Source organism: Pelodiscus sinensis, chromosome 1 (genome assembly GCF_049634645.1).
Source record: "Pelodiscus sinensis isolate JC-2024 chromosome 1, ASM4963464v1, whole genome shotgun sequence".
Taxonomy (NCBI): domain Eukaryota; kingdom Metazoa; phylum Chordata; order Testudines; family Trionychidae; genus Pelodiscus; species Pelodiscus sinensis.
The window spans coordinates 303,663,952-303,808,130 of record NC_134711.1 but is presented as its reverse complement, the minus strand read 5'-3'; the positions used below and the strand labels follow the sequence as shown (position 1 = coordinate 303,808,130).

The following is a 144,179-nucleotide window of genomic DNA, read 5'->3' as shown; positions in this document are numbered from 1 at the left end:
ACATACCCATAGTGACTAACAAAACATGTAGATGGTATCATGAACTTTCGTGGGCACAAACTACCTCAATTGACACATGGGCAGCAGTGTCATGGGATAACAACTCCAGCTACATACGTACTCAGTGCAGGTGGGTTTAACACAGGGGCTGTGTCTACACTGGCACTCTTTTCTGTAAAAAGGATGCTAATGAGACACTTCGGAATTGCAAATGCCGCGGGGGATTTAAATATCCCCCGCGGCATTTGCATGAACATGGCTGATGCTTTTTTTCCGGCTCGGGGTTTTGCCGGAGAAAAGCGCCAGTCTAGACGGGATCTTGCGGAAAATAAGCCCTTTTCCGGAAGATCCCTTATTCCAACTTGATCTTCCGGAAAAGGGCTTATTTTCTGCAAATTCCCGTCTAGACTGGCGCTTTTCTCTGGAAAAACCCCGAGCCAGAAAAAAGCGACAGTCATGTTCATGCAAATGCCGCGGGGGATATTTAAATCCTCTGCAGAATTTGCAATTCCGAAGTGTCTCATTAGCATCCCTTTTACGGAAAAGGGTGCCAGTGTAGACACAGCCAGGGTGTCTAGTATACCAAACACACTTGTATCCTTAGTATATTAGCTCAGTGATAACTAGCACGAGGATGTGTACCCTTTCTGGGAATTACATCCCTAGCTCATTGTGCAGATGTATGTAGCCCATGTGCATAATAAGGTATCACAATTATTTTTTTTCATTTTAGAGTTAAATTTGTCCTTAGTAATTTCAGCTATCTACCTGTCTAGCCATTGTCATCTGTGTCAGCTGCACACTAGATCTCCATATAATCCCACTCCAGTGCCACTTCTGTAAGCATTTTACAAAATTATTGGAACAATTTGAGGTTGTTAGAAGTCCATTATAGTTTGTTTTAATGCAATTCCTATTAATCTAGCTTCTTGCAAACATAATTATAAAATTCCAACACAATTTGCAGTCAATCTTACTTAGTTAAATCTACATTGCAATTCCTCGCTTTCTGTCAGTGAAATTGAATCCATATGAATTGTTAACAAGATGGTTTATTAGATGATGAGCTTTTGTGGGCCAGACCCACTTCCTCAGATCAAATAGTGGAAGAAAATAGTCTCAGCCATATATACCAAAGGATACAATTAAAAAAAATGAACATATATGAAAAGGACAAATATCATTTCAGAACAGAAGGGTGATGCGGAGGGAGGGGGGGAAAGGAAGGTGAATGCCTGTGAGTTAATGATATTAGAGGTGGGGAAGGGTAGATGTCTGTGAGTTAATAGTATTAGAGGTGATAATTAGGGAAGCTATCTTTGTAATGGGTAAGATAGCTGGAGTCTTTGTTCAGTCCCCCACGGAGAGTGTCGAATTTTAGCATGAATGCCAGTTCAGAGGATTCCCTTTCAAGTGCAGCATTCAAATCTGCACTTGAAAGGGAATCCTCTGAACTGGCATTCATGCTAAAATTCGACACTCTCCGTGGGGGACTGAACAAAGACTCCAGCTATCTTACCCATTACAAAGATAGCTTCCCCAATTATCACCTCTAATACTATTAACTCACAGACATCTACCCTTCCCCACCTCTAATATCATTAACTCACAGGCATTCACCTTCCTCCCCCCACCCCCCGCATCACCCTTCTGTTCTGAAATGATATTTGTCCTTTTCATATATGTTCATTTTTTTTAATTGTATCCTTTGGTATATATGGCTGAGACTATTTTCTTCCACTATTTGATCTGAGGAATTGGGTCTGGCCCACGAAAGCTCATCATCTAATAAACTATCTTGTTAGTCTTTAAAGTGCTACATAGTCCTGTATTTTGTTTCAGCTACACCAGACTAACACGGCTACATTTCTATGAATTGTTAGTTTCATTCAATTTATGGAGTCCTCTTATGGATTTAAATGGGCTAACTGGTTACTTCATTTTTAAAATGTCTCTTTATGAAAGAGGAAGAAGACTTAGTTATCTGAAAAAAACCCAAGCATGTTACATTAAAGAGCACAATACAGTATGCTTTAAGGCTTTGCCATTAATGGCAAGGTCAAATGTGATACTTTTTGCTTCATTGAATCAGAGATTCATGACCGAAGTGAGGTCGTTGCTTATGCACAGAGTACAATTAAATCAAGGTTAGACAAGCAGGGTGCTTTGGTACAAGATAATGCACCAAGAAGTTACATAGCTCTTGAAAATTTGCATATGAATCATCCTTGATGATGAAATTGTATTAGTTTGTGTGACTGTCTCAAAAAAAATCCAGTTGTGAGTTAAATAACATTAACATCGATTTAATTTTTTTTTAAATATGCTATTATTATAAGATAACTATTAAAGTTAGGGCTATCTTTATGTTAAAATTCTTTTAAAATATATAAATAAACAAGAAAGAAGTTGCTTTGCTTAGTTTTTTGTCTTGTTTATACTCTTTCAAGATAACATTAATATATAAAATGGGTTTAAGAAACCCCAACAACATTTTAAATTTTATTTCTAATCAGAATTAGACACAATACTTACAATAAAAGTATTCTAGACTAAAGATTTCCTGTCTTAAATTCTTATAATACACGTAATATGCAGTCCTTCACATATATGTTTAAATAAAAACAAGGCCGTTGCCAAAGACTATGTTCTGATGTCAGCTGATATTTTAACAATGAGAGAGAGTTCATTCTCCTCTCCCAACCAAAGAGCAAGGAAGTTAAAACTCAGTGCTGGTATTTTAAATAGTAAAATAGTTGATTTGCTTTCTATGTGAAATGTTATTTATTGAGTGCTATCATAAAATACTATCATAGAATACTAGGACTGGAAGAGACCTCGAGAGGTCATCGAGTCCAGTCTCCTGCCCCCATGGCAGGACCCAATACTGTCTAGACCATCCCTGATAGACATTTATCTAACCTACTCTTAAATATTTCCAGAGATGGGAATTCCACAACCTCCCTGGGCAATTTATTCCAGTGTTTGACTACCCTGACAATTAGGAACTTTTTCCTAATGTCCAACCTAAACCTCCCTTTCTGCAGTTTAAGCCCATTGCTTCTTGTTCTATCCCCAGAGGCCAAGATGAACAAGTTTTCTCCTTCCTCCTTATGACACCCTTTTAGATACCTGAAAACAGTTATCATGTCCCCCCTCAATCTTCTCTCTTCTAAACTAAACAAATCCAATTCTTTCAGCCTTCCTTCATAGGTCATGTTCTCTAGACCTTTAATCATTCTTGTTGCTCTTCTCTGGATCCTCTCCAATTTCTCCACATCTTTCTTGAAATGCGGTGCCCAGAACTGGACACAATACTCCAACTGAGGCCTAACCAGCGCAGAGTAGAGCAGAAGAATGACTTCTCGTGTCTTGCTCACAACACACCTGTTAATGCATCCCAGAATCATGTTTGCTTTTTTTGCAACAGCATCACACTGCTGACTCATATTCAGCTTGTGGTCCACTATAATCTCTAGATACCTTTCTGCCGCACTCCTTCCTAGACAGTCGCTTCCCATTCTGTATGTGTGAAACTGATTGTTCCTTCCTAAGTGGAGCACTTTATATTTGTCTTTATTAAACTTCATCCTGTTTACCTCAGAGCATTTCTGCAGTTTGTCCAGATCATTTTGAATTATGACCCTATCCTCCAGAGCAGTTGCAACACCACCCAGCTTGGTATCATCTGCAAACTTAATAAGCGTACTTTCTATGCCAATATCTAAATCATTGATGAAGATATTGAAGAGAGACGGTCCCAAAACAGACGCTTGCGGAACTCCAGCAGGATTGTGAACCATTAATAACTACTCTCCGAGTACAGTTATCCAGCCTGTTATGCACCCACCTTATAGTAGACCCATCTAAGTTGTTTTTGACTTGTTTATTGATAAGAATATCATGTGAGACCGTATCAAATGCCTTACTAAAGTCTAGGTATACCACATCCACCGCTTCTCCCTTATCCACAAGACTCGTTATCCTATCAAAGAAATCTATCAGATTGGTTTAACATGATTTGTTCTTTACAAATCCATGCTGGCTGTTCCCTATCACCTTGCCACCTTCCAAGTGTTTACAGATGATTTCCTTAATTATTTTCTCCATTATCTTCCCTGGCACAGAAGTTAAACTAACTGGTCTGTAGTTTCCTGGGTTTTTCTTATTTCCCTTTTTATAAATAGGCACTATATTTGCCCTTTTCCAGTCTTCTGGAATCTCTCCTGTCTCCCATGTTTTTCCAAAGATGATAGCTAGAGGCTCAGATACCTCCCTCTATCGGCTCCTTGAATATTCTAGGATGCATTTCATCAGGCCCTGGTGACTTGTAAGCATCTAACTTTTCTAAGTGATTTTTAACTTGTTCTTTTTTTATTTTATCTTCTAAGCCTACCCCCTTCCCACTAGCATTCACTATGTTTGGCATTCCTTCAGACCTCTTGGTGAAGACCAAAACAAAGAAGTCATTAAGCATCTCTGCCATTTCCAAGTTTCCTGTTACTGTTTCTCCCTCCTCACTGACCAGTGGGCCTACCCTGTCCTTGGTCTTCCTCTTGCTTCTAATGTATTTATAAACAGCCTTATTTTTTTCCCTTTATTCCCGTAGCTAGTTTGAGCTCATTTTGTGCCTTTGCCTTTCTAGTCTTGCCCCGGCATTCCTGTGTTGTTTGCCTATATTCATCCTTTGTAATTTGTCCTACTTTCCATTTTTTATAGGACTCCTTTTTTATTTTTAGATCATGCAAGATTTCGTGGTTAAGCCAAGGCGGTCTTTTGCCATATTTTCTATCTTTTCCGACGAAGCAGAATAGCTTGCTTTTGGGTCCTTAACAACGTCCCTTTGAAAAACTGCCAACTTTCCTCAGTTGTTGTCCCCCTCAGTTTTGATTCCCATGGGACCTTACCTATCAGCTCTCTGAGCATACCAAAATCCGCCTTCCCAAAATCCATTGTCTCTATTTTGCTGTTCTCCCTTCTACCCTTCCTTAGAATTGTGAACTCTATGATTTCATGATCATTTTCACCCAAGCTGCCTTCCACTTTCAAATTCTCAACCAGTTCCTCCCTATTTTTTAGGATCAAATCTAGAACAGCTTCCGCCATAGTAGCTTTTTCAACCTTCTGAAGTAAAATGTTGTCTCCAATGCAGTCCAAGAACTTATTGGATAGTCTGTGCCCCTCTGTGTTATTTTCCCAACATAAACCTGGATAGTTGAAGTCCCCCATCACAACCAAATCTTGGGCTTTGGATTATATTGTTAGTTGTTTAAAAAAGTCTCATCCATTTCTTCCACCTGGGTAGGTGGCATGTAGTAGACTCCTAGCATGATATCACCCTTGTTTTTAACCCCTTTTAGCTTAACCCAGAGACTCTCAACACTTCCGTCTCCTATGTCCATCTCCACCTCACTCCAAGGCTACGTCTACACTGGCCCCTTTTCCGGAAGGGGCATGTAAATTTCACTAGTCGTCGTAGGGAAATCCGCGGGGGATTTAAATATCCCCCGTGGCATTTAAATAAAAATGTCCGCCGCTCTTTTCCGGCTTTTAAAAAAGCCGGAAAAGAGCGTCTAGACTGGCCCCGATCCTCCGGAAAAAGCGCCCTTTTCCGGAGGCTCTTATTCCTACTTTGAAGTAAGAATAAGAGCCTCCGGAAAAGGGCACTTTTTCCGGAGGATCGGGGCCAGTCTAGACGCTCTTTTCCGGCTTTTTTAAAAGCCGGAAAAAAGCGGCGGACATTTTTATTTAAATGCCGCGGGGGATATTTAAATCCCCCGCGGATTTCCCTACGACGACTAGTGAAATTTACATGCCCCTTCCGGAAAAGGGGCCAGTGTAGACGTAGCCCAAGTGTATTCATTTTTAATATACAAGGCAACACCTCCTCCCTTTTTTCCCTGTATCCTTCCTGCGCAAGCTGTACCCTTCCATACAAACAGTCCATTCGTGTGTATTATCCCACCAAGTTTCTGTAATGCCAACAATGTACAATAATTGTACTTATTTATTAGCACTTCCTGCTTATTACCCATACTTCTCGCATTTGTATATAGGCATTTGAGATACTGATTTGACCTTGCCTCCCAGTTTTGCTCTGACCCTCCTTTCTCTCTGCCATTATAGCCCACGGTCCCTCCCATTTCCGACCCATCTCCCAGGTCTCCATGTTCTCCACTTACCTGTGGGCTTTGCTTACCTGTCCCCATCAAACGTAGTTTAAAGCCCTCCTCACTAGGTTAGCCATTCTGTGTCCAAATAGGGTCTTCCCCCTCCTCGAAAGGTGAATGCCATCTCTGCCCAGCAGTCCTTCCTGGAATAGCATCCCATGGTCGAGGAAGTCAAAGCCCTCCTAGCGACACAATCCTCACAGCCAGGCATTCACCTCCAGGATGCACCTGTCGCTGCCCGGGCCCCTACCTTTGACAGGAAGGATTGAAGAGAATACCACCTATGCTCCAGACTCCTTCACCCAAGAGCCCTGTAGTCACTCTTGATCCGCTCAGTGTCACACCTCGCAGTATCATTTGTGCCCACATGGATGAGTAGCATGGGGTAGTAGTCAGAGGGCTTATTTTCCACAAGATCCCGTCTAGACTTGCGCTTTTCTCCGGCAAAACCCCGAGCCGGATAAAAAGCATCAGCCGTGTTCATGCAAATGCCGCGGGGGATATTTAAATCCCCTGCGGAATTTGCAATTCCGAAGTGTCTCATTAGCATCCCTTTTATGGAAAAGGGTGCTAGTGTAGACACAGCCTGGGGGTTACAGGAGTCAGAGTAAGAAGTCCTCCAGCTTGACAGTATTTCAACATTATTTCAAAACAACTGCCTGCTGTGTAGACGCAGACTAAATTATTTCAAAATAACACCAGTTATTTTGAAATAATGTTGCTGTATAGACGTATCCTTAATGACCTGGCTGGAGGGCCAAGCCAAGAAGATGAAGCAGCCCTTAGGCCTCTCTCACACTGAGAAAGAGATGGGGGGCAGAGGGCAAGTGAACAAGTGATGGAAGATGGCATCACACCTGAAGGGATCTAATCCCCTGATCTAGCAATGTTGATAGTATTGTGCATTAACAGTCACTAGCTCCTTGCAATCCAAGACAACATCATGACTCGTAGGAACATACATATTGCACATATGACAGTGTCATGCTGCCTGGAGTGTCTCACCACTGTGAGGCTGTGTGTAGATTACACCTCTCTGTTGACAGACTGATGTAGATTAGGCATGTCAAAATTGCTAATGAAGCAGGGATTTAAATATCTCACACTTCACACGCATAAACATGGTGGCCACTTTTTTTTTGAAATGGAGCTTTTTTGAAAAAACACGGCAGTCTAGACGTGGATCTGTCAAAAAATAAACCCTTTTTCGAAAGATCCTGTAAACCTCATATTTTGAGGAACATACCTGTAAGGTGTTCTCTGTTCAGCAGTTACAGTTCAGTGTGGAGTGTCCTTCTATCTGAAAAATGTAAAAATTAAAACCACTTTCTTGCTCAAGGGGGAAAAAACAGTCAATTTACTAAGCATCCACAATGTTTTATGTTCTGCGGTTTTGCAGCCAACACAAGTTAAATAACAAACACTGTTCCTAGAGCCATGCTGACATTATCTGTGCTGCTAGTGAACAAACGAGCACATAAATGAAACTAAACCATGTTGGCTTGTGCTCTAAAAGACTCGTCTGCCAAGTGGAAAAATATATAACTCATAGGGACATAAATGTTAGTTACAAGCTTCTAATAGATTAGCAAATTATTCCTTTCTCTGGGAAGCAGAACATTGTCAGTTTTGAGTTTGGATTCAGTCTTTTTTTCGGGGGTGCGGGGGGTGTTGAATTCCCTTTTCTGAGAAAAAAAGACTATATCTACACCCCCTCTCCCCCCCAAAAAACCCACACACACTATCTTGCCTGCATGTTTCAAAATATAAACAACTGCTTTATGTGTTATGCATTGCAAAAATGGTCAGTACCATCAATCCGCCTTGCAGACAGTGTGGTCATTAACAAGCAGGAAAAGGGCAGGAAAAACAAAACACAGCTTTCAACAATGAAAAAGCTGAGGAGAGGAGTTGTTTGATTTTTTATAAAAGGCCTGAAGCTGTCAGGTGTCTCATGCAGCAATGCTCTCATGCTGGTATACTCTTTAAAAATAATCCTGTAGGGCCCACTAGACCCTGAAATAATGCTGACCTCTCCAAATGGCACTTCCAAGTCATTGTTAAAAAAAACTTCTGATCTGCTAGAACATATGCTTCTGTGAGATCCCTGTTCCTATTTGTTTCACAACACTACATTGTGGCAGAACTGACCGGATCTCGTTGCCAGAAAATGGAAAAAGCACAACAAAAAGAAAGAAAAAAAAGCGAAGGGTGGGCTGGCTTTATTTTCCTTGCCCTCATTCAGTGGAGCTTCCCACACAAAAGGGTGTTCCTTTAAAGCTGGACTGGAAGAGAAGATAAATACAGAAGAGAGAAGGAAAAAACAACATACCAGCCTATACTGGGAAGTTGAAAGCCTATAATTTCTCCCTCAACTAACCCCTAGTTCCTTCTAATCAACTCCCATGTTTCTCTGTTTAAAAAGAAAAAGAGAAACAATCTACCTCAGACCTTGCAGGAATCAGGCTAGTGATGAGGCTTGTGGTCTACCTACTAGGACACTTTCTCTCAAATCTAGTCAGAGTAATGTTTACACTTGCTCCCATGTTCCCAGAAAGTCTGAGATTTTGGAAATAGCTCTGAAAATTCCTCCAAAATCACAGAAAAGAATGGAGACCTGTTAAGTTCCTCAGAAAGGACTGTGTAAGTAGAAAACCACACCAGCCTGAAAAGGAGGTGATGGGGGGAAAAATCCTGACAGTAATGGATGGGGGGAAAATACTTGATAGTAGTGGAGAAAATCAGACTGTTTTCCTCAGTGGGGAAAACAAAGGAGAATAGTAAAGGCAGGCAAAAAATAAAGCAGGCTGAGGAAGGAAGCCCATTGTCAACTGTTGCCCAGTCAAGAGACCAGGGTTATATTTCTGGCTCTGCAATAGGCTGTGGCCTTGGGGTTACATGCTGTACTTTGGCTCCCCTCTATGTAACTACACTGTCTGAAGTGCATTGATATATATGTGAGAAAAAAACAATATGTAAGAGTACTAAGTGGTAACATTAGTATCGCCATGGGAATATTTAATGAAGCAGAAAAAAATCTGCTTTTACAGGCACAGAAGCACCTGAAAAATAAAGGATGAGTAAAGGAACAGAAAATTCTTTCTGAAGGATGATGGAAATTATCCAAATGAATGGGCCATGTCGAACTGTCTTCTTTTGCATCAGGGCTTTTTATCAAGAAAACGATATTCCAAATCATTTGCTTTATCTATGCCATTGGCAAATAAGGTGTAAGGCGGAGTGTACATGTGGATGCCTGGTCTGAAGAAAATGTACAATAGTGAATGCAATGTTTGAAGTGATTTTCTTTGAGAAACCTGAGGAACCCTTGCTGAGTTTAAGAGGAAAACCTGGGATGTATATGTATATGTTGCAGAGAGGTATTTGTGAAAGATTATAATTTAGAGAAGCTCCCTCATAAGGGACAGGATTACGAATATAGGAATTTTAAGGCGTGGCCCAAATACAAGGGGGTTCAAAAAAAGGGTAACTATGTAGCAGTTTACCAGAGATACGCTGGATACCATGAAACCCCAATCTCATTAAATATGCAATGTTAACATTTTTTTAAGCTTGGTTTCTCACAGGACCAAGCAGGCTATGTGTCTACACAGCAAAGTTATTACAAAATAACAGGCGTTATTTTGAAATAACTTTCCTAGAGTCTACGCAAGCCAACTGCTATTTCCAAATTAAATTGAAATAGCGGAGGGATTATTTTGAAATTGGTAAACCTCATTCCACGAGGAATAGCACCAATTTCTAAATTGCTATTTCGAAATAAGCACTGTGTAGAGGTTTATTTCAAAATAAGGGGCTTCCAGCCCTTCCCAGGGTGCCTTCTATCTGCCCTGGCCACATGGTAACTTCTGACCTGATGCCCTGCTGGAACCAGTTCCAGCTGGTCTTAAATGCGATTCAGCATCCAATCAGTGTGGACGCACTATTCTGAAATAACAAAAAGCTATTTTGAAATGCATTTTGTGTGTAGACGCGTTATTTCAAAATAAGATATTTCGTAATAATGCTGTAGTGTAGACATACCTGCACTGATCAGTGCAAAACTACAATAAACTGAATAAAACTGATTTTCAGCCTGTGGTCTGGGGACCCCTAGAGGTATGAAGACTTATGTCTACAGGGTCTGTGTTGCTATTACCCTAGAAGAGTGATTTTCAACCTGTAGACCACAGACCCCTGGAGGGTCACAGATGATGTCTCATATTTCTTACAGGCTATGTCTAGACTGCAAGCCTCTTTCGAAAGAGCCTCTTTCGAAAGATACTTTCGAAAGAGCCTCTTTCGAAAGAGAGCGTCTAGACTGCACGTGGAACTTTCGAAAGAGCAAGCCGCTTTTTCGAAAGAAAGCACCCAGTGAGTCTGGATGCTCTCTTTCGAAGAAGCCCTATTTACATTGAAGAACGCCTTCTTTCGAAAGAGGAACTTTCGAAAGAAGGCGTTCTTCCTCGTGAAATGAGGTTTACCGCCGTCGAAAGAAAAGCCGCGTTCTTTCGATTTAATTTCGAAAGAACGCGGCTGCAGTCTAGACGCAGGTGAAGTTTTTTCGGAAAAAGGCTACTTTTTCCGAAAAAAAACCCTGAGTCTGGACACAGCCACAGAGTCCATACCATCATTTACATTTTTAGGGGACCACAATTGAAAAAAAAGGTTGAAAACAATTGGAATAAAAGAAACCTGAACAGTTCCAACATTAGAGTTGCCGAGTATTGACCAGAACATACATGCACTGCTGACTGGGCCAAAGTCTGGTCATCCACCCGCTGCAGGGCCAAGGCAGGCTCTCTGCCTTGTACAAATCTTGGAAGCAGCCAGCAAGTCCAGCTTATAGGCTCAGGGATGGCTAGGGAGGCTCCATGCACTGCCCCTGCATTGAGCACCAGCTCTGCCGCTCCCATTGGCAGAGAACCATGGGTAATGGGAGCTGTGGAGGCAGCGCCTGCAGGCACAGGCAGTGCATAGAGACAAACATAATGGCCACTTCTGGGGAACCACCTGATGTAAGCGCCGCCTGGCTGGAGCTCACCCATCTCCCTTTCCCTCACTCCAACCCTGTCTCAGCCTGCAGCCATCTCCTGCACTTTGAAACCCTCATTTCTGTCCCCACCCCAAAGCACACACTCCCATCTGGAGCCTTTACACCACCGTGCAAACCAACCCCCTACCCTAGCCAAGTGAAAAAGGGGCAGGGTGAAGTGATGGAGGATAGCGAGAATGGGGTGAGTGGGAGTGGGGCCTCAAAGAAGGGGTGGGGCAGGGGGAGGACAAGGCTTTCGGTTTTGTGTGACTAGAAAGTTGGCAATCATCTCCAACACCACTTTTGACGCTAGCTAGAGGTTGGATTTCAGGGCCTGTATAGCGGTTCTCTTGGCAGTGGAGACATTACGGAGGATGTGATGTTTGCTAAGGATTTCACAGTTAGTTCTGGGACAAAATCCAAAGAACTGAAATCCACTGGTGGGAAATGTCATGACGCCCTGACTTTCTTGTCATGTGTACCCAAACTACGGAGTTGATTGCTCTTAATATCACAAATATGGAAATTGCATAGCATTATTCAGTGATTGAAGTGGTGTTTGTGCATCGTTTTGTATGTTCATTTCTTTGGCACCTGCAGAATAATGTAGGTAATTTTGGGGTGAGATCTGCTGCATAGTTATAACATTATTATACTACTAAATGTTTTGATGCAGGTATGTCCTGGTTAACAGCAATTGTATTGTTTATATTTTACTCTGTTTTTCAAAGTGAAGTGAAAATATAAGTGAGCTGGGCTGATCTGTGCCGAGATAGTAAACTGTGAGGGTGATTTGATTATTATCTATGCAATGCTCCATTAGGAAAAGAGAATACCTCATTGTGTGGGCTTTGCTTACCCTGGTTACTCAGAGGAGCTGCCATTGCTCATACTTGCAGAGAGATGCCTCCTGTAAATATTTGTAAATTGATTTCACATCCAGTTCTCTGACTGAACCTCTCAAGGCCTTTGTTGCTGGTTTCAGACTCAAAGGGGAAACAGCTGAAAGGGGGTCAGGCTGTCTCCAGGAGAAGGCAAATATATGCTGCAACAGGGCAGCTGAAGTTTCCTTAAAAGTCAGAAAATGCCATATCTTTTAAGCTACAGAGTAATTGATGAATTACAGACATTGGTTCCTCAAATAGTGCTAGACACTACAATTCTAGCTTGTCATAGGGACTAACAATCCAACAAGAAAAGGCACATCTATATCTCTCATTTTGAGGCCAAATTTTCAAAGACATCTAAGTTTTGCCTGCAACATGTAAGCCAAGTAATGTGTTTTGCAGAAAACCCACAGTTGCCTGGTCTGATATTTGTGTGAGCGTGATAAACCAGTACTATACACAACAGCACATTTGTACAAACAAATGTGAAGTGTCTGAGTGTGAACCTTGAGTGCCAGTTTTTGAAAAAAAATTCCTGCCAAATTCTCCAGATAGAAATCCCATTTGGTCAAATCTAATAAGTTTTCCCCTTACACCTTATGAAAAGACAAAGATATTTTGTTTTATTGTAGTGGAAGGGCCATGAAATGGAATAAAGGCACAGACATACTTTAGAGCCCCTGGTCTCGGTTACAGGGAAGTTGATCTCTCTCAGATCTCCTTGGCATGCATTGAAAGTGCTCCTGTCTCCACATCTCTTCAGGGAACACAGCATACTCCTCCTGAATGCCTGGCCAACTCCACGGCTACGTCTACACTGGCATGATTTTCCGGAAATGCTTAAAACGGAATACTAATCTGTTTTCAGGTTTTCCGGAAAAGCGCGTCTACATTGGCCCCGGAGTTATCGTCATAACGAAGCGCTTTTCCGGAAACAGGAACAGGGTCAGGGACAGGGGCACAGCCAGGAACAGGGTCAGGAACAGGGTCAGGAGCAGGAACAGGGTCAGGAGCTGGGATAGGAGGAGGGGCAGGAACAGGGCCAGGAGCTGGGATGGGAGGGGGCATGACCTGTGCTACGGGAGGGATGGCGGGGGCCTGGGCTCCGCCCATGCCATAGTGAATGGCATGCACAATATGTGCCGTGAGAGTGTCCATTGTGGTGCGCATCCCTCTGCATTCGGCCAGGAAGGCAGCCCAGGCATCCTGCCGCCACTGCAGGTCCCCCTGCACCCGCTCCTCGATGGAGGCCTGGATTGCCTCCACAGCATGGACGTGGCGCCGAAGCAGCTGGTCCCTCTGGCGGAGCCTGTGCCTCCGGGGTTGGCCTGCTGGGGGTGGCGCTGCTGCCGCAGTGGAGGGTCTGGTGCTGGGTCCCGCTGCAAGGAAGAGAAGAAAGGATGGGTCAGTCAGGCAGGCCGTCCACTGTCCCCACACCGCATGCCCTCCACCCCTGAGCCCAGGTGACCCCACAGTTGTGTGGCTTGGGCCCACTCGGTTCCCCTCCTGCCTGCCCCTGGAGTAGGGTCCTCTCTCCAGGGTATTGTAAGCACCGCTCTGTATCCTGGCCCCATGCAGGGCGGGAGGGTGCTAGTGCAGCGTTCACCTGTGGAACTCCCTGCCGGTGGAGACTGTGAAAAGCTTTTGGGTTAATCACTGCTGTTTGACAGGGAGCGAGATGCATCCCCACGCAGTGCCTGGGAGCACATCTGGCAGAGGCGGTCTGGGCTCTCAGATCCCCTCGTGTGGGATATCTCCTGGACGGAACCAGAAGGGTGACTGGGGGGTGGGGGGATGTCCCATCCTTGCAGCACAACTCAGGGGCTCTTCTCCCTCCCACGATCCCTCCCGCAAGCCCGGTAGCCCAGGAACATGTGTGGCCCCAGTGGGGACTTCCCTTGGGGAACCAGCCAAGGCACCGGGAGCAGGTGAGGGGCTCGGTGGGGGCCACGGTCACAGGACCGTGACGCTGCGGTCTACCCAATTAGAAGCTGGCTGTGCCTCACAGCCAGGCATGGGACAGTGTGCCGTTCTCTGTTCTGCACCCTTGCTGGAGCTGCGGGCTCTGGGCTGAGTCCCTGGGGCCCTGGCCAGTTCCGTCCGGCATCCACCCTTCCCCCTGGTCCCGCCGAATGTGTGTGAGCAGCAGGGTCCCAGGTGTGGCCTGCAGCTGCCTGCCGTGGTCACGTGCCGCTCGGTCACCAGGCTGCACGTGGTTGCACCTGCTGCTTGCTGTCCTCATGCTATGCAGCGTGCAGCTCACGTGGCCTGAGTGACATGCTCTCCCCCTCCCCCGTCCGGGCACCTGGCTCCCCACCTCCCGCCCTCCGCCCCCCACCCTTGGGAGTGCAAACTGTACAGACTCACCAGTGGGTTCCTCCCCGTCCTCGGAGGAGTTGCTGGAGGGGGCCTGCTGGGTGGCAACGCTGGCCTCCTCACCAGATGCACTGCCGCTCTCTTCTCCCTCCTCCAGCTCGGTGGGACGGTTAATAGGTGGCCGCTGGCAGGTGTCCACGGGGACCGGTGGGGCTTGAGGGGCGGGCTCTCCCAGAAAGGAGTGGAGCTCCGCAAAATATGGGCAGGCGTCGGGTCCTGCCCCCCTGCCCTCAGTGGCCCTGACATACCCCAGCCGCAGCTCCTTGACTTTGGAGCGGACCTGCTCACAGTTGCGGCTGGGGTGTCCCTGCTGGGCCAGGTTCTGCGCAAGCCGAGTGTACAGATCAGCGTTCCGGCGCCGGGAATGGAGGTCGTGGAGACCCTCCTCCTCCTTCCATAATTCGATGAGGGCCTCCAGCTCCCTGGGGCTCCAGGATGGGGCCCGCCTTTTGCGGCCCCTGGGGGCCTCCTCCGCTGGGGGTCCAGGGGGCTCTCCAGCAGGAGCTGCCATGGTGCAGTGAGCCTGAAGGAAAAAGTGTTGGGCAGCACAGCAGCGGCAGAGCTGACCCAGACAGGCTCCTGGCACGTGCGCCCAGCAGCCTGAGAGCCCTTTAACAGCTCGGGCTTACCAGGAAGTCCGCGGCTCCTACGGGGTCTCCCAGCGTCCAAACCGCTTTTTTCCGTTTTTTCTGCTTTTCCGGAAAAGCTGTCTACACTGGCCCTTTTCCGGAAAAGCTTTTCCAGAAAATGGACTTATGCCCGAGCGGGAGCAGCGTACGGTTTCCGGAATAGCGGATGAATTTGTACAGTAGAACATCGTTGCTTTTCCGGAAATTCAAGGGCCAGTGTAGACAGCTCGCAGCTTATTCCGGAAAAGCGGCTGATTTTCCGGAATAAGTGGCCCAGTGTAGACGCACCCCACATGTTTTAACATCCCTACTACTTGTATCTCAGTAGCTTCAAGATGTCTTAGCTGAGACCGAGGTCCCATTGTGTTAAGCATTATACAAATACAATTCAACTACCGTATATACTTGAATATAAACCCATTCATTTATAAGCCAACCCCCAAACTTACAGAGAAAAAATGGTAAAATGCTGGTATTGTTTCATGATTGAGCTTCCTTGTACCTCCTGTTTGTCAGTCTGTCTTCATCTGTTGTCTCTTGTGTCATACTTAGATTTCAGTCTCTTTGGGCAGGGACCTTTTTGTTATGTGTTTGTGCAGCACCAAACACAAGGGGGTTCGTGTCCATAACTAGGGCTCTTAGGCATGATGCATGAAGCATAATGCATACGGATGACAATAATAATAATAACAATAACAACAATATATGCAAACTACTTTCATCACAATATCATCTCTTCCTGCACTAATATAAAATAAATGTATTCAGGAAACTTACTGCATTTTTAGTCAACCTTAAAGTTACTTTTATCCCAGCTCTCCTGTCTGAGTCCTATTAAAATTCTTTGTCAAATCATTGTATATAATGCCTTCAGTCTCACTGCTCTGTATATTTGTTCTGTACAGGTCTAATTTCCCCACATCATTGGATAAATTGGCTTTAAGTGATAAGCTCTGGTTTAGTGTTGATAGGTGAAAACTGCCTTGAAGAAGACTGCTGTTTTTATAGAGAATTCTTTTACATTTTCTGATCAAAACACCATTTATTTTTTCTTCTGTTAATATTTCCAAGAAAGAAATCCTTGTTTTACTAAGGGTTAAGTCCTTCTCTCACTTCATCACGGAGGGAGAATCCAAGGAAGTAAATAGGAAGTCTTCAATACTGTGGCACATAATAAATAATAACTGTCCTACTTTGGGCAGGGGGCTGGACTCGATGATCTCCCAAGGTCTCCTCCAGCCCTAGGTTTCTATGATTCTATGATAATAAAGTATTCTAGTGAAAAATGGTTTGGATTTAACTGAGTTAAAAAAAAACTTTGCAAACTGCTTGCTGTAGCTGTGCAATAGTAGGCATTGTATATCTTTTTGTGTTAAATTCAGAAAGCGCTCAAGTAAGGAAATCCTTGCTGGGCATGCATACATAACTAACTTACCTGGATAATAAAAAGTAGTTCAGTGTGCACAGGCTATCTATAAAGGTGCTAAAGGACTGAGGATAGGCTGCTGCACATTTTCTAAGCTGTGCTGGATGGAAAATCCCCCCGTGCTAAACCTGCAAAAATGTGTAACTCCTAAGTTTCACAAAGGAGAGGTTCTCTGCACCTCCTAATATGCTTCAGATGGGGTGTTCCTTTGAGGTCCGGCCAAAGTATTTCCAAATAGAAGCATTTATATATGGTACTGTCAATAGTCTGCAAACTGGAAGTATTTCAAACTACCGAAGAATGAAGCTCAGCATTATGGGTCAGATCCTTATCTGGCACAAATCAGCATAACTCCACTGGTTTCAGTGGAAGTGCTTTGATTTAGATCTGCTGAAGATGTGGTACTCAATGTCTTGTTTTCCCTTTTAAAGGAACCTAGAAAATTACATTAAAAACCACCATACTGAAAGCACATAAATGCTGAACAACTAAGCACTCAGGAGTTAGAAATTGTTAGATGAAGTTTGCAACTCAGGATATAGATGTTTATATTATGAATAAAAACTGGACACAGTATCAGACAAACCAATTCTACAGATAAGGCTAAAATAAAAGGGCTAAAAAATTCTGAATTGTGGGGGAGGTTGAACCTTATATTGTATTGAGAGCAACAGCAAAACATGATTAAAGAATACCAGAATAGTAACTGGTCCACTGGCAAGCTTAGAAGCGGGTGTAGAATATAAGGATTCCATTCACAGCAACTTCAAACCCCCAAAGTCACCAGGTCAAACTCTGCTCCTGGTTACACTTGTACAACTTCAGTGACATCAAGGGAAGTGGGCATAGGGCTTGGCTATTTTGATAACATAAATACCCAACTTAAAGATTGCAAGCTATTGCTCACTTGGCATAAAAAAGCTGGTCTAGAATTAAGTAACCAGCAAGCCAGGTACAGAATTCAACACTGTGATGATAAACAACTAGGCTACATCTAGACTGGTGTGATTTTCCACAAATGCTTTTAACGGAAAAGTTTTCCATTAAAAACATTTGTGGAAAAGAGTGTCTAGATTGGCATGGACGCTTTTCCGCAAAAGCACTTTTTGCGGAAAAGCGTCCGTGCCAATCTAGATGAGCTTTTCCACAAAAAAGCCCCGATTGTGAAAATGGCAATTGGGGCTTTTTTGCGCAAAACAAAAGTGAACTATATACACTGGCCCTTTCGAGCAAAAGCATTTGCGCAAAAGGACTTTTGCCCAAACTGGAGCAGCATAGTATTTCTGCAAGAAGCACTGATTTCAGACAATAGGAAGTCAGTGTTCTTGTGGAAATTCACGCGGCCGGAGTAGACAGCTGGCAAGTTTTTCCGCAAAAGCAAGCGCTTTTGCGGAAAAACTTGCCAGTCTAGACACAGCGCTAGGGTATGTCTACACTGAAGAGTTTTTCTTATATCCGCAATGCAATTGTGTTCTTTTGACAGAAAGTTGAAAGAACGCAGGAGGGGGTTCTGACAGCGGTAAACTTCTTTCTATGAGGAAGAATCCTTTTTCTGAAAGAGCTCTTTCAGAAAAAGGCATCTGTGGACAGGGAAGAGGATTTGGGGTTATTTTCAAAAGAAGAAGCCTCCAGGAAAAAGTACAGGTGCCCTAGTGGCCACTCTGTCCATAGTAATCACAACTTAAATGCGAGATAGCATCCAATATATATGAACGCTATCTTTCAAAAAAACAGATCGCTTTTTCAATGTACTTTTGCTGTGTGGACGCTCTCTTTTGAAAGAAGTTTTTCCGGAAGATCTCTTCCAGAAAAGTTTCTTCCGAAAGAAGCCTGTAGTCTAGACATAGCCTACTAGAAACATAGGGAGGAGATTCCATTATACGTGATGGTACATACAGTATCCTGAGTGATCCAGAAACCTTTTTCAGAACAAATTACATTTAATCAGGAGAAACTAAAGGCTACTTCATATACCTTCTAAATAAAATTAGTATTTACATTTGTACGCCATGTAAAATATAAAAGAACACTATTTTAAATAAATTAACCATTCTAAAATGTCAGAAGGCTAAAATGTACCCACTAAGTTAAACATGCAGTGCACTGGTAAAATGGGAAACCTGCTCAAGACAGATTTGCCTTTATTGGTGCCCTGTGCTGTAAAGCTACCAAAAGCCAGGAAAGAATCAAGCCCACTCTCTTTTAAGCTGTAAGCAATTATCTTCATATTGAGAATTCTTCCCTAGTGAGTCATCTAGTGCTTCCCCCTACATGTCAGGAGTAATTTAAGGGTCCCTAGGATGACCCTAAACATCTCTAGGAATGGGGATTCCCCAGGCTTACTTGACAGCTGGTTTAATGATGTAGATACAAATATAAGAACAATCTTTAAGAATATTCATCCTGAATTTTCTCTGATTCATTCTTCTTGTTCTGACCTTACAGACTAAATAGCGTGATTGGTACCCATCCTTTTTTTTGCAATCTCTTCCCCAAGAGATTTTTAAGATCTCTCCCATCTTCTTCGTGAGCCACCTTAAAACTCTCTGGATTAAATGCACTAGAAACACCAAACATATGACTGTGATACATCAGCGATATTTGCATCCTCTGGACAGACAAAATACAATACCTCATAGATTTCCACCACAACTACAACCACCACCACCCATCTCTGGAAAATTTCCACTCAAGCATCAACTTCCTGGACATCAGGATCAGCTTCAATAATAGAACCCTGTAGACAGCTATACACTTACTTTAATAGATCCTGTAACACATCAAAAAATCTGTCATCTATGGCCACACACTAAGGGTATGTCTACACTACAGCGCTATTTCGAATTAACGTTTTTCGAATTAGTCAATTTGAATTAAGGTAATTCGAAATAACACATCTAGACACAAAAACTAAATCGAAATAGCATTTTTCTAATTCGAAATAGCCTGTCCACATTGAGTGGACCCTTAATCGAAGGTAAGGCTGGCCAGAACCACTGCTGGCAGGACATCTGGGTCAGACTTAATGTGTGGGGCTGCTGCCTCTGGCTAGCTGAGGGCTGTGCTTAAAGGGACCCCACACCCCACCCCAGAGAGACAGTTCTCAGGTTTTTCTGCTTGCTGGTCCACCTCGCTGAGGGACAGCAAAGCATTTGTGTCTCGGAGTGCTCTGCTTGCCCTCACTCGGGACATCACGGCACTCTGCAACATGGAACCAGACTTGCTCCTGGGGACTGAGCTACATCTCATGGACATGTTGCCAGCATCCTGGCTGCACTGTCTGCAGGCTGCCATCCGGGAGGACCATCGAGGGACTGTCAGGATCTAGGGGACCCTGCGGGAGAGCTTCCACCCTGGAAAGCGCTAACAGTCTCCCCGGTCTGCCCCACTGGGGGCTTGTGCCTCATTCCTCCCTCTCATCCTTCCACTTACTCTTCCCTAGTTCCCCTTCCTGATATCAAATAAAATATATGTATTTTCAAAAATAGAAACTGTCTTTATTTAACACAACTGGGGGCGGGGGGATGAACCTCTGGGGAGACTGGGAAAAAGAGGTGGGAGAGGGCAGGAGAAAGGGTAGGAGAGGGAAGGGTGAAAACTTGGAGTAGGGAGCTGGAAGGGGGAAGCAAGGGGAAGGGGGAGCAGAAGCTCAGCACTCAGGGGTGGGGGTCTTGCCGGGCCAACTGCCTCCCAGCACCATGGAGGAGGGGACCTCGGCGTCTCCAGGGGGATATGGAAGAGGGTGTGGAGGTTGAGGTGGGGGGGTGTGGAGATTGAGAAGGAGGGCGTGGAGGTTGAGGAGGAAGAGGTGGGGGGGCAGGAGTGGGAGGAGGAACAGTAGCTGGAGGGGCAGCAGGCGCAGGACCAGCATGGAGCAGCACACTCTGCACTAGGGCCTGCAGATGGTGACAGATGGCATGACCCTGGGCAAGCAGCTCCAGCTGGAACTCCTGGTTGTCCTGCACCCGCTGCTCCATGATCCGGGTCTGGGCTCGCAGGTCCTGCAGGTGTTGCTCTCTGTACCCCTGCCGCGTGGTGGTGGTTCTGCTGAGGCCGCGGCTGCGGGAGCAGGAGCATGTCCCAGGTGGGGTGGTGCTCCCTGCATGAGCAACTGGTGCAGCTGTAGAGAAAGAAGAGAAGTGGTCAGTTCTCCCTGGGGACATAGTGGATGATGCCCAGCCCCCGCTGTGAGGTGAGGGTGACCGTACCCTGCACCGTTAGTGCCGATTGGCATGTCCAGATCTGCCCGGGAGTGGGATTTGCCCCAAGACTGCATCCAGGCCCCTTTGCTGTGTATAGTGTGCCCGGGGCGGGGGGAGATGTCCCCTAACCCGTGGAGGGGGGGCATGTGAAGGTAGGGCATCCTGCTGTGTCCCGCCCCGAGGTCGGGAGAGTGTCAGGTCTCTTCACACACGTGTGGCTATCGGGCCACGGTCCCTGTGTGGCACACAGCTGGAGCCACCTACCCAAGGGTGGAACAGCACGTGCCCGCACATGCACAGGTGGCTGTGTGCTCTGTGGGAGGCATGGCCCACGCGCGCAGTCCCTGGTCTCCCTCCCTGACTCCTTGCCCCGAGTAGGGGACAGTGCTGGCACTTACCTGGTATGGCCTCCCCGGACGACCCTGCTGACTCCGGTGCTGGGACAGCTGGTGGCGGCCCCTCTGCTGTGCCCAGGTCAGGGCTCTCAGCTCCCAGCTCACTGCCCCCTGGGCTGGTGCAGACTGCCCCACCCCCCAGGATTCGGTCGAGGGCGGGGAAGTAGGGGGAGGTGGCAGCCCCTGCTGCGGTGCCGCCCCTGGTGGTCCTGGCATATACCTGCTGCAGCGCCTTAACTTTCAGGCACACCTGCTCCTGAGTGTGCCTGTGTCCCTTGTGGGCCATGGTGGCTGCTATGTGGCCATAGATGGCGGCATTCCTCCAACTGGTGCGGAGATCATGGACATTGGGAGCCTCCCCCCATACCTCAATGAGGTCCATGATCTCTGCACCAGTCCAGGTGGGCATGCACCGTCTACGGCCCCTGGCTGGCCCCTGGGTGCTGGGGGACTGGGCAGGGGATGGCTGGCTGCCACTGGCTGCCTTGTGTGGCCACTGGGTAAGGGTCTGCAGTGTCCAGTGACCCGACTCTACCTCTTTAAGGGCCCCGGGGCTGGGGCAGAGGAGAAGAGTTTTCCTGGCTGTGCCCAGAGTGGCCACTAAGGGAAACTGGGAAGGGCTGGAGGCCCCGTATTTCGAATTAAGTGTCTACACAGCACTTAATTCGAAATAGCTATTTCGAATTTGGTGTTATTCCTCATAGAATGAGGTTTACCAAATTTGAAATAAGCTCTCTGCTATTTTGAATTAAATTGGAAATATCGGTTTGCATGTGTAGACGCTATTGAAGGTAATTTGAAATAACTGCTGTTATTTCAAATTAACTTTGTAGTGTCAACATACCCTTTGATACTACAGAATATGCTCCAGAGAGAAAATCTGGGGTATAAACCTTAACATATTCAAAATTACATTCACCAAAAAGGACAGTCCACCATATAGGTAGATTTCATAATGAATCGGGCCACTCAAATATCTCAAAGTAACCTGCATCAATAAAGAAATAATAAAACCCCTCCAACCACAGGCCCCTACTTGTCACTTCACATCTCACACTGGAACTCACAAGGAATACCATCAAACAACTATAACCCATACTTTATGGTGATCCCCTCCTGAAAGCAGTCTTTCCTGAACCCCTCTCTTCTGGCTTTCAAACAATGAAGCAACTTCTCCAAGCTCATTAACAGAAGCAAGCTGCCCAGAGTTCAGAACATATCAACTCAAAGTGGCACCCGACTGCCAGAACAACAGATGCAAAATCTGCTGACATCTTCACTGCTATGATGATCAACACCCCCTCATGGTCTTATACATGCATATTACAACATGCGGTGTACCTTATCCAGCATGCTGGATGCCCCAAAACCAACAATTTGTGTGAAACTAATCACTATCCTCTCAAATGAACTCACACAGGAGAACGATAAAAGACAAAACCACATATCTCTTGTGGCTGAACACTTCATAAACTGATCACACTACATCTGACTTCTCAGGCTTCATCAGCAAGGGAAACCTGCATAAAATGAGCCTGGAAGTTTAAATCCATAACTCTGCTAAACACCAAAAATCATGGAATGAACAGAGATACGGGATTTATGGTTTATTGTACCAATCTGTTACCCACCAACTCCTCCCCCTTTTTGTTCCATGACTGCAAGGATATTAATAAGCTGCTTTACCTTCAATGGACCCTTTGTTTAGCATAAGACATTAGCATAGTTTTTTACCATACATTTAGCTGTGACACTCTGGGCAAAACCACACTTAAAATGCTGCATTGGCACAGCTGTACCAGTGCAGCTGCGCCACTGTAGCACTTTAATGAAGATGCTGTAAGCTGAGAGGAGAGAGCTCTCCCATCAGAATAGTTAATCCACCTCCTCAAGAGGCTGTAGCTATGGCAGCGAGGAGAAGTACTGCATACACAAGGGTTAGGTGGGTAAAACTGTTTAGCTGGAAGTGTGTCGATTTTTCACACTCCAGAACAATGTAGTCATACCAATAACATGTTTGTAGTGTAAGTCAGACCACTTAGTACATTTCTGAGATATAAGGAAGAGCTCTGTGCAGCTCCAAAACCAATGGAAGCTGGTCCAATAAAAGATAGTACCTCCTTCATCTTGTCTCCCTAATACTCTTGGACTGACAGGGCTACAACACTGTATACAATCTCTTCCTTCTGTCTTTTGTCTACATTGAACATGCCCCATTCGCTGAATGTTGTTTAATGCTGCACATTTTCAAATTGTTTATCATGTGTTCTCTTTGAACTCGCTCCAGATTGTTTAACCTGTCTTTTTCAAATCATGGTGCTCAGAGCTGAAGACGATACATTCTACTTTGTGCATGGCAGAATCACAAATATCTGGCATCTTTTCCTTGTAAAGTTCTTAACACTGAACTAATCAGCAAGATGCCTGTACAATGGATTTTCCATCAGTCTTTCTCTATGTATCCCCAAACAGAGCAGATGGAAGATAAAAAGCATAAAAACAAACTTCTGTGTAAACTGTCACAATAATTGAAAAATTACCTAGTGCCTTGCAAGTGAATTTCCATGACAATATATTATTTTGCTTCAGTTACCAGACAAGTTTTTCAGCACAATATAGTCAATTATAGATGTGCTTCTATTCACATAATAGGTAGAGATGGGTTTGAACCCAAACAGTGCATCCAAGCAAGCTTGATTGTGGGATATTACTTGAGAAAATTCTCCAATCTCTACTCTATTTCTGGTTTCTATTCTGAATAAACAAAAATCGCTCTACACTCAGATGAACGGTGCTGATCCTGAGCATGATTCATGAAAACCTTAGATTTCTAAAATGGCATTTGCAAGAAGGTTACTAAGTATGTGCATTAAGGGGTGAGTGAGGCTGTGTCTAGACTACAAAGATAAATTGGAAAAAATAAATGCAATTTGCAGGACACAAATTGTGTATCTTCTGCTTTTTTTTCCAAAACAGACTTTTCCGAAATTTGGCCCATCTACAAGGGACCTAATTTTGGGAAAAAACCCTCTTTCAGAACATCCCTCTTCCTAGTAAAACTAGGTTTGCAGGGATGCCAACAAAACACATCTCTGCTTTTCTGACATTCTTTTCAGGAAAGAGAACGCGTTCCTTGGATGTGGCAGAGCTTTTCCAGGATACCTCTAGTATCCCGGAAAAGCTCTGTAGTCGTACCCACAGAGAGATGGCTTAGCTGAACAGCTACCCGCTAGCTGGTCAGAATCCACTCCTAATTGGTCACAATTTGTCAGAGTTGTCAGTCAGAATTCTGAGGTAGTGGTCAAGACTGAACATGTGCCTGTGAGGTAACTGTTTCTGAGAATAGCAAGGAATACAAAGAAAGAGCTACAATGTATCATAAAACGCCATCTGAGAGCAGCACTTTTGGAGTCTGGAGGCTGAGAAAGACAGGTGTGTGGGGAAAATCAAGAAAGCAGCAAAAGAAACAAAAGAAAAACTGCTGTGTAGAGCAAAAAGGAAACTGGAGTGGAACAGAGCAAGGGGAGCCGACAGCCCCAGGAGGGGTGGAGAGAAGGCCAGAAGAGGCAGGACAGAACACCACCCAGACCATGACACCCCCACCCCTTACTGTTGTTTGGAGTATGCCACGTGGTGTCCTTCTCTCTTCAGAAAACTCTCTGAGCTGCATGGAGCACCTCAGTGGTGCTCTGGGAGCAATTTAATGGTCTCCGGGCACTGCCACTGCTGCAGTGGCTGCTGGAGCCCCAGGGCCCTTTGAATCACCAGGCCCTGGGTCAATTGCTCCCTTTGCCTCCCATCCCTCTGTCGGCAAGCCTGAACAGAGCTGAGACCCGGAACTAAATGGCAGCAGCTGTGATTAAAAAAAACATAAGGGATTTACAGTCAGGAGCGGCCCTAGACAAACTGCCGGCAACTGGTGCCCTAGGCGAAATGCGCAGTCAATGCCCCCGCCTCCAAACCCCTCAATGACTGTTTAATTTGGCGCCCTAGGTGACTGCCTAGTTCGCACCTATGGACAGGCCATCAGTATATACAGTAATCTTAATATTCCTTTAAATATAGCTCAGTATTAGTTTAGTATAGGATAGGATTATATATAGACAGATAGATAGAGATAGAGATAGAGATAGAGATATATAGGGTTAGTTTGTGTATACTTGAAATGTGTGTGTGTGCATGTTTTCATTGTGTTTTATCTATGCAGACTTTAAAGCCATTTAAGATCTGCCATCAGCAATTTGTTGCAAATTGGCCACTTCCAACAATTTGCTTCACTTAGAATCATTTAAATTATATTATATTGTACTTTAAATACTATTTAATTTGCAGTAAGGGATTTGTGCCTCAGGGGTTTTATGCCTTGTTTAGGGTCTTTAAATCATATTGTGGTAGGGATTATTAGTTATTTTAATAACTTCCTTGAATTCTTTAGCGTGTCAATTGGCCTTGCTGATATAGTCATCGGCTGTGTCTAGACTGGCAAGTTTTTCCGCAAAATCATCTGCTTTTGTGGAAAAACTTGCCAGCTGTCTACACTGGCCGCTTGAATTTCCGGAAAAGCACTGACGATCTCATGTAAAATCATCAGTGCTTTTCCGGAAAAACTATGCTGCTCCCATTCGGGCAAAAGTCTTTTTCTGAAAGACTTTTGAGCAAAAGGGCCAGTGTAGACAGCATAGTACTGTTTTCTGCAAAAAAGCCCCAATCATGAAAAAGGCGATCGGGGCTTTTTTGCAGAAAACCGCGTCTAGATTGGCCACGGACGCTTTTCCGCAAAAAGTGCTTTTGCAGAAAAGCATCCTGCCAATCTAGACACGCTTTTCTGAAAATGCTTTTAACGGAAAACTTTTCCGTTAAAAGCATTTTCAGAAATTCATGTCAGTGTAGACGTAGCCATCATGTTTGAGAACTATCATGGCCACCCCCCTTTTCTGCTGGTTTTGTCACTCGCTTGAGGCTGCATTCAGGGCCTGTACAGTTATCTTCTTGGGAGTGGAAACATTGTGATGGATGTGATGCTTGCTAAAGATTTCACGTTCAGTTTTTTTCCTGAACCAATCAACATAATGGTGAAGAGTGTGATCAGCCATGACAGTAAGCACTATACTTGGTAGTAAGTGCTTACACAGTTGGGTTTTTACATAGTTACATAGCTGAACAGAAACAGTACTAAACCATGAATTCCTTCACAGATGTAATGGTTTGATGACAGCTCTGTTATTCCCAGCTATAGCAGGTTCGACTCACTGTGGTGATGCCTCCTGCCTGCTGTCCTGCGAATTAGCTCTTTCCAGCTCCAGAACGCGTAATCTCACCCGCAATTACTTCTCCCCACCTCATCAATACCTGTGTCCATCTGAAATCCCCTTCTGACAGGGCCCACCCCTGGATTCTTCCCCTTTGGAGAACCAGCTATACCTAGTCCCAACGCTTGCCTCTGTGACCACTGCAGTCCTTAATTTTGCCCCATCCTGGAGGGGGCAAACTGCCATCTAAATTGTCTACTGACATCATTGGCAAGGGGGAAATGTCTTCTATCTGCTGCCTATTTCTCCCCTGGCTGTCCCTATGAAGCCCTAGTATCCTCTCAGGCCCCTGTGTCAGGGCCTTAGCCTGGAATTTGGTCCATCTGGAGCTCTCCTGGCATCCGCCCCTCCCCCTCTGAATTTCCTCAGCATTGCTCTGTCCGTGGTACCTCAGTACAGGCAACAAGTCTGCCCTCCAGAGCTGGAGAGAGACTTAACTCCTGCTGCCCAGCAACCCTTCTTGTAGACTCTACCTTAGTCCTGATTGGTTGCCTTCAGCCTCCCACAGCCCTCTCAAGGGGTCTGTTTTAATCCCATATATTCCAGTGCAGGGCAATAGCCCTATCACACCAACATATTCATATATATGATTATATGATTTGATATTACAAGTTTTAAAATTTCTTTGTAAATGTTAAAAAAAACCACTTCCACAAAAAACGAACAGCCCACTCACCTTGAAAACCAAACAACTCCCATAGTTTTTAAAGATCAATTCCCACAGTTTCATCTCCCCAAACATCCCTATTATTGAAAGCATGAATTTCTTCTTAGAATTCTTGTGAATATCATTATTATTATTTGTATTATCATAGCACCTGAGGCTCCTAAATAAGAATCATCATGTCAACGTGACATGCTGAACCTCTTAGCTAGCTTCCAACCAGTACATTCCAGCTGATCCAGGGCCCCTCATACATAGCCTGAGTAACAGGCAGTGACCTAGAGGGGACAGGATTTGGAAGCAATTTACAGGTAAGCAAGCAAAAAAGGAGGGGGAAAATTCTGTGGTTTTTATAATTCCTTAACAAACTAGCCAGAACATCGCAGATAATAAATGCACCAATCCTAAAACTAAATGTGAGCTGTATCAGGAAGTAAAACCTGGTACTAGCAGTACCCAACCATTTAAACATTGACTTTCAATCCCTGTGAGCACGCTTTTACAATGAAAATGAAAATCAGATTAAAATTTCAGCAGTTACATGTTTACATGCACAGGGTAAGGGGGAGAGACCAGCTTAAAAGCTGGTTTCCCATGTGCACCAGCTCCAATTTTTTATAATAAATATTATTAATTTATATTCAAACTTAACTCCTTCATCTAAGCTTCCATACATTTCTGATAAATGGAAGAACAGAAGGAAGAAGGACGAGACAGAAGATTTGCATGGAAGGTAGCTTTCTGCCTGATTAGTATAGTTTTTAACTATGGGACTTTTGATTATTAATCTCAGGGGGTATGTCTACACTTGCCCCCTAGTTTGGACTAGGGAAGCAAATGAAGTATACCAAAGTTGCTAATGAAGCACGGAATATTTAAATACTCCTCATTGCAGTGGGAGTAACAGTTAATTCAAGGGAAGGGTTTTGGATTGGACTACCGCTTCTACACGCAGCAAGTTAAATCGGGGGACCGGCAATTTAAAATGGCAACCGGCCGTGAATATGCTAATCAAGTGCGGGATAGTAAAATATCCCACGCTTCATTAGCAACTTCGGTATGCTTCATTTGCCTCCCTAGTCCGAACTAGGGGGCAATTGTAGACATACCCGGGGTATTTTTGACTGCAATTGCTGTTAAGCTGGTGCAACAGTTAGACCTGATTCAGATACAATTTAAATCAACCAAGACAAATTTCACTGAAGTCAATGGAGTTTTGCGAGAATGAAATTGTTGCATGAGCCCAAGGAAACTTATTATCATTTAGGATGCAATAATTTCCTATTGATTGGGGAATCATAAAAGTAGCTAATTTCTTCATTAAAGTGATATTTTAAATTAAGATATTGGGGTTTCTTGGGGGGGGGGGTTCTACTTAATGCTGGGCCCCAGGAAATCATCAAGTGGACTCAGTATGCTCTAGATAAACCACAAAGTTAATACTGGATTGAGAAGAGAAATGCTACTGACAAAAATAGAGTAATGTTGCTTTCCACCTGGTTGAGGGTGTCATGGACAATGGAGTGAAAAAAAATAAATACAGCAGTTAGCTTACATGTTTGTTCTCTCTCTACCTAAAGATATAATCTGTCTGTATCTATTAGAGCTGCTTGGAAAAAACAGATGGAATGTAATAGCTTAAGGGGCAATTTCTAGAAAGACTAGGGCCATGGAATATTAATAACCTAGGCCATTAATAACACTAGGACATTATTTCAAATTTACTAACTTGGACTTATGGACTCCCAAATTAACAAATTCAAACTTGTGTGTCCTCGTTTCAGGGAAGCATTGAAATTAGTCCAAGATAGTGTGTCCACATTGAGTGGAGCCTGCCTTGGATTTAGGACCCCTGGAAGCACTCTGGAGCATGCCAGGAGAGCAATACTTCCTGTGGCTGCTTGGTCTGGCAAACCGTGACGAGTGCTGACAGGGGCTCCTCTCCATGCTCATGTTTCACAAGGCGCTCCTCCACTGCCTCACCGCTCACGGGACAGAAAAGGGACACAGTGGGAGTATGCCTTGTCATGCTCTGGTTGCCAATGCAGATGCAACAGCACTGCCACCACGGAGCCAAAGCTGCTGCAAAGCAGTGCCATGCTCATGGCCCTCACGCTGAGCCTCATGGTGCAGTACATCAAGAGTGCCCACATGTTGCTCCAACAGGAACAGAATGAGGGTGAAAAGCACGAACCCTGGTGGCAGGCCGTGCTCAGTCAAGTCTTGCTGTTCCTGCTGCTGCGCACACCCCTCAATCCTCTGGACACAGTGGAAAGCCACTTCTGGTGGAGGGAGACGAGTTCAGACTGGTCAGGCTGAAAGGGGAAAGTTTTGGTAATCAACAACACAGGTACTTCATTTTGGAAAAGTCCAAACAACAAGATGGACTCCATCTTGGCCACTGTTCTCCTTCCCACTCTGAGGGCATTTTCCCGCTCTTTTGACATTTTGGCAACACGTGACCTATGTTCTTCCCAGCCACAGCAGCTTATTTAAGGGCTGCCTCTTCAGTTCCAAGGGGCTGCCCTTCTGAGCGGCAGAGTCCGGAGCTACTTACAGGGGTATGCCAGCACCACACAGATAGGTTTCGGTTGTGGGAGGGTGAACTTATCTGCATGCAAATGGTGTGTTACCAGCTGCCACCTCTCCTCACCAAGAACATACACACACCCACGATGGCATAAGGAGGGGATTTGGCCGACCATCACCAGAGCAGAGATGACACATCCTGATCGCTCATTACCTGTGATACTATCTGGAGACTAAATATGGAGCTGCATCACCGCCATGAGGGTCTGTCTGCAAGCTGCAGGATATGGTAGTGGTTTCATATCCCTCCATTTTCTTACCTGGGTCCTATCCTGAGGGAAGGGAACTCACCCGAGTTGCAGTTGTGCACCACCTTTGTGTCACTTACCTTTAGTTGTAGGGATCCTTGTTATAGCTACGTTCTCAACTTTGTTTGAACTGTTAAATAAATAACTGTTAAAACAAAACAAAATAAAAATAAAAACTTCTACTCTTTTCATTAAATGGAATTGGTGCTTTCTAATCAGTCCTAATATCTATAATAGCAACATTTTAATTTGAAATCATATCCATTAATAATTAATCACAAGGCAAATGTATAGCCACAGAACTATTTCCTTAAGACTCAGAGAGATAGACCTCATAGACAGAAACAGCATGTGTGAGACATCAGCCCTGAGATAGAGTGTAAACTATTGCTCTCTTCAAACCAGCCAACGCTGCTGCTGGATCCTCACAAGTAGTGGCTTTTCAAATGAACCACTACAGGGAAAAAGTAGTGGAGTGTTGCTGACTCATGGAAGGAACAGTCATTAGCTGCATGAATCAGGAACTTACAGGATGCAGATACTGAACTGTCTCTTCTGAAGGTCTGATATAGGCACCTAGGGATAGAAATGGGACTATCTCGACTAAGGAAGCCAGTAGGGGCTAAAGAACTGTAACTGAGGCTACATCTAAACTACAGACTTCTTGCACAAGAAGATTTTTCAGAAGAGCTCTTCCAAAAAAACTTGCGAAAGAGAGTGTCCACACTGCAAAAGTGCATCAATAAAGTGATTCACTTTTTGGAAAGTTAGCATCCAGACTACCTAGATGCTGTCTCTCATGCAAGCAGTGATTGCTATAGGCAGAATGGCCATCAGGGGACCTGTACTTTTTCCTCTTCCCTCTGCTTCTGAAAAAACTCCCTCTTTCCCATCCACACACGCCTTTTTGTGAAAGAGCTCTTTCACAAAAAGGCTTCTTCCTCGTAGAATGAGGAATACCAATTGTGCAAAAACCCTCTTTTCTTTTGATTTACTGTCAAAATAACATGTTTGCAGTGTGGACATAACTCAAGTTTTGTCAGAAAAACGGCTGTTTTTCTAACAAAACTCTGTAGTCTAGACATAGCTTTGGAAAGCAGGGGTATCAGCACTAGCAGAGAGGAACAGAAGGATGTCACAGGGCAGATAAAGTAAGCACATGAAGAGGACAGAGGATTAAAAATTAACTCCAGAGATGTTAAATAAAAATCCACCAAAACAATTATTGACTTATAGTAGAGGAATAGTGATAACATTTGTCACTGAGAGAAAATAGTTCAAGTGACCAAATCTCATGAAAAGGTGTATATACAGGACTTCTATGTTAGATTCACCAAGATGATATTTTCACTAGCCTAAATCACTTCCGCGAATTATTTCTTAAACCTCAGCATTTCCAGTAAGATACTGGAAGCTGATATTTATTCAGTGATGATAATAATTATTTTTCAAATCTTTTAAGACCTGGATATATTTGATTTTAAATCTCTTAAAACTCTTGTTCTTGAAATATTCTTTTCCAAGTCAGCTCTGATAAGCTTGCTGAAGACTTTCATTCAGTGGTGATACAGGGAGAAGAACTAGTTTGTTCATGTAAAAATGTGGTATGCCTATTAAAAGTGGCACATCTTTTAGATACTGTTGGGCTACGTCTACACTGGCCCCTTTTCCGGAAGGGGCATGTAAATTTCACTAGTCGTCGTAGGGAAATGCGCGGGGGATTTAAATATCCCCCGCGGCATTTAAATAAAAATGTCCGCCGCTTTTTTCCGGCTTTTAAAAAAGCCGGAAAAGAGCATCTAGACTGTCCCCGATCCTCCGGAAAAAGTGCCCTTTTCCGGAGGCTCTTATTCCTACTTCAAAGTAAGAATAAGAGCCTCCGGAAAAGGGCACTTTTTCCGGAGGATCGGGGCCAGTCTAGACGCTCTTTTCTGGCTTTTTTAAAAGCCGGAAAAAAGCGGCGGACATTTTTATTTAAATGCCGCGGGGGATATTTAAATCCCCCGCGGATTTCCCTACGACGACTAGTGAAATTTACATGCCCCTTCCGGAAAAGGGGCCAGTGTAGACGTAGCCTATTAGCTACTGTCCCAGGTTCCAGCAAGTGCCCTTCCTGACCACCGTGAGGAGAATACAAGCCTCTATGCTCTGGGTTCCTTGGGGTGTGGTATGATTTTGGAGCGTAATAGAGTCAAGCCTCGGCCCCATTTCTGGGATCCGTAGGCACACTCTCGGGTTGCAAAGCTTCTATCTGGCAACTCCCTCTCCACCCTCAATGTTGGAACCTGCTGTCCAGCTGTCTTGCCCGTCCTGGTGCAGCACTGAGCCTCCAGACTCCACAGTACTTAAATACATCCATCTCCCAAACTCCATCTCAAAGATGTGATGCCTCTGGTTTTCAGTTTAACTCTCACAGGAGCAAGCAGAAGTTGTAAATCAATCAATACATGCTCTCATATGTTGTGCTCAAGGTCTAACACTTTTCTTATACTTAAATTTACACAGCATCAACAAGGCTACTCAACATGTGGTCCACGGCTGGGGTTCTTTGAATATGGCCTCCACTGGGAACACGCTCCACAACAGCGAGGTGTCTCCCAGGTGGGGTGAGCATTGAAAGACGCAGACAGGCTGGCTGGAACACATGGGTACAGGGTGTCAGCGTTTCTAGCCCCCATGAACGAGGTCCTGGGAGCACCGGGGCATTGTAGGAAGAGTTGGCTACTTAGCCTTGTGTGCAGAGCCTCAGAGGTACTGACTGGCTCACACTGGCCATGTTTGGGTCCGGTACATGGCCAGGCAGCCCTGCTCCGTCCTGCATAGAATGATGGACTCCCATGTGGGGGCGTCAGCTTTGCTGGGTATCCAGGACAGGGCTTCTGGACACCAGTCCTTTTTTGCCTCTCATATACATCCTGATTCGCTCAGCTCCCCCTCTGCCACAGGTTGGAGCACTCCGGATTGGAAATTTTTCTTTTTACAGTAAAATCACTCCAAGAAACACTCAATCTTCACATTGATTGTACTTATGCTCCAGTAAATTCCAGTACTATATTGGCAGTTTTTGTTTGATTTGTTAAAATTGTGAAGCCAAAATAAAAAAGCAGTCAATATAATGGTCTTCTGTTGATATGCGTTTTTCGTAATAATACTTCACAATAATGTGATAGATATGTTGCTCACTCATAACATTGGCTCACCACTTCATTTTATGTCTGTGTGTACTTCCCTGTATGTAGGGCTTTATATCTATTCACATATTGGATCTCATATTGTTATCTATAGCTCCTACTCTCACCTCTCCAAATTACTTGCAGTTTCTCTCTTCTTTCCCTGGTGTTTGTTAAGCCTCCAATCTTGGTGTAATTTGTAAATTTCAATGTAATTTAATTCATACTTATAAAATAACTTGGGGACATGATGAATCTATGTAGAGTGCAGAAGAATGCTTGATTTCCCTTTTTTAGTGTAGCTGGACCCCTCCTAAAATCAGGGGGACTAGGGTACCACTTGAAACAAATATTGCTTGAAGACTGATGATGCTTTTCCATTGTCTTAGAAGCTGTTCCACAGGTCATTCTCAAGTAATACAAACACTATTGTTTCCACATGGATGTCTAGAGGACTAATCTAAAATACAATACAATTTATTCTAATGTTATTATAGAACTACATTATGCTTTTTTAATCAATGGTTCATTTGGGCTTCAAGAGGAAATGTGTTCAGGCTGTGATTCAAAATCCCTCTTGGAGTTTCCAAGAAGGAATGGGGGGCATGCATGCTGTATCACCCCCTCAGGACCATAAATCACACACTCCCATCCAGGACTGAGCTGGAAATCCAAAGATATGTAGTATCTCAATACCCTTTCTGTTCCATGCTAGCACCTCTGGCTTGACAAGGCCACCTACTGGTCATGAGGAAGCAACATCCCTACTCTTAGGAGCGCACAAAGATTATATAGCTTTGGCTGCCCTGCTGAGAACGTAAGAAAGCTCTTCAGTTGCATCATGCACTTTCCAACACTGCTTCCATATGAGGAACAACAGAAAGCGTCCACTGATGGTTTTGACCATGACTATAGAACACATTGTTATTTTATGTATAAGAAATAAATGTTTATGGTACAGAAGACTCAAACATAAACAACTCAAATCTATCAAGCTAACATATTCAGCATAACATATGAGGAACACGTAATATGGTTACATGGCAACAGTGGTATTTATCCTCCATAATAAAATGCTAGAAAACTATTTTCTATACACGGCAAAATGTATTCACAGAATTCTAAAATCTAATGTCTGTCAAATATGTTATTTCTGCTTTAAATGCAAATTTACTCTACTGTAATGACAAATGGAAACTTGCTTCCCTCCTTATTCCCTTGCTTTATGATGATGATGATGATGATTACTTGCTCTTTTGAGAAGGTATTTTCCCTTCTCTGAGCTTAGAAAGTGTCAGTCACGTGTTGCACATTAATAAAACTTAAATAACAATAATGTGAAATTGTCAGGACTTAATTAAATCAATCAATGATTTATTTTTAAAGAGTACACCCTATTCTCAGATATCATTTGCTATGAGGAGCATAAAGTTTGAGTTCTATCATGTACAAATTCTGTGTAACTAAGAAATTCCCTTATTCACCATGATATCCACTGACATTTGATATTTTCTGGGATGCTCAATCTAAAATTTTCCAGATATGCATGTTAAGTTCAGGGCATTTGCCATGGAGTGCTCTTCATTCTGAAGCACGTTTCCTCTTTGGTCTAACAGAACCCAAAATTGTGGTCCTTCAGAATATGCTACAAGATAATTTTTAGAAGATCTCTGAAATGAAAATATTTAGTTTGTTTGGTATGTGTTTTTGGGGAGTTATTTCTTTTTCATATTTTTCACCAACTGTTTTTGTATGTACATCAAAATCAATAGCATTGTTTTAAATAATTTGGGTATTTTAACCAAGAATTCATATGCTTATGTGGTACAAAAGATTAGTTCTGAAAAGAAGACAACATGGTCATGAACCAGCTTCTTTTCTTCACATAGTGCAAGCATATAATGCCATTACAGTGAAGTATCATGATTGCTACGATTAGTGCAAATCTGTTGTTATTGTTAATAATATTTGATTTATATATACAGTAGTGAAAATTGTGTTCTAGTGTTGTATAGATGTACAAGAAAAAATATAAATCGGTGGGTTTATAATCTGGCAGTCAATATACATACAAAGATAAAGAATGGAATATAACAATATGAAAGTGACAAGACAGTCAAGGTATATGAAGTAATAGATCTCATTTGTCCAACTTCTGTTGATGAGAGAAGCAAACTTTCAAGCTTACGCTGATCAACATAGCTACAACATGGCAGATGATCAAATAATCATGCTCGGTACAGTGCCTGCTAGTCGTACAGGTACTATTTTAATGATTATTATTCTTTGGTGTTCCATACATTAACAGAAAATGCCTGTGAAATCATTATAAAAATATCGTACAAGCCCAAAATGTGAGGTTCTCCTGTCATTTTTTTAAAAAATATTCATTAGAATCATGAAATTCTTGCAAAATGTTATTGGTTTTGGACTATAGCAGTAATATTTTAGTGTAAAAATGGTCTACTTTAAAAAAGAAATGGTTGCTTTTTTTAATGAAAACCTTTTTCAAAATTTCAGATTTTAAAATTCTAACTTTCATTTTTAATCAGTGATTTATTTAGAAAGTCCTTTTTCTTTTCCTTTCTTTTTTCTTTTCTTTTTTATCATAAAATAGCCTGAATCTTTCCCTAATCTGTAATTCCCTACATTCAGTATCCCAGCAGCAGTAGTGAGAAAGCAGATCACACTGTGAACTGAAGTTTGTGAGGAACTAGCAAGAAACTCTGGAGTGAATCCAGGATGGAGGTGGGACTGTCTGCAACATGGAGAGAGGTGGTGGTTTTGTTTTGGTTTTTTTGTTTGTTTTTGGCAGATGTTAAAAGCAATCTGGGAAGGCTAGGGAGGAGGAAGAGTCCTCTTCTGAGAGAAAGTGGGGGGTAGGAGTGGGAGAGAGAACCCACTGTATGGGAGGCAGAGATTCAGTCAACTCCCTCGCTGTTGTTTTCAGTATTTCTGACCTGATCTTTAGAATAGCACCTCTGAACAGCAACATCTTTTAACTGGTCTCCAATTCTCAATAGCCTTACTACATGTTTCATGTTAACCTTGTTAATGACAACCAATTCTTGATGAATGGGACAAGGCTTGAGAGGCTTGATAAACATGATGAAAGTGGATAAAATAGTAAATTAAAGCATGCACAAAGTGTTTGCAGGATCAAGGCCCTAGATGCAAAACATGAGGGGTGAAATCCTGATCCCCTTGGGTCAATGGCAGTTTTGAAATTGATATTAATAGGGCCAGAATTTCACCAAAGTACCTATGTCTGAATTTGGGATCCTAAATATTATTGATTTTCAGAAGTGCTGAACATCCACAAAACAAACTGATGTAACTGAATGCTGCAATTACTCAACACCTTTAAATGTCAAGTCTTTTTTCTATAGATGCCTAAATAACATGCAAACTATTGTATACAATATTTTATATAAATTAAAAAGCTAAATAAAAGATTATCCACTCTATTGGGAAGGGAAAAATAGGGAGAATCCAGCAGCATCTAAACCTATGGTATTCTGCCCCTACTAAAGTAAAATGGATCCATAATATTGTATAAAGCCTACTTTACAACATTGCTTCTAGAAACTTGTCCAGTATAAAATCTATGTTAACTATGAGAATATCTGCATACCCTGCCATGTGAATAAATTAATTGGAATGTGTATTTTTTCCCATAAAAGACTGTTCTTCCCCAGTTGGAAGATACTTAAAAATAAGAAAGAATAGTTTTATAGTGTACATAGTAATCATGAAAGACGCTGGATTGTCTGTCCTTGAGGCTGTCCCCCACTTACTTACAGAAAAGTAACAACTTAGACAATAGGGGTATTAGTTTCTCCATGAGTCAATATCATTGTGACTCTCCCCAGGAAAAAGAAGACCCACCTCTAGAGGCAAAGACATAGTTTATTCTCGATATCTTTCAGTGCGTAGTTTCTCTGCTATGACTGCCACCAAGAATGTCATTTAGAGCAAAATATATTAGTGGGATTTGGGTAAAACCTTTAGTCTTATTGGAGCTGAATGAACATAACCTAGCTAGCAGTGCACATACAGCAGCAAACTTCCATCAGATGGTAACAATCAAAACCAACCTGGGATTTATTTGAAGCTTCAAACTAAAGGGGAACCATTCACGTCCCAATGATTTATAACTGCCCCTCTTATTAGCTCAGATAAAAGATGGACGAAAATATCAAGAGGCAAAGAAGAATCCTCAGTGATAGCCTGCCTGCTCTGTGATTGTGAGATGAACAAAAGATATTTAGAGGGACATGAATGAGAGCCAATGAGTACTTTAAAGTTTTTTTACTTTTCACCATCTTGTGGTGAAATGCATAAATATTTACAAGGCTCTTGGGCCAGAGGTTACATTCATATTGTACTATTAAAGTTTGAAAAGGCATGAAAAAAGAGGGATGGGTGAACTATCACTGCCAGTAATTTAGTACTTCCTTGCTCTTTCCTCCAACCTGTGCATCCTGCCCTCCCATGAGTGTCCAGGAAAAAGTAACATTATTTAAAAAATGGGCAGTGCAGCGTCATAAATGGGAAATCACATAGCAGAAAACCGTGTGGGAAAAAAGGGTTACAAGCCAGAGAAGGAGAATTTAAGAAAAAGTGTAGAGGATGGTGGGATCAGTTGCCAAAGAGGCAGGGATAAAGGGGGAAAGAAGGGAAGAAAGGATGTTGCCAATTTGATCTTGGTGCATATGTCACAAGACCACTAAAATTTTCGACCCAGCTGCCCCTCTTCCTGCTGCAGCAGGAGGAGACCTGCATCTGCTGCCAGGATCCCGTGGGTAGACCAGGGAAGGCGCAGGGTCTTGCCCCTTGTAGGCAAGTCAAGACCTTGCATATGGGAGATCTGCTATTTTTGACACAAGATGTGAGCAGCTCAAACAGGGGCCTGGGAGGAAAAAAGGGAACTGGGGGAGAGTGGGAGAGGCCGGGCCAGGAGGGGCGGAGCTGGAAGCAGCAAGTGGGGGTGGATGGCCAGCTAAGGACTTGGCTGCCTTCTCCCTACACCGGATCGGTGCCTCCGCCCGGGAAACAGCGCCAGGCTTGGTGCCAGCTCCCAGCCGGGGAGGCAGAGCGGGTGCAGCAGGCAGCCAGGCGGGGAGAGGCAGCGCTCAGCCTGGGAAGAGCCCTCCTCGCCCCTTCCGACGGCGGCAGCTGGCGCTGAGCGCTTTCCTGTTCCGCGCCGGGGTCTGCCAGAGGCTGCAGCGGCTCCGCCCGCAGGGGGGACCTCGCCCGCCCGTTGCCTGCACCCGGCCGAGGCGCCTCCCGCCTGCTCGCCACTCGGTGGGAGAGAGATCGCGGGGAGCCGGGGGCGTGCGGACGCCACCGGCGGGGCAGGGGGGCGCGGGCTTGTGCAGTGGGGCCGGGCAGAGGCGAGGCAGCCGGCGGGGGCGCGTTGCGGGAGCTGGCCCCGCTCTCCAGCTAGTTCCACTCTGCGGGGACCTGCGCCTGGCCCGGGCCCTTGTCCCGCGGGGCAGGATGTGAGGGGCGGCCAGTCCCGACTCTGCCCGCGTCTCCCCCCAGCCCGGCGCCCGGCGCGGCTCAGCATGAGCGGAATGAAGGCGACGGACTCGAGGGCGCCTGGCTGTGCCGCGGACAGCTCGGTCCGGCTGCAGGGCCCGGAGCGGGACCCCTTCCGCGGGGGGGCGGGGACCGTGGACATCTCCCTGCACGGGCTGCTCTACCCCAAGAGCAGCGAGGAGGAGGAGGAGGAGGAAGAGCAGCGGGAGCGCCTGGAGAGGGAGGAGAGGGGCCCCTCCTCGCAGCTGGCAGGCGGCGGCTCCCCTGCAGAGAGGGATGCGCTGGACAGCGTCCTAGACACTTTCTTGGCTCCCCCGGCCCATGCCAGCTCGGCCGGCGCCCCCCAGAATTGGTGCCTCTTCGGGGTCGGGATCCCCGAAATCCCCAACGCGCTGATGAGCCACCGCTCCGAGCAGCAGCGGGGAGAAGCCGCCGCCGCCGGCCACCGGAGCAGTCCGGCTGCAATCCCGGGCCCCCTGCCGCCTCCGGACCCCCCTGCCTCCTTTTGGCCGGGCGAGGGGCCCCCGACAGCCGCTTCCAAGCTGCCGCCGCAACTGGAGGACAAGGGAGCCGCGGAGAGCACGGACGGGCAGTGCAGCGGCCCCGCGGCACTGTCCGAGGAAGATCACGGCTTTGCCTCGGGGGGTGCCGCTGAGCAGGACGCCGGCTCCGGGAGCAGCCTCGCTCTTGCCCCTGCCCACGCCGCTGTCCCGGGGCAGGATTTCCTGCACGTGCCCATCCTGCCCCTCAACTCGGCCTACTTGGCCGCCAGGACCCGGCAGCTGCTGGATGTGGAGGAGTACGGGAGCAGCTGCTTGGACCGTCGGGTATCTCCCACCTCCGCCCCCCGGGACTTCGCGGACTATGGCTACCCCCAGCCCGACTCAAAGGAGGAGCATTACAGCTACGGGGACTTCCAGCCCGCTCTCAAGATCAAGGAGGAAGGGATCAGTGCCTCCGCCGCCCCCTACTTGGGCACCAAGACCACTCCAGCAGCAGTGTGCCCTGCTGAGTACACGCTGGCCCCTCCGCAGCCCAGAGCCAGCCAGGAGCCCTCCTCTCTCGAGTGCATTCTGTACAAAACTGAGTCTCCTGCTCTGGCTGGGTCCTATGGGCCGCCGCACTGTAAAGCCTCGGGGAGCACAAGCTGTATGGTCCAGCGGGACAGTCTTCCCTCCACATCGACAGCCCCTCAGGCGCTTTACCAGCCGCTCAACCTGAACGGCCATCAGCAGCTTGGCTTTCAGACAGCGGTGCTCAAAGACAGCTTGCCCCCGATATACCCTGCCTATCTCAATTACATTAGGTAAGATTTAAGGTCACACGCGTCTGGTCTTCTCCGGCAAATGCGCCTGACCTCTTTCTTTGCAGATGACCGTTAGAGGCGCACATATTACAGCATAATGTGTGGGGTTGATCTTTATTTAAAGGGGATGATAAATTGTGCTAATTTTTACACAGTCTTGGCAAACAGTTAGTGACAGTTTTAAAAGTCTTCTGAAGAAGTGGGCTGTGCCCACGAAAGCTCATGGTACCATCTACATGTTTTGTTAGTCTTTAAAGTGCTACCAGACTAATTGTTGTTTTTTAAGTTTAAAATAAGATGTTACTGGGCTAGAGATTCAATTGGTCAGTGTGCCATAACTTATTTCTGCTTGAAAGAGATGAAATCACAGAAGCTGTGAATAAAGCACAGACGAATGGAAAAATACAGATTTCACCTAAGTTTAATTAAAATGATTTGTACTGAAGGAATATTTCACAGATTAGAATAAGTTTTACGGTAAAAAGGAAAAGTTCTAAAAAAGTGTGAGGCATTGAAACATGACAAAGAAGGAATCAAGAGAGCTTCACTTGATCACAACTCCAAAGAGCTTTTAAAATAAATACACATAGAAATAAGACACTTACATTTGTATTTGCTACATAGTTTGTGTCAAATTTGGAATCTTAGTTCTTGTCAGAAGAAATACACTTTGTCACATACTCTTCTCACATTGAAATGTTCAATGCTTTTGTAGCAAGTTTGACCTGTGAATCCAACAGCGGCTATATTTTATAAGGGATACAAAGTTGTTTATTATTGTATAATGGACTAACAGGCAATCACTTCTAAACTGTTTAAATGGTGAAAATGTCATGGTTTACATGCAGGTAACTTCTGTATGAATTATGGCATATTTTACAAACAGATATTGTTTACATGTGCACATTTCTTTAAAATGCACATGCATGATTTTAGGTGGAAATCACTCAATTCAAAACAAAATTTAACATGGCAATATGTCCGAAATTCTGATCAAGCTCATATATTATCAACTCATTAAATAAAATGGCTCAATCTAATCTGATATACAGAAATATTATAACCTGAGAATATTTACTAATATGTTAAAGACACTTCCAATTTTTTGTAAATAGACACTTGTTTGCTAAATATAATTTCTTTAGATGGGCAATAAATGTGGAAACAATTCTTTACTGTTTTTTGTGTTCATTAAAATTGGTTAGAAGTAAAAAATCTACCATTGAATTAGGAAATTTAATTTGATATGTATGAACTTTCTGCATAATGTGAAGGCCAGTTACATGTTGCCTAGGGAAAAGGCTGCTGAGTTAAATTAGTTGAAGTTCAAAACAGTTTATTTATTACTATTTTAATTTTAGCAACTAGAGAAACTTGCACAGGAGTGATTTTATTCACGAGTAGTCCCATAGAAGGATCAGGCATCTATTTTGAAGTCTCTTGGAAAGAACCTAGCTCTTTCTTGTCTAGTAGCTAAAACATGTTAAAATACTTGCCCTGTACACTAGAGTTTTAAAATTACCTAAAACATTTTACTTAAGGCGTTTTAAAGATATGTCTTATCCAAGTCCCAAAGCAAAAACACATTCAGTGCTGCAGTGCCTTTAATCGCTTTTTTCTATCCTTATCAAATTTGCTTTCAGTTTTAAAAGGTAAGCATTAGGATTATCTCTTTTTCTTTAAAACTGACATCACTATAACCCAGTTCAAGTGTGAATCTTCTTCATGAGTCTGTTTCATTCCTGTTGATTTTCTTTCCTTTTAAAGGCCAGATACTGACATTGGTCAGAGTCCTCAATACAGTTTTGAATCATTACCTCAGAAGATTTGTCTGATCTGCGGTGATGAGGCTTCAGGTTGCCACTATGGAGTGCTTACCTGTGGAAGTTGTAAAGTCTTCTTTAAGAGAGCTATGGAAGGTACGTCAGATGCCTTTGTTTCTAATTATTTGTAATTAGTACATTAAGCACTTTATTTTTATCTGGTTTTAAAATAGATCTTTTAAAATGTTATTGGAGCCATGTTTTGTCCCTGAGACAAAAATTCAGACACTTGCAGTATGTGGTCATTTTTCCTGGGTTATTTAATTTTAATATTATTTGCTTTACTTATAATATTATCAAGCTTGTTTTAGGTTATGGGTTTGGCAGAAGCTTATAAAAATCCAGCAATTCTTAATCTATTACTAACTTCATTAAATTTAATAAATACCAGCTTCATTTTAAAAATAATTAAATGTTGCTGTTTAGCAACAAATGGCCTCTGTATAAAACTACATTCTTTATGCAAATAAAAATTCTCTTGGCTTCCTTCTCTCTTCCTTTTAGTCAGGAGTATATGATATATACTTGGTTATGGTATACAGAATTGGGCCCTTTAAATAATAGTTATTTTAAACTATTGGTTTTGTTTTCTATTCAGGACATGTATAAGAAAATCAAATCTCGGGTGCTAATAAAACAATTATTTCTTTTTAACTCTGAAAATAGCTTGGTGCCTAGTTGAGAATGTATGTTTGGTTTCTATAATTAAATCAAATGATATATGTGATTCTCCATTTCTTGTGTACCCAAAATGTGCATTTCTTGTGTACCCACTGAAATAATTGATGTGTACAAAATGTAAGATTAAACTCCATAGTTTTTCTGACACTTCCAAATACTAAATAAAGCAGTGTATTTTCAGTGGTTTAACCTTTTACATGTTTATCCTCATATCATGGCACACTAGTATACCAGAATATATATATAAAATAAACTTGATTATAGTATATTTCTCTAATTTGTATTTGTTTTCTGAAAATCAAAATTGTACAACATGTTTCTCTGGCATTCAATATAGTTTATTGACCTTTATATTGTTTAATCCTCAAGTGAAAGAACATCTGAATGTTGGGAACAAAAATATTAAAGAAAATAGTTTGGTAGATGTAACACTAATTTTTGTTCTATAATTTCTTGTTTAGTGTATGTGTGTATTATTCCGTAAATGTTATATATTTTAAAAGCCATTCATATCATAAAGTTAGTTGTAATTTACTAAGCTAGACTCCAATTTCAGAAAGTCCTAAAAATGTGTCTATATTTAGACATCTTCCTTGACTAAGTTATATAAACTAAGTTTTCTTTGGTTTTAGCAATATACTAAATACACCAAAAACTTTACAACAACAGCTTGAGCAAGTTAGTTTTTAACCTAATCTAATTTAGAAACAAAAAATGTAAAGAAAAAAATTGTTGTCACTGATATTTTTTCTTTGTTTTCTTTCTGAACCACTGGGATCCGCTGGGTACAAACTAGTTTCCAATTGTATTTTCCCAAGTAGCTATATCTACTCATAAATATAATATAAAAGCATTGCTGATAAATGTTATGAACACTTTATGAATAAAATATTAGTATGTATATTTTGGTGAAGTCTTCACAGAGTCATAGATTTTAAGGACAGATGGGAACACTATGATCCATCAGATCTCTTGAATCATATAGGCCATACAACTTCCTGCTTCAAGTCCAAAAGCTGTGACTGAGTTGGAGCATACTGTTGAGAAAAACATTCAATCTTGATTTAAATATTTCCAATAATGATAAATCTACCACTACCCTTGGTAAATTGTTCCAATGGTTAATATCTCTCGTTAAAGTCACCTATCTCTCATTAAAAAGTCACCTTATTTCCACCTAGTTTAGCTTCCAGTTATTAGATCTTGTACTTTTGTCTGCTGGATTGAAGAAGATTTGTGTTCCCCACGTAGGTATCTGTAGACTGTGACCAAGACATAAGCTCTCATCTTGGACAAACTAAATAGTTTAAGCTCCTTGAGTCTTTTACTGTACGGCATGTTTTCCAGTCCTTTAATCATTTCTTGTGTCTCTTTTCTGAATTCCAATTTTCCAATTTATCGACATTCTTCTTAAAATGTTGATACCAAACCAGACAGTATTCCAGTAGTGATTATGCTAGTGCCAAATACAGAGGTAATATAATTTATGAACATCAGTTTGATATTTCCCTGCTTATATACCCCAGGATGGCATTTGTCCTTTTGTTCACAGTGTTGCACATGGATGGAGTTCATGTTCATATGATTATGCATCATGACCTACAAGTCTTTTTCAGAGTAATTGCTTTCCATATTAGGGTTCCCCCATCCTAGAAGTATGGCCAACATTTTTGTGTTCATAAATGTATGACTTTACAATTGGCTGTATTTAACACATACAGTTTGCTAGTACCTAGTTTGCCAAATTGTTCTGAATCAGTTAGGTACCTTCTTCATTAATTACACCTCCCATTCTTTGTGTCATCTGCAAACTTTATCAGTAATGATTTATGTTTTCTTTCAGGTCACTGATAAAAATGTCAAATAGCATAGGGCCAAGAACTGATCCCTTTTGGACCCCTCTAGAATTGAAAATACTCAGTGATTATTTGTTGTTTTCAGGACTCAGAGAGGCAGCCATATTAGTCTTCAACAACAAAAAATTGTTGTCACTGATATTTTTTCTTTGTTTTCTTTCTGAACCACTGGGATCCGCTGGGTACAAACTAGTTTCCAATTGTATTTTCCCAAGTAGCTATATCTACTCATAAATATAATATAAAAGCATTGCTGATAAATGTTATGAACACTTTATGAATAAAATATTAGTATGTATATGTTGGTGAAGTCTTCACAGAGTCTTCTTTAAAACCTTAAAACCTTCTTTAAAACCTTCTTTAAAAACCTTAAAAAAGAACAATGGTCCTGTAGCACCTTAGAGATTAATAACAATATATAAATAGTATCACGAGCTTTCATGGTGACTTGTCATCTGAGGAAATGGGTTGTACCCTCAAAAGCTCATGATACTGTTTGTATATTTTTATTAATCTCTAAGTGTGCGTCTAGACTACATTCCTCTTTTGAAAGAGGAATGCAAATGAGGGAAATGGAAAATGCGAATGAAGTGCTGATTTACAACTCTCATGCTTGGTTTACATAATCTCTTCTGATCGCTTTTTTGGAAGAGATTTTTTTTTTTTTTTAAAGCAGTCTAGAGGGGGTTCTTTCAGGAAAAAAAAACCCCTTTTCAGAAGAACCCAGTAAACCTCATTTTTTTTCAGGGATAAGGGTTCTTTTGAAAAAGAGTTTTTTTTTAAAGAACCCCATCTAGACTGCTTTTTTTTTTTTCAAAAAATTCTCTTCCGAAAAAGCGATCGGAAGATATTATCCAAATGAAGCGCGATATTTGTAAATCAGTGCTTCATTTGCATTTTCCATTTCCCTCATTTGCATTCCTCTTTCAAAAGAGGAATGTAGTCTAGACTCACCGAAAGGTGCTATAGGACCCTTGATGTTTTTTAAGGTTTTTTTGCTGTTTGCAATAACAGTTTGAGATCTGTCATAGATCCAGTCTTTAAATAACTTAATTTGTACCACATAGATTTTGTTTTGTTCTAGTTTTTTTAATCAAAATGTTTTGTAGTACCATTTCAATACTGTTACCTTTATCAACCAAACTTGTAACTTCCTCAAAATTGTAATCTCATCAGAAGAATATCAAGTGAGTTTGGCAAGATTTTTTTCCCTTAAACCCACATTGAATGGCAAGTTAATTATACTACCTTCCTTTAATTCTTTATAAATCAAGTTCCATATCAGCCATTCTTTTATTTCACCCAGTACTGATGTGAGGCTGATCGGACTGTAATAAGCTTGGTTATCCTATTTATGTTTTTAAAATATTGGCATGGTATAACCTTTCTTCAAGTCATCCAGGACTCCTGCAGTGTTCTGAGGCTTACTGAAAATCAATATTAATGATCCAGAAAGCACCTTGGCAAACTCTTAAAAGCAACTTTTAAATCTGCTAATTTTAAAATGTCTAATTTTAGCAAATAAAGTTTTTAATATCTTTCTTAGTCATTGTTGGCATGGAAAGTATTTCACCATCATATGATATGAATGCTCCATTTGGCTTTATTCCAGTTGTAGAATACTTCTGTGATTTCGGTATTATCATTGACAATTCTATTATTTCCATCTAGTAATGGACAAGTAACGGTGTTAGCATATCTGTTGTACCCAATATACTTTAAAACTCCTTCTTTTTGCCCTTAGTCTTGCCAGCCATAAATTTCTACTTTTGTCTTTTTGCTTTCCATATCAGTTGTATACAGTTCATAGTTTCTGATTTGTATTCATTACTATGAACTTCTCTTTTTTCCATTTGTTATATATTTTAAAAATTTTATAGCTACTTTAATTTCTCCTATAAGTCAAGTTGTTGTTTTTAACCAATGTACTCCTTTCTTCATTGTGAATTTTTGGACATTTATCAAAATATTTGTAAACAGTTATCAATTTATCTTTCATATTGTGGATTGGATTTTATTTTGCTTACACGTAATATAATTATGTCATGATCACTGGTACCTAAACGACTGTTAATTGTAGTTCTGTTATCAACTGCTGTTTGCCAGTGTCATGTTTAATATCGTGTTCACTCGTAGAATGTAGTCTTTCCAGATTAAGAGAACTCAATATATATAAAAAAAGAATGAATGTGAAAAATAGGTGTCTGTCCACACTCAGATGAGGACAATGCAATGTATGTTTTATGTGGCATTTTCATATTTGATGGAACAAAATGCTTCATGAGAGCTTTTTTAACGATATTTCAGAGTGCAATGGTTACTCAAAATTGGAATGTTTTAAGTGACAGAAATATTTTGACTACTGAAATTAATGGAGGAGGAAGACAGAAAAGAATCAAAAGATGTATGTGTAAAGTGAACAGAATGGGCAAGTAGCTGGTTACATAGTCTGATATAGGTTGCACATTTATGGTAAGTCTTTAATATTAGGATTAGTCCTGAATTTGATTGAGAGCTGGATAGGCAGTCATTAGAGTTACTGAAGAAGGGAGTAATATGTTCCCATTTATGGGCAAAAGGATAGTACCCTGCTGTCTATGAAGCCTAGACTAAATGATCTATCTCACTAAATTCAGTTGTCATAAACCAGTATAGTAAAATAGTTTGTCAGTAAGAATGAACTTTCTAAATATTTTACTGAAAATACAATAAAAATAATATTTTGCAAGTTCACAAAATGGTAGGCATGTAAGTGGAAAATCCGGTAAGATTTTGGTGTAAAAATATGCTTGTTTCTTCATAGGGGATGTAGAATTATCTCTAATAAGTTTTATGTGCTGTAATACTATTCTAACATGTTATTTTGTTTTTAAAATAATAGTTTGTGAAAATAAAATATTGTTAGAATATTGTTAAAACATTTTTATAATAAATTAATGCATAAGTAGGAATAGGTAGCTTTATTTCACAGCTTTACTTTAGTGATATAACCTGATTGATATATAATGCTTGAAAATACTGTTTTCCTCTACAGAACGTGTGTACATAGCAACTGTATAATGTAGTACAGACATAAGGAAGCCTCTTAGAAAATATGGGTATGACTGTCTCCAGGGTTACTTTGTGTTCTAAAAGTTTCTGACTTAAAATATGTTGATTGCTTCATCTTTAATTATAATTAGAGGTATTTTTCATATACAAATCATCTCCTGCATGCAACATTTTCTTCTGAATCCAATCAATACATTGAAAGTCCTTTAAAAAACTTCTATTCACTCATAGAAAATAGAGATCTATCTGTTATCTTCAAAATTCTATCTATTCAATCTTCAGTTAGCCAAAATATGTGTCTTAACATGCCTAAACATCAGTATGAACTATATTCTAGTAAATTTGGATATATAATAATTTTTTTGATGCTAGTGATATTTGCAGCTATATATTTTAGTGTACCCAGCATCTAGATGCATAAAAGTTATAGACAAATTAAAACTGTATGAAGAGCCATACTGAAAAGACAATATAATGTAAATGTAGAATGAAACTGCTTTGGAAAGTATATAGGCGATGAATTGTTAAAATAAAAGTGATTGCTCTTTTACAGACTTTGAATCTTTTACTGTTTTTCATTTGTCAACTAATGAGCCTGAAAGTTGGGCTGCTTTGTAGAATTTGTATGTTTTGTTCTTATCAGAGTTCCGAAGAAGAGTAGTCTAACAGTCATTTTCAAGGTCAGCCAATTAGAAAAAGAATTCCTTTCACAAACAGAAACTTCTTTGCCAGTCTGTGAAATAGTAAATTTTGTCCTGTTTTCATCATTGCCGGTAAGCAAAGTATCAGTCAAGAAACATGTAGCAATAGAACATTTTGTACATCATTTATACGTTACTGTGTCTGGAAGCAGGTATCCAGTTTTGGAAGGAATAATTCTCCTGGGTGAAGTCATATTGTAGTGCACTCCTTTTGGTCCAGCATTCACTGGTTTAAAACCTCCTGAAAATGAAAACTGCAGTTGGGAAAAAAGGTGCAACAGATGGGAACGGCTAGTTCTGATAAGGAGTGGCGAGAGGAGAAAAATATGTAAGGGTAGCCAAGGGTTAGAAGTAAAAAAAAAACCTCTGTAAGTTAAGGATTTTTTTTTCAGTTATTTGCCTAGAAAGGATTGATTCCTAAGATTTTTACTTCTCAGTGTAAAGACTTGTGACAATTTCAAGGGCTCTTAAGAAGTACTTTAAAAATAAAAGCCATAATCCTCCCAGCAGCAAGAAAATCACAACAGCTCAATTGCTTCCTGTCATCTAAGGAATTTTAAATGTAAAAATTGATATAGTGTGTCAGAGTGGCTGAAATGTTCTGCTGGTGAGCTTATAACCAACATATTTATCTTTCACAGTGAATGCTTGGAAAGGAAGTTTTGAATGGTATCATATAACTATGTTTAGGATATTTTCTAAGAAACTTGCAACTGAACAGGGAACTTAAAAGGTACTGCCAAATGAGCTGGGTCTTTGGTTTGCAGTTGCGTGAAGATAATATTTCTAGTATGGAATAATAAAAACAATAAAGAGCATGTGGGCTAATTTCTTTCTTCAAAAACTTTTCAGGAACTGAATTGCCAAATTGAGACATTAACAATATCTTTAAAAATCTGTCTGCAGGCAGGCTTGCAGTAACCACAGTGATAGTGGAATGGGAAGTGTAGTTGAGACAGATGATTTGGAGAAGAATTAAATGTTTAAAATTTTTTTTGAATCCCAGACTTTATTGGCTGTTCATACATTGTCTCTAGGCAGCTTGCATTCATGCTTTTGAGTTCCAAGTGACCCCTTCCAAATGCATTATGGGTGCAAAGAGCATATGGCAGTGTCTAGACTGGCCAGTTTTTCTGGAAAATCAGCCGCTTTTCTGGAAAAACTTGCCAGCTGTCTACACTGGCCGCTTGAATTTCCACAAAAGCACTGACTTCCTACTGTAAGAAATCAGTGCTTCTTGCAGAAATACTATTCTGCTCCTGTTCAGGCAAAACTCCCTTTTGCACAAAGCTTTTGCGCAAAAGGGCCAGTGTAGACAGCTCAGATTTGTTTTCCGCAAAAAAGCCCCGATCGCGAAAATGGCGATCGGGGCTTTTTTGTGGAAAAGCGCATCTAGATTGGCACAGATGCTTTTCCGCAAAAAGTGCTTTTGCGGAAAAGCGTCTGTGCCAATCTAGATGCTCTGTTCCGAAAATGCTTTTAACGGAAAACTTTTCCGTTAAAAGCATTTCTGGAAAATCATGCCAATCTAGATGCAGCCTATAAGTTTAGTTAAACTCCAAATAATATTGCAAGTTCTAGCTTTTCTAAGGTTATATCTAGACTTCAGGCGTCTTTCAGAAGAAGAATTTCTGGAAGATATCTTCTGAAAAAACTTTCGAAAGAGAGCGTCCACACAGCAAAAGTGCATCGAAAAACCGATCTGCTTTTTTGAAAGATTGCGTCGATATTGATTGGACACTCTCTCACATTTAAGTTATGATTACTATGGATGGAGTGGCCAGCAGGGCACCTGTGCTTTTTCCTGGAGGCCCCTTCTTTCGAAAAAAACTCCTCTTCCTCATCCACACATGGCTTTTTCTGAAAGAGCTCTTTCAGAAAAAGAGCTCTTTCAGAAAAAGGCTTCTTCCTCATAGAAAGAGGTTTACCACTGTCAGCAAAGCTCCTGCATTCTTTTGACTTTCTATTGAAAGAATGCAATTGCAGTGTGGATGTACGAGGAGTAACGGTAGTTCGGAATAGGAAGCCTAATCCAAACTACCTAGTTTGTGCCGCGTGTAGCCGCGGGCACGGAGTCTGAACTAGCGGACATTTAAAAATGGCGGCGCCCGGCAATATGCAAATAAAGCCCGGGAAATTCAAATCCCGGGCTTCATTTGCAACTCCGGTTGCCTACATTAACCACCCTAGTTCGAACTAGGGTGGTAGTGTAGACATACCTTGAGAGTGCTGAAATCTCCATGAACTAAATGCACTGTGCACCTTAAAGAGCAATGGTGCTTGTCATGCAATTGTGCAGTGGGTTTCAAAGTTAGTGTTGTAATTCATATTATTATATTTTGCAAGTGTCCACAAATATTCCAGACTCCTCATGAAAATTCAAATATATTTTAAGATCTGACAGGTTTAAAATCTTTAATTTTAAGTTCTGACAATCCAACCTTCAAATAGTAATCCAACTAAGGATAAAGAATGTCAGGGAAAGGGAGGGAAAGCATGCCAGTAACAAAGATAAAATCAACACTAAGACACAGATATACATCTTGGCAGTGTTGCTAGTTTTGTTGTTTACTTTTCAAACTCCCCAGTTTCTACAAGCAAGATGGCAGAAGTACAATTTGAATCAACAAGGACTTTCAGTTACATCACATTCAGTGTGAAAGTCTGATAGCCAATGTGGCTGACAAAGTTGAAATGCATAGTAGCATTGCATAATCTGAACGCTAATTTATTGCCAAAGGGTGTTACCGGTGTTAGGACTGAAAATAGCATTGATCCTGTTGTGACTGGTTGTTATTGCTGATTGATTGCTAGCTATTAAACGTTTTCCTGGGTCCACTTTGAAGCAGTATATGTAGAAGCAATGTCACCTGTTGTACTGCACATCTTTTTCGGATGGAACAGAAATAATCTTTGGTAGTAAAAAGCAGTTTGGTTTACAGAATTCAGACAGGCAACGCTAGTTAGATAATGAGTAGGTTCAGCTAAAGGATAAAATGGCATCTGTCAAGCAAGGCTCACTATTTTTCCTGCAACATTGAGATGATAGTCTCATGATGGATATTCAGATGGTGCTTCCAAATCTTCTGAATTGCATCTCTTTGCTGTCATATCAGCAGACTGCAGAGACAGCAATACAGATCTCCAGCCTCATGTTGGCTTCTTGACTATGTGTCTGTGTTCACAGTACCTATGCTTTTGCAAACAGTTGTTGCTTAATGCCAGTTAATCTCTCACCACTTACCGGTATACATTTGTCTTTACATTAAGTATTAAGTAGCCAGAAGACAAGCATTTGTTTGAGATCTAGTAGCTATCTGACTTTGATCAGACACAGATAACTACTCTCCCCACCTTCGTATCTGTACTAAAATTTATTTTTTCTGACTGTAATGTGCTGACTGTCAGTGTTATATTCCACCCATAATTTACCTGATGCCTAATGGGCAGAGTGAGTAAACCTGTGCTTCCAAGTCACTCAGGGCCACACAATCCCATGTAGTCTCCCTGAAAGACAGAGGAATTAAATAGTTGTATACTGTAGGGGTACGTCTACACTGGGCCACTTATTCCGGAAAATCAGCCGCTTTTCCGGAATAAGCTGCGAGCTGTCTACACTGGCCCTTGAATTTCCGGAAAAGCATTGACGCTGTACTGTACAAAATTAGCCACTATTCCGGAAACCGTACGCTGCTCCCATTCGGGCATAAGTCCTTTTTCCGGAAAAGCTTTTCCGGAAAAGGGCCAGTGTAGACAGCTTTTCCGAAAAAGCAGAAAAAACGGAAAAAAGCGGTTTGGACGCTGGGAGACCCCGTAGGAGCCGCGGACTTCCTGGTAAGCCCGAGCTGTTAAAGGGCTCTCAGGCTGCTGGGCGCACGTGCTAGGAGCCTGCCTGGGTTAGCTCTGACACTGCTGTGCTGCCCAACACTTCAGGCTCACCGCGCCATGGCAGCTCCTGCCGGAGAGCCACCTGGACCCCCAGCGGAGGAGGCCCCCAGGGGCCGCAAAAGGCGGGCCCCATCCTGGACCCCCAGGGAGCTGGAGACCCTCCTGGAGTTATGGAAGGAGGAGGAGGGTCTCCACGACCTCCATTCCTGGCGCCGGAAGGCCGATCTGTACACCTGGCTTGCGCAGAACCTGGCCCAGCAGGGACACCCCAGCCGCAATTGTGAGCAGGTCCACTCAAAAGTGAAGGAGCTGCGGCTGGCGTACGTCAGGGCCACTGAGGGCAGGGGGGAGGACCCGACGCCTGCCCATACTTTGAGGAGCTCCACTCCTTTCTGGGCGAGCCCGCCCCTCAAGCCCCAGCGGTCCCCGTGGACACCTGCCAGCGGCCACCCATCAACCGTCCCACCGAGCCGGAGGAGGGAGAAGAGAGCAGCAGTGCATCTGGTGAGGAGGCCAGCGTTGCCACCCAGCAGGCCCCCTCCAGCAACTCCTCCGAGGACGGGGAGGAACCCACTGGTGAGTCTGTACAGTTTGCACTCCCAAGGGTGGGGGGCGGAGGGCGGGAGGTGGGGAGCCAGGTGCCCGGAGCGGGGAGGGGGAGAGCATGTCACTCAGGCCACGTGAGCTGCATGCTGCGTAGCATGAGGACAGCAAGCAGCAGGTGCAACCACGTGCAGCCTGGTGACCGATCGGCACGTGGCCACGGCAGGCAGCTGCAAGCCATGCCTGGGACCCTGCTGCTCACACACATTCGGCGGGACCAGGGGGAAGGGTGGATGCCGGCTGGAACCGGCCAGGGCCCCAGGGACTCAGCCCAGAGCCTGCAGCTCTGGCAAGGGTGCAGAACAGAGAACGGCACACTGTCCCATGCCTGGCTGTGAGGCACAGCCAGCTTCTAATTGGGTAGACCGCAGCATCACGGTCCTGTGAACGTGGCCCCCACCGAGCCCCTCGCCTGCTCCCGGTGCCTTGGCTGGTTCCCCAAGGGAAGTCCCCACTGGGGCCACACATGTTCCTGGGCTACCGGGCTTGCGGGAGGGATCGTGGGAGGGAGAAGGGCCCCTGAGTTGTGCTGCAAGGATGGGACATCCCCCCACCCAGTCACCCTTCTGGTTCCGTCCAGGAGATATCCCACGCGAGGGGATCTGAGAGCCCAGACTGCCTCTGCCAGATGTGCTCCCAGGCACTGCATGGGGATGCATCTCGCTCCCTGTCAAACAGCAGTGATTAACCCAAAAGCTTTTCACAGTCTCCACCGGCAGGGAGTTCCACAGGTGAACGCTGCACAAGCACCCTCCCACCCTGCACAGGGCCAGGATATAGACCGGTGCTTACAATACCCTGGAGGGAGGACCCTACTCCAGGGGCAGGCAGGAGGGGAACCGAGTGGGCCCAAGCCACACAACTGTGGGGTCACCTGGGCTCAGGGGTGGAGGGCATGCGGTGTGGGGACAGTGGACGGCCTGCCTGACTGACCCATCCTTTCTTCTCTTCCCTGCAGCGGGACCTAGCACCAGACCCTCCACTGCGGCAGCAGCACCACCCCCAGCAGGCCAACCCCGGAGGCACAGGCTCCGGCAGAGGGAACAGCTGCTTCGGCACCACGTCAATGCTGTGGAGGCAATCCAGGCCTCCATCGAGGAGCGGGTGCAGGGGGACCTGCAGTGGCGGCAGGATGCCTGGGCTGCCTTCCTGGCCGAATGCAGAGGGATGCGCACCACCATGGACACGCTGACGGCACATATTGTGCATGCCATTCACTATGGCATGGGCGGAGCCCAGGCCCCCGCCATCCCTCCCATAGCACAGGTCATGCCCCCTCCCATCCCAGCTCCTGACCCTGTTCCTGCTCCTGACCCTGTTCCTGGCCGTGCCCCTGTTCCTGGCCGTGCCCCTGTTCCTGGCCGTGCCCCTGCTCCTGGCTGTGCTCCTGCTCCTGGCCACCTCCGCGTGCAGCCTGCCCCGACGCGGTCTGCCCAGTGTGGGCAGGCTGGCCCCCGGAGGAGCATTCGCAGGGGCCGCCCATCCCAGTAACTGCCTCCCCCCGTCCCAGTTGAAGGTCTCCCCCCCTCTCCTGTCCCAGTTGAAGGTCTCCCCCCCCCCCCCCGTAAATAAACAGATCTCTACTTTGCTGTTCATTCCTGTGTTGGGTATTGTGTAACTCTAGGTAGTGTACGAAATGATGTGAGATGCCAAGTAGCCACTTAAATGTAACATGTTGGCAAACTGTGGAGAACGAAATCTGTACTCTATTCACTGGGGAGGGGGGCCCTTCGTAAGTGGTCAGTAGTTTGTGGTGCAGAAATAAATGCTGACACTTTTCAGTAACATGTAAACCACAAACTATTATTAACATAGATAACAAACTAGCAAGAACGGTTACAAGATGCACACAACAGAGATAATTAAACAAAGTCTAGGCACAGGGAGGACGATTGTGGTGTTGCTGGCCACCTCGATCCTTTGGTCCTTCCGGGCCTCAGGAGAGGGACAGCCAGGAGATCCCTCGACGGACGATGACGGGGTGTTGCTGGCCACCTCGATCCTTTGGTCCTTCCGGGCCTCAGGAGAGGAACAGCCAGGAGATCCCTCGACGGACAATGATGGTGTTGCTGGCCATGTCAGTCCTTTGGGCCTTCCGGGCCTCAGGAGAGGAAGAGCCAGGAGATCCATCAAAGATGTCACTGATGTGAGCCTTCTGCACAAGTCCAAAATCCTGTTGGCTGTTCTTCAGGATGGCGATGGTGGCCTAAACCCTAGCCTAACTTAAAAGAAAAACCCTAACTACGCCCGACGCACCCGACGAACAGACTCAATGACGGCCGCGATGTGCTGTGACCCGACGCTTTACTATACTATTGGGGGGGGGGGGGAGGTAAGGAGAGGAGGTGGGGAAGGGTAGGAGCTGGGACAGAATACTCTGGGGTGATCCAAGCGACCCTGCTAGGGGGCTTGGGTAAACATGTCCACCAGGGCCTCTCTAATGCGCACCGCCTCCTGGCGCGCCTGGCGGATGGCAGCTGTGGCGGGCTGGTCCAAGGTCTGTGCCTCAGCTGCCACCCATGCAGAGAGGAAGGCCTCCCCACTGCGCTCCACAATATTGTGGAGCACGCAGCACGCGGCCAGCACTTCCGTTGCATTCTGCTCACCCATGTCGAGACGGGTGAGCAAACAACGGAAGCGGCCTTTTAAGCGTCCAAATGCCAGCTCCACTGGGTTTCGGGCCCGGTTGAGGCGGTCATTGAACCGGGCCTGGTTCTGGTCCAGCTGCCCTGTGTAGGGCCGCATGAACCAGGGCATCAGGGGGCAGACCGCGTCCCCGACGATGCAGATGGGCATCGGCACATCCCCAACAGTCAAGTCCCACCGGGGGAAGTAGGTGCCTGCCTCCAACCTCTGAAACAGTCCAGAGTTCCGGAGGATGCGGGCGTCGTGTGCCCGGCCGGACCAGCCGCCGTAGATGTCCAGGAAGCGGCCCCGGTGATCCACGAGGGCCTGCAGGACGATGGAGCAGTACCCCTTTCTGTTCATAAAGTGGGCTGCTCGATGCTCCGGGGCCCGGATGGCGATGTGGGTGGCGTCCAGGGCTCCCCCGCAGTTGGGGAACCCGAGGGCAGCAAAGCCGGCCATGGTCTCATCGACGTCGCGCAGGCGGATGATTCTCGGCAGCAGGACGTCATTGATGGCGTGGACAACCTGCAGAAGGGTGCAGAGAAACACAAGGGAACACATTACATACAACCAGGGGTGAGTGTGCGCTCCCTTGGGTCCCCCCCTTGATTCCCTCTGTCCACACACACACACACACACACACACCAGGGCCCCCCATGCTCCCCCCAACCAGTGGGCCTGTGCAAGGGAGGGACGGCCCAAACCCCTGGGCGACCCAGCCTGGAGTCTTGAGTGTCCCTGGGCATGGAGTGGAGCACCCTCCCCCCATCCCACTCCCCCTGGGACTTACCTGGATGACGATCACTCCAACGGTGGATCTTCCCACCCCGAACTGGTGTGCCACCGAGCGGTAGCTGTCCGGTGTGGCCAGCTTCCACAGCGCGATGGCAACCCTCTTGTTGACGGAGATGGGTGCCCGCAGCCGGGTGGCGGTTCTCTGCAGAGCGGGGGTGAGCCAGGTGCACAGCGTCAAGAAGGTCTGCTTCCTCATCCGAAAATTCCGGACCCACTGGTGGTCATCCCATAGTCCGAGGGCCACACAGTCCCACCAGTCGGTGCTGATGTCCAAACTCCAGAGTGGCCGGTATACGGTGGGGTGCTGATGAGACAGGGTTGCCAGGGCCCCCCTGGTGAGGGCGTCCAAGGCGATCTCTGCCTCCTGGTCCATGAACAGCATGGCACCGGCCTGCAGCATGAGCTGCAGCCAGCGGAACAGCCCCAAGAGGGGCCCGACCAGGCACATGGCCACCCTTGGCTCCATAGTAGACAGAGCAGGGCAGAAAAAAAAACCACAGGGAAAAGCTGTTGGGGGCCAAAGGGTGGTGTCCCCAAAAGTCAAAGGGCACCCACAGACCTGCGAAGGGTGTCAGTCCCTGGCAGAGGCCCCAAGGCACGGGAGCAGGAGACCAACGGCTGCCCGGCGAGACCCCTTTAAGCATGTGTCTGAACGGCGCTCTGGCCCCGCCCCCGGAAAGGGCTGGTGGCCTTTGCCCTCTTCAAAATGGCTCCGGGCTTCTGCTTTTCCGGAAAAGCACACCGCCAATGTAGACGCACTTTTCCGGAAAAGCACTTCGTTATGACGATAACTCCGGGGCCAATGTAGACGCGCTTTTCCGGAAAAACTGAAAACGGAATAGTATTCCGTTTTAAGCATTTCCGGAAAATCATGCCAGTGTAGACGTAGCCTAGCTGTCCTTGATTCTGCCCTGCAATCCACTGGTACAGACCCGGCTAGTTATGCAGAGTCCCCATTGTCTATTGGGCTGTTCTTCTCATCTGGAGTGGGAGCTGTTGTTTTCTGTTTGTTATTCTCTTCTATTTCTGGTGTATATTTTTTAAGTCTTTGTTACTTTCTGACTGAAGCAATCTGTCCCACTTTAGCCCACTAAAATTGCAGGGTGAAATTGTGGGTTATAAAGTTATAAAAAATAAATGAGAGATGGAAGGGTAGGAAAAGAATTAGGGATCCAGTTTTAGTATGAAATGGTTTATTTTAGTAATGTGGTATAATTTAAATATTTGAGATTTTTTTTCTGGGAGTTAGTGTGCACAGAAGTGTATCGGTATGTACATAAAACAGTTTAGATTTGCTGAACACAAACTGTTGATTCCATTGTTTGATGCACTTCGTCACCTTCATTAAAATTCTGTGACTACAGACCACTTACGATGCCACATAAGTGCCCTCTGCAAGTTATGTTGTCATAAAAAGGGCAAGAGAAGTTAAACTTAAGAAGCTAAAATAATATTGTCTCTTCCATTCAGCTGTACAGAAAGGTTTATAATTTTCAGAAGGTTACATTTCTTTGAGATTAGAATCAAGTAAACATCTTAATTCTTTATGAAAGTTTCTGCTTATCCTATTCTGCTTGATGAGACTTTCCGGGACACTGCAGTACTGTCCCACCTCCAGTCTGAGAGCCCCAGTGCTCTTAAGGAGGATGAAAGTCTCAAGGGAACAGAGCATTCAATGGGAGCAGAGGGAAACCATCCCGTAGTTAGGACTCTCCTCCCAGAGGATGTTGTGGTATCCTCTCGCACTGAGGATACCTCTGAGGGGAAGGGAATGCCAGTTAGGAAGAGGCAGGTGTTAGTAGTGGGTGATTCGATCGTTAGAAACATAAATAGTTGGGTTTGTGATGACCGGGAGAACTGTACGATCACTTGCCTGCCTGGTGCGAAGGTTGTGGATCTCTCGAGGCATCTAGATAGACTTATGTGTAGTGCTGGGGAGGAGCCGGTGGTCGTGGTACATGTAGGTATCAATGACATAGGGAAGGGTAGGAGAGATGTCCTGGAGGCCAAATTTAGGCTGCTAGGAAAGAGACTGAAATCCAGGACCTCTATGGTGGCATTCTCGGAAATGCTTCCAGTTCCACGTGCAGGGCCAGGTAGTCAGGCAGAGCTTCAGAGTCTCAATGCGTGGATGAGACGATGGTGTAGGAAAGAGGGGTTTAGATTTATTAGGAACTGGGGACACTTTTGGGAGAGGGGGAGCCTATACAGGAGGGATGGGCTCCACCTAAACCAGGGTGGAACCAGACTGCTGGAACTAAACATTAAAAAGGCAGTAGAGCAGTTTTTAAACTAAGAGATGGGGGAAAGCCGATTGGAGCGGAGATGCACGTAAATCGGAGGGAGACTTCTCTTAGAGGAGAATCCATTGATAGAGATTCTCTAAGCTGTAGTCAGAAAGAGAGGAGGGGAAAGGGCAAACCATGGGCCAGAGCAGACAAACAACCGTATACAAAGGAATCCAATGCATCAGGGAAGAGCAGACAAATAAGCAGTGGCAAATTTTTAAAGTGCTTGTACACAAATGCTAGGAGTCTGACTAATAAGATGGGTGAACTAGAGTACCTCGTATTAAATGAGGAGATTGACATAATAGGCATCACTGAAACCTGGTGGAATGAGGAAAATCTGTGGGACACAATTATACCAGGATATAAAATATATAGAAAGGATAGAGCAGGCTGGGTGGGTGGCGGAGTGGCACTGTATGTGAAAGATAATGTAGAATCAAATGAAATATAAATATTAAGTGAATCAACATGTTCCATAGAATCGCTAGGGATAGTAATTCCATGCTCCAATAATAAGAAATTAGCAGTAGGGATATATTAGCGACCACCTGACCAGGACAGCGATACTGACATTGAAATGCTGAGGGAGATTAGAGAGGCTACCAAAATAGAGAACTCTATAATAATGGGGGATTTTAATTACCCCCATATTGACTGGATACATGTCACCTCAGGAAGAGAAGAGGAGATAAAATTTCTCAATGGCTTAAATGACTGCTTCTTGGAGCAGCTGGTGCAGGAGCCCACAAGGAGAGAGGCAATTCTCAATTTAGTCCTGAGTGGAGTGCAGGATCAGGTCCAGGAAATAACCATTACAGGACCGCTTTAGAATAGTGACCATAATATAATAACATTCAACATTCCTGTAGTGGGAAGAACACCTCAGCAGTCCAGCACCCTGGAATTTAATTTCAAAAAGGGGAATTATACAAAAATGATGAGGTTAGTTAAACAGAAATTAAAAGGCACAGTGACTAGAGCCAAATCCCTGAAAGCTGCATGGAAACTTTTTAAAGACACCATAATAGAGGCCCAACTTAAATGTATACACCAAATTAAAAAACATAGCAAGAGACCTAAAAAAGTGTCACCGCAGCTTAACCACCATGTAAGAGAATTAGTGAGGGACAAAAAGGTATCTTTTAAGAAGTGGAAGTCCAATCCTAGTGAGATAAATAGAAAGGAACATAAACACTGTCAAATCAAGTGTAAAAATGTAATAAGAAAAGCAAAAAAAGATTTTGAGGAACAGTTAGCCAAAAACTCAAAAAGAAATAACAAAATGTTTTTTAAGTACATTAGAAGCAGGAAGCCTGCTAAAAAACCTGTGGGTCCCCTAGATGATCGAGCTATAAAAGGAGCAATCAAGGATGATAAAGCCATTGCAGAGACACTAAATGATTTCTTTGCTTCAGTCTTCATGGCTGAGGACGTTGGGGAGATTCCCGAATCTGCACCGTCATTTGTGGGTGATGAATCTGAGGAACTGTCCCGGATTGAAGTGTCATTAGAGGAGGTTTTGGAACAAATAGAAAAACTTAATGTTAACAAATCTCCGGGACCAGATGTCATTCATCCAAGGGTTCTAAAAGAACTCAAATGGGAAATTGCTGAGCTATTATCTGTGGTTTGTAACCTATCATTTAAATCGGCTTCCGTACCGAATGACTGGAAGGTAGCCAACGTGACACCAATATTTAAAAAGGGCTCTAGAGGCGATCCTGGCAATTACAGACCGGTAAGTCTAACTTCAGTACCGGGCAAATTAGTAGAAACAATACTAAAGAATAAAATTGAGAAGCATGTAGAAGATCATAATTTATTGGACAAAAGTCAACATGGTTTCTGTAAAGGGAAATCCTGTCTTACTAATCTATTAGAGTTCTTTGAAGGGGTTAACAAACATGAGGATAAGGGGGATCCAGTAGATATAGTATACTTGGATTTTCAGAAAGCCTTTGACAAGGTCCCTCACCAGCGGCTCGTGTGTAAATTACATGGCCATGGGATAAGAGGGAAGGTCCTTTCTTGGATTGAGAACTGGTTAAAAGACAGGAAACAAAGGATAGGGATAAATGGTAAATTTTCAGATTGGAGAGGGGTAACTAGTGGTGTACCCCAAGGGTCAGTCCTGGGATCAATCCTTTTCAACTTATTCATAAATGATCTGGAGAAAGGGGTAAGCAGTGAGGTAGTAAAGTTTGTAGATGATACCTAACTGTTTAGGATAGTCAAGACAGAAGCAGACTGTGAGGGACTCCAAGAAGATCTCACCAAACTGAGTGATTGGGCAACAAAATGGCAAATGAAATGTAATGTGGATAAGTGTAAAGTAATGCACATCGGGAAAAATAACCCCAACTATACGTACAGTATGATGGGGGCTAATTTGGCTACGACAAATAAGGAAAGAGATCTTGGAGTTATCATGGACAGTTCTCTGAAAACTTCCACGCAGTGTGCAGCGGCGGTCAAAAAGGCAAATAGGATGCTGGGAATTATTAGGAAAGGGATAGAAATAAGACCCAGAATATCTTACTGCCCCTATATAAAACTATGATACGCCCACATCTTGAATACTGTGTACAGATGTGGTCTTCTCACCTCAAAAAAGATATTTTGGCCTTGGAAAGGGTTCAGAAAAGGGCAACTAAAATGATTAGGGATTTGGAACGGGTCCCATATGAGGAGAGGTTAAAGCGACTGGGACTTTTCAGTTTAGAAAAGAGGAGACTGAGGTCTATGATAGAGGTCTATAAAATCATGAGTGGTGTGGAGAGGGCCAATAAAGAAAAGTTATTTATTAGTTCCCATAATAGAAGAACTAGAGGACACCAAATGAAATTAATGGAGAGCAGGTTTAAAACTAATAAAAGAAAGCTCTTCTTCACACAGCGTGTAGTCAACCTGTGGAACTCCTTGCCAGAGGAGGCTGTGAAGGCTAGGACTATAATAGAGTTTAAAGAGAAGCTAGATAACCAAACTGGGTGGGGTTGCGACTTCTTTGGAGGATAGGGACATAATTCAAAATGACCTTAGCAAGTTAGAGAAATGGTCAGAGGTAAACAGGATGAGGTTTAATAAAGAGAAATGCAAAGTGCTCCACTTAGGAAGGAACAATCAGTTCCATACATACAAGATGGGAAGCGACTGTCTAGGAAGGAGCATGGCGGAAAGGGATCTAGGGGTCATAGTGGACCACAAGTTGAATATGAGTCAACAGTGTGATGCTGTTGCAAAAAAAGCAAATATGATTCTAGGTTGTATCAACAGATGTGTTGTAAGCAAAACTCGTGAAGTCATTCTGCCGCTCTACTCTGCACTAGTTAGGCCTCAGCTGGAGTACTGTGTCCAGTTCTGGGCGCCACATTTCAAGAAAGATGTGGAGAAATTGGAAAGGGTACAGAGAAGACCGACAAGAATGATTAAAGGTCTAGAGAACATGACCTATGAAGCCAGGCTTCATGAACTGGGCTTGTTTAGTTTGGAAAAAAGAAGATTAAGGGGGGACATGATAGCGGTTTTCAAATATCTAAAAGGGTGTCACAAGGAGGAAGGAGAAAATTTGTTCCTCTTGGTTACTGAGGACAGGACAAGGAGTAATGGGCTTAAAGTGCAGCAGGGGAGGTTTAGATTGGCATTAGGAAAAAATTCCTAACTGTCAGGGTGGTCAAATATTGGAATAAATTGCCAAGGGAGGTGGTGGAATCTCCCTCTCTGGAGATATTTAAGAACAGGTTAGATAGACATCTGTCAGGGATGGTGTAGGTGGAGCTTGGTCCTGCCTTGAGGGCGGGGGGGCTGGACTCGATGACCTCTTGAGGTCCCTTCCAGTCCTATTATTCTATGATTCTATGATTCTATGATTCATTGAGGTTAGGTGCATAAAAGGCTATTAGCCAGGGGATAAAATGGTGTCCTTGGCCTCTGTTTGTCAGAGGCTGGAGAGAGATGGCAGGAGACAAATCGCTTGATCATTGTCTTCGGTCCACCCTCTCTGCGGCACCTGGTGCTGGCCACTGTCGGCAGACAGGATACTGGGCTAGAAGGACCTTTGGTCTGACCCAGTACGGCCGTTCTTATGTTCTTATCCAATAACCTTTATAATGTTTTAATTTGCTTTTCTCCTTAATTCAATTTATCTACCAAGGTGAATGCTATATTAACTCACATTAGCAGAGTTCTTATTGCAGTTTAGTCTCTCCTTCCTTTCTCTGTACAATGATGAGATTACGCTTTAATTCTTGTACATAATTTCATATTAAATATTATAATTGTTAATTAACTAACTAAACAGTAGTCTAATTCTGAAGTTTTGTTATCTTCTTCCTTTGCCATATTTAATTGATCCTATGACAAATGAGACAAACTCTGGAATGCTTAACCATATTACCCAAAGAACAGCTATAGTTTAGTGCACTTGGAGACTTGGGCATTTAACAGATTCTTGTACATTTTACACACTTTATTTTGGCTAGTGAAAATGAAGGCTCTTGCAGAAGTACTGGAGAAAGTATATGGAGCAAAAGAGGATACTGTAAAGCTAGATGGTTGAAAAGGGAAGTAGAGGAAGACAAAGTCTATGACAGTGGTTCCCAAACTTTTCAGTCTCATGCCCCCTTTTTGATTTTTGAGAAACCCTCACACTGCCTCCACAAAAAAATAGCAGCAAAACTTGTTGAGAGAAAAAAAAAGAAAAAAAGGAACCAACCGGGGCTGGAAAACAAAAATAGCAAAACTTGGGGGGGCTCTTGATGGGAGGGGAGGTCTGGGTCACCTCGTTCCCCCACTGGAATTTCTTCACGGCCCCCCCCCCCAGTTTGGGAACCCGTGGTCTATGAGATAAGCTGCAGCAAGCCCAGCAAGAGTTTAAAAAACAAAGATTAAAATCTTAACTGTATCCTGAAATGAATGAAGAGCAATAAAAGTGGGTGGGTATGTACGTACGATAAGGCAGGCTATAGCATTCTGATTATACTGGTGTCTGGAGATCTGGGATTTCGGAATGTTACAGATAAAGGAGCTGTGATTATCAAGACAACAAGAGGATATGAAAGTTTCAAGAAATTGGAGCTACGAGAAGGAAAGGAGAACAGAGTCAGGGATGATGCCAAGGTTGTGGACATTAAAGGCAAACTGGATGTTGGAGCCATGAAGAGAGAGAGAGAGAAGTAGTTGCTTCAGAATATTTCTCTTATTCTGGAGAAACCAGTCTTTTTTTGTTTTTACTGGTTGAATTAAGCCTTGAAGGCTTTATAGGAAGTGGCAGTAAGGGGGGAAAGAATATAATCACTTAGTGGCCTTGCAATACATGCTTTTATTATTCAGCCAAGTGTCTGATATCTTAAAGTACTGGGCTTTCATCATTTCCCTTAGTAAATGTTTCTAGTGCCAAATACATCCCCATGTTGGAATTTCCTGATATTCAGTCTGCGTCTTCCTACTGTGATACAAATAATTAATAATTACAGAGAACGCACAGAGTCAAAACAAAACCAAAAAACCATAGGGAAGTCCAACTTTAAATGTTGCAAATAAAATCTACTCAAGTAAATATTTTAGCATACTCACTAATTGCCCATGCAAGCTTTCTAGATGGTTTATCCCCTAATTTAGAATTAGCCAAATATCTTGCATATCTTTCCTTTCCTACTCACATTCTGTCCTTCAGTGAGATTCTGGAATTTAAATATAAAGGTCAAACAACTAGCAACATTTCTCAGTTTCTGTTAACTATAAAAGCACAAATATTAGTGTGAAATGATGATTTGGCATTTGTATCTCAAATTAATGTGTGTGACTGAAATCTGTGTTCTTTGGATAGGTATCAAGTTAGACAAAAGAGAACACATTTTAAGTAATTTGTGTTAACTCCAAATATATCAAATGTTTAGTGAGTTTTTTAGTATATTAATTATAGTAATTTATTGAAATGACCTGTCAAAATCCTGATTCAGGAGTTTATAGAAATACATGTTATAGCGGAATCTGAAATGTTTTCCAGAATGGGAGCAATAGAATCTGAAATTCATGGGTCAGACTTAAAGAACCTGGATGTTATTGGAGTGAAGAAATCTATTGGTACTTAATAGGAGGCTTCACTGAAGTTCCCTGTGTTGGTGTATCCATGTAGAATTCATATAAATTTAGGAAGGAAGGGTGCTCTTCAATCCCAGAACGTGACTGTTGCTTGTTCTGGGGTCTTGAAGATAAGGAAACAAAGGTTTTAAGACTGATATTAGGAAAATGTTATGGATAGTAAGAACCAATTGGGTGTGCAGCTCTAAATGATATGATAAAAATAATACCCAGTCATCAAGCACCAGAAGAAATTTCCCTAAAATTATCAGTGTAGGCAAGATCAAAGTGACTGTCCAATCTATAAAATAGATGTGTAATTTAAATACTATTAGTCCAGCACCTTTCTTTTGCGGAGTTAACACTTTTTCAGTTATGCCTTGTGTTCTACCTGGCAATCGTAGATAAATATGCCTATCCTGTCCTCTGGATACTTTTATCAGACATGAATACAAGACTTTCTCAAATCAGAAACCTCACCTCACTAGCCTCATAGCCTCTTATAAATGAAGCATACCCCTCATTCTCAATTATATTAACACTGAAATCCCAGAGGATCTCTTTGCCATAGGCATGTCTTCCCTTCTCTATTTTGTTGTTGAAATTTTGGAGGCATAAGGGAAATATCTAATTAATTACATTGATAAAGCTGAAAATAAATGATTTACTATTCACAGCTAACACCCAATGGTAGTTAATGGGTTTTAAATTCTAAATCTACTTAAGCTTGTGAAAATGAAAGGTATTCCAGATGATATGCTGGTCAAATTGTTAGCCCTTATTGACAGCCCTGGAGTGCAAATCCATTCTCAGTGTCTTTTGAGCCACGTCTACAGATAAGATTGAGCCTTGACCCATGTCTACGGATAAGATTGAAGCAGCCGCAGTCGATCTTCTGGGGTTTGAATTAATGGGTCTAGTGAAGGCATGCTAATTCAAACTGAGATGGCGTGCCCGTCGGTGTTGGTACCCCTGCTTCTATGAGGAATAAGGGAAGTCAAAGGGAGAGTAAGCTCCCTTCGACTCCCCACAGTGTGGACGGTGCCAAAATTCAAGTTAAGATGTTTGGACTTAAACTAAGTAATTAAGGTAGCTGAAGTTGCATATCTTAGTTCAAACTTATCCCCTAGTGTAGACCAGGGCTGCGTCTAGACTGGCAAGATTTTGCACAAAAGCGGCTGCTTTTGCATAAAATCTTGCCACCTGCCTACACTGGCTGCGAGTATTTGCACAAGAACACTGACTTTGTACTGTACAAAATCAGTGGTTCTTGCGCAAATACTCCGACACTTCCACTCAGGGATAAGCCTTCTTGTGCAAGAGGGCCAGAGTAGACAGCCAAGTTAATTTCTTGGGCAAGAAAGCCCAATTGCTAAAATGGCCATTGGAGCTTTCTCGCGCAAGAGAGCGTCTGCACTGGCACAGATGCTTTTGCGCAAAAGATGTCTTTTGCACAAAAGCATCCGTGCCAGTGTAGACGCTCTCTTGCGCAAATACTTTTAACAGAAAAACTTTTCTGTTAAAAGAATTTGTGCAAAATCATGCCAGTCTAGACGCAGCCCAGGTGTTGGTGACCTCACATACAGATGGAATAGTAAGGATGGCTAAATAGAGAAACCCAAGAACAAACAAGCAATCTCTGAAAGTGTGTCTTTCTGTAGCAGTTTTCTTGGTACATTTCCATTTAAAAAAATTGGTTCAGCATTACCAACTTGAAGTTTTTGCATGATATGTAGACCAAGTTCTTGACTGCATTATATCAATTTTATGCCTCTGCAACTTAAATTTACATTGTCATTCAGTAGCAATGGAATAGTTTATATAGTGAGGGTGCTGAAACCCATTGAGCAAAACTGTAAACCTCATAAACCACCTCAAGCCAGGGGATGTTACCACACCTCCTTCGGCCCTAGTTTTGGCAGACCTTGCTGTCACAAATAGGTTAGATAAATGTCTATCAGGGATGGTCTAAACAGTATTTGGTCCTGCCATGAGGGCAGGGGACTGAACTCGATTACCTCTCGAGGTCACTTCCAGTCCTAGTATTCTATGATTCTATGTAAATTGGGGTAAAATGAAAAGAGAACCTGGTCTACTATCTGTACCATAGTGGAGAATAACATTATGGTGAATTAAAGCCACTTTATTTCTAAGTGAAACCATCCACATAACGGTGCAGATGGAGATTAATGCACTTTAACGTATGTGTACTGGCTTCACACCGTTGCAGGAACTCCTCACTTAACCTTGTAATTATGTTCCTAAAAAATGCTACTTTAAACAAAGTGATGTTAACCAATTTCAATTTCCCCATAGGAATTAATGGAAATGGGGGGCTAGGAGATATAGATATAGATATAGATACAGTGATTTTTTTGTAAAAAAAAAGAAAAAAAGTTCTGGTACTCTGGGGCAAACTTATTGAGCAAAGAAAAAAAAAAGGAAAACTTGTTGAGCCAAACAAAAAAAATTCAATCGCGGCCACTTTAAGAGCCACAGTGCCATGCTGGGAGCTAGAAGAAAATATGGAAGCAGGCTTCTGTCAGGAGCTGAGCCATTCCTGGAAAACAGGTGCCGGTACGTGCAGGGGAAATCCCATTCCCTTTCTGTGGGCTGGGAAAATAGGTGACGGTAGGCTGTTCTGGGCAATACTGTTACAAAAAAACCACTATATATAATATATATATATACACACAGTATTAACTTTTTAATACTACTCTCATCAATGATGATTGTGAATCTTTGTTGAGACAGGGATTTATGATGTCAGAGTGTGGTTGTCTGGCCCCATGCCACTCCTGGAAACGACTGGCTTGCTGAGAGCATTCATGTGTGGCCCCTAGGGAGAATGGAAGGAGAGGGTCTCCATGTGCTACACTGTTGCCCACACCCAGAAATGCCAACCCAGTCAATGGGAGTTTCTTGAACAGTGCCAGGTCAGCACAGAGCTGCCTCACACCTTTCCAGAGGTTACAGAGATGTACCTGCACTCAGCCAATCGACTGCCTCCAGGAGCAGCATGGGATCAGGCAGGCAGAAGCAGCCTACCTGAGGATCACGATCGACTTGCAGAGGCTCTAGATTCTACCAGTCAATTGCAATCAACATGTTGGTTATCACTGTTGTACTTGATTTGCCTTGACTTTCTTGAATGTTGCCATGTAACTAAACCCTAGATCTCAGACTTCACTTTTTGAATATATAGTCTCCAATTGGAAACATAGGAGGAACTTTACTTTCCCTTGTGCCTTTAATAATTAAAACCCCTCAGAACTGATGCGGTTAAAATGTCAAAAAAATTGCTTTTGGGTTGAGACTTAGCATGGATATTTAGACCGGAAAAGGAATTTAAGGAAGTACAGGTCTGTGATATCATAATCTTTTACAGGCTCTGGTCAGATTTCCCCAGGTAAGTGATGTCAGGCCACAAACTGGCTCAAAAACCCCCAAGGAACACTTACTGAAGATATTGGTAATTTGGTAGGTTGCACTCTTCTCTTTGGGTATACTGTAATTGAACCAGTGTTCTATCTGGCACTACAATCTTATGTATGAGACATGGTAACCGAGGCTTTTCTATCTATGTGGGTATAACATTTCTTTCTTTGAAAGTTATATATGCTAGTAACATGGATACATTTTAAACTTTATTCTGGGAATGTGTACCCAAATATATGCTTACGGCATGCTTGAAAATATAGTAAGATACTATTACAGTTATATAGAATTCTGTTCCTTGAAGTTTAACTTTCTGCTCCATAAAGTTTCATAATATAGCATCAGCATCTGCATTTTCTTGTTTATCTAAAAGACACAGCTTGGTGGCTTAAGGAATGTTGGAGTCCTACCATTGATTTTCTTACATTGGTTTGATCATATTTAGACGTACAGGCAGTCCCCGAGTTACGCAAACGGGGCTTTTCTCACCCCGGAGGACCAGAGTGGCGGGATGCCCAGATGCATCGTGGTCCCGCCGCCCGCATCCTCCAGGGCGAGAAAAGCTGCTCCGCGTCTCCCTGGTCTGCTGGGGGGAGCCCCCCCCCAGCAGACCAGGGAGACGGGGAGCAAAGCCTCAGAGGACACCGGCAGCGGGACAGCCGCAGCGCGTCTGGGCTGTCCTGCTGCCCGCGTGCTCCGCGGCTTTGCTCCGCATCTCCTTGGTCTGCTGGGGAGGAGTTCCCCCCAGCAGACCAGGGAGACGCGGAGCAAAGCCTCGGAGGATGCGGGCGGGACCGCGGCGCGTCTCGGCGGTCCCGCCACCCGTGTCTCCCTGGTCTGCTGGGGGAGGGGGGGCACAGCTAGTGCGCCCCTCCCCCCAGCAGCCCAGGCTTTTCTTGCCGACGACGCCTGGGGTAGAGCAGCTGAGGCGCTGCCGGGTTGGTCCCGCAGCACCGCTCCTCGGAGCTACTGGACCAACCCGGCAGCACCCCAGCTGCTCTGCCCCAGGCGTCCCCAAGTCAGCCGCTGCTGAAACTGACCAGTGGCTGACTACAGGAAGCCCGAGGCAGAGTTGCTCTGCCCCGGCTTCCTCTAATCAGCCGCTGATCAGTTTCAGCAGCGGCTGACTTGGGGACACCTGAGGTAGAGCAGCTGGGGTGCTGCCAGATTGGTCCCTCCAGCGCTGAGGTGCGGCGCTACGGGGACCTACCCGGCAGCGCCCCAGCTGCTCTGTCCCAGGTGTCCAAATTCAGCCGCTGGTGAAACTGATCAGTGGCTGATTCCAGGAAGCCCAGGGCAGAGCAACTCTGCCCTGGGCTTCCTGTAGTCAGCCGCTGGTCAGTTTCAGCAGCAGCTGAATCTGGACGCCAGATTTACATACAAATTAAACTTACATACAAATTGACTTAAATACAAATTGACTTACATACAAATTCAACTTAAGAACAAACCTACAGTCCCTATCTTGTACATAACCCGGGGACTGCCTGTAATTGTTTGTCGCGTTTAAGAGCCAGAGGAACAATTATCATTGGTCAATATCAAAGCATTTGAATATCTAAGGAGCAACGTTGCCACAGTGAAAAGTGAGCCTGGAATTGTTTTATTGGTTGAAAGGATTATGGATAATTCTGTAGGTCTAGATCCTTAGTGTTACTTCATATGGCTTATTTATATCTGAGATTCCTGAAAGTATCAATATTTGAGACAGTAGGTAGGCTCTGAGGTCAGATCTATCGTAGGAGGCAATGCTGAACCAAGGTACAAAATTCCAGCTATGTATCTTAGTTCAAATTACTGCAGCGTCCCAATGTTGGGGGTGAATGGGAGAAACACTCCCATTGACTCTCCTTACTCTTCTTGAGCCGGTGGAGTAACAGAGTGGATGGAGAGTGATCAGTGGTTGATTTAGGGGTCCCTTACAGCACCAATCTCCCAGTAAGTATAGACAAGGCCTGACATATGGCTGCATGTAGCATGGTCCAATAAAATCTTTTCAAAATTAGATACATGCTGAGTATGCACTATTTATTGTCTTAAAGCCTCTGTAGCTTAAAATACTGAGAAGGCTTTCAAAGCTAACTAAGGCAAAGTAGAGGAGAGATCAACTAAATATTGCACAGATTATGTTAGAGAAGGCTATGGTTAAAAATAAGTATTCTACTTACTGGTCTGTTGCCAGAAATATGAAGGATTGGGTTTTTTGGGGGTGTGGGTGGGTTGTTTGCTGTTTGTTTTTTGGTTTTTTAATGTTTCACTGGGAAAATAATATGAATCATGGAGCAGATGTTATTGAAGAAGGCAACAATAACAACCGAGGAAGAGCCCCGTGTAAGCTTTTGTTTCTCACCAACAATACTTGGTCCAATAAAAGATGTTACTTACCCACCTTGCCTCTCTCATATTCTGAGATTGACATGGTTACAACATTGCATGTTAAAAAGGAATGTTGAAGATTCAAAACAAAAATTAGAAACATGCCATTTTGCAAGATTTGGCAGTAACCTTTGGCACCTTGTCAGAAGAAAATGCCATTTTTCTCATGAAGTAGGTAACCATAGCTGTACCTGTTACCTATTGCTGAAAGGACATTGCCAGATTGTCCTTGCTGTACATCTGTAGAACAGGTCTTGGCTCTGGTCTACCCCAAGTCTTTATTCCAAAATAACGCCCCCGCCCCTTCCCCCCACGTTCAAATTTATAAGCAGTGTGTCCACATTACCAAGCCCATTACTTTGAAATAACGGGACACAGAATTCAAACTCTGTGCTCCTGCTTTTCATGAGGAGTAACACTAATTCTGAAATAGTAATTTAGAAATAACAGTAAGGTGGACTTTCTGGTGCCACTAATTCAAATGTATTGGCCTCCGGGAGGCCTCCCGCAACTCGGGTGATTCCTGGGCTTCAGACTAATTTCAGTGCTTCCCCGTAATGAGGACACGATAGTCTGAATTTGTTAAACTGGAGTTCTTAAGTTGAATTTAGTAATTTCAAAATAGTTTCCTAGTGTAGACATGGCCTTGCTGAACACATACTTATTTTACCAGAAGTGGGCAAAGAGAGGGAATATAAAAAATAGCAGCAGAGTTACAAAATGACCATGTCAGACTTGTTTACTACCATGGGCAGTAAATAGCTAAATCAAATTAATACTGCTCTGAACATAATTGAAATGACATTTGCAAGTCCACACCAGATAGGAGACACACAAATGTCACAAGATTGGATGCTATTTAATACATACCTCCTTTGCTCTGCATAATTGGGGTTACAATGTCCAAGTAAGATATTTTTCTTTAGATACTTCCACTTAGAGTCCTGGTCAGAATTAGAAGGCACTGAAACATGGAGTGGGGAAAATTGAAAACAGTTTTAAACATCAAAAAATAAATTTGAGGTTAATTTGGACAGACAGGTAAAAGTTGGGATTGATGATTTTATCTAAACACTAATTCTGTAATTGAAATGACCAATAATACAGTCACAATCATATAATCAAGGGATAGAATTACAATATTTTAGGACATAATCCTTTCCCAGGAAAGTCAGTGGGAGCTTTGCTTTGACTTGAATAAGAAAAGAACTGGGCTATCATTATTATTTGTTGTATTTGACTACAACATTATCTCTTGGCAATGGAATGCTAATAAAATGAGAGCAATGCTGGAATGTAATACACATTAAAATAACATGAAGACAACAAGATTCAATTTAAACACACACAAAGAAAACCCAACATTCCAGTAATTGTACAACTCTTTCAATTTGACTGAAATTCTTTATGGTCAAATTTTAAAAATTTGTTTTTGCTAAGGAAAATCTACTGAAGCAAGAAAGTATGCATAACATGAGGAAGAATAGACAAATCCTAAATTACGGGACCAGTAGAGAGTTTGATTTACCTGCTTCTGCCTTGTTTGTACTAGCGGTTCTTAAGAATCTTCTTTCACTGTCCAAATGTACTTACTATTAAGAACTTTTTCATTATACCTAACTACACCTTTCCTTTCTTCATGTCAGCCTGCTGACGTTTATCTTACTATCTTTAACAGTTTGAATGGTTCCTGTTATTCAAGTATTTTGTTCCCATGTAAGGAATACCAGCATGTGAATAGAAATTGTTTAAAAATGTACAGTACTTGTCACTTGGAGATGATCTCCTTACTAAACACTCTTCACAGGACTGTGGAGCTGCTATAGTCTCTTAGCAAACTCTTGGTGATGCAACAAGTTTGTGCATTGTATAATCAGCTTCTGGCAGTTTCTTGATCATTAAAAAATGTGGTCCCCTGTATCATCAAAGCAGTTAATTAAGAAGTTTTATATTTTTAATCTTAGGATATAGACAAGTGGCTGTTATGTTTAAAAAACAGCATTAAATTCACAGCACAAGGAGTATGGGAAATAAGCAAATAAATCAGACATGGAATCAATTTGAATCATGCATGGGATTGTAAAAATTCTGTAAAAGTTTTCCATAATGCATCTAGAGTTGCCAGATGTCCGGTATTCACCCGGACACCCTAAAATGTCCGGTATTTTCTGAATTTTTCTCCGGCCAGGCGGAGAAAATGCCAGGCACCTGGCAATCCTACAAATACTCAGCAACCAGCCTCCCCCCTCCGCTCCCCCGAACTTCATCCTGTCTCCCAACACCCCCAGCCCTCCGACCCCAGCCTCCATGGTTACCTGGTTCCCCAAGGCTGCCGGCACAAAATGGCTGACGGCCAAAAGACCTAGGGGAAGCAATGCTTTCTCCTTGTTCTTAGTGCTCAACCTTTCTCCTTGTTCCCATCTATGCACTCACTTTTAAAGGGAACATGCTGTTTTAATGCTGTTTTATTTTAATTTTTGGATTTGGGGGCAGGGTAGATTTTTTTTTTACTCAACAACTTTGGTTCCCCCCCTCCTTTTTTTCCCCTTCAACAGAATTTTTTCCCCGTTTTTTTGTGGGGGGGGGGTTCGGTATTTTTGTTTCAACCATCTGGCAACCCTAAATGAATGCACGTTATGGTCAGGTCCTATGTGTTCTGCAGCGATAAACCTCAAAGTAATTCCTAAGGGCATATCTTTTAGAAAAACATCCAGTCTTGGTTTAATAATAGTCAGTGATGGAGAATTCATTACAGCCCTTTGGTAAGTAATTTCAATGATTTCTTACTCTCATGATTAAAACTTTACACCTTATTTCTCATCTAAATTTGTCTATCTTCACTTTCACCTGGATCATTTTATATCTTTTGCTTCTGTGTTTGAAGAGACCAATATTAAATATTTGTTCCTCATATGGTTGCTTACAGACTGAAATCAAGTCACCTCACAACTTTGCATTGTTGACCTAAATGTAAGAGGACTGTTAGCCCCTTACTAAAACTCAGTGGGAGTTTTTGATTGGCCAGCTCCCAGTACCAAAAGGGGAAGGGTCCATGAGAAATCAGGGTCCTGAGACGGACAGAGCCCAGAGACAATGGAAAGCAGCCAACACTTCAGCTCAGCCTGATTGACAGGTTGTACAGGCCAGTGAGGAAAATCAGAGGCCAGGTCCCATCCTCTGTGTGAGCTGGGATTTTCTGGGTCTCTGAGAAAAGGAGAGAGAGCTAAGAAAGGCAGCAAGAAGAGCAAGCTGTGTGGAGAGACAAACGTGCAGTGCCAGAGCCCAAGGAGCCCAGACTCAGTGTTAAGGGGCAGTCCTGCAGCAGCAGAGCCAGGCACACACAGCCCAAGGAGCACAGACCCTGTGTTGAGCAGCAGACTTGCAGTGACCAGAGAGCCAAAGGGGACAGAGAAGCAACACAAGGAGTTGGAGACTGGCAAAGCAGAACAGTCTGCAGCTGGGTGTGGTGAGCAGCTGGGACCAGCAAATTGGGGGGAGAGGCTCTGGGAAGGAAGACACCACCAGCCAAGAGGCCCTGCAGGCCAGACTGGGAGAGGGGTCCTGCCACCTAGAGACTGAGGTTGTGTGGTCACTGCCAGCCTGCAGCCCTCCTAGAGCACAGCCAGGACCTGAGAGAGAGCCCTGGGACCTATAAGGAACAGTCTGTGAACTGTCCTTACACTCTGCAGATTGCTGTTTGTGATGTCCCCATGCTACAGAGCAGGACTGTGTGTTCTCATTTAACCTTTTGATTTTTTTTATTCTTTTCTCTTCAAACAGTTGATGTTTAATAAATTGTGTTTGCTTTGAGCCATATGAAATGATCACTGGGTCGAGAAAGCATGCAGTATGAAGAGAGCACCCCAGAGTGGGGACACCTTAGACCCTACGCCAAGTGACTACAAGGTCAGGGATTAAGCCCCAGGAAACCTGGGCCCAGCCTTGTTGGGATTTCGAGGACTCTGCTACTCAGGAGAGTGGAAGGGGAGCCCTCAAGGTCAGGGACGCCATAGGGTAAAGGAAGTGGGAGCGGGGACTCAGATTCTTTCGTTGGTCCATTTCACCAGCATAGTATAGAAGCCAGGAAAGTTCCCCACAATAGCGGGACCATTCCCCTGCTTACATAAACAGATTGAACTTATTGAGTCTGTCACTGTAAGGCAGGTTTTCTAATCATTTAGTCAGTCTCATGAGTCTTCTCTCAACTTTCTCCAAGTTATCATCATTTTTCTTAAACTGTGAGCACCAGAACTGCACACGGTATCTCAGCACTGGTTGACCCACTGCCAAATACAGAGATAAAGTAATCTCTTTTCCTAGCCAAGATTTCCCTGTTTATGCATCCCAGGATCCCATTTGCTCTTTTGGCTGTGACATCACCATCATGTGCCGTTGTTTATCCACCATGATCCCCAAATGCTTCTCAGAGTCATTGTTTCTTAGGAGAGAGCCCTCCCCGCAATCCTGTAAGTATGGCCCACGCTCTTTGTTTCCAGATCAGTATATTTATATTTAGCTACATTAAAACTCATATTATTTGCAGTTTACCAGTTTACCAAGCAGTTCAGAATGCTCTGAATCAGTGACTGGTCCTCATTATTATTTACTATTCCCTCAATCTGTGTGTCATCTGCAAATTTGATCAGTGATGACTTTATTTTCTTCCGGGTCTTTGAGAAAGATGTTAAATAGCATTGAGCCAGGAACCTAACCCAACAGGATCCCACTAGAATCAGATCTTCTCAATGATGATTCCCCATTTAAAATTATGTTTTGAGACCTACCTGTAGCCAGTTTTTAAACTAATTTAATGTATGCCATATTAATTTTATACCATTCTGTTTGTTTAATCAAAATGTCATGTGATGACAAGTCAAACTAAAGAAGTCTGTATATATTGTATCAACTCTATTATCTTCATCAACGAAACTTGTAATCTCATCAACAATATCAAGTTATTTTAATAAAATCTATTTTTATAAACACATGCCAATTTGCATTAATTACATTACCCTCCTTTAACATTATTAATTGAGGCCCATATCAGTTGCTCAATGTCAGCCTGACAGGCCTATAATTACCCAGGTCATCCCAATTACTCTTTTTAAAAAAAATTGGTACAGTATTAGCTTTCTTCCTGCTTTCTGGAACTTCCCTCATGCTCCCAGATTTATTAAAAGTCATCATTAAAAACAACAAGCAAGCTCCTCAGCCACTTCTATTAGGACTACGGGATATAGTCTATTAGGACTACTGCAGATTTAAAAATGTGAGCATACAATACATTAAAGATTGTGAGGTGCTCAGATACTGTGTGGCTGTGTCTACACTGGGCCACTTATTCCGGAAAATCAGCCACTTTTCCAGAATAAGCTATGCGCTGTCTACACTGGCCCTTGAATTTCCGGAAAAGCAACGACGCTCTACTGTACAAAATCAGCCGCTATTCCGGAAAAGCTACGCTGCTCCCGCTCAGGCATAAGTCCTTATTCTGGAACACTGTTCTGGGAAAGGGCCAGTATAGACAGCCCAGTAGTCTTTTCCGGAAAAAAGCCCCGATCGCGAAAATGACGATCGGGGCTCTTTTCCGGAAAAACGTGTCTACATTGGCCACAGATGCTTTTCCGGAAAAAGGGCTTTTCCGGAAAAGCAGCCTGCCAATGTAGACACTCTTTTTCCAGAAATACTTATAACAAAAACTATTCTGTTTTAAGCATTTCCGGAAATTCATGCCAGTATAGACACAGCGGCTGTGTCTATAATATAAGTATTTCCGGAAAAGAGCATCTACATTGGCCACAGATGCTTTTCCGGAAAAGCCCTTTTTCCGGAAAAGCATCTGTGGCCAATGTAGACGCGCTTTTCCGGAAAAGAGCCCTGATCATCATTTTTGTGATTGGGGCTTTTTTCCGGAAAAGACTACTGGGCTGTCTACACTGGCCCTTTTCCGGAACAGTGTTCCGGAATAAGGACTTATGCCCAAGCGGGAGCAGCGTAGCTTTTCCGGAATAGCGGCTGATTTTGTACAATAGAGCGTCATTGCTTTTCCAGAAATTCAAGGGCCAATGTAGACAGCTCGCAGCTTATTCCGGAAAAGCGGCTGATTTTCCGGAATAAGTGGCCCAGTGTAGACACAGCCAGCCTGTCAGTGGTGGTCATACAAATGTGTTAAGAGTAAAAGTTCATATGCTTTACTGTGTATTCCCTTTGGATGTCACTAATACATATTTTTCTCTTAGAAAATGTTTGTTGCTACTATTTCTGAACTTTTATACACGACGTACATATTTTATTTGTTTTGTCAGGTTTGTGCATTAAGCCTCCCAATATATAATGGGTTTGGTTAGTGTTTAGTTTGTTTGGTTTACAGTGAAACATGTGGGGCTCAAACAGTTTTCTTTTTTACTTTCTTAACTGACATGGCAAGCCAGCAAGTGCTTGAGCTATGAACATCCATGTCTAGAATTCCAGGGCTCAGTCCTGGTACAAATTAAATACTAGGTTTGATGATGGTATCAGCTGTGAAATTTGAAGGTAACAAATAGAATTGAAAATAGAATAGACATTTTCCAAGAGCAGTGAAAGGAATTGCAGGACAAATGTAACATACCAAGAGGGCCCATTCCTGGGATGCTACATGACCCAGCTTCTATGACCTGAACTGGAAGTTGTGGATACTCATCCCCTTGCAGGAGGGCTGGCCCCTCAAAGGAAAGCACCCTTAATTATCCTGGGGAAAAGAAAAAAATGCTTTAAAAGGAGAGAAATAAAATCCAAGAAAAAAACCAGAAAAGGAGAAATCCCAAATTCTGGCCTATTACCTGGTTTATGCAAGAACTGTCAATTGCACAGTAACACGAACAGCATAGATTGTTCATGCCTATTTTGGAGCTATGGAAGATTGGTGAACCATAAAGAAGCTAAAACAATTACAGGTTGAACCTCTCTAATCCGGCACCGTTGGGACTTAACTGGTGCCAAGCCAGAGAATTTGCCAAACCATGGAAAGTCAATATTGTCTAGCAGCATTACCAACATTTTCACTGCTTACTGGGCTGTTAAAGGACATATAGGCGTAAATTGAAGCTAAATAACAGCAGAGAATACAGAGAGCAAGGACTGGTGGCTGTAAACAAACTTTATGGGGCTGCAGGAAGCTTAGCCTTACTCATGATAAGTGGATTTCCAGCTAACTAAAATCATACCAGTCCACAGATTTTGCCAGACCAGAGAGCACTGGACTAGAGAGGTTCAACCTGTACTATAATAAAACAGTGTCATCTGATAATATCTGAAAGATAATGTTAAAAAAACTCTGTAGTGATTCCTGTAATATTTTGTCAGCCTTTGGTTTGAAGTCTCTTTAATTTTTAGATCATCATACACCAGTTCAGATACAGTCTTGACACAATCAGAAACATTGTGCTAACTCTGGTTTTCTCATTTACAGGACAGCATAACTATTTATGTGCTGGAAGGAATGATTGCATAGTTGATAAAATTCGTAGGAAGAATTGTCCAGCATGTCGCTTGAGGAAGTGCTGTCAAGCCGGAATGGTCCTTGGAGGTAAGATTCTTACAAAGCCTGCATTCTGGAAAATAACCACTCAGAATCTTCACTGCAATACATTAGTGTAAATAATGCTACTTTAGAACTTCAGTGACTTAAAGGAATTTTTTTCTTGAGGGATTGTCTGGGAATTTTAAATAGTTTGTAAATTCAGTTTAAATTCTTCTGAATAGAACACCTTCACATGGAATTTTTTTCTGGAGTAAAGTTTGTCCCGTATTGCATATGTATACACTAATTTGCTCACTGATGAGGGCTGGTCTTGCTGGCTTTGGTTTATATTTATTTTATCATTTTGGAGTTGGAGAACTTGTTTTGGGAAATAAGTGAAATACTCTTTGGCTACGTCTAGACTGGCATGATTTTCCGCAAATGCTTTTAACAGAAAAGTTTTCCATTAAAAGCATTTGCGGAAAAGAGTGTCTAGATTGGCACGGACACTTTTCCTCAAAAGCACTTTTTGTGGAAAAGCGTCCATGACAATCTAGACGCGCTTTTCCGCAAAAAAGCTCCGATCGCCATTTTCGCGATTGGGGCTTTTTTGCGCAAAACAAATCTGAACTGTCTACACTGGCCCTTTTGCGCAAAAGCTTTTGCGCAAAAGGATTTTTGCCCAAATGGGAGCAGCATAGTATTTCCACAAGAAGCACTGATTTCTTACATGAGATCGTCAGTGTTCTTGCGAAAATTCAAGCGGCCAGTGTAGACAGCTGGCAAGTTTTTCCGCAAAAGCAGCTGCTTTTGCAGAAAAACTTGCCAGTCTAGACACAGCCTTTGTGTGAAGGGAAATACTCTTGTGTGCTCCCCACCACTGGTCTGGGTGGGGGGCAGCAGCATTCTGTCTCCCCACTTTAGTGAGTTGGGAGCGGGCTTGTTAGTTCTGGCACTACATGGGCTGGATACAGGGGGAGCTGAGAACTAATAGAACTAAGCATTAATAGAACAGAGAAGTTGGTGTAGATTCTGCTTCTTCTGTGTAACCTCAGGCACAGCTAGTGGAAAGTTGAATACTGTGCTTCAACAGATCCATGGCATGGAAGCTACAGCCTTATAGTGAGACTGTTCGGTCACAGGATAAGTTTGGCGTGCTTACATGCAGAAAGAAAAAACCTTATCCTTGTATTTTTTTCAAACTGCTGATGTAGCATTTTAGCATTAACTCCTACTAACCTTGAACATTTAAAATTTATGGCTAAGTCTCGGAGGGGTAGCCATGTTAATCTGTAACTTTAAAAACAATGAGTAGTCCTGTGGCATCTTAGAGACTAAAAAAAAATAACAAAAATTACTATATATATATTTATTAGTCTCTGAGGTGCCACAGGAATACTTGTTTTTAATAGAAGAGAAGTAAAACAATCATTTCAAAAATACAAAGAAAGAAGAAATGGGATAAACTAGTAGATGTGGAATGGCATTCATTTAGTGGTGTAAACTAGCTTCAGTGTAAAAAAAACCCAAGATTACACACTGAGAGTGATTATAGTCTCTCCCACCTATGTCCTTTCATAATTGAAAGTATTTATGTAAAAATCTAGTTCAGACTAAAATTAGATGTTTATAACTTTGTATGCTTCTAACACCCTTTGGTGCCAGATATTTCTGAACTGAGGGTCAGTGTATTACTCTGCTTTAGCCTTTTTCAGTGATCTAAATGAATACAGATAAAAATTATCATTTTGTTTTTTCTTATGTGGTAAGGTACAACATCTTCCCATCCCTCTTCTTTTCATATTAGATCTTAATGCCCTTGGCACTTTGTTAATATCTTATCTGCACAGGTGGGGAACAGAAGAAATGTTTGTATCTCTTAAAACAATTTTTTACATATATTGCATTATACTCTGTCTTCAGATTGTTATTCATGTGAGCAGGATTTTCTTTGGTGTTTGCTTTATGCACTTGGTCTAATCCAGATCAGTCTTGGAGCTGCTTATTGCACCAAAGCATAGAAGAGAAATGCCCACCTCAGTCATGTTTTGATTTGCAAATGCTGTAGCTGACCACAAATGGTAGATATTTAGGACCTAGGATTCGATGTGTCACCTTATACATGCACACGAAGGGGAGTTGGAGTCTGTGCCCACATATGGGGCTTGGGATTTATGGGCATGGAAGGGAAAGTGAGATTGACAGCTTGCTTCCCTATGTCCCATTCCCACTAAAGACCCTTTGGGGTTCAGGCTCTGCAGATGGAGCAGGATGGATGTGAGGGAGGAGTTGGCAGAGTTCCTCGAGATTCTGTTTCTACTCTGTAAAGAAACACCACAAACAAAAAAAGCTAAAATATCCAGGTGGACTAAGAGACTCTTTTTCTTCTTGGTTTCCTCTTTAGTGGATAGTTGCCCCCTTTCTGTAGGCGAGCTCAGGAGCAGTAGCCATAATGGAAGCCCAAGCATGTGATTTTGGTAGTATGGAGTGGGGGGGGGGTAAAAGTATCCACACGGAAACCTCTCACCTCTGGCAAACACCCTAGAATCCTCAGTTTACAGTGTGGATCACACAGCTTCTTCCACAGATGTGGCTGTTACCCAATGTCAAGAGGCACTGTTCATATGCATAAAGTTAAGTACATATTTAAGAGTGTGTAGGCTGGGGTCTAAGGGCTTCTCAACATATGGACATACTTGGGAATAACAGCAAGTGTGGACATACTTATGCTGGCATAAGTGTGCCATGTTCCTGTTCAGTTTAACTTACTTTTGAAATACATAAGGGACCAAATGGCTTGTCATGAGCAGGGCAGGGGATAGCAGGAGAGCTTTGTTCAGTGGTCACAGGTGGGGCTGATCTGTCACCCCCAAATCTGATCTACTGAAGGTGCTCCCTATATAGACCACAAGGTGTAGCCATCTCTTGAAGGAGGTTGGCCCATGCTCCAACTGTGGCATCAGTCTGAACAGTTAACGAAGAAAAACGCAATTCAAAATTTGACTGTCAGCACCTTTAAATAAGTGAAACTCAAAGGCAACCACTTAATTTCAGTCATTGAGGACAAGGCCCGCACTGGACTCTGGGGTTCTGGGCTAGCACTGATGAGCTCTTATCCTACACCTGTTTCACCCAGCACTGCTCCTAGGAACTGAGAAGAAGCAGACAAGCTTCCTTGCTGGGTTGCTGGCTCTCAATTAGTCACTACCTTCTCCAAACTCTTGTAGCCTGGTCTGAGTGGGTTTCCTTCAGGTAGGGGTGTCCAGACACGAATACCTCCAGCTGAGGCTAGTAAAGTTCTGATAGATCCCATTGCATGGCCCTTTCAGGGCTGTCTAAATTATGTCAAGAACTGGTTTGGGCTTCTGCCTGGATGCAAAGGTGGCTAAAAGACCCTGCAATGTAGCCTCCTTGTACACCGAATTTGGTGTAGCACCGAGCCGCACCTAAGGTCTTTAACGAGTATGTCTGGTCGTGGTCTCTGTTTTTATGTCCTGTGAAGTGTAGACACCTACAGCATTCCACATGGTCCTAATATTGTGATTGGAGTATTGAGTTTGTACTTCTCAGCAAGGAGCCTGCAGCATGGTGAGTCATCAGCACTTAGAATTTCCAAAAAGTTCTCCTGCCTACGTACTCATGGGAACTTGGTTTGTTGCATGAGATCTGTCCGATCATCACAGCTTTAGGTGGTTTAGAAAGTTTTAAATCTGGGGAGCTGACTTTTTTCAGTACTTTGCATGGGTTTGAGGATGCCGGATTAGGGAAACATGCTTGGTTTTCCATTTATCTAATACTAGTGTAAGGATTTGAAGAAAAGAATGAGACATCCGGGCTGCTTGCTGCATATTATAAGAGCAAAGCAAACAGTGCTGAAAAATCATAAATTGTAGATTCTGACACACAGGATCTGGTCAAGAGGCTATGAAATAACAATCGTATCTCAAAATATAAGAAATTATAAACACAATTGAATTACAATAATCATTTTGTTTCCTAAATTGTATTAGATTGCTCAATGGTCACAGCAGCTAGTCATGTTTCATTTCCAGCTGACACTAACACACTTTAGAAGACAACATATATTCACATTAACAACGAATGGCTTTCATTCCTTCAAGAGATTATGCTGCTGAAAATAAATCAGAGCCAACTGACCAGCTATAAACCTTCCTGCAAATTATTGTGCTTTTAAACCCATATTTAGTTCCCCTCCCCAGGAGAACAAACCCAGTGTTTTCCATTGTAGTAAAAAGAACCTCTTTGAAAATGCATGCTGGTAAATGACTGTTCCGAATACTTTCTGCAAAACATTGAGAAAACAAGTACACCGTTATTTTAAAATATGTAACAATCTTGTAGTTTCTTATGTACTTAAGTAAGTCTGCATGATTTAAACAATCCATATTCTTAGAGCAATAGTCCCTTTATCACTCTGGCATCTGTATCCGTGATGTGCTATTGCCTTCTGCTGAAGATCCATAATTCCCATGATAAAAGTACATTTACATGGTAGCAGTGTATTAGTGTCAAAATTCACCTTATATTGAACAAAAGAGAATGCAGAGACTAAAATGCTCTTTCCACCAAACAAATGCAAATTCACGTTCCCTTTCATGTTCACAACTTACTTCTCTAACTTTTAAACCCCCAGGCTACGTCTACACTGGCCACATAATCCGTAATAGCTATGGAAATGAGAGAAGTCAGAATAGGGAAATGCGTGGGGGATTTAAATATCCCCCACGGATTTAAATAAACATGGCCGCCGCTTTTTACCGGCTTGGGGAAAAGCCGGAAAAGAGCATCCAGACTGGCGCGATCCTCCGGAATAAAGCCCTATTCCGGAGGATCTCTTATTCCTACTTGCTTTATTCTGGAGGATTGCGCCAGTCTGGACGCTCTTTTCCGGCTTTTCCCCAAGCCGGAAAAAAAGCGGCGCCCATGTTTATTTAAATCCCGTGGGGGATATTTAAATCCCCCGTGCATTTCCCTATTCCAAAGTTCTAAATTAGCATGGCTATTCCGAAGAAGGGCCCAGTGTTGACGTAGCCCTAGTGTATCTCCATCTGCCACAGCAGGATTGTTCCTTACAGTGTGTATTTTCTAGGGCACATCTAAACTACTTTTTTTTTTTAAAGAGTCATCTCAATTTCGAAAGAGGCTCTTTCGAAAGTGAAAATAGTCTGGATGCATTTTTTTGGGAAAAAACCCTTTTTCGAAAAAACCGGATAAACCTCCTTTTTGAAGGAAGAGCGTTTTTTTCAAAAAAGGATTTGTTTCTGAAAAAAACGCATCCAGACTACTTTCACTTTTGAAAGATCCTCTTTCAAAAGTGATGTCGGAAGAAGATATGCAAATTCCCGCAGAATTTGCATATCCTCTTTCAAAAATTCCATGTAGTCTAGACATAGCCCTAGAGTTTTGGCCATTCCTGTTCTAAATGTGCCAAAATAGCATGTCCCCTCCATTTATTTTAGGAGATTATTCCACATTAGCACAGTTCTCCGAGGTAGGAATTTTGCTTGTTACTGTATTCACAACCTGTGGAGGCACACGACTCAGCAGATCTCTCCTCCCAGGAGCACTCTATAGTCATGTTTCCCACCTGATGTCTTGGGAGAGTGATCCTGTAAGAATGTTTCAATATTCATCAGAAAGGAATATCCAGGAGCACACGGGGGCAGAGGGAAGGCGATATGATCCGGAGGCAAGACTCCAGCAATCTGCGCCCCAGGTGAAGTAGCTGCACTTTTACAGCTTCCGCAGCCAAATGAGGTCAGCAGTTCCAGATGTGCTGTTTATGGGGGTAGGACATTGCTGAGTGGGGATAGGGAGCAGGCAACTTCACTGCCTACCTGTGTTGTCATTAGAGCATGTCCTCCAAGTCTGATCAATGGAGTTTTAGTCTCTTGCGTCTGGCACCTACGGAGACCAAAGGCTCCCTCTTGTACAGCATGTGCTGCAAGGTTTTAAGAGCAAAGAGGCTTATGAGAAATAGGACTAAAAATCAGAGGGGTAGCTGTGTTAGTCTGGATCTGCAAAAGCAACAAGGAGTCCTGTGGCACCTTATAGACTAACAATACATCTATTAGGCTATAAGGTGCCACAGGACTCCTTGTCGCTAGGACTAAAAATGTTATAATATGGGAGTGGATTAAATCTATCAAGAAAGGGGGAAATAAATGAAACAACAGGAAATGAGATCAGCCTTAATATTTTACCAAGGGAAAGAATTGGGGGTTAAACTATTAGGCTACGTCTACACAGGCATGATTTTCCGGAAATGCTTTTAACGGAAAAGTTTTCTGTTAAAATCATTTTCGGAAAAGAGCGTCTAGATTGGCAGGACGCTAAAAGCACTTTTTCCGCAAAAGCACTTTTTGCGGAAAAGCGTCCGTGGCCAATCTAGACACGCTTTTCTGCAAAAAAGCCCCAATCGCTATTTTCGCGATCGGGGTTTTTTTGCGGAAAAGAAATCTCTGCTGTCTACACTTTTGCCCGAACGGGAGCAGCATAGTATTTCCGCAAAAGCACTGACAATCTTACATGATATCGTCAGTGCTTTTGTGGAAATTCAAGCGGCCAGTGTAGACAGCTGGCACGTTTTTCCGCAAAAGCAGATGATTTTGTGGAAAAACTTGCCAGTCTAGACACAGCCCTGAAGTGGGCACCCAGTTGAAATACTGCTGCTCCTCACCCACTGCTGGGCTGGAAGGCCTCCCTCCCCGCCTACTGCAGGTACAGGCTGCTCCAGCATCCCGGTCAGAGCAGTCCCTGTCTCCAGGGCATCCTGGCTCTCCATGGAGGGAGGCTGCTCTGGCCAAGACACCAGAGCAGCCTCTGCTTGCAGGGCCCCCGGCCCGCCACAGGCAGAGGTTGTACTGGAACAGCCCCTCTCTGTGGAGTGCCCCTGTGGAGCTGGAGTAAACTCCTGCCTGTGGCAGGCAGGGAGCTGCTCCAGTCCCACCAGTTAACTGGTAAAATGGTTAAACCTTCACGTCCCTACTTAATCATGCACTGAAATCTTACTATTGCTTAACCAACCTGAGACAGGGAGCGAGGCTTTAGAGCTGTGGTGTCAAACCAGTTCTTAAAACAGTAGTCACTCTAGTGGCTATTGCTATAGCGAACTAGCCACACTAAACTGGCCAAATAGCCACATGAAGCTAGTGGCTGGCGTTTTGGACACCACGGCTTTACAGAGTCTGCAGACATCTAATAATTCCCCTTCTTATAGACTGCCATATATGGTTGTCTAGGCATTGGATTAAACTTACCACTGGGAGTAGCTAGCAGCACCTACTTAGCACAGTAATGAATTTGATTCCGTGTATATATTATGCTAACAACACGTTTCCAGAAACTAATTTCTAAGCAATTAAATACACCTGGATGATTTGAAAATTAATTAGGATGTGTTGTAAGTAAATAGGTGTATAGCGTACTCACAAACTCTTCTCTAGAAACACTGCAGCCTAATTTGCATTTGTAGTGCCCTAAGTAATAATTCTTCTTCCTTAATAATTACAAACTTGAAATCCTTGTGGAACTTTATATTCTAGCACATCTCCCCCTGTGAGGTAGTGGGGCATCGTACTAGTCGCTAGGCTTGGGCTGTCCCCTATTGGCCCTGTCTGTGAGAATGGCCCAGCAGGGGGGCCAGACACTGCCTTGACCGGTTCTGACTGGGGGGAGGGAAGGAGGTTGGAACAAAGGAAGTACTACATGGGGGGTGAGGAAGAGTTAGTCTGGGGCTGGAAACATGATTGAGACAGCCAGGGAGGAAGGGGGGCTTGGAGACTAGGAGCTCAGACCACCCGCTTTAAGAGTTCTGGGGCATCCTAGCCCCCCTCCTATTGACACATCACATCTATGCTGTGCTGTATTCTGGAAACTCAATAAACCCCTCTCTACTCTGCTGACTGGTGGAGACTTCTGGCTGCTGTGGGGGTGCAGGATTAGGGGAACCCCAACTGCGTCGTCACACCCCCTGAAGCTGTCACTCTCTCAGGGTATGTCTACATACAAAGTTACACTACAAAGTTAGTTCGAACTAATGGACGTTAGTTCGAACTAACTTTCATAGGCGCTACACTAGCGCTCCGTTAGTTCGAACTTAATTCGAACTAACGGAGCGCTTAGTTCGAACTAGGTAATCCTCATTCCACGAGGATTAAGCCTAGTTCGAATTTACTAGTTCGAATTAAGGGCTGTGTAGACCCTTAATTCGAACTAGTGGGAGGCTAGCCCTCCCCAGCTTTCCCTGGTGGCCACTCTGGCCGACACGAGGGAAACTCGTCTGCCCCCCTCCCGGCCCCGGACCCCTTAAAGGGGCACGGGCTGGCTACGGTGCCCATGCCAGGTGCAAGCCTGCCAGCACCTAGCCAGCAGACCCTGCACCTGGCACGGATCGAGCCACCCACCTGATGCCCCCCAGCCCTCCCCCTCTTCCCGGGACCAGGCTGGCGGCTCCCGGGAGCTTGCCCGGGACCGCAAGAGGTGGGCACCCGCCTGGGCTAGTGCGGACATCGTGGACCTCGTCCACGACCTCCACACTAGGCACAGGAAAGTGGCCAGCTAGGGCAGGAGAGCTGCCAGCCTGGCCACCCAGGAGCAGGTGTGCATGAAAATCAAGGTGGTCCACTGAGACCCCTGACCCTGAGCCCTGAGCTTACAATGGCCGTACTGGGTCAGACCAAAGGTCCATCTAGCCCAGTAGCCTTTCTGCCGACAGCGGCCAACCCTAGGGACCCTGGAGGGGATGGACCGAAGACAGTGACCAAGCCATTTGTCTTGTGCCATCCCTCTCCAGCCTTCCACAAACCTTGGGCAGGGACACCACTCCTACCCCCTGGCTAATAGCACTTCATGGACCCAACCTCCATGACTTGATCTCACGTCCCTTTAAACTCTGTTCTAGTTCTATCCTTCACAGCCTCCTGCAGCAAGGAGTTCCACAGGTTGACTCTTTGCTTTGTGAAGAACAACTTTCTGTTACTAGTTTGAAGCCTGCTACCCATTCCTTTCCTTTGGTGTCCTCTAGTCCTTCTTTATGGGAACTAATGAAGAACTTTTCTGTATGCACCCTCTCCATCCAACTCCTGCTTTTAGAGACCTCTCTCCTGTCCCCCCTCCGTCTCCTCTTTTCTAAGCTGAAAAGTCCCAGTCTCTTTAGCCTTTCTTCATAGGGGACCTGTTCCCAACCCCTGATCATTTTAGTTGCCCTCCCCTCTCCCAGCCTCTCTCTTCCCCTCTCCCACCTCCTTTTCCCAGTCTCCCCCAGTTTTGTTCAATAAAGACAGATTCCATTTTTGAACACAATTGTCCTTTATTTTGTACATCAAGAAGAGGGGCTAGGGAAGGGTAAGTGGAAGGAGGTGAGGGAGGAATGGGGTACGTGCCCCGATGGGGAGGACTGGGCTGGCTCTGCGGGCTTCTGGGGGTGGAAGCTCTCCTGCAGCCCCCCAATTGCCCCCTCTCCCCAGATGGCAGCCTGCGGCAAGTGCAGCTGCCCTGATGGCCGAGTGCTGTGATGTGCCCAGTGTGGGTACTCCGGGCAATCCAAGCCAGGACTGCTTTGCAAGCGGGGCACCCCTGAGAACTGTCTGTCCGGGGTGGGGGTCGGGACCCTTTAAGCACAGCCCTCGGCTAGCCTGAGACAGCATCTCCACGCTCTAAGTCCTCCTCTGATGCCCTGCCGGCACTGCTTCCAGCCATCCTTAAGCCTGGTTCAGGGTCCACTTAATGTGGATGCGCTAGTTCGAATTAGCAAAACGCTAATTCGAACTAGTTTTTAGTTCTAGATGCGTTAGTTCGAATTAGCTTAGTTCGAATTAACTAATTCGAATTAAGTTCGAATTAACGTTGTAGTGTAGACGTACCCTCAGTTTTGTCATTAGCTTTCTGGTAATGTTGTTCCGGAACCAAACACTTTAATCTGTCACCTCCCTACACTTCTACATATTTGCCCTTTGTGAATGATACTTCTGCATATGTGATTGGTTTGCCTTGGTTTGTTTCTACACTGCATTGCAAATTGAATATTATCATCTCAGCTTTCTTTGAATGTTACAACTTTCTGGGGTTCTCCCTTTCTGTGCATCTATGTTTCTAATTATTTTTCTAAGCTGAACCTCATTTTATTTTTTCTTGCTGATATTTCCAACCTCTCTTGATCTCTATTATCTCTTTGTCTTTACTGCAGTTCACAGCACACCAGTTTGAAGTAAAATATTCCTAGCCCTTTCTTCCAGATCAGTAGCTATGGGTTTAAAAATGATTATTCTCTAACACTGATTTTTTATTGTGCCACACTGCTGGAAAATCACTTTTCCGTTAGCATTCAGTGCATTTGACAGTGCTGATATGTAATCAAATTTGAATGATTTCCCAGGTAATATTTCCTAAAACAGCAAATGCAGCAAATGTGTTAAAATCAACAAACCTCTACTTTGTTCCCTTAGCTTGTTTACAACCTTCTGAAGTGTATAGGACTTGTTCTGTCATATGGAACCACAGGAGCATAGTGACCTTGGAGTCAAAACCATGGTACTGTGTCAAGAGTAATGAATCATTGATAATTTCACCTACTTACTGGTTGTGGAGAGGGCAAGACATTTGTATCTAATGAGAAGACTATCTAATACAGAATGCCTGATGCACTATGGTGGGTGGTTTTATACACATGCTTAAAGGAAAAATCAAAGTGCAGAATTATGTACCACAGCAACTTCAATCTCACATATGAATGTTAAGCATTTATCATTTAAGTTGTTTTGCTTATGTTGTTGGTTTATGTTCACTAGTTGTACATAGTTCCCATGCCCCATTACTGTCCAATAATGTACAGGAACTGTGGGCACCTTGAAGCTGGCTGGTGTGACTGAACACCCTCGTGACAGACCTGTCCAAGCTTTGCTGGCCGTTAACGTTATGATGGGGGTAGGGCTAAAGTGATATTACCATTATTTATTTAGTATAGGACTAATTTGGGATGTTTGTTCATCTTACAGCAGGAAATAAATTTTAATATTTTGTATAATACAGTTTAAAAAACCAAATATTGTTAACCCTCTATTTTTTTTCCTGGGGCATTAAAATTCCAGCAACAGAGGCTTATTGTGGCATGACTAGCCTGAAGCAGGTACCAAGCTTTGCCACTGCTAATGTGAGTCTGATAGGACTCATATTTGCGGTCCTGTAAAGATCTGCAAATAGTGTGTACATTATATCGGAGGACACTTAACTATATTCCAAAAAACAATTTTCTGAGCACTTCTGTAAATTAGTCTTTATTTTGATGCATTCTAATTTGTTAGAAACGTGTGTCCTCCACTAGTGAAGATTCCTTGTGATTTCAAATCTATAGCATATCAATAAGATGAGTTGGAGTGGAAGTAACAGAATCCAATATATACTGTATATAACAGCAAAAGAGGCACCTATCAGTTGTAGGACCCGAGTTAATGAAGCTAATTCACAAAACGTGTCCAACAAAACAATGAACAAGAGGAAACGTCTGGCTATAAATCCACCTGAAATCACCTCAGGCACAGAGGTCTTTACAAGTGCAGCCACTGTGGAAAAGAAAGAACTAACGTGATAGGGCATGCAGAATCTCAGTTCCAAACTTTTGGGACTGTTTGGGCCTTTGTGTGGAACCAGAACAGATTACATTCCTCATGGTTCCTGAAACTATGGGATGCCATTCTGCAAGTGCCATTATTCAAAAGCCACTTTGCAGGTGAAGGAGGAAGATTTCAGGTAATAGAAACAGTAACAGTTGGATGGATGGATTATGCTTCAGACTTTTTGAAAGCTTTTTTCTTGTGCATTTTCCAATACCTATTTGCCACTGAAATCTGCAAGTGTTAATTTACCCTTTGAAATGGAATCAGTATCCCATACTTTAAGCCAGATGTTAGATCTCTTGGTAGTGGAGCAAATCATTCTGCAAGCAGAGAATTTGTTAATGGAATGTGTCGTTTCACAAAGAATAGGAAGATCTTTCTCCTGCCTCTTTGCCTTATTTTAATTCTGTTTAACGGTCTGTTAGTTAGATTGTTCAGGACCACATTCTTGCCCCCATTGCACACATTTTACCGAAGGGTAATGCCGTTATTTAAAAGTGTTACTCTTGAATCTGGAAGGAAGACACAAAACCTCTGATTTCAAATTACAGGGGATATAGGCAAGTATAATTATAGCTGAACTAAAACACAAAATTAGTTTTATAATCTCCTAAATAAGTTTTTCTAATTCTTCAGTATTATTCTTCCAAAAACTAATGCAGAAATATTTAGTATACCAAAAAAAAAAACGTGTACAATTAGAAGTTAGATTAACACATTATCTGTGATCCAGTACAGTTGTTAAGACCATTGGGGAAGCATATTACATATTTTTCAAGAAAAATCATCTGCCAATATCAGAAATATGTAGAGAGGTATTTTCAAAAGAACTCAAGCAGTGATCTAACACTGCTCCTAGGGAAATGCATGGTAAGATTCCAGTGATGTGAGGGGTCAGATAACCATGATTTGTTAGACAAGTGAGACAATGGCTATGGCTACACTACAAAGAAAAGTCGGAAAAAGATACACAAATTGTGAACCGCAATTTGCATATCTTTTTCCACTTTTCTTCCGAAAGAGGTTTTTCCACCATTTGGCTCATCTACACGGGGCCAAATGTCTAGACATACCCAGTGTAGTGGGTAATACATTCTACATCCTAGTGACATAACTAGCCAAGTACCAGGTACTTAAGACTACTTAGAACCCGCTCTATCAGCTTCATTTATCATGGACATTGACATTTTCCCCTCATTTTTTCCCTTCTCTTTCCTTCCCCATCCTCTCTCTTTTTCTGCTATTTATTTTGCAACCTGGACTCCTTAACTCCATTCATCTGAAGAAGTGGGTTGTGCCCACCAAGGCTCATGGTACCATCTACATTCTTTGGTAGTCTCTAGGTGCTGCAGGACTATTAAAAAGAAGAGGCAAGTAGTCCTGGATAGTGACTCCTTAGTGAAGAAAACAGGGCTGGCTACAGACTTTGCCAAACCCTGAGCAATGGGGGGAAGGTTCAGCTCCAGGGTCCCTGAAAGGGGCAGGACCTCAGGCAGAAGGGATGAGTCTAGGGGCCTAGCCTCCTCCTCTCAGTCTTCAGCACCACCCAGACCACGCTGCATGGGGCCCCCTTAGCAATTTAAAGAGCCCAGAGCTCTGGTTGCTTCTGCTGCAGTAGCAGCCGGAGCCCCGGGCCCTTTTAAATCACTGGGCCCTGGAGCAACTGTTCCTTTTGCCTGCTCTCCCATTGGCACCCTGGCAGATACAAACATAACACTCGTACTGGGGTCATCGGTGACCCAAAAAAAGAAAAACAGAATGGTATGCTATTACCTCCAGAGTGAAATGATATCACAATAAAGATGCCTTGTATTGTAAAGCATGCTAGAAATTTCTCACTAATTATAGTCTACCATGTGTGTGGCTAGGGGAACCAGGGAGAAAGAAGGGGGAGAAAAAGCATCAAGATAAGTTTGCTAGTTCAAATATTACTTCATGGGTCTGGGATGAGAACTGAAGACAAGGTCAGCAGAGGTAATTACCCCAGAGATTCTTAAGATGTGGGTTCTGGGAGGGTGCTGTGACCTGGGGCAGTGGAGAGGGTGTGTAGAGGGTTTGGGTGGTGACTTGGGAAGGGAGTTGGGGTGCAGGAGGGTATGGGGTGCTAGATGCAGGCTCTGACCAGGAGGGGTTTACCTAGGCAGCTCCTGATTAGCAGCCCAGCAGGACCTTTAGGCAGGCTCCTTGCCTGCCACAGACCCAAGCTGCTCAAAATGGCTGGCTGCTCCATGTACTTCTGTGCGCCATGCACCAGTGAGAGGATGAGAGACCAGCCAATGGGAACTGTGATGGTTGGGTTGACCCTGCCTGAGGGTCCTGGTGGGGCGGAATGTGGGGCAGATCCAAGATCTTAGTGTTCCAGATCCCTTGCCTACCCCGATCTAAGTTCACTTTACTAGGACTAACGTGGACTGTCTGCTTTCATAGTGGAGTTCTGTACATATGTTTACTTTGCTCAGCTTTCTTTGTTTGACATCTAGATCTAATGCTCATTTTCAGAGGGCAATCCTGTAATTTTTGTTTAAATAGCACTCATTGGTCCACCTTCCTAGGCATGGTGCTTAATTGGAAGTGTGGAAGAAGAAAGAAAGGTTATTCACTAATAAATGCAGTTTGTGTTGAGTGTTGTCTCTGTATATTCACACTATCTGACCCCTTCCTCGTATCCTCAGGGTTCTAGTCTCATACTCCATCTGCCTTAGCAGAGGGAACTATATCAGGAGTGAAAGTCAGAGAAGTCAGAAGTCTTTCTGTGTGGAAACGGGAAATAAGGAACTTCTTATTTATACCAGGGAACTATTTATATTTTTCTGAGGTTAGAGGAAAACAATGTCAACAGTATAATTGACTTACATTCAGCAGAAACAGAACTGAAGAATCAATTGGCTCAGCCATCCTCATGTGACAGGATAGTGGGAGGTGAACCAGGAAATACTTCATCAGGTTGCAGTAAGATAGTATATATGGTGGGAAGTTTCATCAGCATATTTTCATGTCTTTCTTTCTTTCCTGGTCCAAACCGGAACAAAGCTTTAAGAATTTCCTGTAAGGGTTTTGAATTATATGTAATTTGGAGCTGTAGAAGAAATAATCCAGGGTTAAAAGTGTAATCTAAGAGATGCTGAAAGAGTTAATCTGCTTTGTGGGAATCTGTTTTTTTATGTTTCATTACATTATTTTTCCTCAGGGCGAAAGTTTAAAAAGTTTAACAAAGTCAAAGTAATGAGGACACTAGATATTGTTGCTCTCCAGCAGCCAGTGACCCTTCCAGATGAAAGCCACGCTGTAACCCAGAGGGTATCCTTTTCGCCAAATCAAGAAATACCATTTGTTCCTTCACTGATCACCATCTTACAGGGCATTGAGCCAGAAGTGGTTTATGCAGGTTATGACAACACACGACCTGAAACCCCAAGTGCTTTGCTGACCAGTCTCAATCAGTTATGTGAACGCCAACTTCTCTGTGTAGTCAAATGGTCTAAATCACTACCAGGTAATAACATCTTTCTCTATATATTAATGCAAATAAGTGTCATCAAAAGTACCTAAAAAGTATTTAGTCCTCCCAGGCCCGCCGACAGGAGGAGGGAGGGAAAAGGTGGCAACTGCCCCGGGCCTGGCCATACAAAAAGGCCCAGAACCCTGGGTCTTTTTAATCATTGCCGGAGCACCAGGCGACTCACTGCAAGCAGCACCGAGGGTTGTCTGGGGGAGGCACGGCACTCTGGGGGATGGTGCTGTGGGCTGCCTAGCCCAGGCTTGCCCTTTCCTCCCCCAGCTGGGTTTCTCCCCTCCCTCACCTTGTCCAGGGGTCCAGCAAAGCTGTCGGCTCTGCTGAGACTGTTTACTTGCTGTGCACTAAAACAAGGCATATACGGAAATGGAATACTTTAATGAATGCATAATAATCCTCAATAAAGGAATGTAATTGAATAAGTAATAAAGCACTAAGTTTGAAAAGGGATAACACTGCCAGCTCACCACAAGAGTATAAAAATGGACTTTCTTTGTACCAGCGATCTATTTTAATCAGACAGTAGGGCCTTCTTAAAGGAATACCTCTAAATGAATACACTTTTAAAAAATATGCTGTATATTCTTTAGGTGTAAGACTATTTAGACTTCTATTATATGTTCATCTTATAGCTTGGATGGTTTTTAAAATAACAATGAAAAACAGAGAGCAACAAAGTTTGGTGTTAGAAGACTAAAGAAGTATTATGTATAAAAAGATTAAACAAATACTCTGATATCACTGAATAAGGAAAGATCCAGTGACTCATGGGCTTTGTCTATACTGTCGGCATTTGCCCGCAGAGAGTATGCAAATAAAATGCTGATTAGCATTTTGTCGTACTTCATTTGCATAATCTATTCAAGCCAGTTTTGCGCAAGGGGTTTTTGCGCAAAAACAAGCAGGGTACGTCTAAACTACATGCCTCCATCGACGGAGGCATGTAGATTAGCCAGATCGGCAGAGGGAAATGAAGCCGCGATTAAAATAATCGCGGCTTCATTTAAATTTAAATGGCTGCTCCACTCTGCCGATCAGCTGATTGTCGGCAGATCGGGGCAGTCTGGACGCGACGCGCCGACAAAGAAGCCTTTCTTGATCGGCACAGGTATGCCTCGTGAAACCAGGTTTACCTGTGCCGATCAAGAAAGGCTTCTTTGTCGGCGTGTCGCGTCCAGACTGCCCCGATCTGCCGACAAACAGCTGATCGGCAGAGCGGGGCAGCCATTTAAATGTAAATGAAGCCGTGATTATTTTAATCGCGGCTTCATTTCCCTCTGCCGATCTGGCTAATCTACATGCCTCCGTCGACGGAGGCATGTAGTCTAGACACACCCCTAGTGTGGACATTTCCTTTTTGTTCAAAACCCCCTTTTTGCGCAAGATCCGTATGCCTCTCCAGAGAGGCATAGGTAATATCTTTTATTACCTATGTGCAAAAATGGCTTGTGCAAAAACGTCTCGAATAGATTATGCAAATGAAGTGCACAAAATGCTAATCAGGTCTTCATTTGCATACTCTCTGCCAGCAAAAGCTGGCAGTGTAGACATAGCCATGGAGTAGAGGTGGATGAACAAATGTGCTACTTGTATCTTTTGCAGAAATTGATTTCATTTAAAAATGCACAAATAGTTTTGTAGCTGTTTTTAATGAAAAATATGTTAAGTGTTTTATGCAGTGTACCTGTGTTAGATGTTACAAAGTGAGTGAGGTAATATTTTTTATTGGACCACCTTCTGTTGGTCAGAGAGACTAGCTTTTGAGCCACACAGAACTCTTCTTCGGGTACTCAAAGCATCCCAACAAAATGCAAGATGGAACAGATTGTTTAGCATAAGTAGTTAGCACATAGTGTAAGGACCATTCAAGGTAGAGTGGCCTAGTAACACCTCTGCAGTCATAGAACTAAAAGAAGGGGCTTTGTGGGTTATAGATTCTTGTAATAAGACATTAATTCAGTGTCTCTGTTTAGTTCATAATTTTTAGTATCTAGCAGAGTAAAGAATTTAAGCTACCAGGCTCATATTCTGAAAGTGTTGTACAGATTTCCTTTGAGGATGAGAACTGTTAGACCAGATATAGAGCGATCACTTTTTCAAACGTGTTCATCCATAGTTGACAGGGTCTTTTTGTCTTTTACAATATTCCTGGATGAGTTCATTCAAGAGCGTAGTGATTGTCTGGGTTCATCCACACAGTTGTTATTATTGGGGCATTTAGTTGATTGGAAGAGGTACACCACATATTGTGATACATATGTGCTGGATCCAAATGTAGCTCGAAAGCTTGTCTCTCTCACCAACAAAAGTTGGTCCAATAAAATATATTCCTTCACCCATCTCGTCTCTTCAGTGTTTTATGTCATTTTTTAAAATTGTTTTCTATGGAGATGTATGAGAATATTTGGTATTTTTGCGAAATGAGCTATTTTGCATTTGTATATTTATCTTGTTTTCTTGTAAGTCTTGTATGCAGCTCTGTTTGGGAATGTAGTATTCTACACATTTGAGGTTGAGAAGTCAACAGCAGTGTATTTGCTCATTTCAGAATGAATTCAATCACAACTTCCTGCTTTTCATCATATTCTCTACTCCCTGCTTCATTTTAAATACATATGTTGATCTCCTGAACTCTCTTATATGTTCTGTCATCATTGGATGTATCTGGTCATTTACATTTTTGTAAGTTGAACGCGCATGAAGGCATAGGTGACTTGAGAGGGGCACAGCTCCCCTTAAGTCCAGTCAAAAAAGATGACAAGAAAAGACAAGCTCAGAGAACATTATGTGGAATAAGAGTCTTTGTGATTTCTACAAAAGAAAACTTAATTAATTGTGGAGCTCAGTACAGGAAAGAAAAATAGAAAAAATTCCTGTTCCTGTTTTTGGAACTAAGGTGGCCTGTGACTGCAATGCCACTTGTGCTGCAACTGTGCAATTCCAATCTAATTGAATGAAAAAAACTAGAGTGGAAAATATGAAAATTAACTCATTTAGGACACTTCCTCCATTTTTTCTATTTTCTTTCCTGTAGTTTAGACACGTTTCCCTATTTTACCAACTTAATATAGTTCCAAGCTTATCTGTAAATTGAAGGATATGAAATTTGTTAAATGTGAATGAGAGGAAACTTTAATAATCCGTTTTCATTCAGCCTATATAAACATCCAAAGTACATTGGTTCACATTAGCTAGGAAGCATTTTTATTGTGATTTTGACCTTATTGTGACTTGTTATAATGTTTTCCTATGCCTAAAATATAATATTAAGATGAATTGCCATCAAATCAAGTAAGTACTTCCTTTATAATATAAAACACTGTGTATGGCATGAGAATCTATTTGGTACACAGGGCAGTAAGTTACTCCAGTACTGCTCCATGCTTTGCATAAATCACTTTTTTCCAACATTCAAAGAATGCCACCAAGTTTTACTAAAACATCCATGCTTTTACAGAATGATGACAGAAAGAATTTAATGGGATTGTACAGACTGGTATCCACACCTTATACTGAAAATTGATTTTAATTTGTCAAACAAACGTTCCTTAGTTATCAATAATTATGGGTAGAAGTAGGAGCTCCTATTTACTTAACTGTTAAAGATTGTGGACCAAATTCAGTTTTGATGAAAATATGGTGTAAATTGTACGTTGAGTGAAATTTTAAGCTTCTAGATTCTATAATGGTAGGCATGATGAAAGTTTGCAGGATTATTGCCTTGCATATACTAAGCTTAGCCAATTACTATCATAAATGGGACTTCGATGTTGGTGTACTCTACTTTGTTTAAACTAATGACTAATTCACCTTGTACTGAATTGGGTCAGAGACTGATGCAGTCCAAGGTTAGAGGGAGTCCAACCTCCCTCCCTAGAAGCAAGCAGAACAGGTTAATAGTTTCGACCAGGCCCTGCTTCAAGTGGGCAACAAGTCCAGGTCTAAGCAGGCAGTACATACACCCCGTTTCTAGCTCAGGGCAGAGTAGCAAACAGTTGAGGTGCTCAGCCTGTGTTCAGGCTGGGCAAACAGTCAATGTGTACTGGTCCTAGCTCAGAGCAGAACAGCAACAGTTGAGGTACGTGGACCAAGTAACAGTCAATATGCCCAGGCCCTAATTCAGGGCAGGGCAGCAAACAGTTCAGGCACTCGGGCCTGTATTCAGGCTGAGTAAACAGCCAATACACCCAGGCTCTAGTTCAGAGTCGGGCAGCATACAGTTTGGGTATTCAGGCCAAGCAACAGTCGATATGCCCAGGTCATAGGGCAGGGCAGCGAACTGTTTGGGGACTCAGGCCTATGCTCAGGCTGAGCAACAGTTGGGTCTCCTAGCTCTGGTGGAGAACCAACAAGCGCAAGCATTTTGTCCAAAACCAGGGGGAGACTGCCACCCATGGATTGAGGTGTAAGGGGTGGAGGAGGGAAAGCAGGCCCATCCATTCCCCTGTGTCCTAGCCCAGGGCCCTTAATAGTGGCAGGTTCTGTCTGCATCACGCTGACTCAGTTCACTGGTATTCCTTCAGCCAGACAAGGGTCAGCTACCCCATTCCACCTCTGGGCATACCTGGCTTGGTAGCCATTCTTCTGGGTCCCTGGAGAGTGGAGCCTCTGTCAGGTCTTCCAGTTATTCTGTGTCTGGGATCTTCAGTGGTTCTGGCTGTCCTCTGCTTCCTAGGGGGTACATGCCAGCCTCCCACCCCATGAGCTCGGGAATAGCTTGGGGCTCAACTGGCTCTCACCTCCATCCTTTTTACTCCTGGCCCTTGCCCTCTGCTTCCTGGGAGCAGGGAAGGATTGGTCTGGCCCTGCCCACCAAGGTCCATTGGGCTGGTTTTCCCCTTCCAGGTTAGAGGAAGGAAAACCTGCCTCACTACTCACCTATTGACTGGTCCAAACACAAGCTTTTACTATTTCATACGAAAATCTATCTTGGCTATTGACCATTATCTTTAAAAACTCGTGGCAATCGGGGGAGGTCCTGGATGATTGGAATAAGGCAAATGTAGCGCCCATGTTTCAAAAAGGGAAGAAGGAGAATAAGAGGCATACAGACCAGTTAGCTTCACCTCAGTCCCTGGAGAAATCATGGAGCACGTGGTTCTCAAGGAATTCATTTTGAAACACTTGGTGGAGAGGAAGGTGATCAGGAACAGGCAACATGGATTCACCAAGGTCAAGTAATTGCCTTCAGTGATGAGCTAATTAGCTCTGTGGTTACGGGAAAAATGTTGGATGTGATATACCTTGACTTTAGCAAATCTTTTGAGATGATCTCCCATAGTATTATTGGCAGCAAGTTAAGTGAGTGTGGATTGAATGAATGGACTATAAAATGGATAGAAAGCTAGTTTGGTCTTTGGGGTTAACGAACAGTGATCAATGGCTTGGTGTCTAGTTTGCAGCCAGTATCAAGTGGAGTGCCCCAGTATCCTGGAGTCAACAGGGTGCCCTTGTAGCCAAGAAGGCTAACGACATATTGGGTTGCATTAGTAGAAGCATTGTCAGCATGTTGACAGAAGAGAATTATTCAGCACTGGAGAGGCCACATCTGGAGTACTGCATCTGGTTTTGCCTTCCCCCTCCCAAATATAGAAAAGATGTGGACAAATTGGAGAGAATTCAGCGGAGAACAAAGAAAATTGTTAGGGGGTTGGGGCACATGACTGGAGAGGCTGAGGAAAGTGGGCATATTTAGTCTGCAGAAAGGAAGAGGAGGGATTTGATAGCATCCGTCATCTATCTGATTGGGGGGTGGTTGCAAATAGAATGCAGCCAGGTCTTTCTCTATGGTGGCAGATGACAGAATGAGGGGCAATGGACTCAAGTTGCAGTGGGGGAAGTCTGTGTTGGACATTAGGAAAAACTCATGGGTTTCCTAGGGAGGTGTTGGAATCTCTATCCATAGAGGTTTTAAAGGCCTGTCTTGACAGAGCCCTCGTTGTGATGGTTTACTTGGGCTTGGTCCTGCTTTGAGTTGGGCGGTTGGGCTATATGACTTCGTGAGGGCTCATCCAATCCTAATCTTCTATGATTCTTATTAAGTTATAGTTGCAAATTTAATCAGTTAGCCCTGATCTATACGATAGAGTTATTTCAAAATAAATAAGCAGAGCGTCCACACTACCAATCCCGTTATTTCAAAATAGCAACTCCTGCTTTCCATGAGGAATAACACTTATTTTGAAATTGTCATTTTGAAATAGTGTGAGTATAGTGGCTCAGCTGCTGCTATTTCAAAACCATTAGCTTCCAAAGACCTCTCACAGCTGCACTTCTGGCCGCACCTGCTCCCCTTCTCCTGTGGAGCCTTTAATGCAACAGGCTGCAGGAAAAGGGCTTGTAGCATGTGCAGACCTCTGCCAGCCCAGTGTCTCACTGCAGCAGCACAGGAGCCACAGCTGACCCTAACGTTTCCTGTGAGCCCCCCACGGCTGCCAACGCTCCCGCAGAAATTTTGGCTGTCCCTGGCCAGGGATGCAGAAGACCACCAGCCTGGACTGGTGTGGAGATCCTGGATCTCATCAAGGTCTGGGGCAAAGAGACCAACTGCCAGGATCTCTGCACCAGAAAGCACAACACAGAGAGGTCTACAGACAGATGGCCGCCAGCCTGGCCAAGAAGGGACACACATAGACCCTTGAACAGGTCAGCATGAACATTAAAGAGCTCAGGCAGGCCTACAATAAGGCTAGAGGGGTATGTCTATACTACCACCCTCGTTCGAACTAGGGTGGTAATGTAGGCAACCGGAGTTGCAAATGAAGCCCGGGATTTGAATTTCCCGGGCTTCATTTGCATAAAGCCGGGCGCCGCCATTTTTAAATATCCGCTAGTGCGGACTCCATGCCGCGCGGCTACACACAGCACGGACTAGGTAGTTCGGACTAGACTTCCTAGTCCGAACTACCGTTACGAGGAGTAACGGAAGCCTAGTCCGAACTACTTAGTCCGTGCCGCGTGTAGCCACGCGGCACGGAGTCCACACTAGCGGACATTTAAAAATGGCGGCGCCCAGCTTTATGCAAATGAAGCCCGGGAAATTCAAATCCCGGGCTTCATTTGCAACTCCAGTTGCCTACATTACCACCCTAGTTCGAACGATGGTTGTAGTGTAGACATACCCGAGAGCAGTGAGGATGCTTTGGGGTGACATCATACATGTGCTGCTACTATGAACAGCTCGATGCCAACCTAGGAGTGGGGCCAATCACCTCTACCCCTTACCCTGCCATCATCATTTACTCTGGCCAGGACACGCCTGGCATCAGCCTTCAGGAGGGCGGGGTTGTGGAGGAGGAGGAGGTAGTAAAGGAGCAGGTCAGCCAGTCCACCATGTCTGCAAGCCAGGAGCTGGTTTCCCCATCCCAGGATGTCTCCCAGGTGTCTCACAAACCTGGGGAGGGCACGTCAGGTGAGTTCCATAATTTTCCCTATAAACACATGGGGGTAGGCAGTGGGCTGCGAGAGGCTGGGTGCTCCTTTCTTGGTCTACTCAGCTTGGAAGTTGCACACCAGCCTGCGCACATATGTGTACATGGCATGCCAGTCCAGACCACTCAGCCCCATGATCCTCTCACACAGAAACCCCTTGCTCCTTCGTACAGGGTTCCTGGAGAGGCCTGCCTTAGTCCAGCCTCTGTGGTGGGACACCTTCCCATGACAAGCCACCACTAAGGAGGCTGGGGTCATGGAAACACTTAGCACTTGGGCAGCATCCGCTCCCAGTCAACAGCAGCGATGTGGAGGAGACCGATCCCCTGCATGGGAACCCCAGTAGCACTCTCCCTGGCAAGCAGAGCCTGCCAGTCACACACACCTCCCTTTCCTCCAGTGGGCAGAGATACAAGTTCCCTTCCTTCAGGATGCTACCAGTGCCAGATCCAGCATGTGTGGACAGAGAAGGAGGCTGAGCTGCCCTGTAGCCCCCCACCCCACCTGCAGGCACCTGGCCTGGCCAACATCTTCCTATGCCTGTTTGTTCCTGGGACATGGGTATAGCATTACTCCTCTGGGATGTCCGTGCCCCTTCAGGAAAATGCCAGCTGTGTAGGCAAAAGATGGCCGTGCTTGAAGCACATCTCCATCATCTGAACTGAGACCTTCTGTATCAGCTCAGAGATTAAGGCTAGGCTTCATACACAGTGTCTCCTGGGATGACTGCCCTTGTAACTTTTCTTCATAGCTGGGCCAGTTGTGAGCGTGGCATGTCTACCTCCTCCCACGCCATTCTTCCGTTTCTGCAGCATCTGCTGGAGAAAGAGAATCCACAAAGACCTTCTGCAGGAGGTCTGCCCCCAGTTCCTCATCAAAGGACTCAATGACAAGTGCCAGGAGTGGGCTGCTGACTATGAGGAGTGCTGGGCTGATGAAAGCAGAGGAAGGCATGTGGGACTAGCTGTCAAGCCAGCACGAGGCCAGATGCTCCTCCCTCACCTTGGTGATGGTGCTCATGGCCTCGTGCATGCAGTGGGCCACCAGCCACCTCCCTGTCCCTGCCCTCTGGCTTCTCCTCCTCCCCCCTCCCTCCCCCAAGGGCTGCAGTGGCTCCTGAACATAGGGCAGTGGGACCTCCAGAGCTGCTGAGTCCTCCAGAGCTGACCTAGGTAGGCGCCACTCCCAGCCCCATCCCTGAGCTCCCCTCCCCCTCCTCCCTCCTCCTCTCACTTCCCCAATCCAGGTTCTTTCCCCAGTCCCTCCCCCCCCCTCGTATTTTATAACCCCAAATAAACAGAGCTGTTTATTTTAAAAAGGGGCTTTTTTATTTGCTCTGCAGGGGAGGAAGGAAGGTGGGAAGGGAAGGCAGGGGAAGGGAGAGGTGGGGGAGGAAAGGCACACAGGGGCAATGCAGGTACCCTTGTGGAGAGTACTAGGGGAGAGTCTCACAGGTGGTCTGGGCTGAAACTCTGCCTCAAGACTTCCTGGGTGAGCACAGCCCCTTGATGTTCTCTCCTGAGGGCATTGCTGTCTGGCTGCTCATAAGCCCTGGCCAGCCATTCAGCCTCTACCCCCCACCCTAGCAGGAAATTCTCCCCCTTGCTCTCACAAAGGTTGTGGAGCACACAGCAGGATGCCGTCACAAAGGGGATATTTCACTTGCTGGGGTCCAGGCGGGTGAGAAGACTCCTGAACCTTCCCTTCAAACAGCCAAATGGGAAGTAAGGGGAAGGTAGTGTCGTCCAGGATGCACATGGGCATGTTCATGACCCTCACCCTGATGGTGCGGTCAGGGAAAAAAGTGTCAGCATGCATCCTCTGGAACAGGCTTGGGTTCCAGAATATGCAGGCATCTAGCACCTTGTGGTCCATGAGGGCCTGCAGCACCATTTAAAGTACCCCTTCCTGTTGATATAGTCTGAGGCATAGTGATCGGGGGCCATGATGGGTATATGAGTGCTGTCTATGCCTCCCACTTCTCTGAGGTTGAGGAAGCTCATGGTGGCAAAGCTATCAATCATGTTGTCAACATTGCACAGAGTAATGACCCTTCGCAGCAGGATATTGTTGATGGCCTTGGCTACCTGCAAGTTCATGGCCACAACTGTGGATTTCCCCATGTCGAACTGGTTCGTCATGGAGCAGCAGCTGCTTGACATGGCAAGCTTCCAGAGGGCAATGGCGACGTACTTCTGCAGGGGACTCATGGGTCACAGTCAGGTGTCCTGACACCTGAGGGCAAGAGCTAGCCACTTGCAGAGCTCCCAAAAGGCCTTCCGCATGCAGAAGTTCTTGAGCTGCTGCTGGTCATCCCATCGCTGCAGGATGATGTGGTCCTACCAGTCAGAAATGGTCTCCCTCCGCCAGAAGCAGCATTTGATGGTGTTCAATGTGTTTAGGGGCTTTTGCAGCAGCAGGAGTGCCACGACCTAGGTGGAGGGGTCCTCCAGTTGGGGCTGGTTGTTGTCCTGCTGGAGCAGCATGCGGGCAGTGTGGACGAACTGAACCATGAGGTGCAGTAGGAGGTCTGTGAGCATGGCACTGCTTTGTAGCAGTTCCAACTCCATGATGTGAGTGCTTTGGCATCTGCAAGGGCAACCAGAGCACACAGCATTGGTTTGGTGTTCCACAAGGGTGGAGGCAGTGGACGAGTGGCATATGAGATGTAGCCATAGAGAGGAGCCCCTGAAAGCACGTCACAGCTTGCCTGAATAGCAGTCACAGGAAGTGTTCACCTTCCTGGTGCCCTCCCTGGAGTGCTTCCAGGGGTTCTAAATGCGAGGCAGGCTCCAATCAGTGTGGACGCTATTTCAAAATAATTCGATGCTATTTCGATGCTGCCTTCTAGTGTGGATGCGCTATTTTGATTTTGTTATTTCCGGAGTTGTTATTTTGATTTTACTTATTTTGAAATTATTTCCTAGTGTAGATATGCCCTAGTGGTCTAGAAATGTCAAAGTTAACATGGCATGTAACTGTTCTAAATGTGAGGTTCTAAATGTGAGGCAGGCTCCAATCAGTATGGACGCTATTTCAAAATAATTCGATGCTATTTCGATGCTGCTTTCTAGTGTGGATGCGCTATTTTGATTTTGTTATTTCTGGAGTTGTTATTTTGATTTTACTTATTTTGAAATTATTTCCTAGTGCAGATATGCCTCTAGTGGTCTAGAAATGTCAAAGTTAACATGGCATGTAACTGTGGAAATGTAATGTGAAGGCATAACCTAGGAAAGATAAAGACCTAATGGCTAAAAGGAGAAAAGGGAAATAGCAAGATAATGCGGAGAACGTCCATCATCAAACAGCTGGGCCCAGCTGAGAAACAAAAGCTCAGACTGGGAGGCCAGAGGTACTCAGTGGGGATGGCATGTCTTTTTAGCCTGTCTTTTGTCTGTGTACTGATCACATACACATCTTAATTTTGTGCCAAAGTGATGGATGAAACATGAGACTTTAGACAGATAGAAATACTGGTCACGAAAAGACTCCCAATTGCCCTATGGAAATCCCAGCAGAAAATGGTATCAAAATTATTTAAAATCTGTTCTCTGCAGTAAAGACCAATGACATAAATAAAAGCACTTATGTATATTTCCAGTGAAGAATCATTTATCATTTCACATTTTTAGAATAACAGAAATGACTCATCAAGTCATCGCAACTTATTTGGGAAAAAAACTGACTGAACGTTTGATTATCCGGAAATGAAAAATTATTCATGTTGTATAATTTTGAAGAGTAATTGTTAGTTAAGAAATGCAGTCCTCTTTCTTAGATAACTTTATCTGAGTAAAAGAAATGCCATGATAGGGAGACATTACTGAAATTAAATTGTTGCAGTATCAGCTTTTTTATAAATTAATTGTTGTGATCCAAATATTTTACCCCTTTTGAAAAATAAAATTGTACTGGATGGAACGAGGATTTGGACAGATAGATATTTATTGGTGACTGTAGGTAAGGCACATCACCTTCCTGTGTGTCAGTTTCCCCATCTATAAAATGGGAATGATAATGACCTCCTTTGTAAAGAGCTTTGAGATCAACTGAGGCCTGTTAGTTTGACATCTGTAATATGTAAGATCCTGGAAAAAAATTTGAAGGAGAAAGTAGTTAGAGACATTGAGGCTAATGGCAATTGGGACAAATTACAACATGGTTTTACAAAAGGCAGATCATGCCAAACCAACCTGATCTCCTTTTTTGAGAAAGTAACAGATTTTTTAGATAAAGGAAATGCAGTGGATCTAATCTACCTCGACTTTAGTAAGGCATTTGATACAGTACCACATGGGGAATTATTGGTTAAATTGGAAAAGATAGGGATTAATATGAAAGTTGAGAGGTGGATAAGCAACTGGTTAAAGGGGAGACTACAGCGGGTCATACTGAAAGGTGAACTGTCAGGTTGGAGGAAGGTTACTAGCGGAGTTCCTCAGGGATCAGTTTTGGGGCCAATTTTATTTAATCTTTTTATTGCTGATCTTGGCACCAAAAGTGGAAGTGTCCTAATAAAATTTGAGGATGACACAAAGTTGGGAGCTATTGCCAATTCAGAAAAGGATCGGGATATCATACAGGAAGTTCTGGATGATCTTGTAAATTGGAGTGATAGCAATAGGATGACATTTAATAGAGAGAAGTGTAAGGTTATGCATTTAGGGATTAATAACAAGAATTTTAGTTATAAGCTGGGGACACATCAGTTGGAAGTAACGGAGGAGGAGAAGGACCTCGGAGTCCTGGTTGATTATAGAATGACTATGAGCCGCCATTGTGACATGGCCATGAAAAAGGCTAATATGATCTTGGGATGTATTAGGCGAGGTATTTCCAGTAGGGATAAGGATGTGTTAGTGCCATTATACAAGGCATTGGTGAGACCCCATTTGGAATACTGTGTGCAGTTCTGGTCTCCCATGTTTAAGAAGGATGAATTCAAACTGGAACAGGTACAAAGAAGGGCCACTAGGATGATCCGAGGAATGGAAAACCTGTCTTATGAAAGGAGACTCAAGGAGCTTGGCTTGTTTACTTTAACCAAAAGAAGGCTAAGGGGGGACATGATTGCACTTTTTAAATATATTATAGGGATAAATACCAGGGAGGGAGAGGAATTATTTAAGTTTAATACCAATGTGGACACAAAAACAAATGGATATAAGCTGGCTAGTAGGAAGTTTAGACTTGAGATTAGACGAAGGTTTCTAACCATTAGAGGAGTGAGGTTCTGGAACGACCTTCCAAGGGAAGTAGTGGGGGCAAAAGATCTATCTGGTTTCAAGATTAAAATAGATGGGTTTATGAAGGGGATGGTTTGATGAGATAACATGATGTTGATAACTAATTGACCATTCATTATGGCTGTGTCTACACTGGGCCACTTATTCTGGAAAATCAGCCGCTTTTCCGGAATAAGCTGCGAGCTGTCTACACTGGCCCTTGAATTTCCAGAAAAGCAATGATGCTCTACTGTACAAAATCAGCCACTATTCTGGAAAAACTATTCTGCTCCCGCTTGGGCATAAGTCCTTATTCCGGAACAATGTTCCGGAAAAGGGCCAGTGTAGACAGCCCAGTAGTCTTTTCCGGAAAAAAGCCCCGATCACAAAAATGGCGATTGGGGCTCTTTTCCGGAAAAGTGCGTCTACATTGGCCACGGACGCTTTTCCGGAAAAAGGGCTTTTCCGGAAAAGCAGCCTGCCAATGTAGATGCTCCTTTTCCGGAAAAACTGAAAACGGAATAGTATTCTGTTTTAAGCATTTCCGGAAATTAATGCCAGTGTAGACACAGCCTATCAGTGGGAAATAGGTCAATGGAGGGATGATAGGAGTTACTATAGAGAACTTTCTGGGTGTCTGGCTGATGAGTCTTGCCCACATGCTCAGGGGCCAGGAGGGGCTGGATAGAAGGAGAGGGGGCAAGAAGCAGAGCTGGTGGGGGGGGGATGCAGCCACTGGCCGCAGCTGGAATCCAACAGGCTGCGCCCGCGGCAAGCACTCCCTCCAGTTGCTAGTAGAAGCCGGGCAGGGGCGGGGGGAGTGGCTGGGAGCCGCTCCCTCCGCCTGGCTTCTGCACGCAACCAGAGGCTCCCAGCTGGGAGGCGTGGCCACATCTGGCACTGGGAGCCTGTGGTTGTGTGCAGAAGCCGGATGGGGGGAGCGTCTGGGAGTCCCAGCCACTGCCCCTGCTCCTGCCCCACCCGGCTTTTGCACGTGACGAGAGGTCTCCCCGCACCAATTGTAGCCCCGCCTCCCAGTCACTCCCCCACCCCTGCCAGGCTTCTGTCCAGCGCCCAGCTGGAAATTCAGAAAATACCAGACATGTATTTTCTGAATGTTTCTACCGGACAGAGAGCACAAATACCAGACTGTCTGGTAGAAAATCGGACAGCTGGCAACCCTAGTATGTAAATACACATCTCTGCTACTTCTCCCCCCAAAACCTCTATTTAGTAGTATGAATGCCTATATAATGAATAGTAATAGCCATACAATGAATATAATTATACCCATCCCTTTTTACTGCACTTTTAGCTTACTCATGCAGTCTTTGCAGCATAAAGTCCCAAAGTCAGCAACTTACAGGGAGGGGAGGGAGAGAAAGAGCCACAACCCTCAACAAATATTATGTATCTGGGAAGGGAAACGGATGGGGGAAGATAATATTACTTTTACACATAAAGTATTCATTAGAAAGTTACAATCCTTATATCACTGCACACTCTTATCTACGCTAACAAACAGGAAGAGAAAGGGTAGCAAACTTTATCAAGCCTAAGAAATAGTTCTGTCTTTGCCATTCTTCCCTATACCAGGTCATTACTTAAACCTTACATACACCAACACTCCCCCACTCTCTTCAAAGAAGGGCCCAGGCGCTCCTTCCCGCGTACTTGCTGGCAGGGCCAGTTAGGCTATGTCTAAACTACATTCCTCTGTCGAAAGAGGAATGTAAATGAGCCTGACTGAAAATGCAAATGAAGCATGGATTTAAAAATCCCGTGCTTCATTTGCATAATCACGAGAGCACTTTTTCGAAAAAGGGTTTTTCGAAAAAGAAACTGCAGTCTAGATGGTGTTCTTTCAAAAAAAACAACCACCCTTTTGTGAAAGACCCCATACTGCTGAAAAAATGAGTATAGATTCTTTTGAAAAAAAGGTGTTTTTTTTCTAAAGAACCCTATCTAGACTGCCCGGGGGGGGGGGGGGGGGGGCGATTCAAAAGAAAAGTAATCCTGTTGATTACTCTCTAATGATGTAAAAAATTGCTAAATTATCCAATAAAGTTAGATACATTTGAATTGTCAAGTCAACGCTACCACCTACTGGAAGTTGTTACAATATTAGAAATGTAGATGTTTGCTATTTAATTAGTTGATCCAGGATTTTTAAAGAAAAATACAAAGTTCTACTCAGTGATCAAGAGAGGTTCAACAATTAAAATTAATGCCAATTTTTGTAATAGTAATGTAATTTTCAGTGGATGTTTCATAGGATTCTGTTTGATGATGTTACTACTCAGATCTTATTTTAGACATGCACAAGGTATGAAAGGAGACTGAATAGATAAGACACTGAAATACTACATATTTAATTTGATCTAAAAATAATGGATAGTTTGTCTGATACAACATCAAGAAGAAGTTACAAATATAAATTTCTTATTTTGAAAAATGTTTTATAGAGAAGTATTTGAGTTCTTTTAATTCTTCATATGATTTTCAGGATTCCGGAATTTACATATCGATGATCAGATAACCCTTATCCAGTATTCTTGGATGAGTCTAATGGTGTTTGCAATGGGATGGAGGTCATATAAGCATGTCAGTGGTCAGATGCTATACTTTGCACCTGATCTGATACTAAATGAGTAAGTAGACAATTACTGCTATTTACTAACCCTAAATCATGTCCCCGCTGACGTCAATGGAAATTTTGTTAGTGACTTGACTGGAGCCAGGATTTTGCCCAATGATTCTACTTTGTTGTTTCATAAAATAGTGTAAAATTAAGATAAAAGGAAAATGCTCTGGTAGTACTTTAGATCAGTTTCCTGAGAAGGATTGCATAAGAGTCCAAAGTATTCCATTGACATTGTCATGTGTAGAGTCATAGCAAAAGAGTTTTGGTGGTGGTTTTGTTTATCTGATGGAACATTTAAAAAAAGAATTATGTTATCACCACATTAGTTACAATGTAAAGTTCAGAGTGAAGGGTTAATCCCAAATCCTTGTAGCACGATACACGGGCAATCATATATACTTTTCCCCTTCTCCTTTTATAATTTATCCTTGGAAAGACAGGTTTGCCAAAACCTATACAAGGCACGATGAAAATTAAATTATCATTCAATTTAATACACAAGTAAGGGCTAGATCTCTGATTCTACTTCAGGATCTCAATTCACAGATCCTCTTGTCCTTGTGGAGTACTCTTGAAATCAGTGGAATGCCACACCGTCACAAGGGTCATACATTGGGCTCCCAGGGCACCCCATGGAAGTCAGTGGCAACATTCTAATTGATTTCAGTGGAACCATGATTTCAACTTCGTATGTTTATATTAAACACTGGGCATTAGAAAACAAAAGCTGAGTCATTGGTACAATAAAATACATCAGAGAGGTTAAGTATTCAGGAAAATACTCTGAAAATAATTTGTATTAAATTAACAGCTATCTCTGGTCTTTTTCTATCCCATTATTTAATAATTATTTTAGAACTGACTTGCCACTTAGACTTGATTTATCCAGAATTAAGTCCAAGTGCAGCTGGATATGCCTGCTATATCTGCATATAGCAGCACCAGCCTCAAACTAGCAAATGAGTAAAGAGCTGTTAATTTCCAGATGAATTCACAGGTTGTTTTTAAAATCACTGTAGGTATTTATCTACACCTGATACCTTCAAATATGGCTAAGGGTGAGATCCATAAAGGGACTTAGGAGTTGTAATCATCCTTCCATTGGTGCCTTGTCATCCAGTGGAATCCACTGTTCCAAATTAGGCACCCTATGCTCTCTATATAAGGAATGGGATGAATTAAGTGTCTATAAATGGGTCCCACAAAAGTCATCTCACTTAATGGGGAGTCGCCTAAGCTAGCCAGTAGGAGATATCAAGGAAAGGATCATGGCTTTGCACCTCAAAGGGATTTCGATATGCAAGCCCAGATTGTAGGGAACTGCATAGCTCTACTTTGGATTTTTAGTCATCAGACCTGTTCCTAAATTAGGTGCCTAAGCCTTTTCTTGAAAAACACGCCAGAAGGCAAGGTGGAGACCCCCACCCCACTTACAATTTTCTCCCAGAGATTAGGGCACTCACCTACCAGGTGGGAAACCCAGGTTCCAGTCCCCTGCCCCAATGTCCTAATAGTTACGTATAGCGTTTTCAACAAGAGAAATTGAATTGGGTCTTAAAATCCACTTAAAACAATAAAATAGTGATCTCTGTTCATTGAGAGAAAGAGCTTTTGGTCATACCAAATATATTTTGTTGATGATAGTACATTCAGCCAGACTGGAATAATAATTTAAATCACCTGGGTGGAAATCGTGTCTCCATTGAAGTCAGTATTAAAAATCTTGTTGACTTCAGTAGAAGCAAAATTACACCCCTGATTTTTTTAACTCACTGATTTAAATTAAATTGAGGCTTTGTAGAAATAATCTGAACTTTAAATTCAGTGTATAAAGAGCTAACAAATAATGGGCTTAAAATGTATATCTTAACTATATTTTTGTAAACTCCTGTAAGTAAACTCCTACCCCCCAAATATTGACAACGAAGACCCTGTTCCCGCAACCATTTCTGCAGTTATTTAAATTTACTGACATGATTAGTCTCATTGACTTTAATGGCACTTTTCACAGAATCATCAGACTCTAACATTTATTAAAAAAAAATTCTCCTTGTAAAATAATTTTCATCACTTTAAAACTATGCTTCACTGTTAATTATCAAAAGTGTTAGGTTATTAATTTCTGTTGAAATCAACAGAAGTTGGGATCTTAAATACTTTTGAAGATTTGGCCCTAAGTGACTTAGGAACGTAAGTTCCATTGACATCAAATTGCCTGGTTACAAGTATAGCACAGTCTCTTCATTAGTTTTATGCTCGTTATTTTCTGTTGTTTTCACAGTACAGATATTAATGAGCCTCCTATATCATACCTAACTATTTAATGTGTAAGTTCTTAGAAAAAATCTATATGTAAAATATGAAATTCCACTAACAATTAGAAAGCAAATTAAAGAAGCACTTGCAAAACATCTACTCTGCCAGTATAAGATTATAAATGGGAAGAAAGTAAAGAACTAGCAACATTTAAATTGAAAAAAAATTTTTTTTTAATTGTTGGGTTTCTTTAAAAAAAATCATGTTTTTTATTCACCTGTCATTTATGTCTTCTCAGTCTCTAAAATGCCTGTGTATACTGTGACACCACCTGAGGGCAATTAATTTACCTTTAACATTCCAATCAAATGTCTAGTTATGATTTATGTGAAATCAAATGGATACACAAAAATTTCAGAAAATTGTTTTACTTCACATAGTTCTCATCTTAAATTCAAAAATATAGTAATTAATGAAACAGCAAGGCATGGACTGCAAAAATGTAGTGTCTGAGTCTTTTTTATCTTTACCTTTTTGGGGTGTAAGACAGAGGATGAAAGAATCATCGTTTTATTCATTGTGCCTATCCATGTGGCAGATCCCACAGGAACTTGTCAAACTTCAAGTTAGTCAAGAGGAGTTCCTCTGTATGAAATCATTATTACTGCTCAGTACAAGTAAGTAGAAAATTGATGTTTTTGTCTTTATAGCATTGTTTGTTATGTACCTCAAATATTAAAACAGTATAATGTTGCAGAGTTTCCCCCAGTGTTGCTTATAATGAACATTGTAGGCTGTATGCCTTGAAAAAGAGGAAAAGTCCCTTTAAGCAAAAATATTTCAGCATTCAAAACACTAAAATACTATTTATTTTTGTTACAGGGAATAAAATCAATGATATACATGTGAATATAAGTTGGCAGAGAGCCACAATTAAGCTGTACATTTTCAAAACAATTGTGCCAGGTTTCAGCCATACAACACTGAATTACTTTAATAGCAATACACAGATAAAGCCTCATGCAAAGCTAGGGAATTTATCACTAAATAACAAATACAAAAAACAATCGTTTAATAAAATGTCCAGTCTGTTGACGTAGGGGCCACACCCTGCTTCCGTGAATGTTTTGCTCATTGAAGCAGGGAAGAATGGACATGGCTGACATACCATGTCAGGTTACTAATATTAAAGGTTATTCAGGTATTTTTTCCTGGACAAAGATGGGCAAGTTTAGCCCAGGTGTAAGTTGAGGCAACTCCATTGACTTCAGCTGTCTGTTCCAGAACTAAATTTGGCCCACCACCTCTAATCTGATCCCAGCTCCATAGCACCCTTCCAAGTTCCAGTTTGTTCATTGGTCTTCCACTTTCCAGGTAGGTGGGGGTCTGGATGATTTTTTTGCCTATCTGTACTAAGAAATTAACCTGTAGCTGACCATAGTTGCCAGTAATGAATTCCCTAATCCAGTAATGAAAAGGACTGAGCTGCTAACATAGAACAAAAACTATCTTCAGATCTCTTACTGAAAGTATTCCTGAGCCTTGATTCCCCAGGAGCAGTACACCTACACTGAACAGTTGAGGTGACAGAATAGGCTCCTGTCACAAATTGCTTGGTTTCTCCAAGTGTCAAGAAAAATGTTAATTGAAAGCTTATTCCATCATGTGCTTTGCTTGTGACTCCTAAACTCAGCATGTGATATTTGTGTTCAACTTGACTAACTCATGTATAAACATAGATTAAATAAATAATTTCTTAGCACTAGAATACTGTATATTTTAATAGAAGTTAAGAATTCAGAGGACATCCATATTAGTATTGCCAGAAAGAGTTACATGAGTGAAAACAACAGCTTCTTGATAATAGTTATCTTCCTACAACTTTATATTTTGTATTTTTATGCAAAATTTAAATATCCATTTTAGAAGCGTTTTTTGTCTTGTACAGAGAATATTGCTGCCCTGTTAACACAGTTTTGCTGAAAAGTCTGTCCAGTTAAACAATAGCTGCATAGAATTAAGAGACAAAAAAGATCTATTGGGTCATCTAGACCAATGTTCCCTCTAATCTTTTCCAGCCATTTGCAGATTTTTTCCATCCATGTGTGGAATAAATGTATGTGCACTGAGGCAAAAGATCTAACTATGGGTGCTCTGCTCATCAGCTGGGTAGCATTTGAAACTCTCCTCAGTGGTTGCACAATGACGTAGCTTACAGGGAACACTGATCTAGACTGAGACATCTATCCCATGTGTGCTCTCCCCCACCACATTCCATCGACACCTTTATGGTGTGACCATCAAAGATTAAATGCTGACATATCAGTGTTGAATTTTTTTTTTTTTAAAAATAGCCATCTAAGAAACACAAATTCAGCTAGAGTCAACCATTGGGCAAAATTCATCTCTAGTGTATCTCCAGTTGCTCTAATGGAGTTTTATAAGGGATGAATTTGGCTTCTTTTTACGTTTTGATAATATGCAACTATTTATTTTCTTTCAGTATGACACAGTGATTATATACTTGTTTACAGTCAAAGAAAACATGTCTACATGCAACAGCTCTTTCAAAAACTGTACTTCCAAAACTCAGAAGTAGCTGATGTTTTGGCTTATAATTTTTATTGCATGTTAGGAAGGTGGGAGGGTAAAAACAATTGCCCTATTGGGAATTTTTGCTCATTTTCTATTTTGTGTATTTGTCTCCTGGAACATACTGAATAAGATTTGTGTATTATACCTTCATGAAATACCACTTCAGATATGCTAAATCATTGCCTCTCTTCTTTGCCTTGCCTCTGCTCCCTGCCCACATACTCACAGATGACTGTCACAGAGGTAAGATTTCAGTCATATGGTATCACATTCACCACCACCTCTGGCAGATTTTCCATAGCAGTGATCCCATGCCAGCATATCTGAAACCAGCATAACTGGTTGAATAGGACATGTGTATTCAAATGGCTATGTCAAATTACCATTTCTGCTCTTCAGTGACTAACTGGAAGATCACAGGCCAAGACAAAATGATTAACCAAACAGTACAGTGTAAAATTACCATATAAATTCTTTCTTGGTTGTCTTCATAATATAATGCAACGATCAAGAGTATTGCTTTCTCTTTAGTTCCTTTGGAAGGTCTGAGAAGTCAAAGCCAGTTTGATGAGATGAGAGCAAGCTATATTAGAGAACTGGTCAAGGCAGTTGGTTTGCGTCAGAAAGGAGTTGTGGCCAGTTCACAACGTTTCTATCAACTTACAAAATTTATGGACTCCTTGCATGATGTAAGTTTGTTTCTCTGGGGTGGGGATTATGCCAAAACAAGAACCATTCTTTAAAGTTAATTTTTAAAAAAATGCATATATTGAGGTGTTTGTGTTGTCCAAGCAGAATTGGACATCTCTCTAGGGAAACAATCAATGCACAGTCAACCAAATGTTCACATTTTTATTTATAGAGGATTCAACTTTATGGGAATCATATATTTGAAAATATATTTTTTATATTTCTGTTAATATTAGTTCAGAGCTGTTGTATATTGTATATATTACAGAGCAAAAAAAGCATAGTAAGAATATTATAAAAGTGTCAAAAGCAAGTACTCAAACAATGGCAAATGCCTAAATTAAGGTTGTTTGTGAGAGCTACCTTAATTTGGCCTCATTGTGCATATGTATTACAATGCATTCTTTAATTACATGGTCACATACACGTTTTTCGAGAGGCCTTCTGCCTTAATTTTTATATTTCCTCATTTTTGCAGTGTTTGACTTTCAACACTTACAGTGTTTTTAAACATAGTTATATGTGTGTAGTTTCCCAAATTTTCAAAATGCTAGCTGGGAAAAAACAAATCCCACCATAATATTATTGACACCCACATTGTTCATCAGCAAGGTTGGAATTTTTATTCCCACCACAGAAACCTCTCCCATTTAGGCTAAGTGACATACTCTGTGGACCAGCACTAGAAGAGGATAGGGCTCATACTTTGCCAGTGAGTTTCACAGATACTTGTTTACAGCAGAACAATGAACAGACTCAACAGTTTTGGGTTCCAGTCCAGTCTTCGAGGGGAGAGTGTCTAGTGGATACAGATTCTTATGTTCATCCCTCCTCCCACCATTCCCATCTAACCTATCTGTGTCTCTAACCCTCTCCTAGCTTCCAATCCCAGTCTCCTTACCCATAAAATCCCCAGTGCACATCTGCTTGTCCAGCCACTCCCAGTTTTTCCTCCCCAAGTTCCTTGTTCCCTGTCTCTCATTGCCTAGTAGCCTCTCTTAATCCCACCACCAACTCCTTGTTCAAACTAGTTCTCGCTATACCATCCTCATTCCCTATCCCCCAGCTTCCAGTCCATCTCCTTCCCAGTCCAGTCTTCCCCAAACCTAACATTAGTCCCAGTTTCCCTCTTCCTCACCTGTCAGTCCCAGTGTCCACCTCTGCCGCTCCTTGTCCCAAGCCAGGGAAAGGGCCAGCTGGGTCTCAAAAAGGGTTGGGTGCAATCGGAAACTGAGGCTAGTTGGGCAAGGAGCCTAAGCTAGGAAGAGTGAGGAGACTAGGACTGGGAACCATTGAGGAAAAAGAGAAGGAGGATGGAGGATTGGGAACCAGTTAAATGAGGGGAAAAGAGTGAGCTCATATGAGGAGCTGGGAGGGAGATTGGAATTAGTCAAGGAGACTGGGACTAAACCAATAGAAGGGAATAGTGGTCAGGGGCAGAGGAAACAATTGACAAGGAGTGGGAGATGGAGAACTGCAACTAGTCTGGTGAAAAGGCTGCGATAACGAGCCAGTGAGAGTATGTGTGGGATGACTGCAATTGGGTGAGGAGTCTGGGAAGGGAGATGAAGACTGGGAGCAAGTGAAAAGGCACAGGAGTGACTGATCAGATGGGAACCCAGAGGGAGAATTGAGGCTGATTGGGAGACAACAGGGACTGAACATGAGGAGAGGGAGAAACAGGGATAAATGGGAAATTGGGGATCTGGCAGTGAGCCAAATGGGGAAACATACACAAATCCATGGGTCCGGACTTAATGCTTCCGAGGGTACTGAGGGAGTTGGCAAATGTCATTTAGGAGCCTTTGGCCATTATCTTTGAAAAGTCGTGGCGATCGGGAGAGATCCCTGATGATTGGAAAAAGGCAAATGTAGTGCCCATCTACAAAAAAGGGAAGAAGGACGATCCTGGGAACTATAGGCTGGTCAGTCTTACCTCGGTTCCTGGAAAAATCATGGAAGGGATCCTTAAGGAATCCATTTTGAGGCACTTGGCAGAGAAGAAAGTGATTAGGAATAGTCAGCATGGATTCACAAAGGGCAAGTCGTGCCTAACCAAACTGATTAGCTTCTGGCTCTGTGGACATGGGAAAGTCAGTGGATGTGATATACCTTGAATTTAGCAAGGCTTTTGATACAGTCTCCCACAATATTCTTGCCAGCAAGTTAAGGGAATATGGATTGGATAAATGGACGGTAAGATGGCTAGAAAGCTGGCTAGAAGGCCGGGCCCAGTGGGTTGTGATCAACGGCTCAATGTCAGGATGGCAGTCGGTTTCTAGTGGAGTGCCCCAAGGTTCAGTTCTTGGACCGGTTTTGTTCCATATCTTTATTAATGACCTGGATGAGGGGATGGATTGCACCCTCAACAAGTTTGCAGATGACACTAAGCTAGGGGGAGAGGTAGATACGCTTGAGGGCAGAGATAGGGTCCAGAGTGACTTAGACAAATCGGAGGATTGGGCCACAAGGAGGACACCAAGGACATTGTTCAAAAGGACAAGGGCAGAGTCCTGCACTTGGGACGGAAGAATCCCAAGCATTGTTACAGGCTGGGGACCAACCAGCTAAGTTGTAGTTCTGCAGAAAAGGACCTGGGAGTTACAGTGGATGAGAAGCTGGAGATGAGTCAAAAGTGTGCTCTTGTAGCCAAGAAGGCTAATGGCATATTAGGTTGCATTAAGAGGAGCATTGCCAGCAGATCCAGAGATGTCATTATTCCCCTTTATTTGGCTCTGGTGAGGCCACATCTGGATCGTTGTGTCCAGTTCTGGTCCCCCCACTACAAAAAGGATGTGGACGCATTGGCGAGGGTCCAGTGAAGGGCAACCAAAATGATTAGGGGGCTGGAGCATATGACCTATGAGGAGAGGCTGAGGGAGTTGGGTCTGTTTAGTCTGCAGAAGCGAAGAGTGAGGGGAGATTTGATAGCAGCCTTCAACTTCCTGAAGGGAGCTTCCAAAGAGGATGGGGAAAGGCTCTTCTCAGTGGTGACAGATGGCAGAACAAGGAGCAATGGTCTCAAGTTGCGGTGGGAGAGGTCCAAGTTGGATATTAGGAAAAACTATTTCACTAGGAGAGTGGTGAAGCACTGGAACGGGTTACCTAGGGAAGTAGTGGAGTCTCCATCCCTAGAGGTGTTTAAGTCTCGGCTTGAGAAAGCCCTGGCTGGGTTGATTTAGTTGGGATTGGTCCTGCCTAGAGCAAGGGGCTGGACTTGATGACCTTCTGAGGTCTCTTCCAGCTCTATGGTTCTATGATTGGCTAAGCAAGGAGATAGAATTCAGATGAGAAGTCTCCGGAGTGAGATTGGGACCGAATAGGCAGCTAAAATGAGACAAGGATGGACAGGGACGAGAAAAGACTGGGACGGACACAGCTGGCGGAGATGGGGCAGCAATGGCAAAGCTTACAGAAAGTGGTCAGACAAGTCAGTGCCCAGTAGCGTACACTCCCATTGAAAGCTTGGAATGGAACCCAAGATTGTCACTATTCTTTAGCTGTCAACAACAATCAGTGAAACTCACTCAAGAGCAGGGCTGACTCTAGGAGGTGTGGGGCCCAGGATGCCCCCCTCTTTACCTTGCCTCACCTATTCCCACCCTGCTCCATTCCCTCCCCACCCCCATTCCACCCCTTCCAGCAAGCCCTCTTTGCCTCCCCACCCCTTTCCAGATTCTGCCTCCTGCTCCCGAGTAATGCTGGGAGCTAGTGGGGCAAAGCACAGCAGGCTAGGGCCAGATTCCCTGCTAATCTCCCCAGGCTGCCCTGTACCTCCTGTCCCCCTTAACTGTGGGAACCCTCCAAAGCACAGGGCCTGGGGTGGTTGCCCCCTCTGTCCTTTGAATGGGATGGCTCTCACTAACAGTGTCCATACCCCTCTTATGCTTGTCCACATATAGGATGACAACCTGCTACTGCTATTACTTAGTCATTTAGCTCGAGGGGCAGACATCTGTGCTGTGGATCTAAACATTTCACCCATGCAAAATGAACCATGTTGCTGTCAATGTGATGCCTCATGATGAAATTTCCATATTTTCATTTTGCTGTTTTTAAAACCTAGGAAGTTGATTTAACACAAAAACATTAAAAGAACATTATTCTTAAGGTCAGAAAGTCAAGAATGCCAAAGTTAGGAAATACCAGAATTGCAGCTGCCTGTGCTGGTGTGCACATAGACTCATAGATTTTTAAAGTCAGAAGGGACCATCATGATTGCTTAGTGTGACCTACTGCACATTGCAGTCCACTGAACCTCACCCATTCCTGAAATAGATCCCTAATCTCTGTGGGTTTGTCTACACTACAGAAACGATCGAAGCTGCTGCAGTCGATCTTCCAGGGTTCGAATGAGCGGGTCTATTAAAAACACACTAATTCAAATTGAGAGGGTGCTGTAGTCAATGCCAGTAGTCCTGCTCCTATGAGCAATAAGGGAAGTTGAAGGGAGAGTCGTGGGCAGGTCTTGCCCACGTATTCCTGGTCTAACGGATCGCCAAAATGTGATTTAAGATATTTCGACTCCAGCTACGTAACTAACATGATGGAGTTGTGTATCTTCATTTGAACTTATCCCGTAGTGTAGGTCTAGCCTGTCTGAGTTTTACAGGTTAGAGAGAATTCATCATTTGCACTAGTTTTAACCTGAAAGTGACCAGTGACCAGGCTGCAAAGGTAGGTGAAAGCCCCGCAGGGTCTCTACCAGTCTCACCTGGAGAGAATATCTGTATCAGCCACAAATATGGTGATCTGTTAGACCAGGAATATGTAGGCAAGACCCACCCACAACCGTTTAAAGACATTTTTCTCTAGCAACTCAGAGCCCTCCCTGTCCACTGTCCTGTCTCCAGCAGTTGGGGTTTTTTTCTACTAGAGTTACCAATGAGCCATATGCTATCATAGGCAGCGCCATCTTACTGTCCCCTGCATAAACTTACCCAGCCCAGTCTTGAAGCCAGTAAGGTTTTTTGCTCCCTCTGCTTCCCGTGGGAGGCTGTTTTAGAACTTCACTCTTCTGATGGTTAGAAACCTTCCAGCCTAAACTTGTTGATGGCCAGTTTATAACCATTTGTTCTCATGTCTAAATTGGTGCTCAATTTAAATAATTCCTCCTGCTATGTATCCGTCCGATGTATTTATAGAAACATGCCTCCCCTCAACCTTGTTTTGGTTAGGCCAAACAAGCCAAGTTCTTTTGAGTCTCCTTTCATAGGCAAGGTTTTCTATTCCTCTGATCATCTTTGTAGCCCTTCAATGCACCTGTTCCAGTTTGAATTCATCTTTTGTTAATCATAGGAAACCAGAATTGCACATGACTTCCAGGTGAGGTCTTACCAATGCCTTGTTGTATAACATTACTAATACTTCCCTGTCTCACCTGGTGCAGCATAGGATTGCATTAGCCTATTTTTTTATAGCCGAATCACACTGACAGCTGATAGTCATCCTGTTATCCACCAATATACCCAGATCTTTCTCTTCCACTGTCGCTTCCAATTGGTAAGTCCCTAGCTTATCGCAGAAATTCTTCTTGTTGGTCCCTAAATGCCCAACTTTGCCCTTTGCACTATTTAATTTAATCCCATTTCTATTACTGCCGTTCACAAAGTTATCCAGATCTCTTTGTATGATAGACTCATAGACTTTAAAGTCAGAAGGGACCATTATGATCATTTAGTCTGACCCCCTGCACAATGCAGGCCACAGAATCTCACCCACCCCTCTTAGAATAATCCTCTCACATATATCTCAGATATTGAACTCGTCAAATGTTTTATTAGCATACTTTCACTTTTTGTGCTAAGGCCAGGATCAGGGGATCCTTGAGGAGCAACCTGTCTCTCCTTCATCTCACTTGCCTGGGCTGTCTCTTACAGTGCCTTACTAGTGACAAAAAGCAAACTCCTCTTATGCCCTAGCACAACCACATGAGTCTAAAACAAGTTTATTGACTACAAAAGATAGCTTTTAAGTGACTGTAAGTGAAAGGCAAAAAGTCAGAGTGATTACCAAAATAAAATAATATATAAACACACAGTCTAAATGTTCAAGCCTATTAGACTAGTAACAACTAGAGCAGTGGTCACCAACCAGTAGAGCAGGATCTACCGGTAGATCTTGGAGCCTCTGAAAGGGGATCCTGACTGTTTGGCTGGGAAGCTATCAAGCACTGGCAATTTAAATACCCCTCCACCCACTGTCATGCTGCTCCTGCCCTCTGCCTTGGAGCTGCCTCCCCCCCCCCTTGGAGTCTCCTGCTTGCTGTGCAGGATGTGGGAAGAGAAGAGGGGGACACTGATGTCAGGGTAGCCCTCTAACCCCCTCTTCTGTACTCTATCCCCACACAGAGAGAAGGGGATGGAGGGAGCTTGGCAGTGAAAATCTCTGTCAGTCTCACACACTGTGCATCTCTGTCATTCTCACAAACACACACTGTCCTTCACTGTCATCTCCCAACCCAACATGTTTGTGGGGGGTTGTTGTTACTTCCTTCACTGCTTGCAAAGTGTGTTGTTTGTGGTTTTTACCTGGTCTGTGCATTTCATCATTTTCATTTCTCTCTTACACTTAAATTTAATTCTTTGAGGAGTGAGTTCTCAAATCCTAACCTGTCGTGGCTGGAGTAGTTATCCCTATGGTAACTGCTGCTCCTGGAAGTGGCTGGCATGTCCCTGCAGCCCCTGAGAAAGACAGAACAGGGGGGCTTCACATTGATCAATAACAGGAAGCCATGGCCAGTAGAAGCTGTGGGTTCAGTGCCTGTAGATGAGGGGCAGCACATGACACCATGGAGCCATTGTTGCACATGCCAGCTGCTTCCAGGAGTGGTGCAAAGCTAGCTCAGCAGTAAGCCTTCCTTAACCCCGCTGCTTCACCACCCAGAAGCTGTCTCAGTTAAGTGGTGCCCATCCAGAGCCTGCATCCTGAACCCCTTTCTCAGACCTGAACCCCCTCCTGCACCCAGCCTCCTGCCCCTGACGTGAGTCCCCCTGCACCTAAATTCCTTTCCAGAGCTTACACACTGAAACCCCTCTTGGACCCTGATCCCCCACCCTGGGCTAAGCCTGGAGCCCTTCCCACACTCTGAACTCTTTGGCCCAAGTCCAGAACCTTCACCCCAACCTGTACCTCAGCCTGGTGAAAGTGAATGAGGATGGGGGAGGAAGGAGGATGAAGCAAGCAGGGTGAGGCCTCAAAGGAGGGGCGGGAAGGAAGCAGGTAAAGGTATTTGGGTTTGAGGTAGATCTTGCATTGCTCTTAAATTGAAAAAATGATTTCATGGTTAAAAAGGTTGGAGACCTCTCAACTACATTAAGCAGTTTCTCTCACCCCACTGGATTTTGCAGTCCCTAATATACAGGTTTGTCCCTTAAAACTGAGCCAGTCTCCTCTGTTGGAATCTTCAGTCTTCTCAGTGTCCTTGTTTGTAGCATAGGTGGGCCAGAGAAAGGTCCTGCCTGTGGCCACTGCGTTCTTTTTATCCCTTAGGCCCACATTATGCAGAGTACAGGCTCAGGCATGTCAGGGGGCATCGTTGAGTCCCCAGGCAAGATTGAACAATTCCCCTGGTGTGGCCTCATGCAGGTGAGTCATTGAATTGTAGCTCCCTTGTTGGACAGTGACTGTCCTTGGGTTGTTTGACACGCCACCTGGGTGTTAATTACTTTCCTTGCTGTTGCCTCTGCAGAGCTTATATCTTTCTGATTCCCCAATTTACGGCATGTTTTAGAGTCAGCCATACAACACAATTATCATAACTTCATATGCAGTAAAGATAAACATATTTAGATAGGGATTTCAGCAGTTCCCCTGATAACCTTACATGGTATGTTTTATATACAAGATCACAATTAAATACAAAATGGGATATATCAGGGGCTATAGGGTGTTTCCCTAAGATATACAGTGTCACAGTCAGCAATAAAAATGTTAAACAAGCTTGGTCCCATGACTGATCCCTGAGTAACTGAGGGTATGTCTAGACCACATAGCTCCATGTTGACGGAGCCATGTAGATGAGTGCACTAGACATAGGAAAATGAAGTGGCAATTTAAATAATCGCCGCTTCATTTACATCAAAATGGCCACCGCGCTGTGCTGACCAGCTGTTTGGCGGCACAGCGTGGTAGTCTGGACTCTCTGCGGTTGACAATGAAAGCCTTTGTCGACTGCTCCGGTAAACCTCATTCAACGAGGCATAGCAGAGCGGTCGACAAAGGCTTCTGTTGTCGACCACGGAGCGTCCAGACTACTGCGCTGTGCCACCAAACAGCTGATTTTCCTATGTCTAGTAAACTCATCTACGTGGCTCCATCAACCATGTAGTCTATACATACTCTGAATGAGTAACTTCCCTCCAGCCTGACAGTTCACCTTTCAGTCTGACCTGTTGTAGTCACCAATTTAACCAATTCCTTATCCACCTTCCAACTCTTATAATAATCCGAAACTATATCAAATGTCCTCCTGAACTCCAGGTTGATTAAAACTACTGTATTTCCTTTGTCTAAAATATTAGGTATCTTCTTAAAGAAGGAGAACACGTTGGTGAGGCATGATCTACCTTTTGTAAAATCATGTATGTATTCCAAAAACCTCTCACCTTCATGTCATTAAATACTTTCTCTTTCAAAATTTGTTCCAAGTCCTTGTATACAATTGAGGTTAAACTAACAGACTTGTAGTTTTCTGGATCACTTTTCTCCCTTTCTTAAAAACTATATTGGCGTCCTCTAGTCAAAGTGTATAAACCCCTGAGTTCACAGATAAATTAATAATTATTGCTGTCGTGCTTACAATTTCATATGTCAATTCCTTCAATAGTCTTTGATGAAGATTAACCCCCGTTCTCTAGTTAAGTTCCATTAGATGCTGGAGTTTGACTTCTACTTCAGATTGGTAATTTGTATAACTCCATGTCCTCACTTCCATTAGCTACCCAGCCACTATCACAAAGATGTTCATTAGCCTCATTAAAATCTAAGGCAAAATATGCCTAGATAATCTTTCATCTCTACCTCATCCCTCAGTGCTTAGTGATCCCACTTTTTCTTTTTTATGTATGTGGCTATAGAATCTTATATTATTGGTTTTAATTGCCTTTGCGAGGTTCAATCCTGCTTGGCATTTGGCAGTTCTCACTTCATTCCTATCTTTTCTGACAGCCAAGTAGTAGTTTTAGTTGCTAATCCCTCCCATCTGCCATTCCTTGTAATTCCTTGTAGACTTCCTCTTAATCACCTGTTGAAGATTCTTGTTCATCCAACTTGTTCTGTAACCCTCCCTGTGAATTTTTTCTCCTTGCTTGACATGCAAGCTTTGGATAGCTGCTGCAATTTTGACAGAGTAATTCCAAGCCTCCTCCACATTCAGAGCCTTGAATTCTTGAGTCCAGTCCACTTCCCTAATTCCTTTAATTTGTTATGTGATGAATCACATTCTGACTGTGTTTTCTATAGGATACAGAAAATGGATTCAGTGCACAAAATCGATCTGCTCTGGGAATGAACCAGGATAGTATATTAAAGGAGGTCCCTGTCTGCCTTGTTTAGTGCAAAAGTTGGAAGCAGAGTAGTGCAAAATCATTAGATCAAGATTATTTTTTGGTGAAAATGTAGATTTGGTGACACCAACATTTTTGTGAATTCATATAGATTTTGTTCGGTTGATCTGGTCAAACACAATCTAAAAAAAGCTAGTAAAATAGAAACATTTAGTTTTGAAAAATTTTAAACAAAATATTTAAAAGTTATTAATTAGAAATTACTTTTATTTTAAAAACATTCAGAATGCTCACATTCTAAACAAAATGTTTGGACCTGAAATTAATTTTTTCCATTTTTTGGAAATGCTAGAAAACCAAAAAAATAAATCCATTATTCGCCCAGCTGTAGTTTGAAGGTGTGCAATGAAAGAGTCAGAGGATTCCAGATTAAAAAAAGGATGGTCTTTGGATTAAGGCAGGTGGATGATGCCCTGGAGAAGTAGTGTCTATTCCTGCCTCTGTCTCAGAATTTCTTTGTGATTCTGGGCAATCCAGACTTTACACAGATGGTCACTAATTGTGTGTTCCTCATTTTCTGGCTGCCCAATTTGATGCCTTAGGATCTAATCTGCAGAAGTGCTGAGCACTTACTGCTGCAACTGAAGTTAGTGGGAGCTGTGTGCACTGATCATAGAAAGCCTCTTTGCAATGCTGCAGTGTAGCATTTGAAAAATCATGTTCTGAATCCCTCAAATAAGATGCACAAAATTATTGTGCACTTTCCCCCTTAATCTCTGTGCCTCAGTTCCCTATCTGTAGTCTGAGGAATAATGCCACATGCTCACCTCACAGGGGTTTTGTGAAGATAAACTGGTATTAGTAAAGGATTCAGTTACAATACTGGTGAGCCACATAGAAAAGCCAATGAGGAAACTGATAATTCTATTTTCAGAACAGGCTTGTGTAACATGCAGTGAATAAATCACTGGACCACCTGTTGCACAATGAAAATAAAAACAGATTAAATAAGTATTGCTTTGTGCTGTCCACTGAATGAAGCTGGAGGTATTTGACAACGGAGGTAGCGAATTACCCCATTCTTTGTACAATGAAGTGTTCACTTAGGTATCTTTATGACTTCTGAAGTGAAAAGACCTTTTGGTTTGCAAGACAAGACTGATGTGATTTCATGGGTGACAGTCAGATAGGCACCAACCCTGTGGGTGCTCTGGGGCTAGAGCAGCCACCAGCAGTCAGCGCCTCCCCCCCCCCCCCAACTACCTTCCTCAGTGCCTCTTGCCCACCAGCAGCCCCACTGATCAACTCCTCCCTCCCTGCCCCAGCTCCTTGTGCCTACTGCAAACATCTGTTTTGTGGAGCCAGGGGGCTCTTGGAGGGAGGAGAAGAAGTGGGGATGGGATGCACTGGGGGGAGAGGCAGAGTGGAGGTGGAACAGGGGCAGGAAGAGGCGTGGGTTGGAGCCTGCGATGAGGAGGGGGTCAAGCATGGGAGATGTAGGCTCCTATGGATAGACATGTAGACATTGAGTTAGGCATTTAAAATAAACAATCTGGTCATGTTTAGATAATATAGCATGTATTATCAGCCATCTAAATTCTCCCATTTGTATTTCATTAAAACCAGCTAGTGAAACAACTCCACCTGTTCTGTTTGAACACATTTCTTCAGTCCCGGGCACTGAGTGTCGAATTCCCAGAAATGATGTCAGAAGTGATTGCTGCTCAGCTACCCAAGATCCTGGCAGGGATGGTGAAACCTCTCCTCTTTCACAAAAAATGAAATGTTTTTTTTTCTTCCTGAAGAGACAGGCTTTTTTTATTTTGTGCCTTTTTTATTTCTTTGTTTTGATCAGGATTTCGCAGCATCAGGACTTTAGGATATTTGTTCTGTTTACCACACCTACCACCTTACTGTGTAAGTTTGATGTCCATGTTGTATGCTCCTGATTTATTTTACTGTTAAAATCACACCTGCTATTTGTCATAAGAAAAGTTTTGTAAGCCAAAATAGGTTGCTCCTTAGAACTTCACAAGAACAATACTTAACAAGGGAAATCTTTAGTAGTCTAAGAAGTTATCTTGTACATTTTTTCTTTCATATTCTTCCTTGAAAACTTCTGCTGTGACATGGAGTGTAATGGATGGGAGGGTCAGTGTGCATATGTATAAATATTAAAGGTCTGAGGACATTAAAATGTATATTAGACACATTTTCTTATGGAAATTTCCCCTTTTATTTTATTAACCTGCCTCTCTAAAGTAGCATTTCAAAGTACATTATCCAGGTTTAGGTTGATAGTGGTACAGTATCTTCACAAGTAGTTAGAATAGTGGCAACAAAATGCACATTTTGTGAGAGAGAGAGAGAGAGTGTGTGTGTGTCCATGCCAAAGAAAAACCGAAGCAATTCTCTGCGAAAATTAGGGACCTGTCAGTGTTTGCCTCCCACTGAAATCAATGAATACACACAGACACATCCTGCTGTTATTAGTCTCCCTAACAATATGACACTTATCTGTAAGCTAAACTACTTAACTCTAATTTTAAACTTGGAGATTTTAATTTTTTTCATTAGCCCCTACGGTATAGTTTAGACACTTTAAATACATTCTAGTTACATATCTCTCTTTAACATTCAGTAATATTTAATGACTACTTTGGTGATCTTAATGTGCTACTGGATTAACTCAGACACCCAATAAAATCAAATTAGAGAGAGATCAAATACAAAAAGAAATGGAAAGAATGATTACATAAGCTTTGATACACAGCAGTCTCGTTATAATGTCATTCAGTGGACCTAAGCATTGTGAGGTTTATAAAGACAAGTTGCTATAATTGGAATGATTATAATGGAGGTTAATGTGGGCTGTGAGTACAAGTAAAGTACCCTTATGTGATCAAAGAGAATGACTTAAATTTTATAATGGGAGTGAAAGGTTTTACTGAAGAATTGCTGTAATACTTTATATGAAATAGATATGAAACACCTCACATGCTTCCTTCAGGCACATTCAAGCTAGAGAGACATAGGTCAAGGGGAAACAAGACTCACTATTAGGCTACAAAATCATTACACGAATTAGTGGTTTTTATCTGCCCTTGTAAGCATGTCCTATTTCTCCAAAATCCCCCCCCAAATGCCTTCCCCAGGGGTTACCAACTAGTTACACAAACAGAACCAGCAGGATGAAGAGAAATGTTCCTAGGTAAGCTGGAACAATGCTACTTTGTTTTTTACCAGATTTGAAATTGTAACTTTCCATGGGCAAGTGATTTTGATTCTCTTTCCACCACAACCTGACTTTAACTCGGATTCATAAAGCATTTATATTTTAATAAATTACAGGTTTACACTGTAGAAAGAGTTCTTTGGTTTTGCATTACCAGAGTGCTGGTGGGGTGTTTTTATAAGTAATATTTGCTTTCACTATTTAAATTTGTACCTAGGCTACATGATTCCCACCCCCACCCCCCCATGTGCTCACTAATCCATGGTATAATACCATTTCTTCAAACTCATTGGGAAGGTGAACATTGCTGCATGTCCTGAAAAACTGGTGAGATTTATCCTTCACTAAATGCATGGCCAGTGAGTGACCTATTAAAACAAACATTCTTGCCATGCCATAAAATCACCCTAAACATCCCACTTTTGAATTTGGAACATGGAACAGTGAATATGAGTGCCTTAAGAATGCCCCTAAATTCAGGCTGTATAAATCTCTGTCTCTCTTTCTGCAGTATGTTCCAGGTGGTACCATTTTAATAATAATTTTCTATTGCTGCCTTCAGTGCTCTGGCAACACACTTTATATGACAGGTACCTCCAAAATAGCTTACACTTGCTTCAGGGGTGTCATCAGCAAGTGCCTAAGCCATCTTTTTGGAAATAAATGGTAAATAAAAAAAATCCAAACTAATGAACTTTTTAAGATCTTAGGGTATGTCTACATTACAAAGTTAATTGGAACTAACAGACGTTAGTTCGAATTAACTTTGATAGGCGCTACACAGGCAAACTGCTAGTTCAAACTTAATTCGAACTAGCGGAGCGCTTAATTCGAACTAGGTAAACCTCATTCTACGAGGACTAATGCCTAGTTCGAATTAAGTAGTTCAAATTAAGGGCTGTGTAGCCACTTAATTCGAACTAGTGGGAGGCTAGCCCTCCCCAGCTTGCCCTGGTGGCCACTCTGGGCACCATCAGGGAAACTCGCCTGCCCCCCTCCCGGCCCCGGAGCCCTTAAAGGCACCCAGCCAGCAGATTCTGCACCTGGCACGGCACGAACCAGCCACCCGCTGCCACCCAGCCCTCCGCCTCTTCCTGGGACCAGGCTGGAGGCTCCCGGGAGCCTGCCCAGGTCCGCAAGAGGCGGGCGCCCACCTGGTCTAGTGCGGAGATCGTGGACCTCATCCACGATCTCTGCACTAGGCACAGGAAAGCGGCCGTCTAGGGCAGGATAGCTGCCAGCCTGGACACCCAGGAGCAGGTTTGCATGAAAATCAGGGTGGTCCAGTGAAACCCCCGACCCTGAGCTTAGAATGGCCATACTGGGTCAGACCAAAGGTCCATCTAGCCCAGTAGCCTGTCTGCCGACAGCAGCCAACACTAGGGATCCTGGAGAGGATGGACCGAAGACAATGACAAAGCCATTTGTCTCGTGCCATCCATCTCCAGCCTTCCACAAACAGAGGCCAGGGACACCATTTCTACCCCCTGGCTAATAGCACTCCATGGACCCAACCTCCAAGACTTTATCTAACTTCTCTTTAAACTCTGTTCTAGTTCTAGCCTTTACAGCCTCCTGCAGCAAGGAGTTCCACAGGTTAACTATTTGATTTGTGAAGAACAACTTTCTCTTACTAGTTTGAAGCCTGCTACCCCTTCATTTCATTTGGTGTCCTCTAGTCCTTCTATTATGGGAACTAATGAAGAACTTTTCTTTATGCATTCTCTCCACACCACTCGTGCTTTTATAGACCTCTATCTTATCCCCCCTCAATCTCCCAGTCTCTTTAGCGTCTCTTCATATGGGACCTGTTCCAAACCCCTGATCATTTTAGTTGCCCTCCCCTCTCCCAGCCTCTCTCTTCCCCTCTCCCACCTCCTTTTCCCAGTCTCCCTGAGTTTTGTTCAATAAAGAGAGTTTATTTTTGAACACACGTGTTCTTTATTTTGTACATCAGGAGGGGGGGGCTAAAGAGGGGTAAGTGGAAGGAGGTGAGGGAGGAATGGGGTACAAGCCCCTAATCAGGAGGACTGTGGTGGCTCTGCAGGCTCCTCGGGGTAGAAACTCTCCTGCAGCCCCCCGATTGAACCCCTCCCCCTTACGGCAGCCTGCGGCAAGTGCAGCCGGGCTGATGGCCGAGTGGTGTGATGTGCCGAGTGTGGGCACTCAGGGCACTCCAAGCCAGGACTGCTTTGCAAGCGGGGCACCCCTGAGAACTGTCTGTCTGGGGTGGGGGTCGGGTCTCTTTAAGCACAGCCCTCAGCTAGCCTGAGACAGCAGCTCCACGCTCCAAGTCCTCATCTGATGCCCTGCCGGCACTGCTTTTGGCCATCCTTAACCTCGGTTCAGGGTCCACTCAATGTGGACATGCTAGTTCGAATTAGCAAAATGCTAATTCGAACTAGTTTTTAGTTCTAGACGCGTTAGTTCGAATTAGCTTAGTTCGAATTAACTAATTCGAATTAAGTTCGTTCAAATTAGTGCTGTAGTGTAGACATACCCTTGGTCTCAGAAAAGATCATCCATAGCAGTATGCTCACAGTTGTATATTTTGCAGGATATCATCACCTGATAAGTCAGTTGAAATTTGGTTTTCATGCCATTTGAAAATCCCTTATTCACTGCTGCATCATCTACATTTAGACAAAACAGCTTTGAGCTTTTCCTGTCCCAATCCCCATGTAATTTCTCAAGCTGTTTTTCCTTCCTGGTTTGAAACTATCATCTGTCTTTGATACCAACTGTTTTGTATCAGTAAGCAAAACACAGGTTTTTCCATAATGGACAGGTGTAATGTGCAGCAACTCTTGAGTGGCTAGAAATGTGTCCAGGAATCCAGCAGTAAGCACAGTAATAACCTTAGCTTTCTGGAGGATTTCTGTCTATATAAAGTTTTTCATTGCATGGATGGTTAAGATTAAGGTCATTTTTTACCCGCAAGCTGCAAGTATCTCTAAAACTGTCACTTTAATGATTGTGTAAGTGGTGTTAAACAAGGTCTCACAATTCTGGATCTCCTCATGCTGAATTTCAGCACAGTCTAGCAATAGGAGAGTCTTATGGGCAAAATGAGCTGTAGAACAACCACATACATGAATAAGCTACATTTAAAAAATCTTGCCTTCTTATGAGAAGACTGTACTAATTAAAAAATTTCTCATTCTATCTGCAAATTGCATGGCTCTTTTTCTCTTTCTACCATAATGCTACTGATTATTTAGTTTTCTGCAAAATTAGGAAAGTGAGTTTAGTCCATAACACTTACAGTTATTGGCATGCTGTTCTGTCTGCTTTATATTTTCTTGTCCCAAAGATTTTTTTTATTATCCTCTGCTGCTTCAGCCTGATCTTTACAACAAAAAAACAACTCAAAACAAAATCAACCTTCCCGGATCATTTTACCGTTACTGAAATTTTTCATCTTTTTTTAAGAGCTGCCATGTGTATTGGTTTGTACATGTGTATACATAATGCTTTTCAAATATATAATGATTTGCAAATTAAACTGCTCGGCTCCAGCAGAGAGAGAGAAAATAAGCATCCCAGGAAAGTTAGTCTGTGTGAGAACGAGAAGTCCTGTGGCACCTTACAGACTAAAAGATATATTGGAGCATAAGCTTTCGTGGGCAAAGACCCACTTTGTCAGATGCAGTCTTTGCCCACGAAAGCTTATGCTCCAATATATCTGTTAGGGTATGTCTATACTTGCGGCCTATTTCGTAATAGGGCTGCAAATGTAGGCATTCAGAATTGCAAATCAGGCCCGGGATTTAAATATCCCATGGTTGATTTGCATCTTCCCGGCTGGGCGCCATTTTTTGAAATTTACAAGCCCGGAATAACTGCCCATGTCTACACACTGCAGTGAAACGGGTGTTCGAAATAAAGCCCTAATTTGAACTACCTGTTAAACCTCATTACAGGAGGAATAACAGGTAATTTGAAATAGGGCTTTATTTCGAACGCCCATTTCACTGCCGCATGTAGACGCGGGCAGTTATTCCGGGCTTGTAAATTTCAAAAAATGGTGCCCGGCCGGGAAGATGCAAATCAAGCATGGGATATTTAAATCCCGGGCCTGATTTGCAATTCCAAATGCCTACATTTGCAGCCCTATTCTGAAATAGGCCGCAAGTATAGACATACCCTTAGTCTATAAGGTACCACAAGACTTCTTCTTGTTCTTGCAGATTCAGACTAACACAGCTACCCTCTGATACTTAGGGTACGTCTAGACTACAGGGTTTTGTCGACGGAAGTTTTGTCGACAAAACTTCTGTCGACATAGAGCGTCTAGACACATTCAGTTCTGTCGACAAAGCAAGCGGCTTTGTTGACAAAACCCTGTAGTCTAGACGCAACCCTACAGGCAATAACACCTTCTGTCAACAGAACTCTGTCGACAGAAGGTGTTATGCCTCGTAAAATGAGGTTTACCAGCGTCGACAAAACTGCTGAGTTCTGTCGACGTTATGTCAACAGAACTCAGCGGTAGTGTAGACGCAGGTATAGTTTTGTCGACAAAAGTACACTTTTGTCGACAAAACTCAATAGTCTAGATACACCCTTAGTCTGTGTTCTGTATCTGGACTGGATCCAGAGCTGACTGAAGTCAGTGGCTATCTTTTCCTTGATTTCAGTGGGCTTTGGACCAGGCCTGCTGTTCTAACATCACACACTCAAGCCTATTTGGGTTATGTGGCTGTTCCTGGATCTCTTTTGCAAGCATATTTTCTAGTGCCATGGCTAAAAAAAGTTAAGGACTGAGTCTGTCATTTTAAAGAGCAGGAGACTGAGCAAAGTCCTATATAACTGAGGGGTGTCTCTGCCCTCCTTTGAACAGTTGAAACAAACCTGCCAAGTTAATACAGTTGGATAAAACAGATAAACCTCTCTACATCCCCCCCCCCAAAAAAAACCTTGTTGGGGCCGAAATCCAAGCTGCTGGTGGTGGGACAAAGCTCAACAATTTAACTTCATAGTTTTCAGCTTGAGCCTAATCTAAAAAACTTGTACCAGATGGAGAGCTTGTGGCATCAAAAGGTCAGTTAAGATCTTTTGACTGTTTAGTGGCTCTCATGTGTCCTAATCCAAAAGCATAGAAATGACTCAGCTGAGGATATAAACCAATGGCAGGAAAAAAATATTGTGAATAGTGAATCCCCTACTGCCCCAGGAAGCAAAAGTGATTGAGAGTGGGGGAGAGGAGACTTGCTGGTACAGTAGGTACCTGTGGGGGAGGGATGGGGCACATTCACAGCTTTAAGGGAAAGGCATGAGTTAGTGGTGGAGTCATTGTAGACCCTAGGATGGGATCACTGGAGATGTAAGCGCTGGAGGTTTGTGGGGACAGATCCTTTGCTGGGGTAAGGTGGTACTGGTTGAATTTCTCTAGTCTGGCACTCTGGTCCAGCAACATCCATGGTCTGGATGTCCTCTTATCATGGGTGTGGCCAAGTTGTCTACAGCCCCATAAAGTTTGTTTATAGCCACCAGTCCTGGCTCTCAGTGTTCTTTGCTATTATTTAGCTCTAATTTACCCCTAAATGTCTTCTAAGAGCCCACTAAGCAGTGGAAGTGTTAGTAATGCTGCTAGACAATATTGACCTCCCATGGTTCAGCAAATTCTCTGTCTCGGCACTAGTCAGGTCCCAAGGGTGCCAGACTAGAGAGATTCAACCTGTATATGAAAACAAATGAACAAGCATCCATTTACAGCAACTAAAGATCTGTCTCCCAATGTGCTGAATCTGTGTATTGAAAGCTTTATACTTGTAGGTGTATGTTGTAAGTAATGTCCGTTGGTAATACAACTGGGATAGGAGCCAGACACATAAATAAATACCTATTAGACTGAGCCAGATCCATCTACTCCCAAATCTTGCAAAAGAGAGTGGCTCCCAAAGGTTAACACAACCCCAAAGCTAGAGGATACAGGAAGTATGCTTACATTAACTCTCCTTTCTCTACACCTCGTAATAGATCTGAACAACATTAATTCTTCTTCCTCTTTGCCCCTTGGGCAGAAGGCTGACCCTTCTGTCCGCTGGAGAAGTCAGCCTGCTGCTGCAGAGTCAATACCCAAAGCCTTCCCAATTTTGCACGTCTCAGAAGCCTGCGGATATACTGGCAGACCCAGCCTAGACTGTCAGCCTTATTAGATTTACTGACTTGAGCTGCTTTGTGTCACAGTGACCTGAGTGCTGAATGTAGGGTTTGCTTTTAAGTTTTTCCCCTTCAAAGATAAAAGCGGGGAGGGAATATTTCTTTTGTGATGATTAAAAAAGCATATTATTCACTTGATAGCTCAGTTTCTCTGATTAATGTGTTGTGAATGTAACTGGTTTGTTTTGACATGCTATTCACTCAGTAGGTTGAAATGAGTAACATACAAAGTAGGAATAGTCCAATAGTAGTTAGACAGCTACCTATAAGAAAAAGGTAGAAAGAAAGTAACATATCAGTCATTAGAGGAACACTAAGGGACAGGTCCACTCTGAATTAATACTACTCATCTAGTAAAGCACATGCAAACCTTGTTCTACTATGACTCTAATCCTCTACTGTGACTCTAATCCAAGACACATAGCTGCAAGGCACGTCACTAAAATAAACAAGGCTCCAAACAGACAAAGGCACTTTCCCTTGCTGGATAGCTTGTGAACATGGACATGCTTGGATTCAATCATAATTGATTGTATTAGAAACCAAAGACTTTAAATCCCAGTTTACTAAACTGTCATCATTTAGCAGTTTTAATAGGCTATATGTGACATGCGTTTTTGTAAAATCCTTAGTTTTATAGTTGTAAAGTCTCTAAATGTCAATTGAGTGTTTAATTCTCATGAGGAAATCTAACTCAAAAAGTGTCACCTTATGGTTTTGATTTATTTTTAAAGCTTTATAAAAATCTTTAGAAGCCATAATCTATTTAAAAATGTTCTCAATTTCAGCTATTACTAAGAGTATCCAAATGCAAGATTAAAGCCCTCTCTGTGGGTAATGGAATTTCATGCAGTACTTGTTCTGAAAGATATGAAACACAAAGCTTGCATAATTGAAATATTTACTTGTTTTTATTTTAAAATTTCTCTCTCATACTCATTCTTGATACATAGATGTAGATACAATAGAATAGATGGTTCCCTTACACAATTCACACAGTTTTAGACTGCAGTTTATTTTGCCAGCAAAAATTAAATCAGGTACAGATTAGATGTCTTATCTTCATGTGCAGAAGTAAGTGCATGGTACAAGATCTCACCACCATCATTCATTTAACTCATGCAATGATACCTTTCAATTGCACTTTCAGTCCTAGGATGAGATTTCATCTGTACCTAACATGCACTTGGGATCACAACTTTAATCTTTCAGAATGGAAAGTGACATTTCAATGACAGATGTTAACATTTATATTGTGGTCTTTTTAATAATAAAACAGAGAAACTTTTTGTTTTCTATAAAGGTATATTTTAATTTGGCTCTTATGGGTTATGTAAAAATGTAATGTATTAGGACATAATGAGGTTCTTTTAAAGTCTCACCCTCATTAAAAGCTCTATGTGCACATTTACACAAGTTGAGTAAACAGGCACACCCCACCCCACTTACATTTCTTTTAACTCACAATTTACTGCTTACAATTATAGAGCCTACTTTTCCTTTTGCTCCAGCTTAACACACGTGCAACTTCACTGACTTCAATAGCTGCACTGTATTTGCAGTGGGAGGAAAGAAGGCTTGGCTCTGTTCAATTCTAATGGCATTTCTTTGAGCCAGATTCTGATCCCTTTACTCAGATTGAACAGCCCAAGCTACAGTGGCATTTATTGGACTGCCTATGAAGTAACTAAAAGCTTCAGAGGCTTTATAGACAAGTTAGTCTAAGAGGAAAACTTAAAAAACAACAAACAGTCTAGTAGCACTTTAAAGACTAACAAAACATGTAGATGGTATCGTGAGCTTTCATGGGCACAACCCACTTCACTCTGGGTAAGGTTATCAGAATCTAGCCTTTTATAAATGGAGCATCAAGGAAATTCTGAATGCATTGCAACATATTCTAGTATATATAGGAAGTCTTTACATTTGAAACATCCTGAATTTCTTTATACATAATAATAAAAAACATTGCCTCTGAGAAAAGAAGCACAATCTACTAATTGAAGTACAGACCTAAGAGTCATGAAATACTCCATTTACTTCCTGATCTCCATGTCACTGTAAACATTGTTTGTCATTTTCACTTCCGTAAAATGAAGATAATAATCCTTCCTTCCTTGTCTCACAAGATTGTTGGGAAGCTCAATGCACTAGCACTCGATGAGGGCTTTGAGATCCTGAATGGAAAACACTACAGAAGTGCTAAATATTTATATTTCATTTGAAACGACATTTAGATTGGTGTTAATAATTCTCTGTATTGAACAATCAGGAGTGTAAGTGATGGCCACAAATTTCCACTCTGTTCCTGTTATTTTTATAAAAATGCTGATCTAAGACTTGTATAAGATTTCTGTATTTTCCAGTGAAGAGAACTGATGTCTATATATTTGTAAGTCTAAAATAGAACTCAAGTATTTTTGTAAAATGTGTTGCCTAGCTAATGTTGTGTCATGTCCAATAAACTAGAGATGTGCATGTGCTTAACATGCAGGAATACGAGAGGTGTTTAAATCCCTGATTACAAGGGAATTGGGAGGTAACATGAACTATGTAGTATTGTGAGGTCATTGAACATTAATTTGTGACCACCAACATCATTCTTCCTATAAGGTATTAGCTGAGTCTGCAGCCATGGTGTCTAATTTCAACTTGATTGACCCTGTCGGGTCCAGTATAGCTGATAAAATGAACAGCTTCCTGACTGAAGAAATTCATTCACTGCTATAGTAGCCAGTGTTTTTCTTTGGTTCAGAGCTTGCATAAGTGTTGATAGAGTGGAAGCCACACATAATTTTGGCTTATTTGGATTCATGGGAAAACCCAGGGATATGACATGCTGGTAGTGATTTAATAAAATATCCTCACTGTCAAATAGTAGAATTTTTTTTTATCCAGCTCAGAATTTATTTAAAAGTTGAAGAAATCAAATGAAAAATGGTCAGCATTGTGGTTTCATGCATTTATCTGAGATTGAGGTCCTCATTATTTATATATGATGCTTGCAAAATTTGATTTTAATCAGCTTTTATACCCCTATTATGTTATAACTTATCTACTAGCAGGTGAGGCCCGTTGTTGACTGAGTAAAGTCATTTTTTGTAGATTACACTTAAAGGAAAGTTCAAGAAATTAAAGATACGTGATAGAATATTTTATTAATGTGCTTGCAAAAAGGAAGTAAAAGAAGTTTTAAATTTGTAGGATTTCAACTTCAAACATTATTCATTTTATTGAATAATTACTATAAACAGTAAATTTGAATCAGAAACTCAAAGTTTCCATTACACTTTCCGTAACAAATTTGAATTATTTTGTGATTTGTAATAGTAAACATTTTCTTTGCACTAAAATGACAGTTGAATAGGTGACTCGATTTTAATTTTGTAAGCAAATATTTTTTATTAACTCTCATCATAATAGTCATGACTTTTTTTTCTGATGAACAACAAGCGTACTGATGTAAGCCTTACACCCAGCATATTCTGGTGTAAAAAGTAGTGCATTCAGCTAATTTAAGTGGCAGGATTGTTTATGCAAAATGTGGTATTTCTAGGTAATTGCAAAGTATGACTTAATTTTGCCCAAAGAAATCCACAAGCTCTTGAAAATATATAATAGATATATAACAAATGCACATGTGTGGATGAAAAGCACTATATAAGAGCTAGGTATTATTGTTACTTTTTTTTTTTTAGCAGAAGGGGCGAAGAGAGTTAAAAATTTAACGTCCATGATTTGAGCTGAAGAAGTTAAATCAATTGAGTTTGAAGCCTCTGGTTAAATCAATGGCTGATAAAAGGCCACATAATTGAAATCCTCATTATGTGTGACAGGACTATCAGACCCTGTAACACAAAAGCTGCTATGGATATTGACTTGGTTATCTTTTTGCATGAAGCAGATATCTGTTCACTTGATCATCTAGATGAACTGATATAAAGACAGACAGATATAAAGACGGAAAATCCCAGAAATCAGGAGTAAGTAGAAGAAATATAATCTTTTGTCTAAAACTCTCTCTCTAAAAAAAATCTGTAAACAGAATGGAGGAGATAAAGATGGAACACAAGAAACTGACCAAATGCAAGATAAGCTGTATAATCATTCTGTACTTATGTTGGCATTGTAGCATATACAGCATGACTGTTATGCTTTTGCTTTCTGTGCACTGCACCTTTAAATTATAGCAAGCCTTCTTTGTCTACAGTGATGGCAGAAACTTTTTTCTCATCATTGCTGCTGCCTATATTGGAGAAGAGACACATATGAATGTATTTCCCTGTACTGATTCAGTAAATCTTTCTCCCATGGAGGATTTACTTGTGCTCTTTCCTGGTGATATTTCTTTTATCTAAACTGATATTGTACACTGGGAATATGTGGGGCATCCTTCTGCTTTGAATTATTATTGGTGTGAGAACACCTCATACCCTTACACTGGCTCAGCTCCCAACTTTCCTCTCAATCTAACCCTAGCTGTGAAAGGAAACTTCCTTAGGCATTTGAATGGGAGACTAAGCCTTCCTCAAGGCCCTGGAGTGTGGGGGCTAATAAGAAATACTACATACACAAGGAGTTACGAGCACAATAGCCAAACAGACCAAGGCACTGTGTAGTCACCTGATGGCATCCAGGGAGAAAGGACGCAGAGCAGATTTTTGTGCTGGAAGGTGTTGGTGGCTGCCAGCCAGCATATCTTCAATCTGTGGGAAATCACAGACCAAGTTAGAGCTGATGGACTTTCATTCAGGCTAAACGTAAGGAGTGATTAAGCTCGTTCATGGATAATTGAACCAGAAACAATAGAAGCTACAAGGCCAGATGGAAAGCGCTGTGCAAGAATGCATGGAGAATAAGACGTGTTTCCAAAAGATGCATTGCAAATGCTGGGACTGGGACACTGACTGCTGGAAGTCCATGTCAAAAACAGACAGGAACCAGGAGAAAGCAAAAGCAACAAGTGGTCGATTGTCTCCGAGAGGCTGCAGAGACAGTTCCTTGGGCCATAAGATTGGCTGGAAAGGAGCTAGGATTTCTGAACAAGGAAACTGCCTGTTAGTTGTTTCTACTGTGTTCAGGGACATGGGATTTTGTGTCGTTTCTTTGTAAATAGGATTGCATCAAGGATGTGTACTACTCATGTCCTCAGTTTCTCCTCCTAATAAAAACAACCTGGCCAGGCCATGAGTTTTAACAAAACAATTTCTTGAGCTAACTGGGCCAACAACATTCACTGGAGTGCCCCCTGCTCACTCAGTAACACATAGGCTACGTCTAGACTGGCCACAAATTCCGGAAAAGGGATGCAAATCAGGTAAGTCAGCATAGGGAAATCCGCAGGGGATTTAAATATCCCCCGCGGATTTAAATAAACATGTCCGCCGCTTTTTTTCCGGCTTGGGGAAAAGCCGGAAAAAAAGCATCTAGACTGGCGCGATCCTCTGGAATAAAGCCCTTTTCCAGAGGATCTCTTATTCCTACTTGACTTACCTGATTTGCATCCCTTTTCCGGAATTTGTGGCCAGTCTAGACGTAGCCATATATCCTGGAGATTTTGCTTCAGCGTTAATTCAGCCAGGATACATTTATTCCCTCACTAGCGAAAGTTACCCAGCATTGCTCAGGAAAGTGGAGGAACAAAATTTAGAAAAACTGTAGTCCACTATCGTTTTTTGAATGGTAGAAAAGTTGTACTGAGTTCTATAGGGATTAAAAAATATTTTAAAAAAGTATAAAACAACCAATTTTACATGTTATCAAAAACTTTATTGTAAACTATATTTTTTGTTTCATTATTCTTAACAAATATGTACAAATGTTTTCCACTTCCAACTCTTGAACACACAACATAGAGTTGTCTATGTGAAAAGCAAGATGTCTCCAAATCAATTTCAACTACTTTAAGTGACTGCACTTTGTCAGTATACATTGTTGAAATATAAGTTGACAGTTGATATAACCGAGGTGAGGAGCCTGAGGGGAGGGAGGGGGAAGGGAGCCAGCCTTAGTGAGTGACTGCCCTCACCGCTTCCCCCGGGAAGCCGCTCCTCCCTGCACTGCCAATCTCCGTGCAGCCCAGAGGAGAGGCGTCAGTCTCTCATCTCTTCCCTCCCACAGTACCTTAAAACCTTCTCCTGGATAAAAAGTTATCCCATGCAAAGTTTGGTTACGGTAGCTCTTATAGTGTCCAAGTTATTAGCGCACAAACATACAAACATTCTCCTTTATATATTAGATTATCAGGAACTAACTCCAATGAGAACGTAAAGAGTGAAATATGCTGGAGGGGGGGTTATCAACAGTGTAATGCTGACAATCCTCTCAGAACTTGATTCTTTCTGTGAAAGCCAGATATTACCAGGAGTATAAAAATAATAGGTATTGTTTAGCTAGTGGAAAAACATATTATGTATGACAATCAATTGATATATTGAGACAGACTAAGCAAAGGGCCCCAATTTCCAAATGAAGGCCTGCATGGGAAGGATGGGGTAAAATTTTAACAAGGCCTCTGTACTGCTAAAGAAAGATGCAAGCCATTTACAGTTTAAGTCAAATGGCATGTAAAATAGGCCTTTGAATTGGTAATTAAAAAAAACAAAAACAAGGTGACTTGCCTGCCATAGATTACAGAATATTAAAGGTGAAAGCGGCAGAAACCACCCCCTGCTGGTGTCATTTTTTTAAATGGTAGGATTTACTGAGCCTAAGAAAATGATGTGGGAACCAAAAAACAAAGGGCCCACGTCCCTGGGGTTGTGAACTGAAAGACTGAAGCCAAGTTTACGTCTCCACCTGTTTGGGAGGCAGTCAGGACTTTATGCCAGACCCAATCTTGCTCTGTCATTATGTGCTGCTTGCACCTTGCTAGATCTGGGCCTAAGTGAGGAATTGGCAGCAGGGAAAGGTGAGGCATAGTGGGAGGCCAAGCTAGGAGGGGAAAAGGACTGACTGGCCAAGGAAAAGAAGAACCTGTTTGCACTGTCCTTTAGATAAGTCAGCCCAGTAGCTAGAAATGCTCTCCTTTTTCCTGCCTGAGTGACACCTAATGGTTCTAAACAATACTTAGGAACTGAGCAATTTCCAAAGCCTTAAAAACATAGGGCCACTGGTGTAAATCAGTGTTGCTCCTCTGAAGCCAATGGAGTAATGCACATTTACACAAGCTGAGTACCTGGCTATGAAGATTGTAATTATTTGTATCATGTCAGCACCTAGGACCAGGACCCTAGGTACTGTATATAAAAAAGTCTGGCCTAAAGACCTTACAGGCAAATCAGTTTAACCAGTACCACAAAGCCAGGACCACAGAGAGGAGGAGGAGAATGACTCAGAAAATGGTTTCACATCTTAACTTCCCCTGTTCACTGTGGTTCGTGTGAGATGGATGTTTCAGTGAGAGCCCTCTCCCTCCACTCACCATATGGCTACCAGGTAAGCCAGACTCTTGTGATTAATAATAATGCCTGTTTCTTATGCACTGCTTTTTGCCTGGAGATGTCAAAGCCTTCACCACCTGTTGTAATGCATGTATTCTCACCCTGCCCTGCAGGGGTAGGACAGTGCTCTTATCCCCATTTCACAGATGGGGGACTAAGACACCGAGCAACTAAGTAACTTTTCCCTGGTCGCATAGGAAATCCAGGAGACAACAGGGAAAGGAATGCAGGTTTCCTGGGTCTTAAGCCAGAACCCTACGGATTGCATCAGTCTTCCCCTTATTGCATCGCTTGCTCTATAAAAATAATGGCACAGGTGCCAGCATTTGAAGGTTTCCAGGGACAATTCCCCAACCTGAGATTGGGTTGCTGCTTGACTTGCTCTTTCGTCTTCTCCTGCAGCAGCCTCACCATTTTGGATACATGCTGAGAAGTTCAACTATTTATCTAAATGTATAGTGCCCTCACCCTGGGATTTTCCATTCATTCCAGTATATTCGCTTGAGTAATGGCTGTGCATGACATTCCTATCGGCCTGAGCCATCATGCTAGTTGTTCATGCTACAGCTTGTTTTCCCAGATCCCACACAATCAGAAGAAGGGCCGTTATCGTTACCCCCCTGAACTGGCTGGGTTTTTTTTTAAATGCCCAGCTTTCACATGATTCTATAGTAAATATTTATACGGAAGCCACCTGAAAACAGGCAGAGCTGGAAAAAAGAGACAAGGGCTTTTTTTGGTTGTCTGATTGTGCTGATGCTGTCTTTATTGTGGTGTGGTAGCTGGTTCATTACACTGATTCTTATGTTCACTTCTCAGATGTACCTCCCTGCATGGCTGGGAATGCGGAGGGCAGGCACAAGGAGAGGCATATTTGCTGAACTGTTTTTGAAACTAACTACAGCTAAGATAAGCAATTTTTTTCCATTTGGATCTGACAAAACCAGACTGTTTATTGCAGGAAGGAAACAGAAGCAACAACAAAAATAGATGGCCAATGTTTCTCACTTGGACTGGACTCTAATCCCTTATAAGGCTACACCAGATCCATGTCAGTAATGACAAGTGAAATATACTGCAGCTAAGTAAATCTAGCCAATCAACTTCTCAGTTATGCTGGCAAAAGCATTTACCAAAGCATTTTCAAGTGAATAAAGACTCCTTTCTTTACTGGCTATGTAGCTTACTGTATGCTTCTATGAAGCCTTGCATGTTTATATTAAAAAACACACCATGATCTTTGGCAAAGGCTGTGGCAGTAGGTTAGTTATGCATTTCAATTTGTTACTGTAAGTACAATGGAAAGCCAGTGGACTTTACATCATTGCTAAGGAATGTAAAGATATATTTCAATACCCATTCTTTCAAAAACCCCAAACAAGTTGCTACGTCTAGACTGGCATGATTTTCTGCAAATGCTTTTAATGGAAAAGTTTTTCTGTTAAAATCATTTGCGGAAAAGAGCGTCTAGATTGGCATGGACGCTTTTGCGCAAAAGCACTTCTTGCGGAAAAGCGTCCATGCCAATTTAGATGCAGTTTTGCGCAAGAAAGTCCCAATAGCCATTTTCACCATTGGGGCTTTTTTGCGCAAAACAATTTTTAGCTGTCTACACTGGCCCTCTTGCGCAAATACATTTGCGCAAGAGGGCTTTTTCCTGAACGGGAGCAGCATAGTATTTGCGGAAGAACTTGCCAGTCTAGATGCAGCTGATAAGTTGGAAGCACAAGCATCTTCGTCCTCATCTCAAATAAGCAGGGGTGATGTCTAAATTCTGCCACATACTTTCCATGTGCAGAATGACTTATGTGATACATCACCTCTATATTGGTGCACATAATGAAAGTCAGTTCTGCCTGTCCACAGACAAGCAAGATTAGAGCAGTTTCTTGTCCCCAGGTGCTAAGTTTCTTCTTGTTTCCCTTCTCCAGGTGATAAGCTGGGTGTTAACTTATCACAGTGTCACCATATCAGCTTTAGTTCCCTCTGTGTTGGTCTTTGGCTGCTTGGTCATGCCTAATTATCAGAGCAGGAGTCAGCCTCTGTGGTGAGAGCAGTGGTTCTCAAAGTGCAGCTCGTGGACCACTAGTGGTCTGCAGTTGCCTTGCAGATCGGCCGTGGCTTGAGGCTCAGCCTCCTGGCCCCTACAGCAGGAAAGCCCATGCTGGGGCTCCAGCCACGCTTTCCCCCCTGAAAGTTTGGAGCGCCAGCACCAGCTTCCTGCTGCATGTGTGGGAGCCCTGAGCCTCGCAGGCTGGATCTGGTCTGCAAAGGGAGCAAGCAGCTCCACGTGCTTCCGTTCCTCCTTCCCCCCCATCTGGGGAAATGACAGCGCAGGGAAGGGCTGCCTGGAGCTTTCCCCACTGCTTCCATTGGCCAGAATCACAGCCAATGGGAGCAGTGGGAGGCTGTGCTTGGGATGCAGAACCATCCCCATCCTCTCCTTGCCCAGATCCCGGACCCCCATCTCCCGGATCCCCATCTCCCTCACACTTCTTCTCTGATGAGATCTCACACTCCTATGCCACTTCTGCACCTCCCTCCCACCCAGACCCTCTACCCTCAGCCTGCTCCCGCACCTACTGAGGCTGACAGCAAGAGGCAGGATGTGGTGGAGTGGGGGCAAAGCAGGAGTCTGAAAAGGTGAGGCATAGGTGGGGCCTTGGGTAGAGCAGGGGTTGAGCACCCTTTGCAATATAGAAGAGAGTAATTATGTAGCAGAGCAGAAGCCTGCCAAATGTATGTCACCCTTATGCAACAAATGCATTTGAATTTATTTTTTTGAACAAGTCTTCTGAATTATGACTGTATTTTTCAGACACAGATATAAATATATATGTTCAACCAATCACTTCTGTTTTTTAATCCTGTCAAGCAAAAGGTGCTGAAGGAAAAAGAACCTAGTAGCATTTCCCTGGAGCAAATAAGACAGACCAGCTCTTTGTAAAGGAGTAAGGTTAGTAAACTAAAACTTCAACTAATTGTGTGTTGAACTATATCCTTACAGTACAAGACAGGCTCTTCTTTTAGCTTTAGACGTAAACAAAGACCGAATTTTCATGCAAAACTGTGCCCTGCTGATTCCTGTATTTTTGCTGCCGAGGATGTGTTTACTTTACTTTGTGACTTACCCCTTTAAGCTTATGTTTAGTTTGAGATGCAGAAAAAGAGAGGCGATTGTGTAAGAATCTTATTTTGGTTAGAAAGGGGCTTTAGGGGCACGTCTACACAGCAATTAAACACCAGTGACTGGCCCACGCCAGCGGGCTTTCTCTTGTGAGGCTCAGGCTGTGGGGCTGTTTAAATTGCTGTATAGACTTCCAGGGTCAGGCTGGACGCTAAGTTTTAGGAACCTGTTATGTGGGAAGGCCCCAGATCTTGGGCTACAGCCTGAACCACTACACTGCAATAAAACAGCCCCCAGGTTGAGTCAGCTGGCAAAAGGTAGTCACAGCTGTGCTATGTAAATGTAGCCTAATAGTCTATCCTCTTGCAGGATTGATCTTATGCAAATCATCCTTCCTGGATAGGTATCTAGTGTAACCTCGAGCATCTCAAATGACTACAGCTCTTTTTCCAAACATACTATAGTTCTACTGACCTTCTCTTCTCAACTTATTACCCCATACAGAGCTTTGATCTACTACATCTCTGTCTTCTAGACTGAGAATTGTATCATCTCCTCATGAAGCTTTGTAACCTCTCTATCATCTGCACACTAGACTCACTATGTCCAGTTCTAAGATCTTATTGAAACAGCACTATTGTTGCTCTCCTCTGAACTCTTTGTGACCAATGTGATCAAACAAGACCTAAACAAGGTCTTGAACTTCAGTTTACCTTCCACACTCATTTTACATCAGATACTGCCTTTTTGTGAGAGCCTAGTAACACGGCTGACTCATCCATTATAAGATCTGCTAAAACCACCAGCTGTGACAATACTTTCTAGAAAATAACCCTTCAAAGGATATCAACAGCCAAGACGCATATTCTTGCAACACATATCTGTGATGTACTTCATGATATACAATCACTTCCCACTCCTTCATTGCTGGGATTTGAAGAGGGATTTGGTAGGAACAACCTCACTAGTTTGCATTTTAAATACCCATTTTAGTACTTCATCAAAAAAATGTCTTTTCACAGACATAAGATACTGGAGCCCAATTCTCCTCTC

The 144,179-nt window shown here is 43.1% G+C and overlaps 1 protein-coding gene across 5 annotated transcripts; it reads left to right on the top strand.

The window, feature by feature from the left end:
* Positions 1 to 38,131: 38,131 nt before the first annotated feature.
* On the top strand, positions 38,132 to 130,062 carry PGR (progesterone receptor). 5 transcript variants are annotated; one of them, XM_006110833.4, is made up of 8 exons: positions 38,132 to 39,950; positions 41,718 to 41,869; positions 77,610 to 77,726; positions 92,481 to 92,786; positions 107,973 to 108,117; positions 110,913 to 111,043; positions 113,493 to 113,650; positions 124,784 to 130,060. In XM_006110833.4, exons 1-8 carry the CDS (start codon positions 38,671 to 38,673, stop codon positions 124,937 to 124,939), a joined length of 2,445 nt encoding a protein of 814 aa, XP_006110895.2. In that variant the 5' UTR covers positions 38,132 to 38,670; the 3' UTR covers positions 124,940 to 130,060. The 5 variants fall into 5 exon arrangements, 4 of the variants coding, with proteins under 4 accessions (XP_006110895.2, XP_075775392.1, XP_075775393.1 ...); XR_003088120.2 differs by lacking the exon at positions 124,784 to 130,060 and adding an exon at positions 111,651 to 111,740 and having other exon boundaries at positions 38,530 to 39,950; positions 113,493 to 113,629; XM_075919277.1 differs by lacking the exon at positions 92,481 to 92,786 and having other exon boundaries at positions 38,530 to 39,950; positions 124,784 to 130,062.
* Positions 130,063 to 144,179: the final 14,117 nt, after the last annotated feature.

Coding starts and splice junctions, on each gene's coding strand:
- PGR (XM_006110833.4), top strand. CDS start 38,671: ATGAGCGGAATGAAGGCGACGGACTCGAGGGCGCCTGGCTGTGCCGCG. Junction 77,727..92,480: donor AGCCGGAATGGTCCTTGGAG/GTAAGATTCTTA, acceptor ATTTTTCCTCAG/GGCGAAAGTTTAAAAAGTTT. Junction 111,044..113,492: donor ATTATTACTGCTCAGTACAA/GTAAGTAGAAAA, acceptor CTTTCTCTTTAG/TTCCTTTGGAAGGTCTGAGA.